General features: G+C 41.1%; 3 protein-coding genes and 1 pseudogene across 8 annotated transcripts in view; 3 read left to right on the forward strand and 1 right to left on the reverse strand.

Moving 5' to 3' along the window:
• Positions 1-12363: 12363 nt before the first annotated feature.
• On the forward strand, positions 12364-14185 carry LOC105946799 (annotated as a pseudogene).
• Positions 14186-16199: 2014 nt separating this feature from the next.
• Positions 16200-38008, reverse strand: g3bp1 (GTPase activating protein (SH3 domain) binding protein 1). Of its 2 annotated transcripts, none has more exons than XM_031897952.1 (12): positions 37877-38008; positions 26026-26139; positions 24435-24516; positions 24183-24356; positions 23906-23996; positions 23195-23288; positions 22886-23111; positions 22685-22786; positions 21338-21452; positions 17725-17850; positions 17499-17608; positions 16200-17227 (listed from the first exon to the last, which is right to left on the reverse strand). In XM_031897952.1, exons 1-12 carry the CDS (start codon positions 37954-37956, stop codon positions 17018-17020), a joined length of 1524 nt encoding a protein of 507 aa, XP_031753812.1. In that variant the 5' UTR covers positions 37957-38008; the 3' UTR covers positions 16200-17017. The 2 variants fall into 2 exon arrangements, with proteins under 2 accessions (XP_031753812.1, NP_001017046.1); NM_001017046.2 differs by lacking the exon at positions 37877-38008 and adding an exon at positions 30618-30689 and having other exon boundaries at positions 16205-17227.
• Positions 38009-38066: 58 nt separating this feature from the next.
• atox1 (antioxidant 1 copper chaperone) lies at positions 38067-73976 on the forward strand. Of its 5 annotated transcripts, XR_001170167.2 has the most exons (6): positions 38067-38170; positions 42732-42807; positions 48229-48375; positions 72842-72877; positions 73105-73218; positions 73644-73976. XR_001170167.2 is itself a non-coding variant. In XM_012959203.3 (4 exons), exons 1-3 carry the CDS (start codon positions 38165-38167, stop codon positions 48351-48353), a joined length of 207 nt encoding a protein of 68 aa, XP_012814657.1. In that variant the 5' UTR covers positions 38067-38164; the 3' UTR covers positions 48354-48375; positions 72842-73973. The 5 variants fall into 5 exon arrangements, 2 of the variants coding, with proteins under 2 accessions (XP_012814657.1, NP_001039238.1); XR_001924164.2 differs by having other exon boundaries at positions 73105-73976; XR_001924165.2 differs by lacking the exon at positions 73105-73218.
• A 67052-nt stretch (positions 73977-141028) lies between these two features.
• sparc (secreted protein, acidic, cysteine-rich (osteonectin)) overlaps positions 141029-144179 on the forward strand; it is a 16789-nt gene continuing 13638 nt past the window's right edge. Inside the window, exon 1 of the mRNA NM_204016.2 lies at positions 141029-141061. The gene's annotated coding sequence lies outside the window, so the exon portion shown is untranslated. The remainder of the gene's footprint in view (positions 141062-144179) is intronic.

Below are 144179 nucleotides of genomic sequence, written 5' to 3' on the forward strand. Positions count from 1 at the left end.
AGTTTTATCTCCGGGGAAAGAGAGGTCCCCAAATTTGCCCCATTGACTTATAATGGGGATTTTGGCAAATAACTAGTTTGTCGTAGACCCATGAATGAGGTGTCAAACCATGCGGCCTATTCGGGAATGGGATGCTATGACTTTTCTGAGGTGTGGGTGGTTAATTGCCCCCCGCAGGGGGCAATTAACAGGGCCAAAAATCCCATTGACTTAACATTGAGGCCAACTTTGACGGATTGTAGCGCAGAGAGGGAATTTTTTAGAAATGTGAAATTTACCACATTTGAAGAGGTTTGCAACCTGTGTCAGAAGATACCCCGCACAAGGGTGTAAAGTTTTAACTCCGGGGAAAGAGAGGTCCCCAAATTTGCCCCATTGACTTATAATGGGGATTTTGGCAAATAACTAGTTTGTCGTAGACCCATGAATGAGGTGTCAAACCGTGCGGCCTATTCGGGAATGGGATGCAATGACTTTTCTGAGGGGTTGGAGGTTAATTGCCCCAGTAGGGGGCAATTAACCACAGTTTGTCGTAGACCCATGAATGAGGTGTCAAACCCTGCGGCTTTTTCGGGAATGGGGTGGTATGACTTTCTGAGGAGTGGGCGGTTAATTGCCCCAGCAGGGGGCAATTAACCACCGTTTGTCGTAGACCCATGAATGAGGTGTCAAACTGTGCGGCTTATTCGGGAATGGGGTGCTATGCCTTTTCTGAGGGGTGGGCAGTTAATTGCCCCAGCAGGGGGCAATTAAACACCGTTTGTCGTAGACCCATGAATGAGGTGTCAAACCATGCGGCTTATTCGTGATTGGGGTGCTATGCCTTTTCTGAGGGGTTGGAGGTTAATTGCCCCAGCAGGGGGCAATTAACCTCCGTTTGTCGCAGACCCATGAATGAGGTGTCAAACCGTGCGGCTTATTTGGGAATGGGGTGCTATGCCTTTTCTGAGGGGTGGGCAGTTAATTGCCCCAGCAGGGGGCAAATAACCACTGTTTGTCGTAGACCCATGAATGAGGTGTCAAACTGTGCGGCTTTTTCGGGAATGGGGTGGTATGACTTTCTGAGGAGTGGGCGGTTAATTGCCCCAGCAGGGGGCAATTAACCACCATTTGTCGTAGACCCATGAATGAGGTGTCAAACTGTGCGGCTTATTCGGGAATGGGGTGCTATGCCTTTTCTGAGGGGTTGGAGGTTAATTGCCCCAGCAGGGGGCAATTAACCTCCGTTTGTTGCAGACCCATGAATGAGGTGTCAAACCGTGCGGCTTATTTGGGAATGGGGTGCTATGCCTTTTCTGAGGGGTGGGCAGTTAATTGCCCCAGCAGGGGGCAAATAACCACTGTTTGTCATAGACCCATGAATGAGGTGTCAAACCATGCGGCTTATTCGGGAATGGGGTGCTATGCCTTTTCTGAGGGGTTGGAGGTTAATTGCCCCAGCAGGGGGCAATTAACCACCGTTTGTCATAGACCCATGAATGAGGTGCCAAACTGTGCGGCTTATTCGGGAATGGGGTGCTATGCCTTTTCTGAGGGGTTGGAGGTTAATTGCCCCAGCAGGGGGCAATTAACCACCATTTGTCGTAGACCCATGAATGAGGTGTCAAACCGTGTGGCTTATTCGGGAATGGGGTGCTATGCCTTTTCTGAGGGGTGGGCAGTTAATTGCCCCAGCAGGGGGCAATTAACCACCGGACGGATTGTAGCGCAGAGAGGGAATTTTTTAGAAACGTGAAATTTACCACATTTGAAGAGTTTTGCAACCTGTGTCAGAAGATACCCCGCACAAGGGTATAAGTTTTACCCCCGGGGCAAGAGAGGTCCCCAAATTTGCCCCATTGACTTATAATGGGGATTTTGGTAAATAACTAGTTCGTCGTAGACCCATGAATGAGGTGTCAAACCATGCGGCTTATTCGGGAATGGGGTGCTATGCCTTTTCTGAGGGGTTGGAGGTTAATTGCCCCAGCAGGGGTGGGCGTTTAATTGCCCCAGCAGGGGGCAATTAACCACAGTTTGTCGTAGACCCATGAATGAGGTGTCAAACCGTGCCGCTTATTCGGGAATGGGGTGGTATGACTTTCTGAGGAGTGGGCAGTTAATTGCCCCAGCAGGGGGCACTTAACCCCCGTTTGTCGTAGACCCATGAATGAGGTGTCAAACTGTGCGGCTTATTCGGGAATGGGGGGCTATGCCTTTTCTGAGGGGTTGGAGGTTAATTGCCCCAGCAGGGGTGGGCGTTTAATTGCCCCAGCAGGGGGCAATTAACCACAGTTTGTCGTAGACTCATGAATGAGGTGTCAAACCGTGCGGCTTATTTGGGAATGGGGTGGTATGACTTTCTGAGGAGTGGGCGGTTAATTGCCCCAGCAGGGGGTAATTAACCACCGTTTGTCATAGACCCATGAATGAGGTGTCAAACCATGCGGCTTAATCGATAATGGGGTGCTGTGACTTTTGTGAGGGGTGGGCAGTTAATTGCTCCAGCAGGGGGCAATTAACCACCGTTTGTCGTAGACCCATGAATGAGGTGTCAAATCATGCAGCTTATTCGGGATTGGGGTGCAATGCCTTTTCTGAGGGGTTGGAGGTTAATTGCCCCAGCAGGGGGCAATTAAACACCGTTTGTCATAGACCCATGAATGAGGTGTCAAACTGTGCGGCTTATTCGGGATTTGGGTGCTATGCCTTTTCTGAGGGGTTGGAGGTTAATTGCCCCAGCAGGGGGAAATTAACCACCATTTGTCGTAGACCCATGAATGAGGTGTCAAACCGTGCGGCTTATTCGGGAATGGGGTGCTATGCCTTTTCTGAGGGGTGGGCAGTTAATTGCCCCAGCAGGGGGCAATTAACCACCGTTTGTCGTAGACCCATGAGTGAGGTGTCAAATCATGCGGCCTATTCGGGAATGGGGTGCTATGCCTTTTCTGAGGGGTGGGCAGTTAATTGCCCCAGCAGGGGGCAATTAACCACCGTTTGTCATAGACCCATGAATGAGGTGTCAAACCATGCGGCTTAATCGATAATGGGGTGCTGTGACTTTTGTGAGGGGTGGGCAGTTAATTGCTCCAGCAGGGGGCAATTAACCACCGTTTGTCGTAGACCCATGAATGAGGTGTCAAATCATGCAGCTTATTCGGGATTGGGGTGCAATGCCTTTTCTGAGGGGTTGGAGGTTAATTGCCCCAGCAGGGGGCAATTAACCACCATTTGTCATAGACCCATGAATGAGGTGTCAAACTGTGCGGCTTATTCGGGAATGGGGTGCTATGCCTTTTCTGAGGGGTTGGAGGTTAATTGCCCCAGCAGGGGGCAATTAACCACCGTTTGTCATAGACCCATGAATGAGGTGTCAAACTGTGCGGCTTATTCGGGAATGGGGTGCTATGCTATGCCAGCAGGGGGCAATTAACCACCGTTTGTCATAGACCCATGAATGAGCTGTCAAACCATGCGGCTTATTCGGGATTGGGGTGCAATGCCTTTTCTGAGGGGCTGTTGGTTAATTGCCCCAGCAGGGGGCAATTAACCACCGTTTGTCATAGACCCATGAATGAGGTGTCAAACTGTGCGGCTTATTCGGGATTGGGGTGCTATGCCTTTTCTGAGGGGTTGGAGGTTAATTGCCCCAGCAGGGGGCAATTAACCACTGTTTGTCGTAGACCCATGAATGAGGTGTCAAAAAGTGCGGTTTATTCGGGAATGGGGTGCTATGCCTTTTCTGAGGGGTGGGCAGTTAACCACCGTTTGTCGTAGACCCATGAATGAGGTGTCAAACCATGCAGCTTATTCGGGATTGGGGTGCTATGCCTTTTCTGAGGGGTTGGAGGTTAATTGCCCCAGCAGGGGGCAATTAACCACCGTTTGTCATATACCCATGAATGAGGTGTCAAACTGTGCGGCTTATTCGGGAATGGGGTGCTATGCCTTTTCTGAGGGGTTGGAGGTTAATTGCCCCAGCAGGGGCAATTAACCACCATTTGGCGTAGACCCATGAATGAGGTGTCAAACCGTGCGGCTTTTTCGGGAATGGGGTGCTATGCCTTTTCTGAGGGGTGGGCAGTTAATTGCCCCAGCAGGGGGCAATTAACCACCATTTGTCGTAGACCCATAGGTGAGGTGTCAAATCATGCGGCCTATTCGGGAATGGGGTGCTATGACTTTTCTAAGGGGTTGGCGGTTAATTGCCCCTGCAGGGGGCAATTAACCGGCCCAAAAATCCTATAGACTTAACATTGAGGCCAACTTTGACGGATTGTAGCACAGAGAGGGAATTATTTAGAAACGTGAAATTTACCACATTTGAAGAGGTTTGCAACCTGTGTCAGAAGATACCCTGCACAAGGGTATAAGTTTTACCCCCGGGGCAAGAGAGGTCCCCAAATGTACCCTATTGACTTATAATGGGGATTTTGGCGAATAACTAGTTTGTCGTAGACCCATGAATGAGGTGTCAAACCGTGCGGCTTATTCGGGAATGGAGTGCTACGACTTTTTTGAGTGGTGGGCAGTTAATTGCCCCAGCAGGGCACCGTTTGTCGTAGACCCATGAATGAGGTGTCAAACCGTGCGGCTTATTCGGGAATGAGGTGCTATGACTTTACTCGGGGGTGGGCGGTTAATTGCCCCAGCAGGGGGCAATTAACCAACGTTTGTCATAGACCCATGAATGAGGTGTGAAACCGTGCGGCTTATTCGGGAATGGGGTGCTATGACTTTTCTGAGGGGTGGGCAGTTAATTTGCAAGGGGCAATTAACCGGCCCAAAAATCCCATTGACTTAACATTGAGGCCAACTTTGACGGATTGTAGCGCAGAGAGGGAATTTTTTAGAAACGTGAAATTTACCACATTTGAAGAGGTTTGCAACCTGTGTCAGAAGATTACCCCGTACAAGGGTGTATAAGTGTTACCCCCGGGGCAAGAGAGTTCCCGAAATTTGCCCCATTGACTAATAATGGGGATTTTGGCAAATAACTAGTTTGTCGTAGACCCATGAATGAGGTGTCAAACCGTGCGGCTTATTCGGGAATGGGGTGCTGTGACTTTTCTGAGGGGTGGGGCCAACAACAGCCAATCAAATTTCACCCATTGACTTTAATGGGGAAATTGAAACTGCTGCCAATCTTTCAGCTTTGAGGCGACACTCCCCAAACTTGAATCATATAGTCATGGGGTCAGCCTGAATGAAAATATGATGATTGTTGAATGCCTAAGTGAACAGCCAATCAGATTTTACCTATTGACTTAATGGGAATCCAACCTGCTGCCATTCTCACAGTAATAACACCAGGGTCCCCAAACTTTGCATGGTTAGGCACCAGGTAACTGTGGTTCAAGAGAATAAAATTTGGGCGGAGCCATCAACAGCCAATCAGAGTTTACCTATTGACTTTCAATGGGGAAATTCAGCCTGCTGCCATTCTCATAGTAATAACACCAGGGTCCCCAAACTTTTCACAGTTGGTCACTAGGGGACTGCAGCTTTAGTTTTGAAAAGTGGGCGGAGCCACCAAAAACCAATCAGATTTCCCCTATTGATTTTTATTGGTTTGTTGCCAGGTTTCCCAAACTGGTCATACACTGGGTGACTACGCATTTAAGGTTTTTTGTATTTTTTGTAAGTGGGCGGAGCCACCAACAGCCAATCAGATTTTACCTATTGACTCTAAATGGGGAAATTCAACCTGCTGCCTTTCTCACAGTATTAACACCAGGGTCCCCAAACTTTTCACAGTTGCTCACTAGGGGACTGCAGTTTTAGTTTTGAAAAAGTGGGCGGGGCCACCAACAGCCAATCAGATTTCACCTATTGAATTTTATTGGTTTGATGCCAGGGTTCACAAACTTTGCACAGTCACTGCGTGACTTCTGATCTGGCAGATACATCAAGGAACAAGGAGTGGCTCACAATGCCTGGTAGGTTGCCATAGTTATCCATATGGCAGGGCATTATACTAGAAGCCTGAACAAGCTCTGGACACCATTTCTTAGTCCAGTATTCAGTGGGTGCATTGGTTTAAAGAACTTTTGGTATATGTGACTACAGATATAGTAATCTGTATAGGCAACTATGGGCATGACTGGTTCATCATTTTCAGGCCTTGCTGTTAGACACTAGGATAGGCCTGTCCAGTATCCTTGGTCAGGTACATACGGGGGGCCAGTTAGCTGACTGAGTTTAGGTTCAGAGGGCACCTATTAACAACGGTCACATTTAGAATCCTAGAAGGGTGCTTGGACCATCAGGAGGCCAAGACGATAATGGGACAGACCCATGGGCTAAGTTGCCTATGGGCTTGTGATACGGTTAGTAGGGGTCAGTTTCCTTTTAAATCAATAGGTGGATTACTTTATTTCCCCTTAACTAGATTTAATCCTTTTACTATCAGTATTTTCATTTCCTGTTTGGTGCCCTTATTTTAGAACATGCAAATGTGCCATAGGTTATAGATCCAATCCAATCCAACCTGCAATAGCTTGTCCTGTACATGTAAAATGTTGACTGTGTTTTCTTCCCCCGCTAAGTCTCTTCCTCAGGTGTTTACTACTGTAGCTGTTCCAGTAGTTCCAGTGATTGCTGGGAGAGCACGTTATTACAGGTGTGCTGGTAAGTAGTGGAAGTGGGAAAGCCTTCTGGTCAGTTGCTATCCTCTTCCTTAATGGTAAAGTATTTAGTCCTTTTCCCCCCAGATGTGCGTTGCACACTCTGTGTCATTACTTGGTGTGGGCTTTGCCTTTATAGAGTTCTAGTCCTTTTTCTGGCTATTCACACAGCTCATTCCTCTTTTATTTCAGTCCAGATTCCTGGGAAGAGAGAGTTCATAGGTCTATACCAAGTATTTGTTTCTACACCCCATGGTGGGGTTCTCTTGGTTTGGGATGTGTCTGGAATAGATTCATATTCTAAGATCCAGACTTCCTTCCTTTGTGGAACTTTTAATTAGGGATATTAGTTTGCTATGTCCCAGAAAGTGCTGACATGGAGTGGCCAGGGAAAATTGTATCATACTTTGATTTTCCTTTCCTGGCTACTCCATGTCAAGATTCCCACCCTTTCTTGGTAGTTTCTAGAAGCTCATTACTAGATGCTGGAGCGGAGGGGGTGGGCATTTAAAGCTTTGGGGAGGATCCTTCTGATGGGAGCAGAGGGGAGGGGCTATCCCAGAAAGTGTTGACATGGAGTGGCCAGGAAAGGAAAATCACGGTAAGTATGATACAATCTTCCCTTTTCTTCACTTAAGAAGCCTGACCAGCATGGAGTAACATTCCAGCAAAGAAAACACAAGTCATTTTTAGTTTGTTTTCCCTAGAGAGCATATGTAGCACCCACCCCTGCATTTAAAACAATGGGAGATGGCATTCTGCTTAACAAATACCATATATATTCTAGTATAAGCCGATCCGAATATAAGGCGAGGTACCTAATTTTACCTAAGAAAACTGGAAAACTTATTGACTCGAGTATAAGCCTAGTGTGGCAACTGCAGCAGCTATTGCTAAGTTTCAATAATCAAAATAAATACCAATAAAATTACATTAAATAAGGCATCAGTGGGGTATATGTTTTTCAATATTTATTTCAAAGAAAAACAGTAAACTAGCTCTGTAAGTGGAGAAGAGGGTCAACAAAAACAATATGGTATCAACAATGAAACCTTAAGAGTACTACCCCCTCAGCTCAATCAGCAATCAAGCTAAAACACAGAGTTAAAGTCCTTCAAAACTATATATATATAGTTTATATAGAATATAAAGTGCAATGTCTAGTGCAGTATGGGACAGGCGAGGATGGTAGATGAAGATGAATTTGGGAGCGGCCCAGGGCACAGGAGCATCTGGTTGTGGGTGGCCTAATTTGCACACAAAGGACAGAGGGTGCTGGCCTGGAGGGACCCATGGCACCCCGACTCAAGTATAAGCCGATGGTGATTCTCGAGTATAAGCCAATTATAATTCTCTAAGCAGTATGTGTAAACACCTTACATGTAATTGTATTGAGTAGCTGAATACACTTGGATTGTAAGCAATCCTCTCCTTCTGTCTTTTACCTGCTTTTAATATTTGATTCATATATTTATGCTTGGTTATAATGCAAAGTAATAGTTCCAATGTTAGGCACGCTCAGCGAATCTGACTTTCCTTGTCATTTGAGGGAGTTTCCTCTTCTAGGCACACAGTATGAGTGATTCCAGACAAACAGAGCAGCTTCAAGGACCAGCTTTTCTTGAAGGCACCCATGTGTTCTAGGCATGCTTGATATAAATGCAAAGATGCAAAATTGACCCCATTTAAGATGGTTACTTCACATGATGTAAAGGTCTAGCATGGGTCAGCAGCTAATAATCATAATGTGTAACACACATTGACTTGGAACTCCCTCCCACAGGAAGAGCAGATCTGACCCCAACAAGACCATGTTTCAGTTTTGCTCCCTTACCATACTTACTGCTTGGGAATAGGAAAAAGCAGAATATATACGAGAGTGGTGTTAGATGGAGGGGGTATGAAGACATATTGATATGTCAATTAAAGGAAAAGCTATAAAGGGTGACCGCAAACTTGTATACATTGCACTGTTCCTTAACATGTTCTTAGAAATAATAGGGGAAATAAACATTTTCTACACCTTTAAAGCGGATACCATGGGAACGGGAACTACAGTTTCCAACTGCCCAGAAAGCAAGATCGGTATCCCAACCTCCACAAACTTGTAATGTCTTATTTGTTAGAGTTCATTAGTAAGTTACAGGTTTTAGTTAGTCATTATCACTCAAGCTCTTGCTGTAGGGTCCAAGTGGATAAAGATTCAAACTAATATTCTCAAAAATTAACCAAAGTCCAGCAAGTTTTAAAAAAATATTTGGCTTCCATGTGCTTGTGAGAACTTTAAATGTGTGGTGCGTGGTTTTTCAACATCCACCATTACAAAAATATATGGGACCAATATCATGCTATGCAAGAAAAAAAAAAAAAGCAACCAAATACAGCACATAAAGCCACACTTTAAGATGTATACCTCTGTGTAGAAACCCAGTGCAAAAGGAAGCAGCCACAATGTGAAAACACAATATTTATCCATCATAGGTTTTTCTGCCATTTTTACACAGCAACTTACACTGGAGTTTGTCACTTATTATTTTCCATTGATTTTAATGGATTACATAAGGGCTGTAGTGGTAAAATAATAGCATCAAATCCGGCAACGTAAAATACACACCTTGATAAATCTGCAAATTTTTTGGCGTTAATGATTTTACACAACATGATAAATAGGCCTCATACAAGCTACATCATGAGGAACTGTTTTGTTATATTTGCCGGACCTTGTAGTAGAAACTGGGAGGAGGTCAAAATGGGTCGACTCTCACCCTCACATATATTTGCGACTTATGCTTTTTCTTCAACTAAACCACCATTAAGTGGCAACATCTGAAGAGGCAAAGGGCAGAGTAGTGAAAGGCAGAAAAGTCTTCTTTGGACCTGCAACCCTAACCCCTACCCTACAAGTCCTACCCACCAAATAGCAGCATTATTTTTAGGTAGCCCGTGTACCTTTGCAGCAACATTTTACATAGGTCAGTGGGCTGATGGGTTTACAAAAGACATTAATGATCGGGATAAAATCATAAAAAATTGTGCTTATTTAAGCAATAATGTTAAATATTTATAGGGACAAACACTCCAAATTTGTATGCAACACATTTATACAATTAAGTGTTTATCAAAATTTTGAATTGTCTTCATTTTCTAGTAAGGGACAACTGCACTGTTATACACAGTAACAAAACAGAGCTGCAAACTAAACAAGGACAACATACTCTGCTCTGATTTCTAGTTATATTTTGAGACCAACATAATAAGAATTCTCCACTTATTTTCTCATTGTCACAAGTCAGTCTGAAGCATTACTGGGGGATACAATTTATATTACAAAAAGGTATTAACCTTCAAATGTTGCAGTTTTAGAATTCTATTAAAGCCAGAAACTATGTGCAAGACCCATGTATGCAAGCAAGTTTCACAAAAAAATGGCTATTCAGAAAATGCCAGTCACTCTTCAGGCTGTAGATTTGGCTTGCAGCTTTTTAATCTTTTAGGTTTAGAATTTTATCATAAAAAAAACTAACCCTGGTATAGTGTGAGAGGCCAAATAGCTAAATATTTTAGTTCAAATATCACACTTAAGTGTAGGCCTTTCAAACTAGGCTACTCCATCTGCTACTTTAGAATCTTCAATTAAAAAATAAAAATTTAAAGAGGGAGACTTTTCAGCTGCAGATAGCAATACATATAAAGCGTTAAAGGAACAGACACTAAAAATTAATATAAATCAATAAAGTAATTACAATACAATGTACTGTTGCCCTGCACTTTTACAACTGGGGTGTTTGCCTCAGAAAGGCTATTATAGTTTATATAACCAAAGCTGCTGTGTAGCCACGGGGGCAGCCATTCAAGCTGAAAAAAGAGGCCCAGGCACAAAGATAACCGATAAAGCCCCATTACATTATCTGTTAACCTGTGCCTTCTTTCCATCTTGAATGGCTGCCCCTGTGGCTACACAGCAGCTTATTTATATAAACGTTAATTGGTGTTGCTGAAGCAAACAACTTTTACCAGTGCAGGCCAACATTTTAATTACTTTAAAACGCTTTCATTTTTCGGTATTACTGTGCCTTTAAAATCATGCTTACCATTGCCTATAACCAGCAATGCAACAACAGATGTATCCTTCTTCCCACAATGTTTAAAGTCATATACATTTTAGGCAAATTTTTGACATGCAGTATATAACACAGGGGAGACCATTGGCAATTATGTGTTATGCCGCAATAATTATGTTATTGTATCATCTACTTTGAAGATCAATTTCTATAAAATAAAAGGGGAAGGTGCATGTCTCTAACTGTATTACAGGCCTGGTGCCATTTCTATTTTATATTGGCCAGAAGGATAAGTCTGCAGTATCAGTATAGAGTCCATTCCAGTGTAAAACCGTCACAAACACTGCAGTATAAACCTAAATACCCTTTGCTAAACCTTAAGCACAAAAAATATGTCTAACGGGAAAATGGTTTTAGGTTTCTATTTGCTCATTCCCTCTCTCCCCTATAAACAGGGTATTTTGTTTAAAATCTGGGAAAAGTAATATGCTTCATATATTGGCAAGAACACAAAAATGGTGTAAATGAGGGAAAACTGAACATCTGTCTCAACTAGAGATGCCCCCCAACACACCACCATTAGGCATATAAAGCTGGCCATAGACCTTAAGATTTCTCCCTATAGAACATAGGTGTCAGACACAAGGCCCGCGGGCCAAATCCGGCCCGCCAGGCCTTGCAATGTGGCCCGCACCGATCTCGCCGGCCGCACTTGCTATCTATTACGCATGCGCATAGAATCTATGCGCATGCGTATTAGATAGCAAGTACGTCCGGCTATGGCATAGTAGAATCATCAATGGAATAGCCGGCCGTACTTGCAATCTATTACGCATGCGCATAGAATCTATGCGCATGCGTATTAGATAGCAAGTACGGCCGGCCATAGTAGAATCATTATATGGCATAGCCGGCCGTACTTGCTATCTATTACGCATGCGTAATAGATAGCAAGTACGGACGGATCACAAGCCACAAGTCAGGAAAGATTCAGGAGGCGAGTTGTGTTAAACTAGATAGCAAGTACGGACGGATCACAAGCCACAAGTCAGGAAAGATTCAGGAGGCGAGTTGTGTTAAAAAAAACACAGGAGAGCGTATGGCCGTATGCTAAAAAGTACACAGCTTGTGCTAAAAAGTACACAGGAGAAGGTGTGCTAAAAAATACAAAGGAGAGTGTGTGCTAAAAAGTACACAGGAGAGGGTGTGCTAAAAAATACAAAGGAGAGTGTGTGCTAAAAAGTACACAGGAGAAGGTGTGCTAAAAAATACACAGGAGAGCGTGTGCTAAAAAGTACACAGGAGAGGGTGTGCTAAAAAATACAAAGGAGAGCGTGTGCTAAAAAGTACACAGGAGAGCGTGTGCTAAAAAGTACACAGGAGAGGGTGTGCTAAAAAATACAAAGGAGAGTGTGTGCTAAAAAGTACACAGGAGAGGGTGTGCTAAAAAATACAAAGGAGAGCGTGTGCTAAAAAGTACACAGCAGAGCGTGTGCTAAAAAATACACAGCAGAAGCTGCCAGTTCCTGGCATAAAGTGCAGGCATAAAAATCAGAATCTGCTATCTGTACCCAGCCAGGCATTTATTGACTGACTCCATCTGCCAAATCAAGCTATCCCTGTGCAGTTTTCAACTTTTTCCTTCTAACACAGATTTCCAATAAACTACATCTTTTACTGCCAATATTGATCCCAAAATGTCCAGGAAAAGAAAAGTTGACGGTGAAGGCAGACAATTAAATGACAAATGGGAAAATGAATACATGTTTGTGCTTAGAGAGGGCAAACCAGTGTGTATATTGTGTTATGAGACAGTGTCGGTGATGAAAGAGTACAATATACGTCGTCATTTTGACACAAAACATAATGTTAAGTATGGCAAATATACTTTGGAAGAAAAGCATAAAATTGTTAAAGAACTAAAAGGCAAACTACAATCACAGCAGCAAATGTTTACAAAGGCTTCAGCAAAAAATGATGCTGCAGTGAAAGCAAGCTTTATAGTGGCTGAAGAAATTGCCCGTACTTCAAGGTGTTTTTCAGAGGGTGCCTTTTTGAAGCAATGCATGCTAAAAGTGTGTGAGCAAGTATGCCCAGACCAGATACAGAGTTTTCAAAATGTCAGTTTGTCAAGAAACACCATTGCAGACAGAGTTCAAGAACTCTCAGGAAATCTATCATCACAGCTGGCCGAACAGGCATGCAGTTATCTCGCTTTTTCACTTGCTATCGATGAAAGCACAGACAACACTGGTACAGCGCAGCTGTCCATCTTTATACGTGCTACGAAGACCGACCTCTCTGTCACTGAGGAACTTTTGGATGTATCTGCCATGCATGGGACGACGACTGGTAGAGATATATTTGAGGCTGTGGAGAAATCTATAAATAATTTTAAATTACCCTGGGAAAAGTTGGTGGGGCTAACTACTAATGGCGCACCTTCAATGTGCGGAGAAAAGAAAGGCTTGGTTGGACTAATGAAGGAAAGAATGCAAAAAAGTCACTGCCACACACCCTTGATTACTTATCATTGCATTATCCACCAAGAGGCTATGTGTGGAAAAGTTCTGGACATGAATGACATAATGACCACAGTCATTAAAACTATTAACTTTATAAGGGCACATGGCCTGAATCATCGCCAGTTCCAGCAGTTTTTACAGGAGGTGGGTGCAGAGCATGGAGACGTGCCATACCACACAGAAGTAAGATGGCTGAGCAAGAGCGCAGTCCTCAAAAGATTTTTTGAGCTCAGAGAAGAAATTGCTCTTTTCATGGAAAGTAAAGGAAAGCCCTTGCCTGAACTGTCGGATCCCGTCTGGCTATGTGATTTTGCTATGATGTGTGACATATGCGAGCATCTCGCCCAACTAAATCTGAAGCTGCAGGGACGCAAACAAGTCATCACGAAGTTGTCTGACATGATCACAGCATTCCAGCGTAAACTTCAACTATGGAAGTCCCAACTGGAACAGGACAATCTTGCCCACTTTCCCGTTTGTTTGAGTATCTCAACCACTATTTCTGGTACTTTTCCTTGCAGTCGGCTGGCTACCAAAGTTAGCCGTTTACTAAGTGAATTTGAGCGGCGCTTCTCTGACTTTAGAACACAGCACTCAGGCTTTGACATCTTTGCCAATCCTTTTACAGTTGATGTCAACAATGTGCCCCATCACCTTCAGATGGAGATAATTGAGCTTCAGTCTGACAGTGGCCTGAAATCAAGGTTTCAGGATGTTGAAATTGAGGACTTCTACCCTCTACTGCCCCCTGACTCAATGCCAGAGCTCCGACTTCATGCTGCCCGTATTCTATCCATGTTCGGGAGCACCTATCTTTGTGAACAGATGTTTTCAATAATGAATCTGAACAAAAACCAAGCACAGATCACGCATTACCGATGACAACCTCCATGCTGTTTTGCGGGTTGCTACAGCCCAAGAAATAAAACCGAACATGGACTCATTGATCCGGGGAAAACGGTGTCAGACATCTAGCCAGAAAACAAAACAATGAGCATTTTAGGTACATTCCAATATTACTGTTTTGCTTGATAGCATGTGAGTTGGTTAACAGCACTGTTAAGGAAAAGATTGTTCCACTCATTTTAAATTCACATTTCTGGTTAACGTTGTCAGTTTATGACTGTTCAGTAAACCATTCAGCCCGCGATTTAGGCTGGATTTTAGATTTTGGCCCCTTCTCTGATTGAGTTCGACACCCCTGCTATAGAACAACAAATTTCAGTACAATCTGACAATTATCGTAAGGTTAACGAGTGCTAAACAATTGTGCATCTAGCATTTTTCATCAGACACCAGTCAGGAAATTGTTTGGGCAGGTTTGAACACTTGTTGTTAAACAATGAAATTTGCCCATTGTCCAAGCAGGTAGTTTTCCTAACTTCAACTAGATATCGCTTGAAATGGTCATTTTTGTTGGACAAATCGTACTTTTAAATGATCATTTCAGGATAAGCTTGGTCCTTCAATAAGGAAAAGATCTTTTAAAAAAATCTTAACATGTATGGACAGCTTAACTTGCATTTACATTATTTCAAACAAAGTGCATAACCTTGCAACGTTGAACTTCATTTCCCGGTTTGCTGCCCAGTATTTCAATTTATTAATTTTGATCTACAAAGTGACAACATCCTGCATAGATTTAGTTTTTCACAATTTACTACAGGTATGGGACCTATAATCCAGAATTCTTGAGACCGGGGGTTTTCCAGATAAAGGGTCTTTCTCTAATGTTGAATTTTTTTTTTAGTAGAGTTGAGGTATGGATACCTCAAGTCTACTAAAAAAAAAATAAATTCAACATTAAAGACAATATGAATAAAGACGATAGACTTGCCTCCAAAAAAAGATTCAATTATATCTTAGTTAGGATCAAGTACGAGGTACTGTTTTTATTACAGAGAAAAGGGAAATCATGGCCCTTTCATAATTCAGAGCTTTCTGGATAACAGGTTTGTGCAACGTAGTATTAAATCTGTACAAACCAACATGGTCTTTGACTTTGTTCCAGAGATCTTAAGAGTGAAACCTGCACACAAATTTAAACATTTAAATCTAATCAAAACATGCTCCTTCCAATTAAGGGGTCTGATATCTTTTTTTTTTTTTTTTAATATAAAGTATCAGGGATGTACAGAATCCATTGTTTTTGGATAAAGCTGAATATTGAATACTTCACAAAAGATTACACTGAATCACAAACTAAACCATAATCCGCATATTCAAATGTGAGAAAGAAAATCAGTTTTTTTCCCCCCAAAGAAAAGAGAAGTCATGTTTTGTCGGAGATTATAGTGCTATGAGAGTCTGGGGATTTGTTTTGGCCGAGTTCTTCCAGACAAATCTGAATTCTACAAGTGATAGCATTTGGCCAATTACCAGATTTAGTGCAAAATATAATATAAATATATATATATATATATATATATATATATACATACATACAGACAGGGTACCGCACACAAAGGGACTTTGTAGAAAAAACAAAATTATTTATTGAAAAAATCCGACGTTTCGAGCACCAAACTGTGCTCTTCCTCAGGGACAAACCCTGAGGAAGAGCACAGTTTGGTGCTCGAAACGTCGGATTTTTTCAATAAATAATTTTGTTTTTTCTACAAAGTCCCTTTGTGTGCGGTACCCTGTCTGTATGTGTATATATATATATATATATATATATATATATATATATATATATATATATATACACACACACACACACACATTTACATATACATATATACACACACACACATATATATATATATATATATATATATATATATATATATATATATATACACATATACATATATACACACTTTTCCATAAAGTAGCAAAAATGATGAAAGTTTACAATTCTAGCCAATTATCACAATGCGAACCAAAAGCAGACCTGTACTGAGCTTAGTATTTGCTATAGTATGGCTTTACAAACTGACCAATTAATCAGAAAAGGCAGTAAAGTTATGCATTAAAAGACATTCAATATTGGATGAAGACATGGGCAGAATTATTTCATGTGTTTTATTTTAAGTTTGCCAAGACTGGAATGAGAGATAAATAGAAGGCACAACAATTGTTTTGTTTTGATAAGTTTTTGTTTTTTACAAATACAAACTAAAACATGAAGAAAAAAAAAAAAAATCCCTATCGAGATAAAAATGTTTTTTTTTTTTTCCCCCCACAAATTCAGGTGTTGTAAGAGTCAAGTAGCTAAACATTAAAACCTATCCCAAAATCCAAAATTTGAGTGGTAAAACAGTAGTTTCACTTTTTTTGTTAAACTCCTTGATCTCACTGTATAAAAAGAACATTAGTATAGAAATTCCAATGAACACCTTTTATTGTTTTGCAGTAAACAGCATGAATGTAGACTCAGTAGCCGGAGCAAATTCTTCACTGCCAATTACAGCTTGAATGGATATACTATCAAGACCTGAATACTTTGCCTATAATTAGGCTCTCCTAGAGTAGGATTTCAATTGGGTGCCATGACAATATTCCATCAGCCAAAACAGTTTCTAACAAGCTTCCAGACTGGTGGAAAGTTTCAGTCCACTCTCCTGAAAGCAGGGAATTGTTTTGTTTTAAATCCTCTTCTCCCTTTTTAAATAAAGTTCAACAAATGCTGGATTCTGGGACAAGGATCAAAAAAAAAAAAAAAAAAATTATCCATAAAATTCTGGGATGGGACAGATGAAGTATAGCAGTCTGTCACGACAAGGGCAAAAATCCCAGTGTACCCCAGGGCCCAATTTTCCAAAGGCTGCAGAACAGAACTGTACCCCTTTTGTTGTGGGAGACACTCAAGAAAATAAAACAATCACTGCCGTGGGCTTTGAACACCCCTTCCAGCCCCAAAGCCAGGCTTCTGAGACATTGCTCCACGGGGTGGTCCTCTCAGACCTCCCCCAAGACCACCACGTGGTCCTCCTGGGCCACGAGGTCTTTCACCACGGCGGTCACCCTCTCTTGCTGCCCTTGTTTTCTTTTCTTCAACATTTAAACGCACGTCTCCTCTGAACATTATAGGCTGCGAAACAAACAAAAAACACTTTAACAAGAGATAAGTGCAGTTAAACATAATTCTATAGGCCTTGAAACAAGGGAAACTTGCTTTATAAGATAAAGAACAGCTTCTGAATTACAGTTATGTCTGCTTTTAGTGGGAAGTACACCAGCAATAAGTTGCCATAACCTATTTAAAATGTAAGCATGTACCTACTGACATTAAAATACTATTTTGCTAAATGGCGTTTATTCAGATGTTACATTAACATATGTTCTAAACAAAAATAAATTACCCGATTTCCTAGGATCTTCTGAACAGGATCAGCATCATCAAATACTACAAAACCAAAGTTAGGAAGCTTGCCTCCACTGTTTATACGCAGTTCAACAACATTCCCATAAGCTGCAATATAAAGAGAACTCAGAATTTGAACACAATCTCAGGTTGTATACAGTTGTGGTTTTTAGCTATATTTCAGAAGATTTAAAGGAAAAAGAAAACTGAAACTTAGCACTTACTCTGAAAAAATTCTTTCAGCTCACTTTTATCCACATCATGTGGCAGGTTGCCCACAAACAGTTGATGGCTGTCCGGATACCTATTCATACGCCTGGTTTCTGACTCTCCTGGCTCTCCTTCCCGCACTATTATATAAAATAAATTGATTAAGACCTAAAAATAATCCCATTTACTGCCAAGTTCTTTTACTTGACCAAATTTTAGAACTCTGGGTGGTATACAAATCATAGTATCATGGCTCCACAATTTCTTGTTTCATGGGATAAAAAAAACCCATGAACCAGCCATGAACTCAATGCCATATACCCAACTTGTACACATCATTATACATAAAAAAAGGCTATGCTTTTGGTTGTTTTTACACCAATAACCTGTTTCTCAAAACCGCAAAGATTTTTTTTTATATTTAATTTTGAAATTTTACATGGGGCTGGCCATGTTCCTTATTTCCTAGGGTGCCACAGCCATGTGACCTGTGCTCTGGGAAACTTCAGTCACACTTTACTGCTGAAGTGCAAGTTGAAGTGATATCACCCGCTTCCAGCGCCAGAACAAATGGAAAAGTAGCAAAATAGCAGCTCCCTGAAAACCTGTATTGCTAAGATTGGGATATAGCAGAATACCAGTCAAAAGTAAAAAAATCCAAGTCTGGCTTGGATTAGGTTACCTGAAAGCAGTTCAAATGTGTAGCGCTTATGAGTCTGTGATGCAATTAAAATAAAGTCCCCCAGCAAACAATGTGACTGAGTAGTAAGACCTATTGCACCTACCTTTAGCTCAAAAAGGCTCTAGTGGAAAAGCAGGGAGCTTTTAAGCCCCAGCTTATTAGCACACACATGAAAATGATTCATTGGTTTAAAGGCTACATAGCAGCTAGAAGCAAAATTTGGCTACAATTTTTACACAAAACACAGAAAGAAATCGCCAGCGCTTGGTCTAACCCACGCTGTGGCGTTGACCAGCTGCTAGAAACACTATTGTGCCAGCGCTCGGTCTAACCCACAATCTGGAGTTGACCAGCTGCTATAAACAATAAAAAGCCATTAATTATACACAAAGAGAAAGAAAATTTGCCAGCGCTTAGTTTGCCTTTAAAAATATTTATTTTTTTAAAAAAATGAGGTGTTGGTACACTTCTACTCTCGAGTTTTTCGGCCCCCAAAATGTGCTGAAAAAGACAGCCTCGGCTTATACTCTAGTGTATACGGCAGCACCAAAGCCCCCCCCCCCCCCCCCCCCCCCGTGACCGGACAGGTCCCGCCAGTGGGCGCACTCACGGGTATATACGGCAGCAGCAGCCCCCCCCTTCTGCTGCCGTATATACTCGCGAGTAAATATGGCAGCAGCACCAGCCCCCTGTGGACGGACGAGTACATACGGCAGCAGGAACAACCCCCCGTGGACGGACGAGTCCCGCGCCGGCCGGCGCACTGGTGAGTAAATACGACGGCAGCAGCACCACCCCCACTGGACCGGCTGGGTCCCAGCGGCGGGCGCACTCGCACTCCAGACGCCAATCCCCTTTGGCCGCTGCCTGTCAACCGCCGACGCTACAGAGTCTGCGAGTGACCAACCTCTAATGCGAAACTGAAGCCACACCACATGTCATGAGAGAAAGGAGACAATAACCTAGAGGGTGCTGTGTTCAGAGCAGCTGACGCAGGCTTTCAGAGTTTTGCATTCAGCCTTGGTTTACCTGCCGCAGAATTAGACTGATGATGGTGGAAATACAAGTGCTTGGCACTGGGGAACATGAGGAGCACGGGGAACTTGCGGCACCTATATGTGAGTACTAGTATATACTACTAGTAGTATATAGTTTACACGCCTTGTATGTGAGGAGCATGGGGAACTTTCTGGTTACTCAATTGATGGTTGCACCTCCTGAAATGTTATCACTAGGTGCAAAGAGCTCTGGGGAAGGGTGCAGGGAAACATTTTTACGGGGAACTTGTTATGGCACTGCATTTGTGAGGAGCGCTCACAGTAACAGCACGGCTTGTTATATGTGAAGAGCTCCTATGGACTTTACAGCAGGCTGAAGTACAAGGTATAAGTTAACTGTTATAGCCATGTTATATGTTGTTATATAGCCCCTACATGGTGATGCCTGCTTCCCACTGCAGATTTTGCTGCTTCATTTGGTTGGCAGTTAAATAGAAGTCAGCTTTTTATGTTTTTGTGCTCAAACTTTGGTTGGTGAAACATAATCCACTGCACCCTACAACCGATTGGCAGTGCATGGGAGTGCACACAGCAGGATGGCAAGTACTTGATACTTAGTATGGCAGCTTCCTTAGCCTTCCCAAACTTGCCTGACCGTTAAAAAAAAAAAAAAAAAAAAAAAAACACCCTAGGCTTATACTCGAGTCAATAAGTTTTTCCAGTTTTCTTAGGTAAAATTGGGTACCTCGGCTTATATTCGGATCGGCTTATACTCGAGTATATACGGTAAGCTCACGTGCCACGTCAAGGCCCCTCATTGTACTTGAGTCCTACACTGTCTAATGACTTAGAGTCTGTAATGCAATTAAAATAAAGTCCGCCAGCAAAAATGTGACTAAGTAGTAAGACCTATACACTAGAGCCTTTTTGAGATAAAGGTAGGTGCAATAGGTCTTACTACTCAGTCACATTGTTTGCTGTGGGACTTTATTTTAATTGCATCACAGACTCAGTCATTAGACAGTGTAAGGACTCACGTACAATGAGGGGCCTTGACGTGGCACGTGAGCTTACATATTTTGGCCAAAGTGTGGTACTAACACCTCATTTTTTGTAAAAATTATTTTTAAAGGCAAACTAAGCGCTGGCAAATTTTCTCTCTTTGTGTATAATTAATGGCTTTTTATCGTTTCTAGCAGCTGGTCAACTCCAGATTGTGGGCTAGACCGAGCGCTGGCGATTTCTTTCTGTGTTTTGTGTACAAATGTGTAGCACTGACTACTAAAAAGCTCAGTCAGGCACAATGAGATGGTGCCTAATCACCATTACTACAACTAAAATATACATTTGATGTTTAAAGAATACAATTTTAAAATGTGATTTATAAATTAGTACACCATGAAAATCATAAAATGCCCTATACCTAGCAACTTTCCAACTGGCCTTCATTATTTATTGTTTCTGAATTATTTGCCTTCCTCTTCTGCCTGTTTCCTGCTTTCAAATGGGGGTCACTGACTCCAGCAGCCGAAAAACTATTGCTCTGTGAGGATACAATTTTATTTTTACCATTTATTACTTTTCTTTCTATACAGACCCTCTCCCATTGATATTCTATTCTTTCACACGACTGCCTGTTTGCTATGGTAAACTTATTTACCAGAGAGCTGCTGAAATCCCAAACTGCAGAGCTGCTTAACAAAAAGCTAAATAACAAAAATCATAAAAATGAAGACCAAATGCAAATTGCCTCAGAATATCACTGTCTAGACCAAACTAAAGTTAGTTTAAGGGTTAAAAACTCCTTTAAGCATGGTGATCCAAATTAAAGGAAACCACAAGGTCCCAAGCATTCTGAATAACAGATCTCATGCCTGTACATGTACTAGCTTTAGAAATTTCACACAAACGCCCCTAAAACCAAAAATGCAGATACACAACACTCACAAGGCCTGGGTCCTCTTGGAGGTGGCACTGTAGTTCTCTGCTCTCTTATTCTCTGATCACGTTGTGGTGGCCTCTGTGCTGTTGTCTGGGCTTCCGATTTGGTGTCTGGCCGTGGCTAGAGGTGGGGTGGGGAGAAAAAAGTCAAACATTTCTGATGAAGCTGCTAAACATAAATCCCTCTTATAATGCATTATATTATTGACAAGTTCAGTATTAAATATTTAAATTAACACCGTAACATTGCAGAATATACTTTGTAATAGCATTATTTGTGCCAAATTAAGCATGCTGCTAAGTTTAAAAATGAGCTCATAAGTTCACTAATATAAAAGCAATAGCAATATATTCCTATAACAATAAGAATGGATATTATGGGGGGGGGGGGGGGGGGGGGGAGTTTTAGGCATTAATTTCTGTTTAAAAAAGTACCCATGCTCCCCCACCCAGCATTATTTAGGGTCTTATTAAATAGTCAGTCACGCTGTGCTGGAGGCGGCATGATCCTTCGTTAGACTCCAGCAGTGTTTTAATTTGTAATTGATCTATGGAAGGACTGCTTTGCCCACAGACCGGTATCACTGATGAAAGAACTGTTTTAAACAATGTACTTGTTGCCATACACTAATAAAAAATGGTGTTTGCTTCAGAAAAAAAGGAGTTTTTATAAATAAAATTTCTAGCCATAGGGGCAACCATTAAAGTTAAAATAGGACAAAAAAGGCACAGGCTACACAGCAGATAACATAAGTTCTTCAGCATACAGGTACAGGACCTGTTATCCAGAATGCTCGAGATCTGGGGTTTACCTGGATATGGGGGTCTTTCCATAATTTGGATTTCCATACTTAGAAGTCTAAAAAAAATAATTTAAACACAATAGGATTGTTTTAGCTTTAATAAGGATCAATCAAGTACAAGGGACTGGTTTATTATTGAATTTATTTGATTAGAGTATGAAAGCTGGCCTTCTCATAATTTTGAGCTTTCTGGATAAAGGGTTTCTGGATAATAGATCACATACCTGTACAATGGGTTAAGTTCTTACACAGGAAGGTAAACAAGGGTCATTGCAGGACCACAGAATAAAAATCTCATACGTAATGACATTTTGTTGCCAGTAGTTTAAAAAAAATGTATATATATATATATATATATATATATATATATATATATATATATATATATATATATATATATATATATATATATATATTTTCTCTCTCATCATCAACATTTATTTATAAAACATTCTGCAGCGCTTGACCTTTTAAAACATCTATGAATATATTTCTCTATGCATATATAGTATTTATATAAAACAAACCAACACAAAACAGGTAAGCTTACTTGGGATGTTTGGACTTTAACAACATGTGGTGGGATACCGGACACAGGAACTGCTCCGCTAGGAGGAAGATTTTTGCTGGTTACTGAAGCCCATGAGAATGTCTGAGATGAGACAATAAAACACATTCAATTAGAAAAGCCTGCTGGGGTTGCTCAAACAAAAAAAAAAAAAAAAAAAAAAGAAAAGAAGAAAGTTCTTACCCTTGGGTCCTCTTGCACTGCTGGAGCAGGATCTGCTGGGAGAGGCGATGGACTTCTCTCTATAGCCACCGTTTCTTCCTCCTCTTCTTCTGGAGCAGGTTCCTCTGATACTGGCTCACACTTCTCTTCCACTGCTTCTGGCTCAGGTTCCTGTTCAGGTTCAGGCTCTTGTTCAGGTTCTGCATCAACTACCTGCTCCTCCAGTGGTTCATCCAAATCATTATTGCTGAGAAAATAAAAAAAAAAAAATTTAAATTCTGCACACACAGGCCACCAATGCCTCATCTATGCCTCCTGACTAATTCATACTTTCCAGGCTGTTCATAGTACGTAGGTTCATCAGCAGCGACCACCTCTGGACTTTGCTGCCTCTCTTCTTGCTCTTCTGCCTCTTCATCAGATTCTAGAACAAAGTGTAAATGAAGAGACCACAGCTTTGTAGAAAAAGGCAGGGGTTTCTTAATGACACTTGATGAATTCATCAGTAAAATGGGTGGTGACATTACAACGTTCTTTACAATGAATGCATTAAAATAGAACACATCAGGGCTGCCATTCAGTGAGTCAGTTAGTTGCAATAGTTCATAGTCGAAGTTTGAGGCTAAATTATCATCAAGCTTATTATGCCATTAACAGCAGTCTTCGGAATCCAGAAATGAGGGACCAAAAAAAGCTCTCAAGTGCATTATAAAACAATTAAATTACCTTTTTGTTTATAAAATGTTTCTATTAAACTGTGAAAGATTATTTTTTTCAGTATATGGTCTTAGAATTTAGTCTACAAAGATTCTATTAGGGTTAAGGAGAATCTACTCTTACATTTTTGCTTTCAGGTTGCTGGGGTAAACCTAAGTGAATCTCCTAGAATGCCAGACTGAAGGTACAACTAAATGCACATCAACACACTTGCCTCTTCAAGTTACCCCTATGCAATTCTTGCATTTCAGCAGTTCTGAATTGTTCTCCAACCTTATTATGAGTTACCAAGAAAACCAAAAGGGCTTGTTTTTACACATTTACCTTCTGGAGGCTCTGTGTCTGAATCCCCAAAAACCTCATCTTGATAGCGAAATATGTCATTGTGGACATAAAACTTGTTTGCCACAGAGCCCTGAATAAGAAAATATTCATCTTAATCACATTCAAGAAAACTGGCAAAAATGACAATTTAAGGAGCATTAACCTCTGACAAAATTCTTCATAGAGAGAAGAGAATGATGCTGCAATCTACCAACATTGGCACATAACATGTAATACAAATAATAATAATACAAGTACAAAAATAAATGCACCTCACCTCTGGTGCCAATACAAATGTCTGCATGAATCGACGCATAGGCTGCCTGTTGTTCGACAATTCTCCCATGACTTGCACCACTACGCCATCATTCAGAGTGGCGTGCGCATCAACATGGCGGATCTTTGTGCGGCAATCTTTGAAATTCAAAGACATTACTTTTTTGTGGATGTCCTGCAGAAAAGGAGAAATGATTAGCACAATTTCTTGTGATCTGACTTTGAAATGGTTATGACTTCAAGATATACTTACAGTCTGCCCATAAACAGCCTCTGCAGGTTTTCCATTGGTGTCCAAGCCACCATGAACATAGGAAGAACTTTTTCCATAAAACCTAACAAAAAAAAAAAAGGGAATTCCTTTAAAGGAAAACTATACTCCCAGAACGAATATTTAACCATAACCAACAGATCATATGTGGCCTATTAAAGAAACTTAAACTGATAACGTCGTTTGGCAGATAAAGACACTCTCTGCAGAGTTTTTAGTGATGACAGCCCCCTGGGCAATGAGCCAGGGGGCTGTCATGTTGGCCCTGCGATCATCGTGTCTGCTTCTTGCTCCCAGCTTCCTGGATCCCATAAAACTATATATATTTGGTATTGGCACGTTCAGGAGACATGGGACTTTCCAAATCAGTTGTATTTTTGTGCATAAAATTTTTGTTTCTGGTATGTGTTTATATTATGAAAAATATGATTTTTTTAAATTTTTAGACATTAAGACTAAAAGTTCCCCCGAGGAAAGGCCCCTAAAGTGAAACAGTGCAAAATGTTAAACTGTCTGGCAATACAAGTTCCTCTTTGACCAAAACGGCTGGCAGTGAAAGGGTTAAAAAACTAATAGAAAAATCTGATGTGTAAACTATATGAAAAATTTGCCATCCAACAAGCCACACCCTGTCTGAGGAAAAAGTGCATGCGGCATCTTAATCCGACAAGAAAATATAATTGTGTCTGACAGACTTGTTTCTCATTAAAACACATTGATGGTGAGATGTAGATGCAGGAACAAAACACACCATCTGTCTGAACCGGTTTACATACAGCATGAAAAATGTGCTGAAAAACTCCCCCTCGGCTTATACTCGAGTCGATATACTCGGACACTGTGCTGTTGCGCACGGGGTGGGGTGGGGGGACAGCACAGTGATACTTAGTATGCAGCGTGGATGGGTGCACACACATGGATGGCACGCATGCTGGCATAAACTGAAGCAGGTAATCGGGTAATTGAACACTATCTAAAATTATTTCAATTGTACTTTTTAAGATGATTTTCTAGCCATGGGGCCCTTGCCTTACACCCCAAAAAACAGCCTCTCAGACTCTGCTTGTAACAATTCTAAAGTAGATTTCCATAGCAAAGAGAGAAGTGCGTGCTAAATCAGTATCAAAAAGACTACATACTTTCAAGCACAAGTATGTAGTCTTCTTGATACTGATTATTTTGCGATAAAAGGAGGTTAATCAGAAATCAATGGCATGATTACAAGAAGGCTGTTATTGTGGCATAAACTTAAAGGCAGGAGGGTCAAAGGGTCCTCCATCCACCTTTCCCTAATCACCTTTTCTAATCTGCAGCTGCCAACATGATATATTTATGAAGAGTTCACAGAGGGTCACGCCGAGTGTCCTTTTATTAATTATTTGATTATTGAAACTTAGCAGTAGCGACTGCATTTCCCACCCTAGGCTTATACTCGAGTCAATACGTTTTTCCAGTTCTTAGGTAAAATTAGGTACCTCGGCTTATATTCGGATTGGCTTATACTCGAGTATATACGGTAAATAAATAAGAATAAAAAAAAAATAAAGGTAAAGCTCTACTGTGTAAAACATACCTGTGGAGAAAGTCTGGTGCCTGGTTAAGCAGAGTATAATACTGCCTCACAAATTCCCGCCCGACAAGCAGGGGACTTGGCTTCTCCATCACCATTTCTTTGGTCAACTGAAATCTAAACAAAAATATTAAAAATATAATTTAGGCCAGGTCTGGGGGGAAAAATGGTTTACAAAATGCAAAAATATAATCAAAGCAAATAATATGAAGAAAGCGATTACCATTACTGGCACAACTATAAGGTCTCTGGCCAAACCAAAATACATTCAGTGATTTCATCAAGAAGCCTTGGGCCATCAGATCAGCAAAGTTTAACGCATTGCCAAAGTGCACAACATACCAATGGATTGGCATGACTGAAAGCACTACACAAGCCTTCCAAATCACTTTCATTTTTTGGCGTTACTGTTCCTTTAAGCAAGGGGCATTTTTAGACGGTCCGTCATCTGTTTTAGTGTAGATTTACCTTAGAAGACAAATCTCATGTGCAAGCACGCTGCCAGCACAACGGTAAAACGTTTGCAGACACATAAAAGGTTAAAAGACGAGTCCACACCTGTTAAATTCTATTTTTTTTTTTTTTACAACAAAACTGTTTTAAATCATTGATAACTGAAACAGCTAAAAATTATATGGGCTAATGTTCTATTAGCTATAAAAATGTTATGGCAATAGGTAACTTAAAAGTTGCATGACAAAAGTTTTCTTTTAAGGGACGATACAGCTTAACAAGACTGCACAGGCTTAAGCAACACATTCCATTAGTGTTTTTAAATAGGGAGGGCTAACATTAGAAGTTGCAACACAGCTTCTAACTTAAATGAATACAAGAAGCCTAATGAGCTTATTACAGTTTGTGACTTCAGCATCTCTAAGCCTGCTTGTCACATGGCTCAGATTAATTACTATGTAACCATGCAATAATGGTTGAATTGTTTCTAGCAACAGCATACAAAGACAACAAAATTCCTCTAAAATAACGCCAAGGAAGTCAGGTCAAAAAAGGTGGAAAACACTAAAGCAAAATAAAATAAGATAAGCTACATTACACATTGAAAGCTTAGCCAAGACAAGCATGACTATTAATGGCAACTGGTAATATCTCCTGCTCACATTTCTTAAGACTGCTAGGAATTCGGCGAAAGCCTATACAAATGCAAATTCAAGGAGAAGGCTGGAAAGCTAAATTAAACTACATGTTATAGTTTCTCTAAGAAGGGGCATATTAGGAAAAATGCAGGAAAATTTCTGTAATATGATTAGTAAAATATCCAAGAGAAATCATGATTGACAGTCGAGTATGTGTGATGAAGTCAGCATAACCAATTGCCACCGAACAGCCCCAGGACAATATAACACTGTGGCTGTAATTTTAACATGAAGTTTCTTGAGAAAAGCCCTTCTAAAAATGATAGTTTAAGTGAAGGCACACCTATAGAGATGTATGTAAATAAAATATGGATAATCTCTATTAACCACTTAGCCACAGGGCTGCACAGCAAGCATTTCCTTCAGTATTGTTATAGCTGCAGTGCTTGAGATACTGCTGCCCGGCTCATACACCTCTCCAACCGCTCCTCCTCTGCCATGCCGCTCTGCCAATCCCTGCACTGGCTTCCCCTACCATCCAGGATAAAATTCAAGCTATTGACCCTCACATTTAAAGCAGTCCATAACTCTGCCCCACCCTACATCTCTGAACTCATCTCTAGGTACCATCCAACCCGCTTGTTACGCTCCTCTACTGACCTGCTCCTCAACTCCTCTCTCATTCCCTCCTCACACGCTCGCATTCAAGACTTTGCAAGGGCTGCCCCCCTTCTCTGGAATTCGCTCCCACAAACTGTCAGACTTTCTCCCAATCTCTCTGCCTTCAAGAAATCTCTAAAAACACATTTATTTAGAGAGGCTTACCCTAATCTAGTTTAGCAATACCCTGTGCCCCACCTCTCACAACTCTGGTCATGCCCATTACCACACCTTGTGTCTCAACCCTTTCTCCTTGTAGATTGTAAGCTCTTTTGGGCAGGGCCCTCTTCACCTCTTGTATCGGTTATTGATTGCTTTATATGTTACTCTGTATGTCCAATGTATGTAACCCACTTATTGTACAGCGCTGCGGAATATGTTGGCGCTTTATAAATAAATGTTAATGTAATGTAATGTAATAAGGTGTTTATATTGTCTGGGTTTACTCGTGTTATGATTAGTAATTGCACAGTGCAGACCTTCATGACGGCTGCTGCAGAACAGCTTAGGACAATAACATGTCAAGATGTGCTTCACCAATATTCCACCAATAAAGTTTCATTATAATAATCTGGTACAGCACAATTAAATGGTATTGAGTATTTCCTGCACAAATTACAGCAGAAACGTGAGACCCACTGGCAGTTAGGCAGGTTCATGAGTGGCAGCAAATTGATCGCATACAGCTCTTGAAAGACATAGTCATAAGACTATTAACCCTTCTGGGATCTAAGGAGCTGTCAAATCAGATGTCAATTTAGATCTGGAACAGGGATGTCTAAATTGCAACAGGTCTTGATACTAAAATTCCAAAACCTTTAAATGTGTCTTTAGAGCCACAAGAATATATCTCCCTTAGCAATGGGCTGCTTTAAAGAGCCTTCCCCTCACTTAACCTAGGCGAATGTCCATCCCGCACCATGATATTGCAGTAGCCCTCACGAGAGAGACTGGGCTAAAAGACTGCTTGTTTATTTCTTCAGCTTATTTGTGACCTTGGTAGTGTAGACTTTACAGTGCTGAACAATTTCATTATAGGCAGGCATTCAAACCTTTGGAGTAACCATGCTGAAAGGGAACATTTAAAAAAAAAAAAAAAAAATAATAATAATAATAATAATAAAGAAAAGGTCTATTAATTGACCCACACAAACATACTGAAGTATAGAAAGAATATTGTTGAAGCACATCTTGACAAGTTATTGTCCTAAGCTGTTGTCCTAAATCTTTTGGTGCACTGCAAAGTATTTTTGCAAAATTATTTACAACCTGCACCCAACCCTAACACATAGTGCCCCAACTATTTTTAGATTTTACACTTTTATTAGAGGGGTAAGGGGAAGTTGAAGAACTAGTGGGGCTTGGAGCAGTTGGGTTGGCGGCAAATTTGGCTCAATACTCACAAATTGTTGGCACGAATCTGTGGTTTTCAGGGAAGCCCACATATCACTACTGCAGAAAAAAAAAAAACCTCCCACATATGAATCACAATAGAGCCACTCCCCTGTAATGGGGTCCTCCTTGAGGTGTACAGGTTGGCAAAGTTGGGCAAATGAGCCTCTGTGGGGAACTGAAACAGTATAAAGAGGTTAAATTCTCCTGTAACAAATCAGATCTTTGGGTAGCACTTCTACCGTGCCTGGTTCTAAGTAAGGCAATATCGCCAAGGATTTTTGCCAATGATATTGCCATGTCATACAGGCAGGTTAACTGGGTCCTGATATAACTGCCCCCACTGTGTAAACTGATATAGTACTTATATTGTAAGCAGCAGTAGGGCAGAAGCTAATGGGAATTGTGTATAATCTCTGTATATCTATGCGTAAATGTGCTGGCACAATAGATACTTAACTTTTAGCCATACAATATTATTCTACAACCTGTGGGCATATGTACACATGTATTGCCACTGCACGGTTCCATTGCTTTAGGCTGACTGCACAAAAGATCAGAAACACCAGAAGTGAAGAGGAGCTTAATGTTCAATCATACCCAATAAGGAGACCCCCAAAACATGGCATACATACTCATTCAAATGGTCAGAATCTGGTCAAAATCAGCCATGTTGGACAACCAAATCTGGGCATGAATGGCTTAAGTCTGTATGTTGACTAAGTTGGAACAAAAACATTAACAAATTCTTCTAAGGGTACACTTTCCCACCTCTGAAATTCTGGCACAGAGAAAAAAATAAATATATATATTTATCAGTAGTCAAGATGGTGACCAATAACAATCCCTGGGGTCCTTCCTCAAAGAAGCCTAACAAAAGAACATACTTAATGTATGGCCCTCTGGAAGCCCCCTAGGCTTCAAACGGAGTCTGACAGTTTTCAGAATGGCTGACCTTGCCATCGGAACCGAAGTTAAAGATAAAGTGAGGGCCCTTGCAATGCAGTAAGTCTGGAGCTCCCATTGAGGGAACATAACTGCATAGAAGTTGGATTAAAAGATAAGACTACAACACAGCCTGAAAGTGGTGGAAGCTGGTAGTAAATCCCTTACTTACTGACACTAACATGTTATGGAATAGGTACTGCATACTTTAATCTACATAGTCCCTAAAGTGCCCCTGTGATGCCGAGTGCCCCTCTCTGCCGACAGTAAAACGGTCCTTTCTGCCATAAAACAAAAGCACACGGGTTCGAATTCATCTTCTCCGTCGCTTCCTTGAGGAGCACACCGCGTCTCTATACCAACCCAATAAAGGCCGCGTCCACCCGAGGCAAAGCGCGCGTTACGTCAAGGAAAGACATGAGGTAATGCAGCGACAAAGGCACCGTGTATCAAAAATATACGCAACGCTCTGATAGAGTAACCTAAGGATGTTTAAGGTCTTCGTACCTGTGAAAGGTCCGGCTTGGTGCAGGCTTGGCGCTCCGTAGAAGCCTAGATAAATTTACACCTCACACAGCGTCGGCACAAGCAGCGGCGTGCTCAGCTGCCGGCTACATATACTAACGTCGCAGCCAAACTTGCTGTTCCTAACTACCCAATCAAGGCGCCCAGCGCAAGCACTTCGGAATCCTATTGGGCTAATAGGCGGAAAATCACTCAGATCGACAACACATAAAACCAATAAGCTAGAGGGAAACCCGCCTATGGTTACAGCCAGCAGCCAAACGCAAAGCAGAATACAGCAGTAAAGACAGCCCTTCTGCTCCTACAAGTTAGCCGAGCGCTTATTGGTCGGAAGATTTCTCAGACACAATGCTAGTGTGGTTGTTGAAGCATGAGGGACCCTGTAACCTTGAGCAGGAAACCCTGAGTGAATATAAAGAGAGGCGGGAAAAATGTGACGCTGGCCAATCCCCGAGCAGATATTGCCTTAATAGACAGGACAGAAACGGGGATTTTCTTAAAGATAAATGTCTACATTAACACAAGGTGGCAGAAAAAAGCACATAATCCTGCCAACAAATATAAAAACAGATAATACAAAATAGTAATCTTAATAGTTAGTCAAATGGAAAAAACAATGGAATTCAGAAAATATTTCATACCTACGTAGGGATCTCCAAAATTGGGCCTCTAGGATGATTCCCCTAGTACAGGCTCCCAAGGGTGGTTTGGGAGGTTAAGAGTTAACAGGGAGTAGCCCTGCAGTTTTAGTTAGCAGCCACTGGGTAGCGCATTAGGTATATAAGGGAATGCAGCCATGTGCTGCTAGGTCTTTCTGCCTGGGACCCCCTCTGGACAGAGGTTAATGACAGGCTAGTGTTTAGATAGTAGATCTGGAGATAATAGCTCACTCTAGGGGGCTGATTTACTAAGACACGAATTCCGACCGAATTGGAAGAATTCCGATTGGAAAACGAACATTTTGCGACTTTTTCGTATTTTTTGCGATTTTTTTCGGCGCCTTTACGACTTTTCGGAAATTATCGCGACTTTTTCGTTACCAATACGATTTGCGCGAAAAAACGTGAGTTTTTCGTAGCCATTCCGAAAGTTGCGATTTTTTCGTAGCGTTAAAGCTTGCGCGAAAAGTTGCGCTTTTTTCGTAGCGGTAAAACTTAAAAGGCGCGACGTTTCGCGCAAGTTTTAACACTACGAAAAAATCGCAACTTTTTGCGCAAGTTTTAACGCTACGAAAAAATCGCATCTTTCGGAATGGCTACGAAAAACTCGTGTTTTTTCGCAACAATCGTATTGGTAACGGAAAAGTCGCGATAATTTTCCGAAAAAATCGCAATCGGACGCATTCGGCCCGTTCGTGGGTTAGTAAATGTGCCCCTAGGAGTGGGAGACAGGTTATTTAGTACGGGTAGTCATCACCCCTACAGGAGTGGGATAGCACTCATAGCTGGAGTCAGGTAAGGAGATTACCTAATCCAGTGGGTGCTTGGGCGTGAGGTCTCAGAGGGGTGTCCGCTTGGCGGGAGTACCAGGGAGAGCCCTAGAGAGGGCCTTCTGGCGTGAGTACCAGAGGGAACCCCAAAGAAGGATCATCTGGCGGGAGTACCGCGAGTAACCCCAGGGAGAGAGGGTCTCCAAAGGGAAGTGTGTGTAACCTGACATATAAGTGTGCTCCTGTATAATCTACTTGTCTGCAAGTAATAAACTACATTCTACTGGTTCAACATCATACCAGTGTCCTGGTCTCTTCGTACAAAGACGATCCTCACTGCCTGGTAAGCAGCTACCCCAAAGGGAAGGGGAAAGGTACCGGGAGTTGCAGGGAGTCCCTGACCAGGGAATACAGTACAGCATTAAGTTCTCAGGAGGGGAGTTACAGTTCAATCTGTCCCTAACCTGGGTGGAGGCACGCCATTAAGTAAAGTAACATCTGTTCCCCCAAAGTAAGTGGGGCTCAGGATCCCTGTTAGCGCCATAAGATCTCAGCAGGTAGCAGCACTGTCACTAAAGTGGGCTACACCTAATTTCTCCATTTACCCATAATATAAATATTTTACACTCCATAAAAGCTCTAGCAAAGAGGTACCGGTAAAATAAAAATAAAATAATAAAAATACCGGCCTCTATATTACCTATTAATTACACTGGTATCATGCTGCACCCCAAATACAAAAACTGGCAACCTTTCTGTAATTAGATATTACCTGCATCACAGTAAAACCATTTTAAGGCCTCCCAAAAATTTTTTAGGGATGAACCATATTTCATCCACATTATTGAAACTGGGGTCCCACTGGTGGACCCATATGATTCGAGCAGTCTGCTTCCACAATTGATATGTTGTTATGGCACAATTTATGCTGGAGAAGAAAAGGGTTTATTAAGGTGACAAGCTGGGTTTCCCCTTATTTTTTGTTTCATTATGAGACTGGCTTGTTATCAATCTTGTCTTGTAGCTAGAGTCCCATAATCCCAATGGCAAAAGTTGATTTGAGGCCTCATCCTTATCATGGTTGCCATTTTTTGGTACAAATGCCAGCCTTTCTGTTATGTTATCTTTCATTCCAGGTGGCATGGGTCGGTAATACCAGCCAGGTGGCAACCCTACTGTTCTTAGATCTGTCAGTCACACACTCATGCTAGGACAGCAGAAAGATGTTTATTTGCCAGATCCCCACATGGCCAAGTAATTGATTATCAAGTAAGCTGGCCATTTAGGTTAAGGTAAAAGGGCTCAAGAACTGCAAAGAGTCCTGCTTGTCCCCTTCTGGCTCGACGTGGAACTGGCATAGCAGCAAAAATTGTGCTGTCTGGAGTTTTTCGATGTACAGGCTGTTGGGGCTGGCAGCCTTTTTATCCATCCCAAAAATTTATGTCTTCACCCAGGGAGCACCCCGATTTCATTAAAATTGAGGGTGACAGCAATTTCAAGATTTAGTATGGGATTCATCATAACCCCAGAAAGATTTACATTTAGCAAATGCCTTGGTAAAATAGAATTCCAACTTTATGTATCCCAGGGGATGGCGTCTACACGTACGTAAATTCCAGGAAAAATTAAAATCTATTGGTCCCTACATGTGGCATTGTGAAATGGCCCCATTACACTACAATGTTGATTTCTTTCTCTTGTGAAAGATCTAAATATTATTTCCCCTGGTTGAAGCCTGTATTTTAGACCCACTAATCAGTGTTTCATGTCAAATTGCTGCAAACTATATTGTCAGTAACTATGGACCTATTGGCCCTGGCACAAATTTTTCAGTTGTTTAAAAAAACATAATAAATAAGTAAATAACTTTAAAATAAAGAGAATGAGAAGCAATTTAGTCAGTGCCTCAAAATTTCTCAAAATGCCTATATGGGTTTTAAAATGATAATCACTATTCCAAAGGCTAAAATTCTGTAAATGGGAAGTGAGCCACAGTGATGACAATACTGACCATTGTATCATTATTATTCTACCTATTCATTATTATAACATTATCAGCAATGCACAAGGACACAGAAAGGTATTCTGCTCAGAAAAGTACAAATGTTACAAAGAGTTTGAGTCCAGAATATCATATATTTAAAACAGGACCCCCCACTTCTTATTGATTTTGGATATGTGTGAACTCAAAGGCCTACAGTAACTACAATAGGGCCTTGATACCTCTACATGTGTCACTTCCCTTGCCCCTTATATTTCCTGCACATCCCACAAATGTGTCTGTAAGATTTCTTTAATTGTGCCCTTAGCTAACAAAAGTTGTATTGACATCTCTCTTATATTTTTGTATACATTTGCAGTTCACATGTCATTGTGACCCCCACAATGACATGTGAACTGCAAATGTATACAGGTATAAGACCCCTAATCCGGAAAACCATTATCCAGAAAGTTCCAAATTACGTAATGGCCATCTCCCATAGACCGTTATATGCAAATAATTCAAGTTTTTAGTAATGATTACCTTTTTCTCTGTAATAATAAAACAATACCTTGTACTTAATCCCAACCAAGATATAATTAATCCTTATTGAGGGCAAAACAATCTTAATGGGTTTAGTTAACAGTTATATGATTTTTTAGTAAACTTAAGGTATGGAGATCTAAATTAAAAAACAACCCCTTATCCGGAAAACCCCCCAGGTCCAGAGTATTCTGGATAATAAGTACCTGTACTTATAAGATGTAGCTCATAATATTTTTTACTTTTTAATAAAATATAAGTTACAAATTAATAAAATATAAGTTACAAAATATACAGGTATGGGATCCCTTATCTGGAAACCAGAAAGTTCTGAATTACGGAAAGGCCATCACCCATAGACTCCATTATAAGCAAATAATTCAAATTTTTTAAAAGGATTTCCTTTTTCTCTGTAATAATAAAACAGTACTTTTTACTTGATCCCAACTAAGATATATATATATATATATATATATATATATATATATATAACGTATATACTCGAGTATAAGTCGATCCGAATATAAGCAGAGGTACCTAATTTTACCTAAGAAAACTGGAAAAACGTATTGACTCGAGTATAAGCCTAGGGTGGGAAATGCAGCAGCTACTGCTAAGTTTCATCAAAATAAATACCAATAAAATTACATTAAATGAGGCATCAGTGGGGTATATGTTTTTAAATATTTATTTGAAAAAAAAAAACTGTAAAGTAGCTCTGTAAGTGGAAGGTCAACAAAAACAATTGTTTTATCAACAATGATACCTTAAGAGTACTCAGCAACCAAGCTAAAACACAAAGGGGCTGATTTACTAACCCACGAATCCGAATGGGAAAAATTCAGATTGGAAAACGAACATTTTGCGACCTTTTCGTATTTTTTGCGATTTTTTCGTATATTGTTGCGACTTTTTCGTAGCTGTTACGACTTGCGCGAATTGTCGCGACTTTTTCGTAGCCGTTACGATTTGCTCGTATATTGTCACGCATTCGGATGCTTTTCGGACGTTCGTGGATTAGTAAATGTGCCCCAAAGAGTTAAAATCCTTCAAAACTATATATAGTTTATATAGAATATAAAGTGAAATGTCTAGTGCAGAATGGGTCAGGTGAGGATGGTAGATGAAGATAAATTTGGGAGCGGGCCAGGGCACTGGAGGGTCTGGTTGCAGGTGGCCTAATTTGCACACAAAGGACAGAGGGTGCTAGTTTGGAGGGAGACTTTTTGAGCACATTATGGGTGCTGAAAAACTAGGCTTATACTCGAGTATATACATTATTGGAGGCAAAACAAGTCTTATTATTCAATATTTAAATGATTTTTAGCAGACTTAAGTTATAGAGATCCAAATTATGGAAAGATCCCTTATCCAGAAAACCCCAGGTCCCGAGCATTCTGGATAACAGGTCCCATACCTGTATATGTTTCTTTATGTTAATATATGTAAGTGCTGTGAAATGTGCTATGGGAACTCTTTGCTCACTTCAAAATGTTTTACCTTTTTTTTTGTCTAGCTAGCAACGAGAACACAGAAGTATGAGATTCTGCTTTCTGATTCTTGGTTGGAACACTTTGCCCCTTACACTTCATCTACATCTTATCCCACCCCCACCACCCATTTATCTCCCCCTTACAGAAAAGCTAAGAATGAATTTGGCTGGTGAAGCATCCTGCTCTGTATTTATAGCGCCCAATTCTTATTCTGCTATTTATAAAGTAGATGAAAGGCAATCTGGCAGGCTTTAAATCCCTGTATTAGAGAAAAACAGGGCAAGTGAGGCAACTAGCCATCTTCAGTCAGAGGTATCTTTCATTTTTACTGACAATATAAACTGCATGTATGAAAGCAAAGTTTATTGTGCTTAAAGGACAAGGAAAGGCAAAGGGACTTGGGGGTGCCAAAATGTTAGGCAAGCGTTAGAAAGCGGCGCAAAAACTTTTCTGGCTTTGAAACCTTCAATGTATGATTTTGGAAGCCTTCCATAGGACTCAATGGCACTCTACAGATCCAACGTGGCCAAAAGATAGTCACGAAACCAAAGCTTGAATGAATTCCGAAATGGTCCTAGTCTTTGCAAAAAATACGACTTTTTCGAGAAAGTTAATGAAAACCACAAAAAAGTAGTGGAATTTTAACGAAATTATCGTGGACATTACAAAAAGTTCTATAATTCTCTAATAAATGGCCCCAGAGAGACAATTATCAGTAAATGATCAGCATTCAGGGGCGGGCCAAGCCGACCGGGCGCCCTAGGCAACTCGGTCGGCCAACTCCGCCCACCTCCCCCCCGAACGGCGCATGCGCGCCAAAGCACAGGAGGCGGTGCAGGGGGGGGGGGGCAGGGCGATTAGATCGGTCATTGCCTCCGCCGCTAATGACAAGCGGTGGAGGCAATGACAAAGTAGCACTAGGGGTAGGCAGGAGAGGCTCCTGCCTGGCGTCCCTCAATCGTTGCGCCCTAGGCAGCTGCCTCTTCTGCCTACCCCTAGTTCTGGCCCTGTCAGCATTGTCTATTTTAGTAGCTGCTACTAGTAGCCCTGTGTGTCTTCACCCTTATAGAAGGAGGAGCAAATTCTGGAAGCCCTGTTAATACATTGAGAGGGGGGAGCTGGGAGAGATGTTAAGGTAGAAGGTGGGTTTAGTTTCCCTATGACTCAGTGTAAAGAATAAAGGTAAGCACTTTGGAATACGTCATGCACATAGTCAAAGTTTCCAATATCATGCATGATCCTGGGCCCAGTTAAACACACCCTACCATGCAGATTTGAATGCAGTCTTTTAAATGATGGGCACACAACCTCTACCAAGTAAGAATGTTATTAATATTAGTATATTCAACAAGGCCTTTATGTTAAGAAAAGGGTTAACTATCTGTGGCTTGTACTGCCTTTCCCGAAAATTATAATTTTAACTTTGCTATCATTACATTTTGCTATCATTCCACTGTGATGCAAACATCCCCTGCTAATTCCCCTGCTAATATGCCCTATAACCCTACTCTCGGAAGATTAATATGATAATTGTAAAGATCAGGAAATAGACTTGAGCTAGAAGCGAATTAGGGCTAAGCAGCCTTCAGTGTTGCAGAACTTTACCATTACACTAACGCTGCTAGCTCTGCTGCCTGGGGAAAGCTGGGAGCTGTAGCTTTAAATTGACTGTAGTGCTAAAAGTTGTTGAAGTTATGCCATGTGACAGCTTTTACCCTTTAGTGGCTTTCTAACTTGACAGAGATAGTAATGAGTCTTACAAAGGTGGCTCGTTAAAGTAACCCCCAGTACATACTTTCTGCCGGTTTCTCCCATGCTTAGGACTGTTTCTTCCTCACTTGGGCCATGCGGACCAGAAGATGGCAGCAGCATCATTTCCTATGGTTTGTCAGCTAAAAGGACCCTGGGCTCTTGCTCTCCTCTTTCCTAGTTTGAGACCATCCTCCTCCTCCTCCTCCTCCTTCTCAGTCATGGGACAGGAAGCAGGGCTGGGCCTGATCAGGGCTTCCCTTCCAGCAAGCAGAGCTGAGGTGTATTAGAGAGATCTTCTGAGCCGCACAGCGTTGCGCACATCTGCCTCGCCATGTCGGTAAGTGATCTGTAAATGTCGTTTAGCAGCAGAGGATCAGCGCTGCCCACACTCTCACCTGCAAACATCTGGAATCTTATCCGTTAACAGAATACTTAGTGGCAATTTTTGCAGAAATGTTTCAGTTTATTTGTTCCTTCCATTTTTCTATGTGTTTGTTGCAAACGAAATGAAAGTCTTGCTATTTCTGTTTATTGTAACTACGCAGATTGAGTTGTAGCATTTAGGGGTTCTAGTGCTGTGGGTATAAGCATACATTGTAAGTGACTTAACTAGATGAGAGGTAATAAGGATGTAAATATTGGTTTTTAAATGTAAAGAAATCTAATGTGGGTGTATATTATGCACGGTTAGTCAATTGGTTCCCAAACTGAGGGGCCAGCACCCAGACTGAACTACTACTTAAGCTGGCCATACACGCAACAATAAAATCATACGAAACTGATTTTTACATTGTGTGTGGGCTCAGAGCTATCATCTCGATAATTTTCTTACCATGGCGAATATTTTGGTTGAATGACAATAAAATCTGCGCATGTATTGTGTATCTGACAATATCCTTGGGGGACCACAATGAAAGTCACTTTTGTACCATAGGTATCTGCCAACTATTTTGTGTTCCTTCAACATAAAAAATAATCTTCAGCACACCACTTACATACATGTTCTCAAAGGGTGCTTGACTTCCACGGGCGCTCCCAAGCCTTTTTTCCATGTATCTTTGCAAAGGGAAAGAAACACACCACCAGTGTGTCGGCAATGCCTTTAAATAATTTATTTGCAGAAATGAACAAACAGCACAAGCTTTCGGGGGTGACCCCGACTTTGTACCTGAAGAAGGGGTTTGTTAATTTCTGCAAATAAATGATTTAAAGGCATTGCCGACACAATGGTGTGCTTCTTCCCCTTTGCAAAGATATTTTGTGTTCCTAACATCCTCTGATTTGTTATATTTAGAACTTTATCCTTCAATTTCAGTCTGAATGTTAGATTTATATTGTTGCACTTAAATGTACGATATCGATATCTGAATGTTCTGACTATGTATGGCCAGCTATACTTCTGGAATCTGATCTATGGGGATGCCCAATTGGGGGGCTACTGCCCCAGCCCTATGTTTTATCAGGGAGAAGGCCAGGGCCCCTCCAGTTGTTGCCATAGTAATGAATACTCAACTTCACTATTGGCGATATTTGTGAACTTGCATTTTGCAAAGTAATAGCCTTTGTTATTGCATTGCTGATTTTAATTGTGCATAGTGCACTTTTAAGGTGTGCTTGAAGATAGCACTAACTATTGGAGGAAAAATAACATTTTTTAGTAAGAAGTTTCATTACATACTGGTATAAAACTAATAAAGTTATAAAATTCACAATCTTTCTTCAACTGGCAGCAGTGAATGCTGAACAGTTTCCATGTTCACAAATGCTATATTCAGTTCACAGAAAGCATAAAATGTGTGCAAGGCCATACATTTTCGCATTGTGAATAATTTTCCATTAACGACTTTTATTGCATTCCCCTGCAGATGTGCACAGAACATGTGGCGGAAATAGCGAAATTATGATCTCCCAGCTTGATGTCATTATAATAATTATTATTAACATGTAATTATAAAGCGCCAACATATTCCGCTGTACAATTAATAAATATGAGCAGGGCTAATTTGGTGTCCCTGCCCACCCTGAGGCAGGCCTTCCGATACTTCATCACCAGTGCATTGAGCCAAAATTCTGATTTTGCTGCCCCTGGTAACTGCTGAGGCAAGTTCTCAATTTACCTCATGGCAGCAGCGCCCCTGGATATGAGCCAAGTGGGGCCCTGACCCCACCCCCATGCAGTGATTGTCTCCCATTCTACGTCAGTGACTTACAGATTTCCACATCTGCATTTATATGGTCTGAGCATGGAGCCACAAACTTGCAATTCTGGTTGGTTGGCATTTGCTGAGTAATATAATTAAGGTACATAATATAGAGATTACCTAGATAGCAGGTTGCTTGTGGACTCTCAAGTGGTCCATGTGCTTACTACAGGTATAACTGATCAGGACAAGGATTTTGACAACTGCTATTTATTACCTGAAACAATTTTTCTGCCGTTGAGCAAATTACATTTGAATGCCACTGCTGCTCCAGACTTAGTGTTTACAGGTCAGTTTGCTGAAACCAGATCTACAGAGGCAGGCCAGTTCTGAATCAAGGTCTAGCATTGTTCTTTACATAGGCTGCACAAAGGTCATGTTTGCTTAGAGTATTAGAGTTAAAAAAAAAGAGAGAGTGTGTATGGAATAACGCAATGTACATAGTACAGTAGCAGAGGATGAAAAAATACCCACCTCCATCAAATGATTGTTCCTATTAGTTCCTAACTGAGTCAGTTTTACAGTAAAGGCCAGCAACTAGATAACTAAAGCCGGCCATACATGCACCGATATTATCGTGCGAAACCTCGTTTTGTTATGGTTAAAGGATTTTGATTGGGTGCCATTGAAGGCGTCCAAACAAAATTTATGCTCAGGGCTGAATCGGCAGAAGGAGGTAGAATTTCTTTTGTTTCTACATCCATATCTAACAATTCAGCCCTGAAAGTCAGATGAGGGTGGGAACAATCACGAAAGATCGAAATTGCTATGTGTATGGCCACCTTAAGACTTCTGATTAGTGGCAGAACATACATATACATGTAATGTGGCTATTGGCCAATCACATTTTCTACAATGACCAATCAGTATCTTTTAGACTATGGAAATCTTACCATTTTAGCGCAATGATGGGTATTCTCAGTATCAACCTTAATATATGTGCTATAATAAATAGAAAAAATAATTTATATTTTTTATAATAATTTTATATGTACAAATTAAATGCATAAATAAAGCCCAAATAATACCTAAAGTATGTGTTGACCTGGGTGTACGTACCCCAGGCCCGTCACCATGCATATCTACAGCCAATTCGCAATAGAAAACCACCGCCGGAATTTGGTCTGGGTGCTCAAAGCCCCGAACCTGTAGCCTAAGGGAGCAAGCTCAAATCATCTGGAAAACAGCTTCAAAAGCACACCAGACAGCCAGGAAGTATCATAAAACTCAATCTTTATTCACATCCTTTTAAAAACCAAGATGCCTAAGCTAAGATGCCTAGGCTTTTTTTTTTTTTTATCTAATTTTTCCTCCAGCATCAGGAGAGCTGTGCCAGGTCTTGCTAAGCAATATGTGTGCCATGGAATTGTGAAGCAGTTAAATCAGGCTAAGGGCTTTTGTGGCACACAGGGAGATTAGACACCCGCAACAAATCTCCCGTGTCACGGGCGAATAATCTCCCTAAAAATGCCATCCCAGCACCAGCGAGAATGGTGGCAAGGCAACTAACGCGATTTCGGCGAAATCGCAGCGCCGCGTATGCCATCCCACCGGCGATTTACATTCTTGTCGGTGGGATGGCCACAGCCCTAATGCCTCCAGTAGAAGACAAATATTTATTTCCGTACCATGTGAAATAGCCATTAGGCTAATTAGGTGTATGTTTTCCTGACGTGTTTTTTCCAGTCTTATCTCTGCTTTCAGCCACAGGGAGTCCTTGTTCCTTATCAATTTTTAGATATAACTGTAACAGCAATCTTGATCTAACCTTTCTGATGGCTGTGCATCGGTATCTGCACATACATAACTCAACTAAGCTGCATTGTAATTATTACATTCCCTAAGAACTTGGACAGGTGCTTCCTTGTAAAATCTATTGTAGAAAGGTGGGTCTGATAACGATGTGAAGCCAAGGAAACAGTTAATGGCAGGCCTAGGAAAAAACAGGTATACCTTAAGTTTACTAATGGCCTGTGTTGACAGAAAGCAATATTTAGCTTAATTAATTGTGGAACAATGTGCATAGAGAACCTATGGGCAGAACTGAGGTCACTGTACTTTGAACACATTTTTCTGCACTTAATTTTCATCAGAGTTTCATGGTAACATGCACATTTCACCAAGGAAACAAGTTTTTAATGGACTAGTTGCATTTAGACACTACCATTGCAGTCAACAGTAGACAGTGTGTTGGCTCTGCAACCAACAGTGCCAACAATAGGTATTTAGTAAAGCAGAGATCAGGAGATGTCATTGAATGCTCACTGGATTTAGACAATAAAGCTGCAGTAAGCTACAATAAACATTTTGTTAAACTGTGCCCCTTTTATCTCCAACAATCCTTAAGCTTAGCTTCTCAACAGCAGCCCAGAGCACATTGAGCGTGTGTAGTGTCACTTTCACTCTAAAGGTTGGACTAACAAGATCCAAGATGGAGTGCTGCTGTGGACAACTTTAAAGGGATGGATCATTATTGTTATAGGGCTGCAGAACCTTTTACGCAACTGTGCCTCTCGATTTCCAGAGATCCCTATGCTTAGCTTCTCAAATGCAGTTCAGTTATAATACAGGATTTCTAGCCATATTTATTTTCAGGCTTTATTGCTCCTTTTAATTCCATTATTTTTATTATTGCTAAAGATTCTTACATTACAGATCTGCTAGTAAATTTTACATATTTCTTTTTTTTCATGTCAGAAGAAGGAATTCTTTGTAGATATGACTTGCGAAGGCTGCGCCAATGCTGTAAATCGTGTTCTTTCTAGGTTGGAAGGTAAGTAGGCACTGGTTTAGTTCCATATTCTGATACATTACTGGAGAGCAGTTTAACAATGGCAGGTTGTTTTGGGTGACTAGAACTGCAGCAAACAATATGCTGAGGATATTTATCAAAGGGTAAAAAAAAAAAGTTCACAACTGCCAAAAGAAAATGTCGCCAATCTCCATTAAATTTTATATAATTTTTATAGGTATATTTATCAAAAAGTGAAAATAAAGTGAGCTCTAGTCTCATCTTTGAATAAATATGTTCTTAAACCCATATACAAGTGAGTGAAGAGTGGTGAAATTTCACTTTGTCTAACTGGTGAACTCCGTATGCTCCTTTGTCTTATTCAGAGACATGGACTATTGCAACAGTTGGCAAGTTTACCCACTAATTAGTGACAGGTTGCAACATGACTCTAACTAAAATCTGGCAAGTATCTTGTGTCTTGAATTTGATTTTTTTAGATTTTCTGTAGGAATATTATTTATACATAATTTATATTCTCTATGTTAGTACCCAGTCAAGAATATGGGGAAGCTACCTTATAGTTAGTGCTTCCTTGGGCTAAAATAATGGGAGATAAGGGATGATGCATGTCCAGAGGCTAGTAGAGCTCTAGTTAATGCAGGCAACTTGTCAAGGAGGTTAGCGTAGGTGATCTATGAGCACCATGTACTGAGGGCTTATATAGTCAGTGAGTTTATTAGCCCATTGCAGGGCTGTCCAACTGGTGGCCCCCCACCTGTGTGGCTGCTTTGATGGCTTACCTTTGTGTAAACTTTAAATGGTATCAGTACTGAGATTAACTGGCACCCTGCATTGCTCACACCTCAGATTCAGGCTGTAATCCCCCTGTATTGTTTAATCATGTAACCCCCTGTACTGTTCACACCTTTTAACGCCTTCATTGTTTACCCCCTGCATTGTTCACACCTCAGGCTCAGGCTGTAATCACCCACATTGTTCAACTGTTCACACTTCAGACATTCCCTCTGACACATCCAGCATTGTGTCACTGTATGCTCCCTGTGTGTGCCATAGGGCAGGCATAGTATGGCACACATAGGCAGGGGAGGGCAGGCATAGCATGGCACACATAGGCAGGGGAGGGCAGGCATAGCATGGCACACATAGGCAGGGTAGGGCAGGCAGAGTATGGCACACATAGGCAGGGTAGGGCAGGCAGAGTATGGCACACATAGGTAGGGTAGAGCAGGCATAGTATGGCACACATAGGCAGGGTAGGGCAGGCAGAGTATGGCACACATAGGCAGGGTAGGGCAGGCAGAGTATGGCACACATAGGTAGGGTAGAGCAGGCATAATATGGCGCACACACAGGCAGCATAGGGCAGGCAGCATAGGGCAGGCACAGTATGGCGCACACAGGCAGGGTAGGGCAGGCAGTACTCTGCCTGCTGTATGCCTCTCCTATGCTGCCTTTGCGTGCCATTCTCTGCCTTCCCTATGCTGCCTGTGTATGCCATATTCTGCCTTTCCTTATGCTGCCTGTGTGTGCCATACTCTGCCTTTCCTTATGCTGCCTGTATGTGTCATACTCTGCCTTTCCTTATGTTGCCTGTGGGAGGTGAACCTGGCAGGGGTTTGTTCTGGGAGTTTGTTAGCAGTTGGAAATAGTCATTTTATGGTCCCTAAGGTGTGTAATTATATGCTGGGGGTTGCTGTGCTATCCACAGGGGAGGAGGAGGCATATGGATTTAAGTGTATGTCTTAATATGACATAATATAATTCTTTCACATATGAATGAAGGGTGATATCTCTTCAGTGAGCACCAACCACTGGGTTTTTGCTGTGTTGGCACCATTAATGTGGGGATCGTCTTAAAAGCTCTTGTGATAACATGGGTGTAGTTTGAAGTGGGTGCGGTTTAAAAATGGGGAGAGGTCAAAACTGGCTTCCATTATCGGCCCTCCACCATGTAGGCCAGAAAAATTCCGGACCTCGGTACCACAGAAGTTGGACAGCACTGGCCTATTGAACCCACAATCCATCACCATTCCAAGCTTCTGAAGAAATTTCCTGCTGCTGAAAGGATACCTGCTTGGCCATTGCTGTTTTATAAGTCATTTTTAAGCTGTGTCCATTCTGGGTGAACCTGCTCCATACTTTGGTCCAGCAGAAAACAGGCTACATTTCAAACCAATTGTAAGAAGATATGACGAAAAGCCACCCTTCAATGATTGCAAGCCAAGCAACAATGTTACACATGTTGTTCAGTTACATTCCCTAGGGCTCTCATTAAAAGATACATTTAAAGATTTACTTTAGCACATTATTGCCCATGTATCACACTAAGGATGTACATCTGTATAATTCTGCATTCTCTAAGGTGCTCCTATCCAGGTTAGTTTGTACAGTTAAACACTGTTTAAATGATTTCTATATGATCTCACCATGGGACTATAGTTACATCTTCCTTATAACCTGATTTATGTTAGTGAGCCAGCCAAGGAAAGAGAATAAATTCAGCAGAACAAATACCTACCCCCAGGTTACTACTTGTGTAGTGATGTACAGTGGTGTGAAAAACTATTTGCCCCCTTCCTGATTTCTTATTCTTTTGCATGTTTGTCACACAAAATGTTTCTGATCATCAAACACATTTAACTATTAGTCAAAGATAACACAAGTAAACACAAAATGCAGTTTTTAAATGAGGGTTTTTATTATTTAGGGAGAAAAAAAATCCAAACCTACATGGCCCTGTGTGAAAAAGTAATTGCCCCCTGAACCTAATAACTGGTTGGGCCACCCTTAGCAGCAATAACTGCAATCAAGCGTTTGCGATAACTTGCAACGAGTCTTTTACAGCGCTCTGGAGGAATTTTGGCCCACTCATCTTTGCAGAATTGTTGTAATTCAGCTTTATTTGAGGGTTTTCTAGCATTAACCACCTTTTTAAGGTCATGCCACAACATCTCAATAGGATTCAGGTCAGGACTTTGACTAGGCCACTCCAAAGTCTTCATTTTGTTTTTCTTCAGCTATTCAGAGGTGGATTTGCTGGTGTGTTTTGGGTCATTGTCCTGCTGCAGCACCCAAGATCGCTTCAGGTTGAGTTGACAAACAGATGGCCGGACATTCTCCTTCAGGATTTTTTGGTAGACAGTAGAATTCATGGTTCCATCTATCACAGCAAGCCTTCCAGGTCCTGAAGCAGCAAAACAACCCCAGACCATCACACTACCACCACCATATTTTACTGTTGGTATGATGTTCTTTTTCTGAAATGCTGTGTTACTTTTACGCCAGATGTAACGGGACACGCACCTTCCAAAAAGTTCAACTTTTGTCTCGTCGGTCCACAAGGTATTTTCTCAAAAGTCTTGGCAATCATTGAGATGTTTTTTAGCAAAATTGAGACGAGCCATAATGTTCTTTTTGCTTAAAAGTGGTTTGCGCCTTGGAAATCTGCCACGCAGGCCGTTTTTTGCCCAGTCTCTTTCTTATGGTGGAGTTGTGAACACTGACCTTAATTGAGGCAAGTGAGGCCTGCAGTTCTTTAGATGTTGTCCTGGGGTCTTTTGTGGCCTCTCGGATGAGTTGTCTCTGCGCTCTTGGGGTAATTTTGGTCGGCCGGCCACTCCTGGGAAGGTTCACCACTGTTCCATGTTTTTGCCATTTGTGGATAATGGCTCTCACTGTGGTTCGCTGGAGTCCCAAAGCTTTAGAAATGGCTTTATAACCTTTACCAGACTGATAGATCTCAATTACTTTTGTTCTCATTTGTTCCTGAATTTCTTTGGATCTTGGCATGATGTCTAGCTTTTGAGGTGCTTTTGGTCTACTTCTCTGTGTCAGGTAGCTCCTATTTAAGTGATTTCTTGATTGAAACAGGTGAGGCAGTAATCAGGCCTGGGGGTGACTACAGAAATTGATATTGAAATTGAAAATTGAAATTGATAAACCACAGTTAAGTTATTTTTTAACAAGGGGGGCAATCACTTTTTCACACAGGGCCATGTAGATTTGGAGTTTTTTTTCTCCCTTAATAACGTAAACCTTCATTTAAAAACTGCATTTTGTGTTCAATTATGTTATCTTTGACTAATAGTTAACGGTTTTTGATGAGCAGAAACATTTAAGTGTGACAAACATGCAAAAGAATAAGAAATCAGGAAGGGGGCAAATAGTTTTTCACACCACTGTATATGTTTCTCTGCATGTTGGTCCGTGATTTGTAACACCCCTGGGTATGGGGCAAATATTACCCAATCTTGGATCTTGTTAGGCCATCGTGAGTGTTAGTGACACTGTACATGGGCTGCTGTTGAGAAGATAAGGGTCGTCAGAAATCGTCAATGAGGTTACATTTGACATAAAAGCTGGTGCTACAGGATTATTAGTTCATTCTAATTCACAATTCAGCCTTGTATCTTGATTCACATAATATGTGTACACTATATATTGTCAGTCGGTCCCTGAGCTCAGGTAACTGTTAGCAGCACAAAGCATAGGGAGCTAATGAGGCATCTTCAGGGGCACATATCTTCACTGCTAAAGGGCTGTGGTGGCCTTGGGCTGATATAAAAGCTCCTTTATTGTAAATGTCATCTTTCTATTGGATTTCTATTTAATTTCTCTCTTACATGATTTTCATCCTGGTATAATTAGCTCTTTCATCTGTCACACTTATGCTGCCTGTGCTGTCCTGTTCAATGGATTGTTAACCTTCAAATTAACTTTTAGTAGAAAGCTATTTGTTATATAGGTGCGGCTGCACAGAATCACTGACTTGCTGTGCTCAGGGTGTGAACATAAGGGAAACAGAAGCTGTTAACTTGTATTATTGCCAGAGATTTGTTAATTTATTAGTTACAGAGTAATTGCTAGTATAAGTACTTTGTAGTCAGCATGGCTGCCAAGTGTCAGCTCTTTGGCTTGTGCTGAGAATTCTTTAGCAGCCTAATAGATTTCATACCCTTGCAAACAAGGTTCTTTTTTTCATTATGGGGATTTAAACACAAAAATTAAAAGAAAGAAAATGTATTCCTAAACAACTTCTCGGTATACATTAATTACATATTTACAGTGGTTTTGAAGTTACTTCTAAATGTAATTGCAAATTAGTATCTGTCCTTTCTGACTATTTTTTGCAGAGACAAATATCCCAAAAATGCCTACCCCCATTACTTTCATGGTAAAATGTGAAAGAAGGAAATAGTCTCTAGGAGTTATGGGTTTATGGGAGTTATGGGAGATTTTACATCCGCAAGTGACCTAAAGGTGACTTTCTCGGACCCCTAGTGTCTCTTCCCATCCACTTACCCTCAACCCAGCCACTATCCAACCTCCACAGTGGCTGCTTATTTGTACCTACCCATTAAATAAAGCCAGCTCGTAATATCAAACATATAACTGAACTATATATGAATTATATGAATACTTTGTTTCTCTTTCTCTCAGGAGTCCAGTATGAAATAGATTTACCCAACAAGAAAGTTGTGACTGAGTCTGATCTCTCTGTGGATCTATTGCTTGAAACACTAAAGAAAACTGGAAAGGAAGCAAAGTATTTGGGATGCAAATAACTGATGGACCAAGACTCTAAAGGTAATTGAAGAAGATTGCAGCTATTTGGCTAGGCATGTCACCATGTTCTAGATTTAATCTATATTTATTGTTCAATGCACCAGCATTTTACTTACATTTCCTACTGGCGTCCCAAGGGCCCCTTATGAAAATCTTGTCCCTTGTGGGGGGTGCCACCCAGTAAAATCTTCACATGGCCTTAAAAGGGCCAAAATACTCCCCTTTTCAGCACTTAACTCAATGAATAAGGCTTGTCCTGATCATACTTTTTTGCTTAAGTCATTATTTGGCAGTGCAGAGAACCAGTAAAACAGTCCATGGATCAACCCACTGTAGGCCCTCTCAAAGATGCAGTTTAGGGTTGGCTTATACCAGGGGACCTCAAACTTTCTTACTCATCACAGTCAAATGTGTTGCTCTCCAAGTCTTTTTACAAGTATCAAGTTCATGGAGGTGCCAAATAAGGGCTAAGATTGGCTATTAGGTAGCCTCTGTGCACACTATCAGCTTATAGGAGGCTTTATTTGGTAGAAAATCGTATTTTTATTCAAAACTTGCCACTTAATCAGGAATTCAAATATAACTACCTGGTTTAATGGCACTGAGAGCAACATCCAAGGGGTAGGTGAGCAACATGTTGCCCCTGAGCTACTGGCTGGGGATCACTGGCTTATACAGAGCTCATTATCTCCTTAAAAGACATGTTAACCACAAAAATATGTTTTTGCGTAATAAAAGAACCACCATTCTAAGCAACTTCATTATGAACTTATTAAAAATGTTCAGTTTTTTAAAAGTTATTTGTAAATGTAATCGCTATTGAAAGCAACATTTGCTAAAATTTTGGTTGTTTCTTTCTACACAATGTTGCAAAGATCAGTCTCCTGGCTTGTGTTACATTGTTTCAAGAGTCAGAACCACCAGGACAGAGAATAACAAATACAAATGTGTGTGTATATATATATATACAAACCAAGAGGGTGCACTTGAGTAAAGTCACTTTTTTCTACAACATTTCCGGAGTGCTGCTGTTTTTTCATTTTATCCTGGATATTGTTTTACCCTGGCTGAGGGTTCAGCTTGCACCTGGGGCTACAATTAGCTGGTTTGTCCATTGTGTAGCACACCTTAATCAATTAATTGACCCAGGTGCTACCGATTCAAGCAATTTCAATAGAGTCCACAGGTATAGCGGTGCACACTGGGAATCCTTTAAAATTAAAGGATTCCCAGTGTGCACCGCTATACCTGTGGACTAATATATATATATATATATATATATATTTTATATATATTTTATATATATATATATATATATATATATATTTTATATATATTTTATATATATATATATATTTTATATATATATATATATATATATTTATATATATATATATATATATATATATATATATATATATATATTATATATATATATATATATATATATATATATATATATATATATATATATAAATATATATATATATATATATATATATATAATATATGTGTATATATATATGAACCAAAATGACAGCACTCACGGGTTTTTCAAAATTGAGTCAAAATAACAAAGATGTAGAGATACGGTGAACAGAGGTTTTTATTGATCCTACGTTTCGGTTTCCTACTGAAACCTTCGTCAGGGATGACAGTACAGCGTTTAGAGCGAGATTTAAATAGCCCTTTTGGCGCCAATATACCGTTGCTAGGATACAATATGCAAAAAGCTATCATACAGGTAGTGCAAATACAGTGAAAGAAAGAAAAGTAAAAGAGAATAAAGAAACGGAAGTAAAGTACCAAACATGTGTGTGGCGTCAATATTCGGAATCCCCGTGCATGTCCTAACCCAGCGCTGAGTGCGGCCGTCATAGTAGCGCCATATTCACTTGAATGAAGGGAAACGCCTTGGACCATGTATCACCCGTGTTGCCCACTAGGGGGCAGTGATGTATCCGTAACCATGTATGAGGCAGCCATAGCTACATCGCTCAGTACCATCGTCGCGGGTCCCCATATTTGGCCGTACGTCACCTAATAGGTCACGATACCCATGCGCAGCGTACGCTGTTGTTGTGGATCAGTGTGAGGTACGGTTCTGCCGGTTTAAGCCGGAAGGCCATACCTCGCCATAGAGGTCCAGGATTTGATTGGGTATATATACAGGTGGGCCGGGGAGCCCGGGTCAGAGAATGCTAGTGCCAATGGTAGGATAAGGCCCTATTCAGGGCTTGTAGAGTAACGGGATTATACTCGGTCCTGTCCTTAAACGCATAAGGCAAAGCGTATAGAGTAGACGGGTACGCCTGCTACCCAAGTATAAATGCACAATTAAGGGTATATGCACCGCGGGGAATGATGACCGCCAAAGTCCACATGTAGGGAAAAGAGAGGAAATAAAGACACATACAAAAGGGAAAAATGATAAAAGTACAGCAAAACCAATAGTTCTCTAGCTCATGTAGCCATTAAGTGTAGCAATGTAATAAATGTATCAAACTGTAAAAAGCTGTAAATTGTGACATATGAGTTAGATGAAGCATCCCAGATATATATATAATATGCAGCAGAAGCCGGCACTCACGTGTAAAGTTGATAAGTGTGCCTGGGTGCAGTCCCAACAAAATGTTTGCAGATGCTTGGAGAAAGGTACCGCTCACACAGGTCTTAGGATCAATTTTGAAATTTTATTGTAGAGGCAAGGGAACTGACGTTTCGGCTGCAACACCAGCCTTTGTCAAAGTTACAAGTACAAGTGAGCAAAAACCTTATATACAGTGTTTGGCGGAAAACCAATGGACAATAAAGTGAACGTGTGGGACAACCCCCAAAATTCAAACGTGATGACATCAAACAATACATGTAAACAACCCAAATCCAGTCATAAAATAAAATAGAATATATTTACATAAAAAAGAAATGAAAACGAAAAACAAAACAACAGATACGGATGTATATTACCAAAATGAGGGAATACAGAATGACACATTGCAAGTAAAAAATTTTTTGGTAATATAGAGTACAAAGTAACTCAAGTGTGCCTGCGTGAAAAGATTAGGATAGGTGGTTTTATAGTGCTAATCATATCTTGTTAAGCGATTGTGTCAACTTTAAAAATTAAATAAATCTCCTGAACATTGAAGCTTCCTCCGCCGTAGCAATAGGAGGTCAAAAGGCTAACATATCAAAGGCAAAAGCAAATGGAGTCGAAAGGCTAGAATGTGGGACAGAAATATGTAATATATGCAACACAAGGATTGCTGTCAAAGTTATGTTTGTTCGATTAGTTATAAGGACCACTGTAAAAGCCCAAAGCGTTAGTGCTAATAAAAGGGTCACAAAAATTATATTAATATAAATGATCATTATAAGGTCTCATAATAGGGCATAAGATATTAGTGTTGGTGGCAGGAGCTGAAATCTTACTCATGATCGTGGGTGAAATCCGTCAGGCAAATCAATCACCTTCAAGCAAACAAACATGTAGGATCAAAGGTGTCTGTAACTCACGCAAAGATATTTTGAGGCATCCGTGTTACAAATTGCAACAAAGATTCTTGTGTTAACCCAGGGGGATCAATCACCAACTGAGGTTGGTGTCGTGTCGGAGGTGCCCATAACTCTCCTACGGGCTTTTCAGGACTTTGATATTCCAAACCGCTACGCTGTTTCTTGTGCTCAGGATACTGTTGCTACTGTTGCTAATGATGAATGGTGAACTGTCACAATGGAATGTTGCCAAAAGGATACTAAATGACACCATGAAATGTTGCCACCCGAATTATGTTCCTTGGTGAGAAGGCTGCGTGATCCCTTAGGCTGATGCCACACCAGGCGTAGGGCTGATTTTTTCGGCAAGCGGAAAAACGCTTGCCGAAAATTCAGCCCTACGCCTGCTACTTGTGCCTGCACCCGAATGAATGGGATACGCTCGGGTGAAGGCACAAGTAGCCGATATACGCAAGAAAACGCGAGACTTTGCATTCTCACGCGTTTTCGTGCGTATATCGGCTACATGTGCCTGCACCCGAGCGTATCCTATTCATTCGGGTGCTGGCACAAGTAGCAGGCGTAGGGCTGATTTTTCGGCAAGCGTTTTTCCGCTTGCCGAAAAAATCAGCCCTACGCCTGGTGTGGCATCAGCCTTATGGTATATACAATACTATTAAAGTTGTGTGTAAAGTTGTAATAAATTGTGTTCATTCAAACACCATTTGATATTATTATAATGGATTGTGCTCGTTCGACTAGCTCTTTGGTTCGTGAGGGTTATCAGAAGGGGGAATAACAACTGCAAAATTAAGAATAAAAAATAAGTCTAGAATAAGTATAGAAAGCAAATATTAGTGTTTGGGTACACCGAAAACATCAATAGGCAGGCACTCCGGGATTTCAGGTATAAAAGATTTTTGCAGAAGTTCACAAAAAATGTTGTAAAATCAAAGTATATTTATTTAAAGCTAACACATGTAACAGCAAGCCTTACGCGTTTCGTACCTTTCGGTACTTAATCATAGGCTGAATGAACAATTGCTCACAAAAGTATTTAAAGCATGAGAGGCCAATGATCATTTAGATGTGATTAGCCAATCACAACACAGAATTAATTAAGTAAAAACAATTGGCAAAACGTTTAAAGAAAAAACATGTGTTAGTAGCAGTATGTACCCTAAAGTGTATAATAGGGTAAGTTATCTCAAAAAATGTCTGTATATTATTTATTTATCATTGTTTACTTTATATATTATTTTTTATATATAATTTAATATAATTTCCTATGTAGATGTCATTTTGACGAATGGTATAATTTCCTATGTAGATGTCATTTTGACTAATGGTATATTTATGAAGAAGTTCATTTAAACAATATAGGAATCATGCTGATTTTAGAGTTTCCTATATTGTTTACTATATACAATATGTAGCAGCAAGTAAAATTATATATGTAGGATGCAATTCAAACATAACACGATACATCATAGTCAAAGTTCAAGCCTTGCGGCTGTCTAGTATTGAGAAAGAAAATCCACTTTGTTTCTTTTTTTATAAGTGTATTAACAATATTACCTCCTCTAGGGTTTGGGAGGACCCTGTCAATACCTATAGCAGAAAAATGTTGTAGAGATCTATTTGAACACTCATGGAAGTGTCTTGCTACTGGTGTGTGAGATTTAGTATCCGTAATGTTCAGAACATGTTCACGGATTCTTTCTTTTAATCTTCTACTCGTCTGTCCTACGTATTGTTTCCCGCAGTTTTTGCAAGTGAGAAGGTAAATCACATTTCTTGTGTTGCAATTTATAAAGTGTTTGATTACATAAGTCTTTTTTGTAGTTGTTGAAACAAATGTATCTGTTTTAGTCACAAATTTGCAAGTAATACATCTTTTTGCCCCACAGGTAAAACATCCTTTTGTGGATAGCCACGTTTTTTCTGGTACGTTATCTTGAATCATGCTAGGTGACAGTCTGTTTCCTATTGTTTCATTTCGCCTGGAAATAAATTTTATGCCATCATTCAAAATAGACCTAAGAATCGGGTCTGTCTTTAATATGGCTAGATTCTTGTCCACAATATTTTTAATCTTATTATATTGAGGACTGTATGTAAGTATACATGACAAAGTAGTAAAGGTGTCTTTAGGTTTGATTAAAGTAGATTGTGTAGAATTTTTTGAAGGTTTATTGTTACTATCAGTAAATTTATATCTATTAAAGAGATGGTTTCTATTTTTAGAGGCTGCTCTTTCATATGCTGTATTGAGAATAGTAGGGGTATACCCTCTTTCTCTCAATCTTTTAAACAGATCTTTTGATTTTACTATGAAATCTTCTTCATCCGAGCATATTCTTTTTAATCTTAAAAATTGACTATATGGAATATTCTTAATTAAGTGTTTAGGGTGATTAGATTTTGCATTCAAAATAGTGTTAGCTGAACACTGTTTTCGAAAAATAGTGGTAGTGATGTGTTTTTTGTCCACAGATAGGTTTATATCTAAATAATTCAAAAAATCTTCATTAAATTCTGAAGTGAATTTCAAGTTATACGTGTTTGTATTTATAAAGGCGAGAAAGTTCTCAAAGTGACCAAGAGTGCCTGACCATATAATAACAATATCATCTATGAAACGTCCATAGAATTGGATGTATTCGTGATACATGTTGTTATTATAAATGTGTGTGTCTTCCCACCAACCTAAAAAAAGGTTCGCATATGAGGGAGCAAATTTGGCTCCCATTGCCGTGCCTTGGTTCTGTAAGTAATATTTCTTATTAAATAGGAAAAAATTATGTGTCAACAAAAATTTAATAGCTTTTAGAATGAAGATTTTTAAGTTTTCATCATAAGTACTGTAATGAGTAAGATGATATTTAACAGCCTCTATACCCAGGGAGTGAGGAATACATGAGTATAATGATACCACATCTATGGAGGCCCATTTATAGATGCCTTGTTCCCATTTGAAATCTTTTAAGGTATGTATTAAATGACTACTATCTTTTAGATAACTTGGTAGTCTTAAGACTAAAGGTTGTAAAAATGAGTCAATATATTCACATAGATTTTCACCCAGGGAGCCTATACCCGCTATGATAGGTCTACCCGGTGGCGGTCTCTCCTTTTTATGTGTTTTTGGTAAATAATGAAAGATTGCCACTTGAGGTCTGTCTGGTTTCAAAAAGGAGAATAACTTTTCATCTATGATTTTATAATGGAGGGCTTCTGAAAGGAGGACATCTAGTTCAATTTCATAATCATTTAGAGGATTTTTTTCTAAAGTGCTATAGGAATCCTTATCAGAAAGTTGTCTGAAAGAGACAATACAATCGTGATAAGGAGAGCCGATAAAGGAGGCCTCATAGTCATCCTTAATAAAGTTGATTATTTAACTGAAGCCTATAGACAACTTTCTGATAAGGATTCCTATAGCACTTTAGAAAAAAATCCTCTAAATCAGTGCTGTCCAACTGGCGGCCCGCGGGCCGCATGCGGCCCGCGACCCCCCTCTGTGTGGCCCCCCACCTGTCTGGCTGCTTTGATGGCTTACCTTTGAGTAAGCTTTAAATGGTATCAGTACTGAGATTAACTGGCCCCCTGCATGGTTCTCACCTCAGATTCAGGCTGTAATCCCCCTGTATTGTTTAAATATGTAATCCCCTGTGTTTTTCACACCTTTTAATACCTGCATTGTTCACCCCCTGCAGTGTTCACACCTCAGGCTCAGACTGTAATCACTCCCATTGTTCACTTCTTCACACCTCAGACATAGGTACTGTAGGTACCTATGTAGGTACTGCCTGGACTATGCTGCCTGTGTGTATGGCACACACAGGGAGCATAGGGCAGGGAGGGTATGGTACACACAGGCAGGGTAGGGCAGGCAGAGTATGGCACACAGGGAGCATAGGGTAGGCAGAGTATGGCACACACAGGCAGGGTAGGGCAGGCAGAGTATGGCACACAGGGAGCATAGGGTAGGCAGAGTATGGCACACACAGTCAGGGTAGGCAGAGTATGGCACACACAGACAGCATAGGAAAGGCAGAGTGCTGCCTGTGTGTGCCATACTCTGCTTGCCCTATGCTGCTTGTGGGAGGTGAACCTGGCAGGGGTTTGTGGGAGTTTGTTAGCAGTTGGAAATAGCCATTAAATGGTCCCTAAGGTGTGTAATTATGTACTGGGGGTTGCTGTGCTATTCACAGGGGAGGAGGAGGCATATGGAATTTAAGGGTATATCTTAATATGACATAATTCTTTCACATATGAATGATGGTTGATATCCCCACAGTAAGGACCAAGCATTTGGGATTTTGCTGTGCTACCACCATTGTGATAAAATAGGTGTGGTTTGAAGTGGGTGTGGTTTCAAAAAGGGGAGTGGTCAAACTGGCTTCCATTAGCGGCCCTCCACCATGTATGCTAGAGAAATTCCGGCCCTCGGCACCGCAGAAGTTGGACAGCACTGCTCTAAATGATTATGAAATTGAACTAGATGTCCTCCTTTCAGAAGCCCTCCATTATAAAATCATAGATGAAAAGTTATTCTCCTTTTTGAAACCAGACAGACCTCAAGTGGCAATCTTTCATTATTTACCAAAAACACATAAAAAGGAGAGACCGCCACCGGGTAGACCTATCATAGCGGGTATAGGCTCCCTGGGTGAAAATCTATGTGAATATATTGACTCATTTTTACAACCTTTAGTCTTAAGACTACCAAGTTATCTAAAAGATAGTAGTCATTTAATACATACCTTAAAAGATTTCAAATGGGAACAAGGCATCTATAAATGGGCCTCCATAGATGTGGTATCATTATACTCATGTATTCCTCACTCCCTGGGTATAGAGGCTGTTAAATATCATCTTACTCATTACAGTACTTATGATGAAAACTTAAAAATCTTCATTCTAAAAGCTATTAAATTTTTGTTGACACATAATTTTTTCCTATTTAATAAGAAATATTACTTACAGAACCAAGGCACGGCAATGGGAGCCAAATTTGCTCCCTCATATGCGAACCTTTTTTTAGGTTGGTGGGAAGACACACACATTTATAATAACAACATGTATCACGAATACATCCAATTCTATGGACGTTTCATAGATGATATTGTTATTATATGGTCAGGCACTCTTGGTCACTTTGAGAACTTTCTCGCCTTTATAAATACAAACACGTATAACTTGAAATTCACTTCAGAATTTAATGAAGATTTTTTGAATTATTTAGATATAAACCTATCTGTGGACAAAAAACACATCACTACCACTATTTTTCGAAAACAGTGTTCAGCTAACACTATTTTGAATGCAAAATCTAATCACCCTAAACACTTAATTAAGAATATTCCATATAGTCAATTTTTAAGATTAAAAAGAATATGCTCGGATGAAGAAGATTTCATAGTAAAATCAAAAGATCTGTTTAAAAGATTGAGAGAAAGAGGGTATACCCCTACTATTCTCAATACAGCATATGAAAGAGCAGCCTCTAAAAATAGAAACCATCTCTTTAATAGATATAAATTTACTGATAGTAACAATAAACCTTCAAAAAATTCTACACAATCTACTTTAATCAAACCTAAAGACACCTTTACTACTTTGTCATGTATACTTACATACAGTCCTCAATATAATAAGATTAAAAATATTGTGGACAAGAATCTAGCCATATTAAAGACAGACCCGATTCTTAGGTCTATTTTGAATGATGGCATAAAATTTATTTCCAGGCGAAATGAAACAATAGGAAACAGACTGTCACCTAGCATGATTCAAGATAACGTACCAGAAAAAACGTGGCTATCCACAAAAGGATGTTTTACCTGTGGGGCAAAAAGATGTATTACTTGCAAATTTGTGACTAAAACAGATACATTTGTTTCAACAACTACAAAAAAGACTTATGTAATCAAACACTTTATAAATTGCAACACAAGAAATGTGATTTACCTTCTCACTTGCAAAAACTGCGGGAAACAATACGTAGGACAGACGAGTAGAAGATTAAAAGAAAGAATCCGTGAACATGTTCTGAACATTACGGATACTAAATCTCACACACCAGTAGCAAGACACTTCCATGAGTGTTCAAATAGATCTCTACAACATTTTTCTGCTATAGGTATTGACAGGGTCCTCCCAAACCCTAGAGGAGGTAATATTGTTAATACACTTATAAAAAAAGAAACAAAGTGGATTTTCTTTCTCAATACTAGACAGCCGCAAGGCTTGAACTTTGACTATGATGTATCGTGTTATGTTTGAATTGCATCCTACATATATAATTTTACTTGCTGCTACATATTGTATATAGTAAACAATATAGGAAACTCTAAAATCAGCATGATTCCTATATTGTTTAAATGAACTTCTTCATAAATATACCATTAGTCAAAATGACATCTACATAGGAAATTATACCATTCGTCAAAATGACATCTACATAGGAAATTATATTAAATTATATATAAAAAATAATATATAAAGTAAACAATGATAAATAAATAATATACAGACATTTTTTGAGATAACTTACCCTATTATACACTTTAGGGTACATACTGCTACTAACACATGTTTTTTCTTTAAACGTTTTGCCAATTGTTTTTACTTAATTAATTCTGTGTTGTGATTGGCTAATCACATCTAAATGATCATTGGCCTCTCATGCTTTAAATACTTTTGTGAGCAATTGTTCATTCAGCCTATGATTAAGTACCGAAAGGTACGAAACGCGTAAGGCTTGCTGTTACATGTGTTAGCTTTAAATAAATATACTTTGATTTTACAACATTTTTTGTGAACTTCTGCAAAAATCTTTTATACCTGAAATCCCGGAGTGCCTGCCTATTGATGTTTTCGGTGTATCCATGATGGCTCCCTCTGGCTGAAGGTCTGGGGCATGAGCACCTGGGCCCAACTATACTATGGGTGAGATTTGATTCATACCCCCCTCTTTATGAGCATATGTATCCCCCTTTCTTGTTTCATTAGTGTTTGGGTATGTGTGGGTTGTCCCACACGTTCACTTTATTGTCCGTTGGTTTTCCCGCCAAACACTGTATATAAGGATTTTGCTCACTTGTACTTGTAACTTTGACAAAGGCTGGTGTTGCAGCCGAAACGTCAGTTCCCTTGCCTCTACAATAAAATTTCAAAATTGATCCTAAGACCTGTGTGAGCGGTACCTTTCTCCAAGCATCTGTATATATATATAATATATACCGTATATACTCGAGTATATATATATATATATGCGCCGGATGCGCAGGCGGCTCAGTGCGCCGCTGGATGCGCAGCCGGCTCAGTGCGCCGCCGAATGTGAGCAAATGTCTCTGTGCGCCGGAGCATACACACACGTGTGCGCGCTTGAAGACAGCGTATGGCAATTCGTTTAATCGAGCGCCTGCCAGATGCAGGTACACTCTTACACCTTTCCTTGCACCTATCCTCAGAGCGCAAGTAAGTTTAAATGTACAATACCTTCTGCAAATACCCTGTCTGACAGCGAGAGAGGATAGGAGAGGAAATGCCTGCTCAGAATGCAGGCCATACCGCAAGCAGTCCATCTCTTGCATATTAGTTTGCCCATCTGTAGGTGTTGGTAACTTGGTAGTGTAAACAACTCTGCCAGTTTGTGAAAACCAAATGGTGTGTTTGTTTTGGGCCCCCAGTATTATAGGGTCCAATGGGTAAAATCTTGGGGTAAAAGCAAAATAGAAGTATTATTTAATCAACAAGGGCACACCAAGCCAGAGTAAGTAATTGGTACAATAACTTGTTATTTACAAAAATTAAATTTGTATTAAGTCCAGCATCAAGCATTATTTTGCCCTTGTAACTACTATTGTAGTACTATGGTGGGACTTGTACACTGGGGTCCAAGTACTTGATAATTAGTATGGCAGCTTCCTTAGCCTTCCTAAACTTGCTTTTGTCTGCTGCTGTAGCATTTTTCTTTCCCTAAAGTTATCTATTTATTTATCTGTTATTTATTTGATTATTGAAACTTAGCAGTAGCGGTTGTGTTTGCCACCCTAGGCTTATACTCGAGTCAATAAGTTTTTCCAGTTTTCTTAGGTAAAATTAGGTACCTCGGCTTATATTCGGATCGGCTTATACTCGAGTATATACGGTATATATATATGAGTCCACAGGTATAGTCCACAAGTATAGTACCCATTTTCCAGAATGCTCGGGACCAAGGATACTCTGGATAAGGGGTCTTCCAGTAATTTGGATCTCCATACCTTAAGTCTACTAAGAAATCAATAAACCATTAATGAAACCCAATAGGATTGTTTTGCTTCCAATAAGGATTAATTATATCTTAGTTGGGATCAAATACAAGGTATTTTTTTATTATTACAGAGAAAAAGCAAATCAATTTTAATAATCTGAATTATTTGATTAAAATGGAGTCTATGGAAGGCTTTCCATAATTCGGAGCTTTCTGGATAACGGGTTTCCGGATAAGGGATCCCATACCTGTATCTTTTACTCGATCCCAACTAAGATATAATTAATCCTTATTGGAGGTCCCAAGCATTCGGATAATAGGTCCCATACCTGTACTGCGCTGACTGAGCATCTTTTTGATACATGCAGAGCCAGTAGAGCTCATTGGTTGAAATAAGATTTTTACAGTACGTATTTTTTGCGACTTTTTCGTTAATTTGCGCAACTTTTTCTTACTTTGCGACAATTTGCGCGACAATCGTATTTGTCGCAACGAGCACAAAAGTTTTGGATTCATTAAAGCTTCATTATCGTGACTTTCCTTGGGCCAGGTTGGAGCTGCAGAGTGTCATTGAGTCTTATTGTACAGCGCTGCAGAATATGTTGGCGCTTTATAAATAAATGTTAATAATAATTGAGTCCTATGGGAGGCTTCCAAAAACATGCACAGAAGGATCAAAGTCAGAAAGGTTTTCCCGCTGTTTATGATCTTTTGGATACAAAAATTTTGTGACTTTCGGAACGCCGTTACGATATTATCGTGACTATTACGATTTTTTTGTAAGCATTTTTGGGACATTTCCTATTATCAGAACTCGTATATAATCCGAATTTTTCCCATTTCAGGATTCGAACTCGTACTTTGATAAATCTGCCCCTATATGTTACATTCTCCTTCTGTTGCATTGTTGTATGGTCTTAATTTGAATTTGGATAGATGAAAGGACATTCCTTCATAATGATTTAGGATCCTTATAATCAATCTGACTCAGTACCATCTTTTTTTTTTTTAGAATCCTTACATCGTTGTCAGTTATGTATTTTACCATCAGAGGGCACTGTGATTACAGAAATGCAATAACTTGCTTTGTTAAGGTGCTAGAGCTGGGCAATCTCTGTATTGCTTACTAGTGAATGGATGTTCTTTATACTTTCACTGCAAGCCAAAGCAACGCATAACTGCTACATTTGTGTGCTGGTTATAAGGCCTCTTTACATATTGGTGCTGTTCATGAGATTGCATTGGGGCCAGCTTTCTTATAGGGAAATGTATCACTGCTGGGTATTTCTAGCCTTCGCAATCACACCTATTGACTTTGTTTAAAGCCAAAAGCAATCGCTGATAGTACAGCTGCAACCAATCCAGCTCCTTTTGTTAGAACAATATGTTATAATCTAACAATATGTTAATAATAATAGTAATAATGATCTAACAATATGTTAGATCAGATGCATTTATACACATTGTGGTGCAGTGGTTGGCATTGGAGCCTTTCAGCACTGGGCAATGCCTGCATGGAGTGTGTATGATTTCCCGGTGTGACCGCATTGAGTGTATGGTATGAAATTTAGAATGTGAGCTTCTCGGCAGGTGGAGGGATTAATGCAAATAATAAGCATTCTCTGTTTAATGCATTATGTATTTCATTGCTAAATGAAGTAAAGGCCCAAAAAACTATTTCAGAGTAGTCTTGCAGTAGATGTTTAGTAGCATCTCTCTCCTTTAAAAACAATAATTTTAAAAAAAGGCATGTACAATAGGTTTATCTGTAACTTACTGGAATCTCCCTTTTAATATTCTGCCCCTTTATAACAGATACCAAAGGCTCATAGTTCAAGTTGATCCAGGGACTGGTCCGATTGCCATCTTGGAGTCAGAAAGGAATTTTTTTCCCCTCTGCAGCAAATTAGAGATGCTTCAGATGGGATTTTTTTCCTTCCTCTGGATCAACTAGCAGTTAGGCAGGTTATATATAGGCATTAACGTTAACCTTGATGGACGTGTATTTTTTTTCAACCATACTTACTATGATTGTACCCCTACAGTCAGATTGAGCCTTAGGGGCTGATTTACTAAGACACGATTTCGAATCCGAATTGGAAAAATTCTGATTGGAAACGAACATTTTGCGACTTTTGCGGTAATTTTGCGATTTTTTCATATTTTTTGCGTTTTTTTCGGCGTCTTTACGATTTTTGCGTAAAAACGCGAGTTTTTCGTAGCCATTACGAAAGTTGCGCAAAGTCGCGATTTTTTCGTAGCGTTAACACTTGCGCGCAAAGTCGCGCCTTTTTCGTAGCGTTAAAACTTGAAAGGCGCGACGTTTCGCGCAAGTTTTAACGCTACGAAAAAATCGCGACTTTGCGCAACTTTCGTAATGGCTACGAAAAACTCGCGTTTTTAAGCAAAAATCGTAAAGACGCCGAAAAAATCGCAAAAAATACGAAAAAAATCGCAAAATTACCGATCATTACGAAAAAAACGCAATCGGACGCATTCGGCCCGTTCGTGGGTTAGTAAATGTGCCCCTTAGACTTCTATTTTTAACTGGACTTTACATTTAAACCCAGTAAATGCCTTTTCGGAATAAATTGTACAAACGTCCTTAAAGGACATGTAAACCCCCACACACACAAATTTAATCAGTGAACAGCCTCTTTGAAATCTTTCAATAACTGCCACACTTGTTGTCCAGGGGTTAATAGCAAGGCTAAAGCATCCCCTTAATCACTTAGATTTCCTTCTCCTCCTGTAACCCAATCGGCCCCCTCCCTCAGGAATTTGCTTTGACTTCTGGCTTGTGGGCATGCTCCGTTGTTCTAAGCTCAGATTACGCCCTCCATTCTAGCAGCCAGTGAAGAGATGGCATTGCTGGTTCCCATAGAAACTCAGCTCTAGCTGTCTGCTTTAGTTTTTTTTCTCCAAACCTCCTCTCTTGCGCTCAGCTCAAATGAAGCAGAAATTTTATCGGACAGTTCTGCCTGTGTGAGCCTGCATCCTTGATGAAATGTATGCTGAATAAGGGTCTGTGTGTGTGTGTGTATGCTATTTGCAGATTTAAATGTATATGATTATGTATCAGAGAAAAATGGCCACCAGGTGAAAGCTACTATTTATGCTGGCAAACAGAGGGGATATATGCAGTACAAATGATGCCATTTGGGTGGGGGAGACGTGCCCAACTGATATACATTGTAGGCAAATGTAGGCTTTGCATGTCCTTTAATGTAGTGGAATAATATTTGCCAGAGGAGTGGAAAAAAGATGGAATCAATCAAGGAAGCAGACATAACTGCATGAATTCCTGTATTTCTTGTGCCTGTGATTTAATCCATTAGCATCTCAGTCCCAATTCAGACTGGAGCTCTCTTGTCTCTGCTTAAGGGCTAAACTCCACAGGAGATTTTGTAGGATGGTGTCAGCGACAAAACTCATCCTGCCAGTCGGATTTAGTTGCATGGGTCAAAATATAATATAATGATGTGTAAACTACATGAAAAAAGGATTTCCATCTGACACCACATGCCTGTCGGAAGGGAAGGCTGCATGCTGCGTTTTCATCCAAGGAGATGAAGTCTGATGGTGTCTGACAGACTTTTTTTTCTCACTGAAATACATAGAGTATCGGATGTAGATGCACATCCGGGCCTGCGTGTAGCCCCCCTGTAGAGGCAGTACAAGGGGGCTACACGCAAAGGAATTCAATGCTATTATTTTAGCAGAGTAAAAGACAAAGTAAAAGAATCTGTTTTGTCTAATTAACCACCAACACTAAATATACCCTGCTAAGCAAACAGCCAAGCCATTGGCACATTGTACATTAACTTCTGCAGTGTGGCAGGCTAAAAACAGTTTATGGAGAATCTGAAAATTCAACAACATTTTATACAATAATTCTATATATACTATATTGTTTATATTGGTGGATGTAAGTTTCACTACATTGAGAGAAGCTGGTGCATCATATCAGGGACCAGGTTACCATGTGAGTTGGTAGAGAGCAAGAATGACATACTGAGTAATCTGAGTATGAAAAAAATCTAGGTAGCAACTGATCAGTAATTGACTTATTTAGCCAGCTGCAAGTTGAACAACAAAAGCAAACATATGATTGGTTGCTTAAGATTACTGCCCATGTGCAAATTTGCCCAGGGTTTATAAATGAGCCCCTAGGACCTTATATATATATATATATATATATATATATACATAAACAATTGGCCTTTTTGTCCCTGGACAGTAACCCATGGCAACCAATCAAATGTTTGCTTTCATTGTTCGACCTGCAGCTGGTTTAAAACAATTGCTAATTGGTTATTGCCCAGTGGTACATTTGCCCAGTGTTTATAAATGCCCCACAGATTTTATAAATACAGTGTGTGGCACTATTCATAGGGAGTGTGGGGTTTTGAGTGGTCAGAGTCAAACAAAAGCTAAAATCACCATGTGCAATAACAAGCAACTAAAATTGTGTAGCTGTAACCACCATTGGACTCTGTCCGCAATCCAACTGAACCCTTGTGGGATGAATCGGCATGCTGAATATGAGCCAGACCTAATCTTCATCATCAGTGCCCAAACTCACTAATAGTCTTGTGGCTCAATGGAATCAAATTCCACCATGTTTCAACATTTAGTGGGAACCTTCCCAGGAGGGTAAAGGCTTCATATTAATACCTGGGTTTGTGAATGAGATGTTGGACTGGCAAGTGTCCAGATACTTTTAGTAATATAGTGTATAAATGTTGTTTGCATGTGATGTTTTAAATCAGTACTTTCCAAATGGGCTACTATTTAATCCTTTTTTTTTTCTACCTCTCTTGCAGTATGAAGACAAAATCGCTGAGTATTTATACCTATAGTGCAAAAGACTTTAGGCAGAGCTGCACCATGCCTTTTCTACATGTTTCCTAACTCTGTTACTTTGGGTTTCTGTCTTGTGCATAACGGAAATAAAAATTGACTTGCTGCTCTGAACCCTAACCCTGCTGGATGAGCTTTTTATGATTTAGTGCCCATGGGAATCCAAAAATGGAGAGTTTATGTCTACCAAATGCACTTCGCCTGTGGTTGCCCTAGTTTAAGGAGAACTAAACCCTAAAATGAATATGCCTAGAAAAGCCATATTTTATGTACTGAATTTACTGCACTGGCCTAAAGTCCTATAACTCTAATGATCCAGGCCTTTGCAGGTGCCACAGGAGTTCCCCATCTTGGATCAGGCTTATATTGTGATATTTATTTTCTGTATGTACAATATATTGTGAGTTGGTCCCTATGCTCAGGTAAATGAAACCAATATGGAGCACGTGTAACAAACAGTAGAGAAAAAGCATGGGGAGCTTCTGGGGCCCTCTTTGAAGGCACAGATCTTCACCGCATAAGGGCTGTGGTTGCCTTGGGCTGGTACAGAGGTCCAAAACTTTTAGTTCTTCTTTCATAGGGGGGTTCCATATCTTGGGAGCAACTGGCTTCCCATACTCAGTTAAAGTTCATAACCTCCAAATCTGACAAATGCTTTTTCAGAAAATAATAAGACGTCACATCCTCATAGCTGTAGAATAATAAAGATTTACGGAGGCTTTGCCTTAAAAGAGATCAGCTGTTATAAATTCATATACAGTGTAGTTATATTTTTTCCAAAGAAAGCCTTCTCTTGGTAGCCCCCCCCCAGCAAATCCTTAGGGAAAGTCAAACTAGTGGCACTCCTAATACAATTGAGCAGGTTAATTGCATTGTATATGTACCCTCTGATAGTAATAAAGCAAAAATACTATATATTTACTATATTAACCAAATTATTGGATTATTGGTCCTTTCATGGATTTATGGGATCATGCTACTCACAAGATCAGCTGTGGGTCTCTTAGGTACTCTGAGCTAAAATCGTTACTCTAGGGCCATTAGAGTCATAGTCAACCTTGTTAAAAGTTAATTCAGTGGCTGGGTCGCCCATAATTCCATATAACTAGATAATTTGTTTGCTTTGCTACAGTCATCATTAATAATGGGGCCCCATACTATTGATTTAATGATTAGCCCACTGGTCCCCTTGGATGGTGGGCCTTGCTATTAAGTGAAATGGGGTCTCAAAGTAAAAAAAAAAAAAAAATACCCCTCGCCCTAGTTATGCCAAAATCTTATCCATGATCCAAATGGAGACCACTCTCATGCAAGATCTCTTTTGCAAACAACAAATCACTGCTTTACATCTTGGGACCTCCCTCTGTCACTCAGGCTCTGACTTCAGTATCCCCCTGTAACCCTCTGATGGCAGCTCTGACACCTGGGCAATGAAAATACTGTAAAGGTGCCAGCTGACCTGTGGGCGCATATTACATTTTACACCCAACTGTAGGTCTGTTAGAGGGGGCGTGGAAACCCCAATATACTGCACAGGGCAATAGTTACCTTTATGAATCATAGTAAGATATTGTACCCCCACCCACAACTTTGTAGCTCATATATACTGTGAGAGATGCAATGGAAAAGATCATTATTTGGTGTATTTCCACCAGTATTTAAGGTGGGATACAAGTAGCACCAGGAAAAAGGCCTGGTTTTACATCAGGTAATGCTGTGTTTATGTTACGGGCTTAGAAAAAGCCAAATAAATAGGTCCCTGGAGTAAATGGAGGGTTAATTGGTTAGGTCCTCCATTCCAAACTCTCTTTAATGTTTTCAGTTTGCCAGCTGCAGGTGAGCAGCAAATAAAAGGGCTGTGTGATTACACAGGGGTTAGAGAGGGCAGGAGGTTGATCTTTGACTCAGAGTAGGTCACTCTCAGAGCAGGGCACTGGGCAGGAAGGTTGCCTGCCTGTGTTAGGAACTCCCAGAGGAGCTGGGGGTGCCTCCTGTCTCTGCCAGGAGCAGAGGGAGTCGTGACCAGGCAGATGAGTGCTGAGAGGAGTCAGCAAGGCTTAATGTGATGCCTGAGTGTTCCAGAGTGTGGAAGTAACCCTGGAAGGTGAGAGCCCTAAAGGGAGGGACATCTCATAACATTGAACTGTTTATGAACTGTCTTATGTTGATGTTGGGAAGAATTGGCCCTAAAAAAACCTGTGTTTTGCCTGAAGAAGTTGTGTCCCTGTCTCTTATGCTCCAGATCCTCTGCATTCCTGCCTCTATCATTGCTAATTCCCCCAAAGTTGCGTGTACAGACAGTCAGCATGTCACAATACTCATGTCTGGTTGCCATGTTTTTGCATGGGTCTGGAGTTAGCTTCTTATTGCATAAGTTACATAAATGAATAAAAATGTGCCCTTCCCACTGTACATACCTTCACTAGTACCTTTTCCTACTACAATGAGGATTTTTTCAAGGAGTGGGGGAGGTTTGCTTGTACTGCACATTTGTTTCACCTTGAAAGAAATTCAGGGAATGATAGTGCCCTTTTATTTAAACAGCTGTTCTCAGTTGGAGAATGCAGATTGTGGATGTGTTTACATCCATGTAAGCCCCTGCCCGCCTCCCTCCATACTCATTGCATTTAAATGTTGTGATCTCCAGCTCTACAATTCCTATTCCATTGCTCTTGACCCTCTGTAATATCTCCCTGCACTTTCCCAGAAGCTCAGAGACATCCTGTCCTGTTCTCTGGCTCATAAACTGCAATGGAATTGGACATACATAATAATCAAATATGAATATTTCTGCCAGGGTTAAAGCAGACCTATACTTCATAAAAACAACCAGGGCAAGACCTAAGTAAAAGAACAGCCATTTTGTCATAAAAATGGCTTTATCGGTGGACACTGCTTTGTAGATGGTTCTGTAGTAGGGTATTTGTTAATATGGTATACGGAATAATGTATCCACTAATGTAAAATATAAGTATATTATAAGTCACCAAGGAGTTCCATGACCATATAAAGATATGAGGCCAAAAGCCAAGTGCTTTTAATAGGTAATTTAATATCCTCGTTTTTTACACCATGGGGATACGTTATTTATTATGACACAAGTTTGGGTGGGTCATGTGACAAAAAGCGCACATTACAACTGATGACATCATTAAGCACTGTTTATAAGGATATTTTTAGGATATTCATTGCTCTTGTATATTTTTCTGCTGCAGGCATTACCTTCAGTTCTCTCAATAGTGCCCTTAAGTCTCCCCATATTTCTCCCATTCAGATGATCAGAAGCCTCATAGGAAAAAAAACGCTGAGCTCTGTAAAGAAAGTTCCCATAATGCCTCACTCCTGCACCAAGACCTAGACCTGTGTACATGCTCAGTTTGTAAGACTATGAGGAAGCTTCCTGCTGATTGGCTCAGATCCACATTCCTAAGGGGGGGGGGGGGTAGCAGAAGAGGGGAGAGAGCTGGTGTCTCTGGCACAGGAAAACAGAGACAACAAATCGTTCGACAGAGGACTCAGTGCAGCATTTCTGTGAGTGCTTATAGTTACATAGGGTTGAAAAAAGACCATTGTCCATCAAGTTCAACCCATCCGAGTAAACCCAGCACACAACCTATACTAACCAATCTATACACTCACATACATAAACTATATATACAACCAGTAATACTAACTGTAGATATTAGTATCACAATAGCCTTGGATATTCTGCTTGTTCAAAAACTCATTCAGGCCCCTCTTAAAGGCATTAACAGAGTCTGCCATTACCACATCACTAGGAAGGGCATTCCACAGCCTCACTGCCCTCACCGTGAAAAACCACCTACGCTGCTTCAAATGGAAGCTCTGTTCCTCTAATCTATAGGGGTGACCTCTGGTGCGCTGATTGTTTTTATGGGAAAAAAGAACATCCCCCAACTGCCTATAATCCCCTCTAATGTACTTGTACAGAGTAATCATGTCCCTTTGCAAGCGCCTCTTTTCCAGAGAAAACAACCCCAACCTCGACAGTCTAACCTCATAGCTTAAATCTTCCATCCCCTTTACCAGTTGAGTTGCATGTCTCTGCACTCTCTCCAGCTCATTAATATCCTTCTTAAGGACTGGAGCCCAAAACTGCACTGCATACTCAAGGTGAGGCCTTACCAGGGACCTATAAAGAGGCAAAAATATGTTCTCATCCATTGAGTCAATGCCCTTTTTTATACAAGACAGCACTTTATTTGCTGTAGTAGCCACAGAATGACACTGCCTGGAATTAGACAACTTGTGATCTACAAAAACCCCTAGATCCTTCTCCATTAAGGATGCCCGCAACACACTACCATTCAGTAGATAGTTCGCGTTTATATTATTTCTACCAAAGTGCATAACTTTGCACTTGTCAACATTGAACCTCATTTTCCAGTTTGCTGCCCAGTTTTCCAATTTTGTCAAATCGCTCTGCAAAGCGGCAGCATCCTGCATGGAACTTATAGTTTTGCACAATTTAGTGTCATCAGCAAAAATAGAAACAGTACTCTCTATGCCCACCTCCAGGTCATTAATAAACAAGTTAAAAAACAAAGGACCAAGGACTGACCCCTGCGGTACTCCACTAACCACACTGGCCCAATTAGAAAATGTTCCATTTACCACCACTCTTTGTACTCTATCCTTCAGCCAGTTCTCTATCCAATTACAAATATTATGTTCTAGTCCAATATTCCTCAATTTGATCATTAACCTTCTGTGAGGTACAGTATCAAACGCTTTAGCAAAATCTAAGTAGATGACATCAACTGCCATTCCAGCATCAAGGTTCCTGCTCACCTCCTCATAAAAGGCAACTAAATTAGTCTGGCAAGATCTGTTACGCATAAAACCATGCTGGCACTAACTAATGGTATTGTGAACTGCAATGTATTCAACTATCCTATCCCTTATTACCCCTTCCAGAAGCTTTCCTACTACTGATGTCAGACTAACAGGCCTATAGTTTTCAGGCTGAGAACGAGATCCCTTTTTAAATAATGGCACCACATTAGCAATTCGCCAGTCTCTCGGCACCATGCCAAACCTCAACGAATCCTGAAAAATTATGTGAAGAGGCTTGGCAATCACAGCGCTCAGCTCATGTAATACCCTGGGATGAATCCCATCCGGCCCTGGACCTTTGTTTACCTTTACATGTTCAAGTCTCTTTTGAATTTCCTCCTGAGTGACCCACGCGTCAGTAGCTAAATTACTAGCACTGGGTATATTAAAAGGGAAGCCTTCATTAGGTGGCTCCTCAGATGTATAGACAGATGAAAAATAAGAGTTCAAAATTTCTGCTTTTTCCCCGTTCTCATCAACCAATGTACCCCCCTGTGATAATAAAGTTCCCACCCCTTCTTGCTTCATTTTTTTTTTTTAATTCTTTATTTTGATTTTCCAAGTAAAATGGGGAGGGGAGTGGGGTACAGAAGGAAAAGGAGGGGGAAGGGAGTGAATAACGGTCTTACACATACATGTTTAGCAATAATATTGAGGCATTGCCTGTCAGCAAGTCATAACTGTCTAATACTTATACATAATCATGTATTCAACTAATCCTTGTCAAGCATTATAACCAGCTTATCAGTAGATTCTCTAATACATTTTTACTGTTACTGTAGTACCTTAATGATCTTTTAGGGCTGGGTGATTTTTATGTGGGTAGGCTAGCAGCCTTCTGGTGTGCATGCCCTTATTGGCCCAGTTTCTGTAAGTAGTTTATCCAGGGTGTCCATATGTTTTGATAGTATTGGCTTTTGTGTTGTATTAAAAAGGAGATCTCCTCGAGTTTTCTTATTTCCTCAACCTTGGCTAGCCATTCACCATATATGGGTGGATTAGGAGACTTCCACTTTTGGGGAATCAACGACTTTGCGGCTTGCAACAAATGGAGCGTGAGTGGATCTACCAAAGTGATGTCTTTTTCTGGTATAGCATATAATAATATTGAGGCGGCATGGTCTACTTTAATGGAAAATTGTGTTATTTCGTTTATTGTTTCTATTACCTTTTCCCAGTAGTGATTGAGCTTTGGACAGGTAAGCCATATATGGGTGTGTGTCCCCACAAGTTGATTGCAGCGCCAGCATAGGTTGGAACTATTGATATACATTTTTTGTAATTTGGCTGGCGTGTAGTGCCACCTAGTGACCAGTTTGTAGATAGCTTCTCTGGTTCTTGCTGCTCTAGATGCTTTGTGGACTAGTCTGAAGATCCTATCCCATAAGCTGGGTGTGATTGTTGTGTTTAATTCTTTCTCCCAGGCTATACAGTGTGGGTTTTGTATCTGCGAGGTTGTCGCATTTAGCATATTGTACATCCTGGAGAGAGGTTTGTCTATGCTTATATTAGATTCCATTGTTACTATTAGCTTTTCCCACATAGTGGGGGGTCTATTCCAGTCTTTTCCCTTACATGATATGATGTATGTGTGTAGCTGGTTGTAGTTCCAGATGTCCCTAGGATGTGTGCCCCATCTTTTTTGGATATCTGCTAGTGGTATGACTCGCTCGTTGCCGCCTACAAAGTCGCTGATTCTAGTGGGTCGATCACCTGTTCTGCTCCACCTTGTAAAGGAGGCCGGCTCCATACTGGGGCTAAAGTCGGGATTAAACATGAGAGATTGGAGTATATAGGGGTGGTGGGCTAACTGATAGATTTCCTTATTCTTGTGCCAAACCTTAAGTGTTGCCTCAATTAGTGGGTGCTTTTCTACAGCTAATGTTATCTTTTCTTTGGTACACCATAGCATATTATCTAAAGGTGGTGTTACAAATGCTTGTTCCAGTTTGCACCAGTCTTTTGCACCCTTTTTAGTTTTCCAATCTATTATCCGTGCTAGATGGGAAGAGATGTAGTACAGGTATACGTTTGGAAGGGCTAGTCCTCCTTTTTCTTTTGGGAGAGTGAGGATATTGTATTTCAGCCTAGGGTTAGAACTGCCCCATATAAATCTAGTTATCATAGATTTTACACTTGTGAGGATGTTGTATTTCAGCCTAGGGTTAGAACTGCCCCATATAAATCTAGTTATCATAGATTTTACACTTGTGGGGATGTGTATTGGTAAGACCTGTAGTAGATATAGAATTTTTGGTATGAAGGTCATTTTAATTGCCTGTATCCTTCCAAACCATGACAGTTGGAGTTTGGTCCAATTGTCTAGTAATACCCGAAGGGAGGACAGTAGTGGTAGATAATTGTCTTGGTAACATTTGCTTAAGTCTTGGCCTAACTTGATACCCAGGTACTTTATCCCTTTTGTAGCCCATTGGAACGGGAAGCTCTGTTTTAGGGTTAGGGCAGTTCTGTCCATCACATTTATATTTAGTATGTCGGACTTAGAGTAATTAACCTTGAAGTTTGACAAATCACCAAACGCCTTTAAAAGGTTCACGGCGTTAGGGAGTGATATTAATGGCTTTGTGAGGAACAGGAGGAGGTCATCAGCGAAGGCTGCACATTTGTATTCCTTGCCCTTAATTACTAGGCCAGAGATATCTGGGTTGTGTCTTATATGATTGAGTAGCGTTTCCATTACTAGGACAAAGAGTGTGGGTGATAGGGGGCACCCCTGTCTTGTGCCATTGTGTATTCGTACCTGGGGTGAAAGTATACCATTTACTCTTATTCTGGCTGAAGGATTTTGGTAGAGGGCCATAATTCTGTTACTTGTAATTTGACCTATGCCGAATCCTGCTAGTGTCCTCTCTAGGTAGTCCCAGGACACTCTATCAAAAGCCTTTTCGGCATCAGTAGTTAGAATTAGTGCAGGAATATTTCTAGTTTTGGCATAATGTATCAATGAGATTATTTTTGCTGTGTTGTCTCTACCCTCTCTTCCAGGAATAAAGCCTGACTGATCGGTGTGGATTAGTTCCGGTAAGTATTGTTTTATTCTATTATTAATTATTTTAGCATATATCTTCATGTCAATATTTATTAGGGATATGGGTCTGTAGCTGGCACATTGTTGGGGATCTTTACCTGGCTTGGGTATAATTGTTATGTGGGCTTCTTGGGCTTGTGGGTGAAATGGAGTTGTTGCTGATATGGAATTAAAATAATTCAGTAGGAGGGGGGCTAGCTCGTTTTTATATGTTTTATAGTATAGTGCAGTGTACCCGTCTGGTCCGGGACTTTTCCCTGTGGGGAGATTATCTATGCTTTCTTCTATTTCCTGGAGGCGAAAGGGAGCATCTATTGACTGACTATCTTCTGGGGTAAGTACTTGTAGTTTGGCGTTCTTTATGAACTCGTCTATTCTCTCTTTGTTTTCACCATTGTCGACTGTTCCTTTCAATCTGTATAATGACTGGTAGTAGTTCTGGAAGGCCCTGGCAATACCTTTGGAGTCATATTGTGTTGTACTATTGTTATTCTTTATTGCAGTAATATGTGAGTGGGGTTGCATTTTTTTAATTATACCTGCAAAGTGCTTATTACACTTGTCTCCTAATTCGTAGAACCTTTGTTTACACCTCATGAAGGCCTGATAGGTTTTCTGATCAAGAATTGCCTTTAGTTGTAGCCTTTTACTCTCTAACTGGAGAAGGTTTTTCTGTGCTAATGTGGACTTATGTGTTTGTTCAAGATGGGAAATTTCCTCTATTAGTTTGTTTATTTCTTTTTCCTTCTCTTTTTTCAGGTTACTACTTATTGAAATGATTTGGCCCCTGAGGACGCACTTTAAGGTTTCCCACATGGTACCAGGAGAATTTGTACTAGAGATATTGTCTTGCAACACTTGAGAAATGTTTGTTTTGATCTGTTTTCTAATGTGGTCTTTGTGTAATAAAAAATCATTCATTTTCCAGGTAAATTCAGGTTTGGTGGTCTTGGGGATCACAAACTTAACTGCAATGGGGGAGTGGTCGGATAAAACACTGCTACCAATTTTGGCTTGTGTGAATAGGTGTAGCCAATTCTGTGAAACCATGATATAATCTATTCTGGAATAAACCATGTGAGTTTTGGAGAAGTGTGTGTAGTCTTTCTTCACCGGGTTCTGAGTTCTCCATATGTCAATCAACTGCATTTCAGAAAATGTTTTTTTGGTTTCTTTGAGTACCTTATGGGAGATATTGCTTTTCCCAGATGAGGAGTCATTCAGAGGATTGAGTACTAGGTTAAGGTCACCCCCAAGGATAGTTAGACCCTCTTTGAAGTTATCTAGGGTTTTGAGGAATTGCTTAATATAGTGGGCTTGGCCTTGGTTAGGGGCATACACATTTGCCAGAGTACAGATAAGCTGCCCTAAGTAGCATTTAATTACTAAAAACCTTCCCTCTTTATCCGCCAGTGTCGCTATATGTTTGAATGGGATGTCCTTGTGAATCATAGTTACTACTCCTGTTGCTTTCTTTTCGGGGTTGTTACTGGTATAGATATATGGGAAATGTTTCAGATTCAGTCTAGGGGTCTGATTCTCCTTAAAATGGGACTCTTGTATCATTACAATCTTTGCATTTGCTTTTTTGCATTCATTAAATATCTGTGCCCTTTTTACTGGTTCGTTTATACCATTGACATTATAGGATACCACTGTGCACTCTAAAGCATCAGAGTTTATTAAGTTTGACATTTTGTTTTATCTTATTGTTACTTGTCTCTTATACTTGTTGGCAGGTTGCCTTTGTGGGGATAGGGGTAAGAAAAGGGTAAAATTAAACTGGGGAGGAACACCAACTTGTTTCAACATGTAACTTAACGTACAAGTCTTGGGTTGCCGCGGCAGTCTTATTGGGGGGTTGCCCCGTGGCTGGGATGTTAAAGCTGCGGCCAGGGTATATATTACCCGTAGTGCGGGGGAACATGGGCACCTGGGAGCGGGTGGTGACATTGTGAGTAGTTGGAACATACTGAGCGTTTCCCAACCCTGCTAGTATGTATTAAGGTTGGGATTTAAAGTAGTGCCTACGCTTTGCGACCTTAAAATACATTCATTTATATAACATGACATCATAAGAGTTATTTACCAGCATTGAATAATTAGTACTTTGTAGTGAGTACTTTAGTGTTTATACCACCTTTAACAAATAAAATTAACAAGATATATACATTTTGCACAATATAAGGTTTTTTTTTTTTTTTTTTTCCTTTTTTTTTTGGTATAGTTTTGTACTCGAACACTTAAGTTTGCCAGTAAACCTTAACATATATCAGGTAAGTTACCCTCCTTGTCAGTGATTGACAGGCGTTCTCGGCTTATTCCTTGGGGTCCTAGGCGTATGCGGGGTGCGTCTTGGGGTTGCAGCCTGAGACCATTCTCCTTGAAGATCGAAGGATAAGTTCGGTATCATCGTTTGGTCAGGAGTCCATCCTGGGAGTTCTAGTTCAGCGAGGTGTAGTTTTTTTGATAAAATTAGAGGTGTCCAGCGGTGTGCGAATAGTGGCCATTATTCCATCCTTGGTTGCTGTGAGGGAGAAGGGGTATCCCCACCTGTATGGAATATTATGTTCCCGTAGTGAGTCTGTCAGGGGTTTCAAAAGCTTTCGCTTTGTTAAAGTTAGTCTGGAGATGTCCTGGAATAGTTTGATTGTATTGCCTTCATAGGAAATGTTGCTAATGTCCTTCGCTTTTAATAAGATTTCCTCTTTCTGAGTGAAATAGTGTAGGAAGCAGAGGATATCCCGTGGGGCATTGAGGGGGGCAGCCTTGGGCTTTTGTACCCTATGTGCTCTCTCCATTTTTATCTCTGATTCAGGGTCTTTGTTCAGAATGCTGTTAAATATTTGGAGCAAAGCATGGCGTATTTCGTCAGTTTGTATAGTCTCTGGCACCCCTCTTACCCTTATATTCCTCCTGCTCCGATTTTCCTGGTCCTCTATCTGCCTTTGTAATTCCATGATGGTGGCGTCTTGTTGTTGAATGTGCATGTAAATAGTTTTCTGGTTAGCTGTCAGCTTACTCTGGTTATGTTCCATATCGTCTTTGCGAGATGCCAGGGAGATCATGTCCCTTTTGATGTCGAGGATTTCCTCCTTAAGCGTGGAGGTTACCTCCTGGAGCATCTCCTTAATATCTGCTTTAGATGGCAATTTCGCGAGATAAGCAGGGATATCAATTGATTCTTCAGCGTCGCTGTCTAGCTCTGACGCCTCTCTGTTTGTCTCCGAGTCATCCTCTCTGTCTTCAGGTGCGGGCGCCATCTTGGCTGCCGCGCGGTCAGATTTCTTTTTAAAGAACATGGGAGTGAGCTCAGCTTGCGAGAGCTGTTGCTTTTTCCCCGATGTTCTCTCTTTCTCGGGTCTGGATTTTTGCAGTTTCCCCATCTTTTCTAGTGTGCAAAGCAGCAGGGTCAAGTATATGCTCACGGAGCTCAGTGCTCAAGCATCCATACCGTTCCAAGGCAGACCACGCCCCCTGTTCTTGCTTCATTTTTTTACTATTCACATAATTAAAAAATAATTTTGGATTCTTTTTACTCCTAGCTGCAATATCCCTTTCCATCTCTATTTTAGCTTGCCTGATAGCTTTTTTGCATGCTTTATTTGCTTCCTTGTACCTGATGAAAGTTTCCGCTGTCCCAGCTAACTTGAATGCTTTAAAAGCACGTTTTTTATTACCGACCTCGACCCTAACTCTTTTATTCAGCCATAAAGGTTTTGCTTTGCGATGCCTCTCCTTGCTTACAAGGGGAATATACTGTTGTGTATACCTGCAAAGCAATGTTTTAAAGATGTTCCATTTTCCTTCTGTGTCTAACCCCATGAAAAGCCTTTCCCAGTTGACACATTGCAGAGATGCCCTTATACTGGCAAAGTCTGCACGTCTAAAATTGAGCGTTTTAGTAAGTCCCTTATAGAGCTGTCTCTGTAGCATTATCTCAAAGGAGACCATGTTGTGATCACTGTTCCCCAGATGCTCACCCACACAAATGTTAGAGATAAGTTCAGTATTATTAGATATTACAAGGTCCAAAATAGAATCATTCCTAGTAGGTTCTTGAACCACCTGAAATAAAAAGTTGTCATTTAGCATGTTTACAAACCTACTAGCTTTTTCTGACTTAGCCACCCCATTACTCCAGTCAATGTCCGGATAATTAAAGTCCCCCATAATAACAACTTGACCCAATTTTGAAGCCTCCTCCATTTGCAAAAGTAGCTGGGACTCATCCCCCTCATCTATATGGGGTGGTTTATAGCATACACCAATGATCATTTTCTTTGTGACCTTCAGCCCTACTGAAATTTCTACCCAAAGAGATTCGACGTTTTCATTGGTAATGTCTTTATTACATGGCTTTAAATCTGACTTTACATAAAGACAAACCCCTCCACCCTTTTTAATCACTCTGTCCCTCCTAAAAAGTGTATACCCATTTAAATTCACAGCCCAGTCGCATTTTTCATCCCACCAGGTCTCAGTGATACCAATTAAATAATAATTTTCAATACATGCAATAGCCTGCAGCTCCCCTAATTTACCCGACAAGCTACGCGCATTAGCCAGCATGCAGCGGAGATTATTACTTCTTACTCTGATGCTTACATTAGCTAAAGGACAGTTAGAGCTAAGGTGAAAATTAGTCTGTTTCCCTTGTAACAATGGAAGCTCCTTATCTGATAAACTATATGCCCCCCTCACTCCTCCCCCACAACCCTTTACTGGTCCCACTGCCCCATCTACACTAGCTCTCCCATAAGAATCTAGCTTACCAACCCCCCCCTTGTCTAGTTTAAACACTCCTCCAGCCTCTTAACCATTCTCTCCCCTAGCACAGTAGACCCCCTTCCATTGAGGTGCAATCCGTCAGGGCTGTATAGATTGTACCCCAAAGAAAAGTCAGCCCAGTGCTCTAGGAACCCAAACCCTTCCTTCCTACACCAAGACTTTAGCCACGCATTTAGCTCCCTAAGCTCCCGCTGTCTCCCTAAACTAGCACGCGGCACCGGCAAAATTTCAGAAAAAATGACATTGGAGGACCTTTGCTTAATTTTAGAGCCTAGATCCCTGAACTCACTCTTTAAGGTCCCCCACCTACCGTTCATTTTGTCGTTAGTACCGATATGTACCAAGACAGCCGGGTCATGCCCAGCCCCTCCCAATAATGTGTCGACCCGATCAACCACATGCCGAACCCTGGCACCAGGAAGACAGCAAACTGTCCGGTTGAAGCGATCCGCTCGACAGATTACCCTGTCCACTTTCCTAATGATCGAATCCCCTATAACCACCATCTGTTTAGGTCTAGCTCTGCTCTCCTCCCCACCACTACTAGAGAAACTGGTCTCCCGGCTGTTATAGAGATCAGCCTCATCTAGAACCACCAGTCCAGAGTTCACACTCCCATCTTCTTCACACAATCTGGCAAATCTGTTGGGATGTGCAAACCCTGGAGCAGCCTCCCTTTTCCTTTTCCCCACACTCGATTTTCTAACTGTCACCCAGCTTACTGCCCTATCATCCTTTCCTTGCTCCCCTCCCCCCATACTATCTGATCCCGCTAGTTCTTGTTCAGTTAGCAAGAGACTTCTTTCAAGATTGTCAATAGAACGCAGTGTTGCAACTTGTTCCTCTAGAGCTCTAACGCGAGCCTCTAAAGTGGCAACTCGCTCACATCCACAACAGAGGTATGCACTTTGGAACTGTTGTTCCACAACTGCATACATGCGGCAGGCTGTGCACTGTGTCATACCTTCAATGTTGCTGCCACTCATTCTCCCAGTTACAGAAACAGTTAAACAAAAATTGGTGAAAAGGCTTTAAAATAAATCCAAAAAAGTTTTTTTTTTACCTTGTTTTAACTCCTTTAGTTTGTAACTCCTGTGATTATAACTCCACTTACAGAGCACCCACTAACTCCTGTGATTATAACTCCACTTACAGAGCACCCACTAACTCCTGTGATTATAACTCCACTTACAGAGCACCCACTAACTCCTGTGATTATAACTCCACTTACAGAGCACCCACTAACTCCTGTGATTATAACTCCACTTACAGAGCACCCACTTAAAGAGCAATCACTTATAGAGCACCTACCACCAGAGCAAGCTCCACTGGAGTGCCAGTGGTTCTATTTATACAGTCTGTTAAGGTGAACTAATCAAACCCCACCCCCTCAAACTGAGGGTAATTACAAAGGAATGTAACTCTGGCAAACCTGCTGTAAGCCTTATAGTTAACCAAACTTTGTAAATTGGCACCAAAAAGTGCAAATACTTTTGAAAAAATTAAACCCAACAGTTAGAAAACACAATGATTCTGAATAAAGTTAATAAAAAATACTTATCCCTTTTTTTTGTTGAATTGAAAAAGCAGTTGATTCAGTCAGCCACCAGCCTGTTAGTCCATGGCTGTATTTACATAGACCTTTCTGATAAAGCTTACTTTAGTTTTTCCTTTCCTTCTCCTTTAATGTTCACACATTGTTTGGAGAGCCTTATGCACATCAAGTTCAAAGGACAGAAAAGGAGAAGGACAGACGGGTGTAGGTGGCACTTGCCTTGGCCACCCCAAACCTTGGTCAGGCACTGCATACACTGGGTTTTTTTCCCAGTTTTTTTTTTATGGGTTTCGGGCAATGTTGTACAGCTGTTCCCATATAGCAGGCAAATTATTCATTATACTTCATATTCATGGGCCTGAATTTAATAAAACAGTATTCCATCCAAAAAGATTAATAGAGCTTCTGTGGAGTCTGGGGGCCATAAAAATCTATTCCGGTCTAGTGCTGGTAAATTTGTGATTCAGGCCGTTTTGGCAGGTCTACCTCTATCTGGATAGGCTATATTTTGTCCATGTAAACTGAATACATATTGGCTTTGTATATAGAGGTATTCCAGGCTCTTTAGGTTTAGGTTTATGGAGGGTTTTTTTAGTTTCAATTTACCCCTACAGGCTGTTTTCATTGCAGCACAGTAGTCATTCTTGAAGCCCTAGTGCTACCTTGTCTTCCTAAGCGAAGTGTGTTACAAGCTATTGCTTAGTTGTTCTACATACGGACTGCTTTCTTTGGCTGGGGGGGGGGGTGGGCAATGATAATATGTGGGGCTGGAAAAGCAATGTCTGTGCTGCAACGTGTCAGATCATCCCGGAGACACACCCAGAAGCTGTGCTGTTGTACAGTTATATTGTACAGCTGGCAGTCAAGAACTTACACACATTTTCCCAACCAGTATATTCTAGTATTTTCTAGCCTGCTGTCATCACATGATCACAAACTTACTACAATTATATTTATTTATTTTCTATTTTTACAAAAACTTTAGTTTTGCTGTGTCAAATTGTGATCAGATTAGAGGTTTAGATTTCAGATATTTGTGTAATTTCAGTGGTTTTGTTTGTGTTGCAGTGATTTTTGTTTGTTCTTAGGGCTCTTACACATGTTTATCTATTGAAAATGCGCTCTGAACACATCAAAATGCATGTGTTGTTATTTGTAACTATTATTAAAGCCCCAACATATTCCACAGTGTTGTACAACAGAAAGGTGTATGAATCAAACTACAGATTACCTTGTGTTTATATGTAAGTTTATATGCATGTAAGTGTATATGCATGTAAGTGTTTATCTTAAAGTTCAACAAGCATTAAAAGAACAAGAAAAGCACTGGTGCTGGCGCTTCTTTTAGGAAAAAAAGCACCAGGTGGGGGAAAACGTAATGCAGCACTCAGTGCTGGATTTGTTATCCAGGCGCCCTAAGGCAACCCCCATTCGTGCCCCTCCCCCCATGCCACGCACATGCAGATTCGCTGCTACACCCACCCCGCTCGCACATGCGCATTTGCGTGTCCTTTATAAATTACATACGGAGCAGTGGGGAGAGGTCCCCATTGCTTTGTATGTGAGCAAACTGTTAGTGTCGCCTCCAAGTTTGTGCCGCCCTAGGCCCGGCCCTTTGTGGCCTCGCCACAAATCTGGGCCTGACAGCACTGCGCCACTGCATTTCTCGCATTTGCTAGTTATCCCTCAGCAGACTTAGACATGCACATTCTCAATACACTGAGTTTTACTTTATTGCACATGTATGAACTTAAAGCTGAAAATACATGCAATCACAGTCTGCACAAGCAACCAGAACAATATAAAAGCGTCCATACTGCGTGAGGGCCCTTATATTCTCCACTCCTGTTTGCCCCATATTGGCTGCCATAAAGAAGAATCAAAGTCAAAACCATGATGGTGACAAAAGTTAAGCACCCCAGTGATTGTAATCACTGACACCCAACACCATACCTGCATTGGCAATCTGTGGATTCTGGCAAATGCCAGAGGGGCTGCTGTAAGATGCCATAGACATTCCCCTGGTGGGGGATGTTTGGGCCTCTGTGTACCTAAAATGTCAGGGTCTGCCTGGCACCTCTGAACAGGTTGGTACACCTTTTAGCAGAAAACTACACCGTCCTGGAGTATTTTTCTGTTAGCGCCAAGGAGCAATCCTCTTCTACCTCTTCTTCTTTGTTTAACCCCCCTGGGCCGACGCATGTGCAGAAGAGTTTGTAAGTAAGGTTTGGCTTATCACTTAACAGCACATGTGCACCCATGCAAAGTAGGAAGAGGATCACTTCATGGTGCTCACTGAAAAGTACCCCAAGCTAGTGCAGTTTTCTGTTAACAAGAGCACAGGCCTGGGGTATCATGTAAGTGATTACAATCACTGGGGATGCCTAACATTTGGCACCCTCCAGTGACATAGGCTTTTCTTTTCCTTTGATTTAGGAAAACACAATGAATATAGTTGTGTTAAAAATGCAGATCTGCATTTTGGTAGTTACAACCCCCAAAGACCAACTTAGCAGCTTAGTGATGCATGTATGAGGCCTTCCTGATGACCTGCCCAACTGATATTCATACAAAAATTGCCTAGGTATCTATCAGGCCTGGGATCCAAACGATTAGATCAGTCCTTTTTGGCCCAGGGTGTCCTTGGCTAATATCCACTTGTTTGGTGACCTCGACAAAAAACAAATCTTTATATATGGCCAGTTTCACCAACACCCTTGAGTACCCTTAAATAAACCTGGCACATTAGCAAAGATTTCTGAAAACATAGTTACATAGGGTTAAAAAAAAAAAAAAAAAGAGAGTCCATCAAGGTCAACCCTTCCAAGTAAACCCAGCACACAGAACCTATACTTACCAATCTATACACTCACATACATAAACTATATATACAACTACTAATACTAACTGTAGATATTAGTATCACAATAGCCTTGGATATTATGCTTGTTCAAGAACTCATCCAGGTCCCTCTTAAAGGCATTAACAGAATCTGCCATTACCACATCACTAGGAAGGGCATTCTCCAGCCTCACTGCCCTCAAAGTGAAAAACCACCTACGCTGCTTCAAATGGAAGCTCCGTTCCTCTAATCTAAAGGGTTGGCCTCTGGTGCGTTGATCATTTTTATGGGAGAAAAGAACACCCCCTATCTCCCTACAATCCCCTCCAATGTACTTGTACAGAGTAATCATGTCCCCTCGCAAGCGCCTCTTTTCCAGAGAAAACAACCCCAACCGTGACAGTCTAACTTCATCTTCCATCCCCTTTACCAGTTTAGTTGCACATCTCTGCACTCTTTCCAGCTCATTAATATCCTTCTTAAGAACTGGAGCCCAAAACTGCACCGCATACTCAAGGTGAGGCCTTACCAGGGACCTATAAAGAGGCAAAATTATGTTTTCATCCCTTGAGTCAATGCCCTTTTTTATACAAGACAGCACTTTATTTGCTTTAGTAGCCACAGAATGACACTGTCTGGAATTAGACAACTTGTTATCTACAAAAACCCCTAGATTCTTCTTCATTAAAGATACCCCCAACAAACTACCATTCAGTAGATAGTTCGCATTTATATTATTTATACCAAAGTGCATAACTTTGCTCTTGTCCACACTGAACCTCATTTTCCAGTTTGCTGCCCACTTTTCCAATTTTGTCAAATCGCTCTGCAAAGCGGCAGCATCCTGCATGGAACTTATTGTTTTGCACAATTTAGTGTCGTCAGCAAAAATAGAAACAGTACTCTCTATGCCCACCTCCAGATCATTAATAAACAAGTTAAAAAGCAAAGGACCAAGGACTGATCCCTGCGGTACTCCACTAACAACACTGGTCCAATTAGAAAATGTTCCATTTACCACCACTCTTTGTAATCTATCCTTCAGCCAGTTCTCTATCCAATTACAAATATTATGTTCAAGGCCATGTGAGAGATACAAGCAGTAAACACTGTTTGGTGTATTTTCCTCCACAGTGGGATACATGTAGCACCAGGGAAAATGCCTAGTTTAGCAGCAGGTAATGCTGTTTTCATGCATGCAGATTAGGTAAGTGAGTCCTAGAGTAAATGGAGGGTTAACAGGATAGGTCCTCCATTCCATACTCCAGTTTAGCTGCATGATTAGGCTGCAGGTGAGCAGCAAATAAAAGGGCTGTGGGATTACACGGAGAGAGAAGTGATAGGTGATTAAGGTTACTCAGGGGGGTTCACTTTCAGAGCAGGGCACAGGGCAGGAAGGCTGCCTGCCTGTGTTATTAACTTCCAGAGGTGCTGGGGGTGCCACCTGCCACTGCAAGTTGCAGAGGGAGCCGTGACCACGTTTATGTGTGCCGGAACATTGAGGCTTGGTGAGAAGCCTAAGTGTGCCAGAAGCTGGTATTCCAGGAGGGAAGAGAGAGCAGGGCTGAGTGAGTAGCCCAGAGTGTTCACGAGTTCACGAGAGTCACCGTGGATGTGTGAAAGCCATTGGGGATGATGAGAAGCCCCGGGAAAAAGGTTCCAGTGTGAAAGTTACCCTGGAAGGTGAGAGCCCTGAAGCAGGGACAAATCATAACCATATTTGATGAACTGTTTATGAACTGACTTTTGTTTATGTTGGGAGTTTACCCCAAATAAACCTATGTTTTTGAGGAAGAAACATGATGTCACATATTGTGTCCCTGTCTCTTATGCTCCAGATCCTCTGCATGCCTGCCTACCATTGCTAAATCCCCCAAAATTGCGTGTACAGGCAGTCAGCATGTCACAGCCAATATTCCTCAATTTGATCATTAACCTTCTGTGAGGTACTGTATCAAACGCTTTAGCAAAGTCCAAGTAGATGACATCACCTGCCATTCCAGCATCGAGGTTCCTGCTCACCTCCTCATAAAAGATGACTAAATTAGTCTGGCAAGATCGGTTACGCATAAAACCATGCTGGTACAAACTTTTAGTATTGTGAATGACAATGTACCCTATCCCTTATTACCCCTTCCAAAATCTTTCCTCCTACTGATGTCAGACTAACAGGCCTATGGTTTTCAGGCAGATAATGTGATCCTTTTTTAAATAACGACACCACATTAGCAATTCGCCAGTCTCTCAGCACCATACCCAGACCTCAACGAATCCTGCAAAATTAAGTGTCAAGAGGCTTGGCAATCACAGCGCTCAGCTCATTTAATACCCTGGGATTCATCCCATCCGGTCCTTTGTTTACCTTTACATGTTCAAGTCTCTTTTGAATTTCCACCCGAGTGCCCCCTGTGTCAGCAGCTAAATTACTAGAACTGGGCATATTAAAAGGGAAGCCTTCATTAGCTGGCTCCTCAGATGTATAGACAGATGAAAAATAAGAGTTAAAAATTTCTGCTTTTTCCCAGTTCTCATCATCCAACTTACCCCCCACGTGATAATAAGGTTCCCACCCCTTCTTGCTTCATTTTTTTTACTATTCACATAATTAAAAAAATTTGGATTCTTTTTACTCCTAGCTGCAATATCCCTTTCCATCTCTATTTTAGCTTGCCTGATAGCTTTTTTGCACGCTTTATTTGCTTCCTTGTACCTGATGAAAGTTTCTGCTGTCCCAGCTAGCTTTAATGCTTTAAAAGCAAGTTTTTTCTTACCAACCTCGACACAAACACTTTTATTCACCCATAAAGGTTTTGCTTTGCGATGCCTCTCCTTACTTACAAGTGGAATATACTGTTGTGTATACCTGCAAAGCAATTTTTTAAAGATGTCCCATTTTCCTTCTGTGTCTAAACCTATGAAAAGCCTTTCCCAGTTGACACATTGCAGAGATGCCCTTATACTGGCAAAGTCTGCACGTCTAAAATCGAGCATTTTAGTTAATCCCTTATAGAGCTGTCTCTGCAGCATTATCTCAAAGGAGACCATGTTGTGATCACTGTTCCCCAAATGCTCACCCACACAAATGGTAGATATGAGTTCAGTGTTATTGGTTATTACCAGGTCCAAAATAGAGTCATTCCTAGTAGGTTCTTGAACCGCCTGAAATAAAAAGTTGTCATTTAGCATATTAGCAAACCTACTAGCTTTTTCTGACTTAGCCACCCCATTACTCTAGTCAATGTCTGGATAATTAAAGTCCCCCATAACAACAACTTGACCCAGTTTTGAAGCCTCCTCCAAACAGTAGCTGGGTCTCATCCCTGTCATCTATACGGGGTGGTTTATAGCATACACCAATGATCATTTTCTTTGTGACCTTCAGTCCTACTGAAATTTCTACCCAAAGAGATTCAACGTTTTCATTGGTAATGTCTTTATTACATTGCTTTAAATCTGACTTTACACAAAGACAAACCCCTCCACCCTTTTTAATCCCTCTGTCCCTCCTAAAAAGTGTGTAACCATTTAAATTCATGGCCCAGTCACATTTTTCATCCCACCAGGTCTCAGTGATACCAATTAAATCATATTTTTCAATACATGCAATAGCCTGCAGCTCCCCTAATTTACCCAACAAGCTTCCCGCATTAGCCAGCATGCAGCGGAGATTACTACTTCTCCCTCTGATGTTTGCATTAGCTAACGGAGACTTAGAGCTAAGGCGAATATTAGTCTGTTTCCCTTGTAACATAGTAACATAGCAAGTTAAGTTTAAAAAAGACGTACGTCCATCACGTTCAACCATAATCCCTACATATAACCTAAAAAAAAAACCCATCTGAAGCCTCTCTAATTTGCCGCAGAGGGGAAAAATTCCTTCCTGACTCCAAGATGGCATTTGGACCAGTCCCTGGATCAACTTGTACTAAGAGCTATCTCCCATAACCCTGTATTCCCTCACTTGCTAAGAAGCCATCCAACCCCTTCTTAAAGCTATATAATGTATCAGCCAGCACAACTGATTCGGGGAGGGAATTCCACAACTTCACAGCTTTCACAGTAAAAAATCCTTTTGGAAGGACCTACTGGTAAATTAAGCATTAGAGAGGTTATTATATGATCCCCTTATATATATATATTTATATATATATACATAGTTATCATGTCACCTCTTAAGCGCCTCTTCTCCAGTGTAAACAGACCCAACTTGGCCAGTCTTTCTTCACAACTGAGACTTTCCATACCCTTTACCAGCTTCGTTGCCCTTCTCTGGACCCTCTTTAATTCAATAATGTCCTGTTTAAGCACTGGAGACCAAAACTGAACAGCATATTCTAGATGGGGCCTTACCAGCGTTCTGTAAAGGGGAAGAATAACACCCTCCTCCTGTGAATCTATACCCCTTTTAATACAGCTCAAAACCTTGTTTGCCCTTCCACCTGCTGCCTGGCATTGCTTGCTACAGCCAAGTTTATTATCTACAAGGACTCCAAGGCCCTTCTCCATTATGGATTTGCCTAGTGCAGTCCCATTAAAGGATAAGGAAAGGCTAAGTCACTTGGGGGTGCCAAAATGTTAGGCACCCCCAAGTGACTTAAATCGACTACCTTGTACCCCGGGCTGGTGCCCCTGTTAGGAGAAAACAGCACCAGCCCAGGGTACCTGTCGAGAGCGCTTCCTCCTTCCTACTTGCGCTGCTGCCGAATGTCCCGGACAATCGCATACGCAGTAGAGTGAAAAGCCGACTTCTCTGTTAAAGTTCGGCTCTTCACTCTACTGCGCATGCATGTGCGGCGAGACAGGAAGGAGGAAGCGCTGGCAGCTACCCCGGGCTGGTGCTGTTCTCTCCTAACAGGGGCACCAGCCCGGGGTAAAAGGTCACTTGGGGGTGCCTAACATTTTGGCATCCCCAAGTGACTTTACCTTTCCTTCTCTTTTAAGGATACCCTTATACAAGTGGCTTGCATATTTTTACATCCCAGGTGCATGACCTTACATTTATCCACATTAAATCTCATCTGCCATTTAGCCACCCAGATTGCCAGTTGGTCAAGATCCTTCTGCAAGGATGCCACATCCTGGATAGAATTTACTGGTCTGCAGAGTTTTGAGTCATCTGCAAACACGGATACATTGCTTATAATACCCTCCCCTAAGTCATTTATGAACAAGTTAAACAAAAGTGGACCCAGTACAGAACCCTGAGGGACCCCACTGAGAACCTTAATCCAAATAGAGAATGTACCATTAACAACCACCCTCTGTACCCGATCCTGTAGCCAGTTTTCTATCCATGTGCAAACGACTTCACTAAGACCAATAGACCTCAGTTTAAAAAGCAGTCGTGTGTGGGGAACAGTATCAAATGCTTTGGCAAAAGCCAAATAAATTATATCTACTGCATCCCCACTGTCCAGCTTCTTACTCACCTCATCATAAAAAGCAATTAAATTGGTCTGACATGACCTGTCCTTCATAAAGCCATGCTGATTACTGCTCATAATGCCATTCTCCAATACATAATTTTGTATGTGATCCCTTAACAAGCCTTCAAATAACTTGCCCACCATGGATGTCAAACTTACAGGCCTATAATTGCCAGGCTGAGATCTTACTCCCTTTTTAAATATAGGAATGACATTCGCCTTCTTCCAATCCCTAGGAACCATACCTGATGAAGAGAGTCTGAGAATATCAGAAACAAAGGCCACTGTAAATCTGACCCTAGCTCTTTCAGTACCCGAGGGTGTATTCCTTCTGGCCCAGGTGCCTTGTTCACATTTATCTTGTGTAACCCTTTAAGCCCAATATCCTGTGTCAACCACTGTGTAGTTGGAGCTGAGGCAACAGTGCAGCTATTGGGTGGGACTTGGCCCACTGGCTCCTCCACTGTATACACAGAAGAAAAGAACTGGTTAAGCACATCTGCCTTTTCTGTATCCGCTGTAACCATAATTGTTACTATAACTCAATGGGGCCACACCCTCAACCTGCATCTTTTTACTATTAATATACTTAAAAAACGTTTTGGGGTTAGTTTTAGCCTCTGGCGCAATGCGCTCCTCATTTTCTATCTTAGCCTTCCAGATTGCTGTTTTACAACACTTGTTATAGTGTTTATATTCATTAAATGCAGCTACTGTCCCCTCTGACTTATATTTCTTAAAAGCTTTCCTTTTTCTCCCTATTAACTTTTTTACCTCAGAGTTAAGCCACATAGGGGGATTCTTAACACTTCTACTTTTTCTTATTAATGGAAAAAATTGAGAACAGTAATGCTTTAATATTATTTTAAATGACAACCATTTCTGCTCTGTGTTTTTATCAGAAAACATAATGACCCAATCTATGCCCTGAAGCGCTGCCCTTATGGGGGTAAAATTTGCCTTTCTAAAATTCAGTGTCTTTGTTGCCCCAGTGTAAATTTGTTTCCTGCACCAAACATCAAATGAAATAACATTATGGTCACTGTTACCCAGGGGTTCAACCACTTGCACATTTGCTATACATTCTGGGTCATTAGAGAACACTAGATCCAATATAGCATGGTAACAACGGAAACTCCTTATCTGATAAACTATATGCCCCCCTCACTCCTCCCCCATAACCCTTTGCTAATCCCACTGCCCCATCTACACTAGATTTCACATAACTCTAGCTCACCCCCCCCCCCCTTTGTCTAGTTTAAACACTCCTCCAGCCTCTTAACCATTCTCTCCCCTAGCACAGTGGACCCCCTTCCATTGAGGTGCAATCTGTCACAGCTGTATAAATTGTACCCCAAAGAAGTCAGCCCAGTGCTCTAGGAACCCAAACTCTTCCTTCCTACACCAAGACTTTAGCCACGCATTAAGCTCCCTAAGCTCCTGCTGTCTCCCTAAATTTGCACGTGGCACTGGCAAAACGTCAGAAAAAATGACATTGGAGGACCTTTCCTTAATCTTAGAGCCTAGATCCCTGAACTCTTTAAGGTCCTCCACCTACCGTTCATTTTGTCATTAGTACCGATATGTACCAAGACAGCCGGGTCATGCCCAGCCCCTCCCATTAATTTGTCAACCGGATCAACCACATGCCGAACCCTGGCACCGGGAAGACAGCAAACCGTTCGGTTGAAGCGATTCGCTCAACAGATTACCCTGTCCACTTTCCTAATGATCGAATCCCCTATAACCACCATCTGTTTTGGCCTAGCTCTGCTCTCCTCCCCACCACTACTAGAGAAACTGGTCTCCCAGCTATTAGAGAGATCAGCCCAATCTAGAACCGCCAGTCCAGAGTTCACACTCCCATCTTCTTCACACAATCTTGCAAATCTGTTGGGATGCGCAAACCCTGGCGCAGCCTCCCTCTTCCTTCTCCCCATACTAGATTTTCTAACTCTCACCCAGCTTACTCCCTTATCATCCTTTCACAGGTAGGACGCATTTAAAGTAGCGGGGCTTCCTGAGAATACGCCACATCTGACATCAGCCTGAACTGATCACTTTTAAACAGAACAGGTGTTGACTTACATGCATTCTAGTTTAAATAAACCAATGCAGTCTGCACAATGCGCCCAAATTAATTGTATATTATTCAAGCAAAATGTATATTTGATATGCGTCCAGTTTACAAGGCATAAAACAGTAACCCTGTCATCAAAAAGGCCATTGTTTTCAGCTGTGTGCTCTGACACTTATTAACAAAAAGGGGGAAAAGAGAAATTCCACTTGCAGATGGGAGTCAAATAATTAATGGCAGTGAACAGTTCTGACATTTAAACATTTAACAATACCATCTTTATTGGTGTCAAATCATTATCTAAGAGGCCGGAAGAATCATTGCAAATTCAAAGAGGAGATTTATGAATTATGTTCAAGTTAAAATTAGATAATTATGGCAAGGTTTTGATATTTATTTGTCATTTTAGAATCATGGGCTTGAAGTGTACATTTCTGAAATGTATTATTATGCAGATAGACCTTAGTTAACCCTTCCTATTGTGACATTGAGCTGTGACATTGAGCAGCTTGGAACTGGTGAGAATAATTTTGAACTTACCACTAAAAACTGTTTAGAAATGTGGCCAATGTTACCAGCTCAGCATGCAACAAAAATAGCCCAAGCTTTACGAGTGGCAAGGGCACCAAAAAAGGTGATCTTTGGCTGATTGGGCCACCAAGATAAAACATTATGTGTAAAAGATTTGTTTAAAAAAATGTAAACTAACTGATGGGCTAACAGGCAGAAATGTGACTAACATGGCAGAGGAAGCCTTTTTATTATTTATAGCACTAAACTGCTGAGATGTAGCAAAACAAGTCTACATTAAAAATAGTGACCTAGTTCCCTTAGTCTTTGGTCACATTAGTTTTTTATCACTTGGAGATTCTTGCTGAAGTTAAAGGAACACTGTCTAGGAAAGCATGTTTGTTTCAAAGCGCATCAGTTAATAGAGCTTTCCAGCAGAATCCTGCATTGAAATCCATTTTTTCAAAAATGCAAAAAGATTTTTTTTATATTTTTAAATTTCACATGGGGCTAGCCATATTCTTCATTTCCCAGGGCGCCACAGCCATGTGACTTGTGCTCTGATAAACTTTAGTCACACTACTGCTGAGTTGCAAGTTGGAGTATTATCCCCCCCCCCCCCCAGCAGCCAATCAGCAAAACAATGGGAAGACAGCAAGAGAGCAGCTCCCAGTAGAAATCCAGCTTGGGACTCCTCCAGTTACATGGGAAGTAGGAGAAACAATAGGTTACCTGAAAGTAGTTCTAATGTGTAGCGCTGGCTCCTTCTGAAAGCTCAGACTCAGACACAATGCACTGAGATGGCTGCCTACACACCAATATTACAGCTAAAAAAATACATTTGTTGGTTTAAGAATAAAATATTAAATGGTAGAGTGAATTATTTGCTAAATAAACAGTGCCATTTAGAAATAAAAAGTACAGCATAAAAATCATGACCGTATTCCTTTTAAAGAAGTTAAGTTTGTCTGTTGTATGGTTTCAGAAGCAGATTGTCTAAATATTTGGAGATCTAGATTTTCTTTCACCTCAAATAGGGGTAAATGTGAACATGACTTATGAAAACATCCTTGGTGATGAAGCTTAGCCAGTAGGCAGGGTTCTGACTTATCATGAACCTCAGAATAAAAAATCTAAATAATTTCTGATGAGGTTCAAATAAAGGGATATGAAGATAGGTGAAGGTCTTCTTCTGGATCTTCCAAATCCAGAGTACTACTCTTGACCCAGATGAGACTTAGCATCATCTTCTATTTTGGTTGTTATCAACTGTGTCCATCTGTGCTTGATCACTTGACACTTTTGACTTTTTTGAAGGGGGAAGAATAGAATGACGGATATTGTAGGCAGGCAGAAGTTCATTAAGGAACTTTGTGTGGACCATATATTTCTCCATTATTCTTTAATGGCAAACATTTGTTCAGCATACTTGCTTTCCAGCATGGCACCCTTCGAAACCTTCTAATTATGTATAGCAGGGTTTTCACAAACTGAACTTTCTGGTTGCTTAAAGCTATTTCTGTGTCTCTTTGAAGATGCTTTGCAGACAAGATGAATACAAACACAGAAGTAGCCAAGTAAATGTTGGACATGCTGATACCCAGCTATACAAATTTTCTGTTGCAATGGATCTTAAAGCCTACAAGAAAAAAAATAGGACTGGGTGAGAATGACTTCTTGTACCTAATCTTGTAAATCCAGTCTAATTTCCAGGATCTAATCACTGGGGGTTAGTTGTGTGCAAAAGATGAAACCTGCATTAGAAGACTAGTTTAATCTCTGCATTGTTCACTCCCTGCATTGTTCACACCTTAGGCTCAGGCTGTAAGCACCCACATTGTTCACCTGTTCACACCTCAGACTGTAGGAGCAATGCCGGCATTGTGTCACTGTGTGTACTGCCTGACCTATGCTGCCTGTGTGTATGACACACACAGGCAGCTAAGGGAGGCACAGTATGGCACACACAGGCAGGGTAGGGCAGGCAGAATATGGTACACACAGGCAGCATAGAGCAGGCAGAATATGGAACATACAGGCAGCATCGGACAGGCAGAGTATGGCACACACAGGCAGCATAGGGCAGGCAGAGTACTGCCTGTGTGTGTTATTCTCTGCCTGCCCTATGCTGCCTGTGTGCCATTCTCTGCCTGCCCTATACTGCCTGTGGGAGGTGAACCTGGCAGGAGTTTGTTCTGGGAGTTTGTTAGCAGTTGGTGGAAATAGCCATTAAATGGTCCTGAGGTGTGTAATTATGTGCTGGGGGTTGCTCCTCCACAGGGGAGGAGGAGGCATATGGATATAAGGGTGTGTCTAAATATGACATAATATAATTCTTTCACATATGAATGATGGTTGCTATCCCTGCAGTGAGGACCAAGCATTTGGGTTTATGCTGCGCTACCACCATTGTCATAGCATGGGTGTGGCTTGAAATGGGTGTGGTTTAAAAAGGGGGAGTGGCCAAAACAGGCTTCCATTAGCGGCCCTCCACTATGTATGCTGGAGAGAAATCCCGGCCCTCGGCTCCACAGAAGTTGGACAGTACTGTCTCATAAAAATGATTTGGTATATTCCTTCTCCATTTGAATAACATAATGCATTTATGGGTCAGTACAATAAAAGTGCTAATGTGTTGTGGTGCAGCAAAAATATTTATTTGTGTGGCATAGTGATTACCCATTTGAATGACTCTGCATTACAATTTAATTATAACACAGTAGAATATTGGTGTTATTGTGCAGTACAATGCAATATATTTGAGTTACTCCAATTATATTTGGGTTATGCAATGTCACATTTCATGATATGATGGTCATCCGCTGCAAAAGATTAAACACAAATTATAATACATTCATGTTCATGGATTATATATTCTGTATTATGATTTTAGAATCTGATTGGTTTAAAATTGTCACATGTTACTATCTATTCTGTATTTATTTTTTTTCCAGGGGTCTTGTATTTTGACTATGAATAAGGACTGGGGTGGTCTGAAATGAATCCGGTAGTTTCAGTAGTTCAGAATCAGGAGTTTTAATAAAACCCTTTGGAGGTGCGGCTCACTTTCTGGTATATTTAATGAACTTGTTCTTCAAGAGCCAGAACTCCAGTCTTTACCTATTTTGTATTTATCAGACGGTGAACAAAAATATGGTTTTTGCAGTTTTGCCCCACATACAACAGACAGTGTGTTTATGAATTAGTGTAAAATGTAACCTGAAATTAATATGCGCAAGGTATATTTAGGGCTCTCTATATGCCAGGAACTTCAATAAACCTGTGTTCATTGGGCACCAAACTGTTTAGTGAACCCCTGACATTCATATTCAGGGTGTTTTATTTTGGTACCTAATCATATGTGGAAGATAAGATGCTGGAAAGTGGAAGCTTTGAGGTGATTTTTGATAATGTCATCAAAATCTCCAACTTTAGGAAAGCTTTGCAGTTTGATACTGTGGAGTAGAAAGACATGTGTCTTAAATTTTACCTGGGAGACCTACTTTCTAAGGCTTCACACATATCCTTTAAATGTATTACTTCTCCTTTAAGATTTTTCCTCTTACACATGTAGAGACCCATAGGGTTAATGTGTCCCTATGGTGTTAAACCCCACCTTTCCTTTTCTTCCTTGTCACTAGGCAGGATGAATGTATCTAGTTGGTATTTACATATACCTTATTATTGGCCCAAGGCTAGCCCACACAGTACCACACTTTAATATAGTGATAGGAAAGGGGTGGATCTTCCTTCTTGAGTTACAGCAACTGTTCTGTGTGGATGCTCCTTGAAGCTTGGGATCCACACCGGGCCAGAAGTGTTAGGCTCTAAGAGGACAATGTACCTATGAATACATGTGGCAACACATGAAACGCATCAGGTCTGGATCCTTGAATAAAGCTTTTTGAAGTTTTACAACCACTGTCCTGGAGTCCGTTGAGTGCATGCCGGTGATCTTTCTACACCTGATTTGAGGTCCTAAGGGGACAATTACCCTTAGTGAAGTCGGGGACAGGGCCCCATGAACGAGGTAAAGCTAGAACAGATTAAATAACATCATAGCACTTTTTAGGAAAGTGAGGAAGTCAGAACTTGGTAAGAAAGATCAGCTCACTTGCTCCATCCAGGCTTACTTGACTTAGATTAGGGACACAGAAGTGCCAGGGATATAGACCAGCAATTAACCCTGCCCTACCTCTACCAAGAGAAGGCATAAACCAGTGAGTTTACCTCCTGTTACTCTGTTGGTTGTCTTACCCTGCCCAACCTCTTTATGAGAAGGGATAAACCGGAAGACACCATACTTCAACTGCTTAATCTGCTTTAACATCAGTTGTACAGCTGAATGCCTGTCTACCTCATAGGAGTGTGAGTATTGATTAACCCTGCATTATCACCTTTTGTCTTGGACAAATAAACCATTATCCTCGTTTGCAAAAGCTCCTGGCGTCCATTCTATCATTTGCACTACACAGTGGCAGGTGTAGTTCAGCAACATCCTCCATAAATTCCTTCCTATAACGAAGGCCCATCCTGAGAATCCGAGGTGCATGTACCCCGTGCTCTATTACAACAACGCTGCGTACATAAGTAGCGCTTTATAAATAAAGATATACATACATACATACATACATACATTACTAGCCAGATAGTTTGACTTTTACAGCCAAATAGGGGTTACACACATTTGCCAGTTTTAATGCTGTATAATCTGTATATGTCTCTAGCTTGTTTGTGCGTTCTCCTAAATCAGTAATATCTCTGTAATTCTTTGATATGTGCAGCTACAGCACCAGAGACTGTCTGGACAATAGTTGCTAGTAGCAGGGCCTGTAGCTGAATTAGCTGTTGCTTAAAATAGAAGGAAAGGCTAGTTAAGAGTTAATCTCAAGCTGCAGGCATACCTTCAGTTGTCTCAATAGTGCCCTTAAGTCTCCCCATATTTCACCTGTTCAGAAGAAAAAAAATCGCTGAGCTGGGTAGAGAAGATTCCCACAACGCTCCTGCACAGACACTACGACCAGGACTGTAGTAAGCACAAGCTTACAAGCAGGAGCGTCTGGTTGCTATAGTGACGCCTATATAAAAAGCGGATGCAGCGACGAGCTGGGGTCATAATAAGAGGAGGACGCAGCCGGCAGGTGCTGGGGGAGGGGGGGAGAGAAAGGGGAGAGTTGATGTGTGAGCACAGAAAGACGCAGCTGGCAGGTGCTGGGGGAGTGGAGCCGCAGAGAGGATGCTGAAGGGAGCGGGGCCGCAGAGCGGATGCTGGAGGATGTTGGGGAGGCATCCGCAGTAGAGGCAGGGAGGTAAAGGAAGTGGGCATCCCTTACTAAAGATGGCGGCGCCGTTCACTGAAAGGGCTCTGGCCAGAGCCCAAACAAGTATGTAGTAGGTAGTAAGTGTATCTCTCTAAATCTGTCATTAGGCAAGCCATAAATATAGCGTTTCTACATAGCAATAGTAGTACTATTGAATAGTGTGCTTAATAGATTTTGACTTTCCTTGTCCTTGTGTCTGGGTTGTAGCTTGGAGAGTTAGGTGCATGGAAATTTCTGCTACTCACCGAGTATGTAGAAGAGGTGTCAGACAGGACACGTTTTTCCTGGCCTGGAGCTGGTCCCGAGGCTTCCTCTTCCTTATAGTTACAGCAATCGATCAGGTTACCTGGTCATCAATGTAGTTTGTTTTTCAGGCAGCAAGGAATTAGCAGTACAGAGCTCTTAAAATATCCATGTGGCCTCTACCGTGGCTGGCCACTCTATCGTACACTGTTTTTAGCTACAAAAACCTGCTTTAGTGAGCAAGGAACTATAGAAGAAAGGCCATGGTAAGTTATACTGTACAATCCCACTCCCCTGCCAAAGTTATATTGAATTATTTTCCTGGTCTGCTTAAAAGTAGAAAGAAAGGTAAAAACTAAGTAAGCTTTAGCAGAAAGGTCTATGTAAATACAGCCATAAGCACTCACAGAAACGCTGCACTGACTTCTCTGAAAAAAGATTAGTTGAGTCTGTAATTCCTGTGCCAGAGACACACAGCTTTCTGTTCTCTGCTCTTTCCTGCTCCCCCCTCCCTCAAGAATGCTAAGAACTCACTCCCCCCCTTAGGAATGTGGATCTGAGCCAATCAGCAGGATTATAGGCAGAGTATGGCACACATGTCCTCCCTGTGTGTAATTTTGTATTCTGTAAGACTGTACAGCGCTGCGTACCCTTGTGGCGCTTTATAAATAAAGTTATACATACATACATACATACATACATACATACATACATAGGCACCATAGGGCAGGCAGAGTATGGCACACACAGTTGGGCTTGGGGGTTTTTTCTAAGAACTTTTGGCATAAAAGAACAGCCTCGGGGACTTCCGGGAGGCGGACTCAAGCAGTAGCCGCACTTTTATTGAGCTCCGTGCACCCAGAGCGAGAAATACCCTGTGAACCCCGCTTTCCTCACTGAACCAGCTGCTCTGAAGTGGGGACCAGACAGTCTACCTAACAAGAAACCCCCGGGCTCACCGTCACCCTCACCTTTCCCCAGAAGCCCACGGCCCGTTAGCTTAACCGACCTGCCATACCTCCGGCGGTCATCTTAGATGTAGCAGAAACAGAATATGAAATGTCTTGGGGACTGTGGCAAACAGGGCCTAATCCCAGGGATCGCAAAATACCTTTGGGTTTTGGTCCAAGATATTTTCAACTGCTCAGGAAAAAATTAGAGAAGCAATTGTTAGCTGCTTATACTGCCTTACAACATGTTGAGCCAACTACAAAGCAGCAATCTGTGACTGTAAGGACTGATTTACCTATTGCTGGATGGGTCAGACAAGAAGGGCTACAATCCTGTGGCCCAGAAACAGACTTTGCAGAAATGGAAATGGTATCTGAGTGAAAGAGGGGGAATATCTTCCCAAGACCCTAGTCAGCTATCACAACAAATTGCTGGTTTTGTTACCTTTGAATCTAATGTACCATATATACTCGAGTATAAGCCGAGTTTTTCAGCACCAAAAATGTGCTGAAAAAGTCCCCATCGGCTTATACTCGAGTATATACGGTAATTTCTAGGTGTGCTCTAAGTTCGGGGATATCCTGCAATAACATGGCGCGTGAGGCCAAGGGCTGGGTCGCACTGTTCGAAACATCTGTGCCAGGGACAGGTAAACTGTGGGCTGGGAGTTTGATATATAATTAGAATTTGAAATAATCTGGTTATAATAATAAAGGTTACAGCCTTTAGTGCACCATGTCATTTACCCAAAGCAGTTTTGTCATCCACTGTGTGCGCTCCCTTCTGCGCTCGCTACATAGCCGTTCTCTGAACTCTCCCTTTGTGTCATGTAACTCGATGGTATGTGCTGCCCACGGGCGGGCAGACAGGGGGCGGGTGGTCAGAGCACGAACGCACAAACGGCCATCCAGAGGGGGTGGGTGCGCAGCGGCAGCACATGCCATCGAGTTACATGACACAAAGGGAGAGTTCAGAGAACGGCTATGTAGCGAGCGCAGAAGGGAGCGCACACAGTGGATGACAAAACTGCTTTGGGTAAATGACATGGTGCACTAAAGGCTGTAACCTTTATTATTATAACCAGATTATTTCAAATTCTAATTATATATCAACTAAAAGTACAACACAGTGTTGGGTAATTATCATTTTTGCTTTTCAGCTTGCAAGACTAACACTGCAAAGTCTAATACAGTCTGTCCTCTTAAACAAAAATGTAACTATACAAGGGGTGAGGCTGAAAATCAGGAATTGACAGACTGGTCACAGAGAAAGGACAGGCAGGAGTGGGACAGAGGGGCATAGAGACAGGAAAGGCAGGAGTGGGACAGAGGGGGCAGTTAAAAAAAAAAATAATAAAAGGTTAAACAATGAAAACTATGAGGCAAACTTTTCCCTCTCCAACTCCATGCTGTTTATTCATTTAACCTAGCCCCATAGTAAAACCTGCTTTTGTCTGCTGCTGTAGTATTTTTTTTTTCCCTGAAGTTATCAGCAGTGCTGTAACTCTTCAAGGCAGGAGGTTCAAAGGGTCCTTCATCCACCTTTCCCTAATCTGCAGCTGCCAACAGGATATATTTATAAAGAGTTCACAGGGGGTTACGCTGATTGTCCTTTTATTAAATATTTGATTATTGAAACTTAGCAGTAGCGGCTGCATTTCCCACCCTAGGCTTATACTCGAGTCAATACGTTTTTCCAGTTTTCTTAGGTAAAATTAGGTACCTCGGCTTATATTTGGATCGGCTTATACTCGAGTATATACGGTACATCAATTGCCCCCCCCTTCATACAGAGGAGTCACTATTCAAGGAAGCCCCACCATGGATAGAATTATCAGCAGAAGATAAACTTTGAGCATGTTTACAGATGGTCAGCTAAAGTGACTTCCAAGGGGTGGATATGGACTGCAGTAGCCTTTCAGCCTAGTTCAGAGGCTATAATTCATCAGGTGGGAGAAGGTGGCTCTAGTCAATATGCTGGACTACAAGCTGTTTATATGGTTGTCCAAGAGACTTGATTATCTATACAAACAGCTGGGCTGTATTTAAGGCTAATGCCAGACGAGGCGTAGGGCGGATATTTACGGCAAGCGAGTGGGCACAGCAGAGGGGAATACCTCTAACCAAGTGAAGGACATAATTGCTCAATGTCCTGCATGTCAGGAAGCCAAGAAGTGGCCATCCTTGACCCCATTGCCTGTAAAAATTAATTGAGGACAAAAGCCAAGTCTTGCAAGTGGATTATATTGCCCCTTGCCTGGAGGAAGGGGTGGTTTAAAAAATTGTGCAACTGTTGTGGACACATACAGTGGACTAGTACAAGTATTTCCAACAAAAAGTGCAGATCAAAAAACGACTCTAAGGGGTTGATTCACTAAAGGGCAATAAAACAAGCGCTATTTATAGCATGCGTTAAAAATGTTATCGGTTCTTTTTTTTGCGACTTTTTGCGTAATAAGACGCGATGAGCGGTTTTCTTGCGTTATTTCCTGCTGTGTGCGATATATTTCGCTGCTTCCTATATTAGCGCACGGGTTTTATGCACGTAACCATTACTTTCGGAAAACTACTGTTCTGAAAATTATCATTTCCCTGAAAACTGGAGGATGCATCACTCTAGGGCCAACACATACTTAAAAAAATCCCACTGCAAAGTCCGTGTTGTGTTGCCAAAAGCTCACAAACCAATTTTTTTAAGTAGCGCCTGCCCCAAGTAGGTGTTAATATTCGCACAGACTAATGCGATATTTAGCGCGTTTAACGCTTCATATGTGTTTGTGAATCATGTGTTAGTATTATTTCTATGCGAGAATTAACGCAATGCGAGGTAAATAACGTGTGTTTTTTTTGCGCATCTGATATGCGTCTTAACGCATGCGAAATGACATGAGGAATCGGGACTTAATTATCGCATGCTTTTTAACGCAAAAAAAGCATGCGATAAGCGTTATCGACCTTTAGTGAATACACCCCTAAGATTGATGCAATTGCTGATACAACATTATGGAATGCCTCAAGAAGTACAGTCAGACACACAAATGGCACACATTTTACTGGACTGTAAAGCAATGGGTAGAGGACAATGGTGTACACTGGGAGAAAGTGGGGAGAATAGTTCAGATTGGGCAGTAACAGTTACTAAAAAAGGTCCAACAGTCCCTTTACCTATTCCTGTAGTTATACACAGAGGTTTAGTTGTAGGAGGTGAAGAAGAACATACAAGGGTTGATTCACTAAAGTGCGTTAATTTTTATCGCACGCTTTTTTTGCGTAAAAGACGCAACAATTAGCGCGCAATTCACTACAGTATTATAGCATGTGTTAATTTGCGCGCAGAAAAGAATACTACCGCATGATTCACAAACACTTAGACGCGCTAAATATCGCATTAGACTATGCGAAAATTAACACCTACTTGAGGCAGGCGGTAATTATAGAAAAGTACAGTTAATGAGCTTTTGGCAATAAAATATGGACTTTGTGATGCAGCCTCCAGTTTGCCGCATATAAATAGTAGCCGCATATAAATAGTAGCATATAAATATTTATATGCGGCTACTATTTATATGCTACTATTTATATGCACTATTTATATGCTACTATTTATATGCTACTATTTATACGCGGCAACTATTAGCGCACATAATAATAGGTGTTAATTAGCGTGCATGCGGTAAATGCCTCTTATTATTACTCTTATTATTACCACTACCATCCGGAGTTTTCCGTCTAATGATGCTTGCGATATGTCTGATATCTGATATGTCTTGACTTGCAGAAAGGAATTTTTATCATGAAACACTGGGCTTACTAACAGGCTTACTAACAGGCTGGTGGCTGACTGAATCAACTGCTTTTTCAATTCAACAAAAAAAGGGATAAGTATTTTTTATTAACTTTGTTCAGAATCATTGTGTTTTCTAACTGTTGGGTTTAATTTTTTCAAAAGTATTTGCTCTTTTTGGTGCCAATTTACAAAGTTTGGTTAACTATAAGGCTTACAGCAGGTTTGCCAGAGTTACATTCCTTTGTAATTACCCTCTGTTTGAGGTGGGTGGGGTTTGATTAGTTCACCTTAACAGACTGTATAAATAGAACCACTGGCACTCCAGTGGAGCTTGCTCTGGTGGTAGGTGCTCTATAAGTGATTGCTCTTTAAGTGGAGTTATAATCACAGGAGTTAGTGGGTGCTCTGTAAGTGGAGTTATAATCACAGGAGTTAGTGGGTGCTCTGTAAGTGGAGTTATAATCACAGGAGTTACAAACTAAAGGAGTTAAAACAAGGTAAAAAAATTTTTGTATTTATTTTAAAGCCTTTTTCACCAATTTTTGTTTAACTGTTTCTGTAACTGGGAGAATGAGTGGCAGCAACATTGAAGGTATGACACAGTGCACAGCCTGCCGCATGTATGCAGTTGTGGAACAACAGTTCCAAAGTACATACCTCTGTTGTGGATGTGAGCGAGTTGCCACTTTAGAGGCTCGCGTTAGAGCTCTAGAGGAACAAGTTGCAACACTGCGTTCTATTGACAATCTTGAAAGAAGTCTCTTGCTAACTGAACAAGAACTAGCGGGGTCAGATAGTATGGGGGGAGGGGAGCAAGGAAAGGATGATAGGGCAGTAAGCTGGGTGACAGTTAGAAAATCTAGTGTGGGGAAAAGGAAAAGGGAGGCTGCTCCAGGGTTTGCGCATCCCAACAGATTTGCCAGATTGTGTGAAGAAGATGGGAGTGTGAACTCTGGACTGGCGGTTCTAGATGAGGCTGATCTCTATAACAGCCGGGAGACCAGTTTCTCTAGTAGTGGTGGGGAGGAGAGCAGAGCTAGGCCTAAACAGATGGTGGTTATAGGGGATTCGATCATTAGGAAAGTGGACAGGGTAATCTGTCGAGCGGATCGCTTCAACCGGACAGTTTGCTGTCTTCCTGGTGCCAGGGTTCGGCATGTGGTTGATCGGGTCGACACATTATTGGGAGGGGCTGGGCATGACCCGGCTGTCTTGGTACATATCGGTACTAACGACAAAATGAACGGTAGGTGGGGGACCTTAAAGAGTGAGTTCAGGGATCTAGGCTCTAAAATTAAGCAAAGGTCCTCCAATGTCATTTTTTCGGAAATTTTGCCGGTGCCGCGTGCTAGTTTAGGGAGACAGCGGGAGCTTAGGGAGCTAAATGCGTGGCTAAAGTCTTGGTGTAGGAAGGAAGGGTTTGGGTTCCTAGAGCACTGGGCTGACTTTCTTTGGGGTACAATCTATACAGCCCTGACGGATTGCACCTCAATGGAAGGGGGTCTACTGTGCTAGGGGAGAGAATGGTTAAGAGGCTGGAGGAGTGTTTAAACTAGACAAGGGGGGGGGTTGGTAAGCTAGATTCTTATGGGAGAGCTAGTGTAGATGGGGCAGTGGGACCAGTAAAGGGTTGTGGGGGAGGAGTGAGGGGGGCATATAGTTTATCAGATAAGGAGCTTCCATTGTTACAAGGGAAACAGACTAATTTTCACCTTAGCTCTAACTGTCCTTTAGCTAATGTAAGCATCAGAGGAAGAAGTAATAATCTCCGCTGCATGCTGGCTAATGCGCGTAGCTTGTCGGGTAAATTAGGGGAGCTGCAGGCTATTGCATGTATTGAAAATTATGATTTAATTGGTATCACTGTGACCTGGTGGGATGAAAAATGCAACTGGGCTGTGAATTTAAATGGGTATATGCTTTTTAGGAGGGACAGAGGGATTTAAAAGGGTGGAGGGGTTTGTCTTTATGTAAAGTCAGATTTAAAGCCATGTAATAAAGACATTACCAATGAAAACGTTGAATCTCTTTGGGTAGAAATTTCAGTAGGGCTGAAGGTCACAAAGAAAATGATCATTGGTGTATGCTATAAACCACCCCGTATAGATGAGGGGGATGAGTCCCTGCTACTTTTGCAAATGGAGGAGGCTTCAAAATTGGGTCAAGTTGTTATTATGGGGGACTTTAATTATCCGGACATTGACTGGAGTAATGGGGTGGCTAAGTCAGAAAAAGCTAGTAGGTTTTTATACATGCTAAATTACAACTTTTTATTTCAGGTGGTTCAAGAACCTACTAGGAATGATTCTATTTTGGACCTTGTAATATCTAATAATACTGAACTTATCTCTAACATTTGTGTGGGTGAGCATTTGGGGAACAGTGATCACAACATGGTCTCCTTTGAGATAATGCTACAGAGACAGCTCTATAAGGGAGTAACTAAAACGCTCAATTTTAGCCGTGCAGACTTTGCCAGTATAAGGGCATCTCTGCAATGTGTCAACTGGGTAAGGCTTTTCATGGGGTTAGACACAGAAGGAAAATGGAACATCTTTAAAACATTGCTTTGCAGGTATACACAACAGTATATTCCCCTTGTAAGCAAGGAGAGGCATCGCAAAGCAAAACCTTTATGGCTGAATAAAAGAGTTAGGGTCGAGGTTGGTAATAAAAAACGTGCTTTTAAAGCATTCAAGTTAGCTGGGACAGCGGAAACTTTCATCAGGTACAAGGAAGCAAATAAAGCATGCAAAAAAGCTATCAGGCAAGCTAAAATAGAGATGGAAAGGGATATTGCAGCTAGGAGTAAAAAGAATCCCAAATTATTTTTTAATTATGTGAATAGTAAAAAAATGAAGCAAGAAGGGGTGGGAAATTTATTATCACGGGGGGGTACGTTGGTTGATGAGAACGGGGAAAAAGCAGAAATTTTGAACTCTTATTTTTCATCTGTCTATACATCTGAGGAGCCACCTAATGAAGGCTTCCCTTTTAATATACCCTGTTCTAGTAATTTAGCTACTGACGCGTGGGTCACTCAGGAGGAAATTCAAAAGAGACTTGAACATGTAAAGGTAAACAAAGGTCCAGGACCGGATGGGATTCATCCCAGGGTATTAAATGAGCTGAGCGCTGTGATTGCCAAGCCTCTTCACATAATTTTTCAGGATTCGTTGAGGTTTGACATGGTGCCGAGAGACTGGCGAATTGCTAATGTGGTGCCATTATTTAAAAAGGGATCTCATTCTCAGCCTGAAAACTATAGGCCTGTTAGTCTGACATCAGTAGTATGAAAGCTTCTGGAAAGGGTAATAAGGGATAGGATAGTTGAATACATTGCAGTTCACAATACTATTAGTTTGTGCCAGCATGGTTTTATGCGTAACAGATCTTGCCAGACTAATTTAGTTGCCTTTTATGAGGAGGTGAGCAGGAACCTTGATGCTGGAATGGCAGTTGATGTCATCTACTTAGATTTTGCTAAAGCGTTTGATACAGTACCTCACAGAAGGTTAATGATCAAATTGAGGAATATTGGCCTAGAACATAATATTTGTAATTGGATAGAGAACTGGCTGAAGGATAGAGTACAAAGAGTGGTGGTAAATGGAACATTTTCTTATTCGGCCAGTGTGGTTAGTGGAGTACCGCAGGGGTCAGTCCTTGGTCCTTTGCTTTTTAACTTGACCTGGAGGTGGGCATAGAGAGTACTGTTTCTATTTTTGCTGATGACACTAAATTGTGCAAAACTATAAGTTCCATGCAGGATGCTGCCGCTTTACAGAGCGATTTGACAAAATTGGAAAACTGGGCAGCAAACTGGAAAATGAGGTTCAATGTTGACAAGTGCAAAGTTATGCACTTTGGTAGGAATAATATAAACGCGAACTGTCTACTGAATGGTAGTGTGTTGGGGGCATCCTTAATGGAGAAGGATCTAGGGGTTTTTGTAGATCACAAGTTGTCTAATTCCAGGCAGTGTCATTCTGTGGCTACTACAGCAAATAAAGTGCTGTCTTGTATAAAAAAGGGCATTGACTCAAGGGATGAGAACATATTTTTGCCTCTTTATAGGTCCCTGGTAAGGCCTCACCTTGAGTATGCAGTGCAGTTTTGGGCTCCAGTCCTTAAGAAGGATATTAATGAGCTGGAGAGAGTGCAGAGACGTGCAACTAAACTGGTAAAGGGGATGGAAGATTTAAGCTATGAGGTTAGACTGTCGAGGTTGGGGTTGTTTTCTCTGGAAAAGAGGCGCTTGCGAGGGGACATGATTACTCTGTACAAGTACATTAGAGGGGATTATAGGCAGTTGGGGGATGTTCTTTTTTCCCATAAAAACAATCAGCGCACCAGAGGTCACCCCTATAGATTAGAGGAACGGAGCTTCCATTTGAAGCAGCGTAGGTGGTTTTTCACGGTGAGGGCAGTGAGGCTGTGGAATGCCCTTCCTAGTGATGTGGTAATGGCAGACTCTGTTAATGCCTTTAAGAGGGGCCTGGATGAGTTTTTGAACAAGCAGAATATCCAAGGCTATTGTGATACTAATATCTACAGTTAGTATTACTGGTTGTATATATAGTTTATGTATGTGAGTGTATAGATTGGTTAGTATAGGTTGTGTGCTGGGTTTACTCGGATGGGTTGAACTTGATGGACAATGGTCTTTTTTCAACCCTATGTAACTATGTAACTGAGAGCCACCTCTGCAGTATTTAATGTAACTAACTGCTGGATATGTGGCAAAATCCAACATGCGACTGAAGAAGGAATTCTACTTTATGGACTGCCATTTAATATGAGTTCGATTAACAGAACCGACCCTGGGTGGAACTTTGTTTTCAATATGACTACAAAACAATGTGCTATTGTTAGATATGTAAGTACATAAATAGCAACAGTTGAAGTTAACCTGGAGATCAACAGGGATTTTGTGTGTCCAGAAAAATCAAACCAATGAGACAGTGTGGTTAGGAATGTGACCAGGCCCGGATTTGTGGAAAGGCCACAAAGGCCCGGGCCTAGGGCGGCACAAGTTTAGGCATGCCGCCCCGCCGCAACAGAATTTTTAAATTTGGCTCCCATACAGAGCAGTCGGGACCTCTCCCCACTGCTCCGTATGGGAGTTTAAATGTGCGATTGCGCATGCGCATTGATCGCGCATGCACACTCGGGGGGAGAGGGCGCCGCGCGATTGCGCATGCGCACTTGTGGGGGGGGGGCGGGGGCGGCCTCGGGGCGCCAAGAACTTAAATCGGGCCCTGAATGTGACTATGTTGTCAACACAGTTAACAACACACATGTAATGGTGAAAGGAAAAGGGGAAAGGTTTTAAATGTTTTATGTTAATCAAAGTTCATTTGATTTCAAACTTAGTAGTACCAGGGTAGGAATGTACTGGCAATATCAGTTATATCTAGCAACCTGCTCCTCATTGCCCAGTCAGTTGTATTTTATTTGTGGAAATAATGTTTATAAGTGGTTACCATATAATTGGTCAGGAAATTGTTATATAGGAAATATAGCCACAAAATTTAGAGCATTATTTGAGAACCCAAAAGGGCATGTGAGAAATTGGAAACAGCATTTTGCCACTTCTCATGTTAATGAATTACCCGAAGAGTGGGATACTTCAGAAGGAAACAGATTTGTTATGATCTTAATATGGAGTAGCAAAAGCTGTGCAAATGATGAAGAGAATGTCTAGAATAATTGAACATGCTTTAAACAACACATTAGATGGCCTGACTAGTCTTACTGAGGAAGTCAGACAAATGAGGCTAGTGGTTCTGCAAAACAGAGCATCACTAGATTATATCCTAGATTTAAAGGGATGCCCAAAAGACTGGTAGTTTGTTATTTAGTTGGTTGGGGCAATGGGGACAACAATTGTTTATGTATATAACATCATTTATTATATTCATTTTAGGAATTTTTCTTGTGATAAAAATAATCAGTGTCTGTATCAGTAAGTGTACTACATCTACAATAGAATCATTACATGCAAAACTGGAATATTATATTAAATATTCCTCAATCAGTATATTTTTGTAAATCAAAAATATACTGACAGTGGGGATGGTGTGTTCAGAGTGATGTGCAGTGTTAGTTTTCCGCCACACATAGCGTTTTGCATTTTGGCCAAAAAGTTCCATTTTAGTCTCATCTGACCAGAGCACCTTCTTCTACATGTTTGCTGTGTCCCCCACATGGCTTGTGGCAAACTGCAAACAGGACTTTTTATGGTTTTCTGTTAACAATGGCTTTCTTCTTGCCACTCTTCCATAAAGGCCAACTTTGTGCAGTGCACGACTAATAGTTGTCCTATGGACAGATTCCCCCACCTGAACTGTAGATCTCTGCAGCTCGTCCAGAGTCACCATGGGCCTCTTGGCTGCATTTCTGATCAGCACTCTCCTTGTTCGGCCTGTGAGTTTAGGTGGACGGCCTTGTCTTGGTAGGTTTACAGTTGTGCCATACTCCTTCCACTTCTGAATGATCGCTTGAACAGTGCTCCGTGGGATGTTCAAGGCTTTGGAAATCTTTTTGTAGCCTAAGCCTGCTTTAAATTTCTCAATAACTTTATCCCTGACGTGTCTGCTGTGTTCTTTGGACTTCATAGTGTTGTTGCTCCCAATATTCTCTTAGACAACCTCTGAGGCCGTCACAGAGCAGCTGTATTTGTACTGACATTAGATTACACACAGGTGCACAGTCTATAAACAGTCTATAGTCATTGTTTATTGTTACATAATAAACACAGGTATTGTTACCCAACAGAATACAACAAGCGGACAGCAGGCAGACAATACCCAATTTATTTAACTTGTTGTTGAGGTAGAGAGGTAGAGAAGTTTTGTATGTGACCAGACACAATGGCTGACTATTTGTTAAACAATATTGTTCAAGTAAGTAGTTGGGCTTGGGGGTTTTTCCTAAGAACTTTTGGCATAAAAACAGCCTCTGCCTTGGGTCAGGAACTTTGTCTAGGACTCCTGAACGAGTGCACATGGTTATCGGAAACCTAAAAGTCTTGCACCAAAGGTTGAGGGGGCTCAAGTAAATATTTTAAATTCTATTACTACTTGTGTGTATAATTTATTGCTCATTAACAGTTTTCATCAGAAGGTTTAATCATTGATCCTGTAATTAATAAAAATAATATTGATAAAGGTTAACCCCCTTTATTACAAAAATATATGCCTTTTAAAAAAGATCTAGGATGCAAAAGTATAAATAAATATTATTTAAAAATACATATAAAAATATAAAAGTAATTATCATCCTGATAATTGTTCCTGAAGACGGCTGTAGTGGGAAAGGAGACGTCTCACATTGCTCGAAATCACATCAGACGTAATATGCGTTATATATATTTTCAGAGAACTTTGATATCTGAAGATATAGGAGAGGAGAAGAAGAGGAATCAAACTATGTGTAACCTACAGTATCTGCAACTCTCCATAGCCATTTCTCTTTCCACACAACCCACTATACCACCATACAGCACCAATCAGACTTTCAATCAAACCTCTCATAAAATCCTGCAGCCCCAGTAACTCCAGAATGTGCTATCTCCTACATTAGCACAATTAACACAATCCTAGTAGCACCCCCATTTTTGTATCTTACGAAAAATCGGCGAAAATACGAAAAAATCGGCGAAAATACGCAAGGTATTTCCCTTAGGGGCACATTTACTTATCCACGAATGCTCTGAGAGTTTGATCGGTCCAATCGTATTTTCCGTGATTTTTTCATACTTTGCGTGACTTTTTCAACGCTTGCGTGACCTTTAGTGATATTTGCGATCTTCAGAAATTTTCGTTTCCAATCTGAATTTTTCCCATTCAGGATTCGAACTCGTATTTTGGTAAATCTGCCCCTTAGTCTTTGCATTATGTGTCTGTGTGTGCCACACTAAGCATGGACAACAGAAAGAGGAGGAGAGAACTGTCTGAGGACTTGAGAACCAAAATTATGTAAAAATATCAACAATCTCAAGGTTACAAATCCATCTCCAGGGATCTAGATTTGCCTTTGTCCACAGTGCTAATCTTCCTGGGTGTGGACGGAAGAGAAAAATTGATGAAAGGTTGCAAAGCAGGATAGTCCGCATGGTGGATAAGCAGCCCCAAACAAGTTCCAAAGAAATTCAAGCTGTCCTGCAGGCTCAGGGAGCATCAGTGTCAGCACAAACTATCCGTCAACATTTAAATGAAATGAAATGCTATGGCAGGAGACCCAGGAGGACCCCACTGCTGACACAGAGACATAAGTAACCACAGTAAGTGCACAGAAGGGAAACTGAAAAGTCATGTATCTAGTAGAATTAAGTTAAGAGTTTTTCTTGAAAACGTTTCACCACTCATCCGAGTGGCTTCTTCAGTTCAAATGACTGGTAGGGAATTCCCCGGTATTTAAACTCTTTATGGTAGTAGAGTCACAGACATCCAATCACAATGGTTCCATTGAACTTGTTCAGTTAGGTGTTAGCTGAAACTGACAGGTGTAAGAAGGTATGATCCAATCACAATGGTACCAAGATTCTCATTGATGAAGGTGTTAATCCTTCAAAGTACATGACTGGAAGTGTGAAATGTTGTGAAACTGCCGGGGTAAGGATTTCAACGTGCCATTGTATGTTGGTGACAAGCGGTGTCTCAGGCCCCCTCCTCTGTTCAGGGATGGTTTTTCCAAGCTGGCATAAATGGCCTCTTTCACACCTCTTTCGAACCATCTGTCCTCTCGGTCCAAAATATGCACATTACTGTCCTCAAAAGAGTGACCTTTTTCTTTGAGGTGTAGATAGACTGCTGAGTCTTGTCCTGAGGAGTTCGCCCGCCTATGTTGGGCCATTCTCTTACAGAGAGGTTGTTTTGTCTCCCCAATGTATAAGTCTGAGCACTCTTCACTACACTGGACAGCATAGACCACATTACTTTTCATGTGCTTGGGTGTAGGGTCTTTAGGGTGCACCAGCTTCTGTCTCAGGGTGTTGCTGGGTTTGAAAAACACAGGAATGCGATGTTTGTTGAAAATTCTCCTAAGTTTTTCTGATGTTCCAGCAACATATGGAATGACTATGTTGTTTCGCCTGCTGTGTTCCTCCCTTCTGTTTGTAGGTCTGGCCTCTCTGTTGGTCTTTGATTTGGTTTTGATGAAGGCCCAGTCTGGGTACCCACAAGTTTTCAGAGCTCCTTTTAGATGTTTATATTCTTTCTCCTTAGCCTCTGCATTGGATGCCACCGTTTCAGCCCGATGATGTAGAGTCCTAATTGAAAAGTCATGGAATTTACCTAAAGTTGGAAATTTACCTATGTGAAGTGGTTCCTAACACTGCCTGAAATTAAGAGGTGGGAAAGCAGAGAGTCGTGAGCTACAAGCAAACCAATTGGATGCCATATAAACCCAAGGGTTTATAAGTAGATTGGCAATTGGAAAGGGATATCACAACTGGGCACAAAAGGGTGATATACAGTGGCTTGCAAAAGTATTCGGCCCCCTTGAACTTTTCCACATTTTTTCACCTTACAGCCACAAACATGAATCAATTTTATTGGAATTCCACGTGAAGGACCAATACAAAGTGGTGTACACGTGAGAAGTGGAACGAAAATCATACATGATTCCAAACATTTTTTACAAATAAATAACTGCAAAGTGGGGTGTGCGTAATTATTCAGCCCCCTTTGGTCTGAGTGCAGTCAGTTGCCCATAGACATTGTCTGATGAGTGCAAATGACTAAATAGAGTGCACCTGTGTGTAATCTAATGTCAGTCCAAATACAGCTGCTCTGTGATGGCCTCAGAGGTTGTCTAAGAGAATATTGGGAGCAACAGCACCATGAAGTCCAAAGAACACACCAGACAGATCAGGGTTAAAGTTATTGAGAAATTTAAAGCAGGCTTAGGCTACAAAAAGATTTCCAAAGCCTTGAACATCCCACGGAGCACTTTTCAAGCGATCATTCATAAATGGAAGGAGTATGGCACGACTGTAAACCTACCAAGACAAGGCCGTCCACCTAAACTCACAGGCCGAACAAGGAGAGCACTGATCAGAAATGCAGCCAAGAGGCCCATGGTGACTCTGGGGGAGCTGCAGAGATCTACAGCTCAGGTGGGGGAATCTGTCCATAGGACAACTATTAGTCGTGCACTGCACAAAGTTGGCCTTTATGGAAGAGTGGCAAGAAGAAAGCCATTGTTAACAGAAAACCATAAGAAGTCCCGTTTGCAGTTTGCCACAAGCCATGTGGGGGACACAGCAAACATGTGGAAGAAGGTGCTCTGGTCAGATGAGACCAAAATGGAACTTTTTGGCCAAAATGCAAAACGCTATGTGTGGCGGAAAACTAACACTGCACATCACTCTGAACACACCATCCCCACTGTCAAATATGGTGGTGCCAGCATCATGCTCTGGGGGTGCTTCTCTTCAGCAGGGACAGGGAAGCTGGTCAGAGTTGATGGGAAGATGGATGGAGCCAAATACAGGGCAATCTTGGAAGAAAACCTCTTGGAGTCTGCAAAAGACTTGAGACTGGGGCGGAGGTTCACCTTCCAGCAGGACAACGACCCTAAACATAAAGCCAGGGCAACAATGGAATGGTTTAAAACAAAACATATCCATGTGTTAGAATGGCCCAGTCAAAGTCCAGATCTAAATCCAATCGAGAATCTGTGGCAAGATCTGAAAACTGCTGTTCACAAACGCTGTCCATCTAATCTGACTGAGCTGGAGCTGTTTTGCAAAGAAGAATGGGCAAGGATTTCAGTCTCTAGATGTGCAAAGCTGGTAGAGACATACCCTAAAAGACTGGCAGCTGGAATTGTAGCAAAAGGGGGTTCTACAAAGTATTGACTCAGGGGGCTGAATAATTATGCACACCCCACTTTGCAGTTATTTATTTGTAAAAAATGTTTGGAATCATGTATGATTTTCGTTCCACTTCTCACGTGTACACCACTTTGTATTGGTCTTTCACGTGGAATTCCAATAAAATTGATTGTTGTGTTTGTGGCTGTAATGTGACAAAATGTGGAAAAGTTCAAGGGGGCCGAATACTTTTGCAAGCCACTGTAAGTAAAAGTCATCACTGGTGTTAAAAAGCACATAAGAGTGCACATTGTGAAGCAATAACAGTATTACACTATATTATACACTATTATTATACACATTTAAGCGCAAGATGGCGGCGCGCTCAGACGCTGCAGCTGCGGGCGCTCAGACTCGAAGCAGGGATTCAACACCTCACCTGCCCAGGTACATCTATAGTCGGCAGGAACTCATGGCCATTAGGGTGCTAAGCGGCGGGGGAGATGCAGCAAGGACAGCGGAGTCTCTACGAGCATGTAATATCACATATGATATTACACTTCCGGTTTTGCAGAGACACCGGCGGTGCGACCGGAAGCGGGGTGAGCGAGGTGGCAGAGGATGTGCTAGGGTACTAGGTGGCAGGCAATGTACAGATATGGCAGTGGAGTCTCCCTGTGCATATACGGATTCTTTCTGTGCATATAATATCCAGGACGGGATTAAGGTTTTGCGGAGACGCCGGCGGTGCGGTCGGAAGCGGAGGAGAGGGTGTCGGGGCGGCGTGCTGGCAAGACTAAGGCGACTGCGGTACAGATCGCCACTACCTAGCATCTTCCTTTCTAATGCTAGGTCCTTGGCAAATAAATTGGATGAGTGGAGACTGCAAATCGCAACAGATAAGATCGTGGGGGGCTGCTGCATTCTACTGATTACAGAGTCGTGGTTAAATCTTAGCATTCCTGACTCTGCTATTAAATTGGCAGGCTACACAGCGTTTTGGCAGGACAGGTCAGAGAACTCTGGTAAGAAGCGAGGAGGGGGGTTGTGCATCTATGTAAATAGCAGCTGGTGTACAAATTCCACTGTTGTTGTTAGTCACTGTTCTCAGGATGTGGAATTTATGACTATTAGGTGCAGACCCTTTTATCTCCCCCGTGAATTCAATGCTATACTGCTAACAGCTGTATACATACCGCCGAACGCTAATGCTAATGTGGCTCTAGGGCTTTTGTATGAAAGTATTAGCAGCAAACAGAGCAAGTATCCTGAGGCTGTCCATATCATCTCTGGGGATTTTAACCATGTAGATCTGAAAGATGTCTTACCTAAATTTTACCAACATATTAAGTGTGCGACTAGAGGAGAAAGAACTTTGAATAAACTATATACGAACATCAAACAAACCTACAGGGCCAAACCTCTAGCTCATCTCGGTCAATCGGATCATGTGTCGTTGTTTCTGATACCTGCGTACACTTCTCTCAGGAGACAAGCTCCTATTACGACCAGGACTGTTACTACATGGCCCGCGGATGCCTCTCAAAAGTTGCAAGACTGTTTTGAGAGAACAAATTGGGAGATCTTCAAACAACAGGATCTGGAGTCCTATACCTCTACAGTTCTGGATTACATTAGGTTCTGTACGGATAATGTCACCAGGGATAGAACGATGAGGATTTATCCAAATAGGAAACCCTGGATGACGAGGGAAGTGCAGAGACTACTAAAAGACAGAAATATTGCTTTCAGAAGTGGGGACAGGGCGCTTTATAGCGCGTCGAGAGCCAACCTGAAGAGAGGCATTCGGGAGGCAAAGGCAGCCTATAGAAAGAGGATAGAGGGGCATCTGAGGAGCAATAACACCAGACAGGTGTGGAAGGGAGTTCAGCATCTCACCGGCTATAAATCAAGGAATACTGGGATCACTGAGGGAGATGCTTCCTTGGCAGAAGAGTTTAACACCTTTTTTGCCCGTTTGAGGTGCCACAAACAGCTGGAATACTGCAGTCACCAAGTTACAATGAAGTGGTGTTTACGGTGGGAGAGGCGGATATGAGGCAGGTATTGAGGAAGGTAAACCCTAGGAAGGCTGCCGGACCCGATGGTGTGGCTGGAAAGGTGTTGAAGGTATGTGCAGAACAACTGGCCGGAGTACTTACAGAGATCTTCAATCAGTCCATCTCACAGGCTTTTGTTCCATCTTGTCTTAAGGCTTCCATCATTGTTCCGGTGCCAAAAAAACCTGGTACAAAGAGCTTGAATGATTTTCGTCCAGTGGCACTTACATCTGTTATCATGAAGTGTTTTGAGAAGCTGATGCGGAATCATATCATTGCGTGCCTGCCAGTAGAAGTTGACCCATTTCAATTTGCTTACAAGGCAAAGAGATCTACTGAGGATGCCGTGGCTACAGCTCTTCATGGTACCTTGACTCATCTGGAGCAACAGGGGAGTTATGCGAGGCTGCTTTTTGTGGACTTTAGCTCGGCGTTCAATACCATACTTCCACAGCGATTAGTGTCCAAATTGGCAGTTTTGGGACTTCCAACACTTACCTGTAGCTGGATCCTGGATTTTCTGTCCGGACGCTCTCAGAGGGTTAGACTGGGCTCACACATCTCAAATGCTTAAGTACCGGTTCACCTCAGGGTTGTGTATTAAGTCCACTATTATATACCTTATACACATATGATTGTGTCCCTACACACCCTGGCAATAAAATCATCAAGTTTGCGGACGATACTACGGTAATTGGACTTATCTCTGGAAAAGAGAGTGAGATGGAGTACAGGAGTGAAGTAGAACGGCTGTCAGAATGGTGTAAAGACAACAACCTGCTCCTGAACATTGAAAAAACCAAGGAACTGGTCATTGACTTTAGGAAAAATAAGAGCAACATTGAACCACTCATCATTGATAGAATGCAGGTGGAGAGGGTTTCAGTGTTTAAATTCCTAGGAATGGAGTTGGAAGATGATCTGAAGTGGAGTATAAACACTAAGGGGCTGTTAAAGAAAGCGCAGCAAAGATTGTACTTTCTGAGAGTTCTGAGGAAAAACCATCTTCCTAAAAATCTTCTTCGTGCCTTTTATCACTGTTCCATCGAAAGCATACTTACATATGGACTACAGTGGCTTGCAAAAGTATTCGGCCCCCTTGAACTTTTCCACATTTTGTCACATTACAGCCACAAACATGAATCAATTTTATTGGAATTTCATGTGAAAGACCAATACAAAGTGGTGTACACATGAGAAGTGGAAGGAAAATCATACATGATTCCAAACATTTTTTACAAATAAATAACTGCAAAGTGGGGTGTGCGGAATTATTCAGCCCCCTTTGGTCTGAGTGCAGTCAGTTGCCCATAGACATTGCCTGATGAGTGCTAATGACTAAATAGAGTGCACCTGTGTGTAATCTAATGTCAGTACAAATACAGCTGCTCTGTGACGGCCTCAGAGGTTGTCTAAGAGAATATTGGGAGCAACAACACCATGAAGTCCAAAGAACACACCAGACAGATCAGGGATAAAGTTATTGAGAAATTTAAAGCAGGCTTAGGCTACAAAAAGATTTCCAAAGCCTTGAACATCCCACAGAGCACTGTTCAAGTGATCATTCAGAAGTGGAAGGAGTATGGCACAACTGTAAACCTACCAAGACAAGGCCGTCCCCCTAAACTCACAGGCCGAACAAGGAGAGCGCTGATCAGAAATGCAGCCAAGAGGCCCATGGTGACTCTGGGGGAGCTGCAGAGATCTACAGCTCAGGTGGGGGAATCTGTCCATAGGACAACTATTAGTCGTGCACTGCACAAAGTTGGCCTTTATGGAAGAGTGGCAAGAAGAAAGCCATTGTTAACAGAAAACCATAAGAAGTCCTGTTTGCAGTTTGCCACTAGCCATGTGGGGGACACAGCAAACATGCGGAAGAAGGTTCTCTGGTCAGATGAGACCAAAATGGAACTTTTTGGCCAAAATGCAAAACACTATGTGTGGCGGAAAACTAACACTGCACATCACTCTGAACACACCATCCCCACTGTCAAATATGGGGGGGCAGCATCATGCTCTGGGGGTGATTCTCTTCAGCAGGGACAGGGAAGCTGGTCAGAGTTGATGGGAAGATGGATGGAGCCAAATACAGGGCAATCTTGGAAGAAAACCTTTTTGGAGTCTGCAAAAGACTTGAGAATGGGGCGGAGGTTCACCTTCCAGCAGGACAACGACCCTAAACATAAAGCCAGGGCAACAATGGAATGGTTTAAAACAAAACATATCCATGTGTTAGAATGGCCCAGTCAAAGTCCAGATCTAAATCCAATCGAGAATCTGTGGCAAGATCTGAAAACTGCTGTTCCCAAAGGCTGTCCATCTGATCTGACTGAGCTGGAGCTGTTTTGCAAAGAAGAATGGGCAAGGATTTCAGTCTGTAGATGGGCAAAGCTGGTAGAGACATACCCTAAAAGCCTGGCAGCTGTAATTGCAGCAAAAGGTGATTCTACAAAGTATTGACTCAGGGGGCTGAATAATTACGCACACCCCACTTTGCAGTTATTTATTTGTAAAAAATGTTTGGAATCATGTATGATTTTCGTTCCACTTCTCACGTGTACACCACTTTTTATTGGTCTTTCACGTGGAATTCCAATAAAATTGATTCATGTTTGTGGCTGTAATGTGACAAAATGTGGAAAAGTTCAAGGGGGCCGAATACTTTTGCAAGCCACTGTATGTGTGTGGTTCGGTGCCTGTACCTCCAAAGATGCTAAGGCACTTCAGAGGGTTGTCAGGTCAGCAGAGAAAATAATTGATTGTTCGCTCCCAACCCTAGAACACATCTACATCTCACGTTGTCAAAAAAAAGCTCTGGGTATTGCACAAGATCCGACTCATCCTGGCTACTGTCTCTTCCAGCTCTTGCCATCGGGGAGGAGATATAGAACAATGAAAGCCAAAACTAATCGTTTGAGAGACAGTTTTTATCCAAGAGCAATTATGGCTTTGAATATGAAACAGTAGAATGATATTTTCTATTATTATGCCACTGCTTTGAGTTGTTGCTATTTTAAAATCTCATTGTTTACTATGTGACAATGACAAAAAAGATATATTCTATTCTATATATTTTTTTCTTTTTCAAACATGATACAGGGTCACTATCAGTGATAATGTTACCCATACTTACCTGGAAGCTGCATAAGCCAATATGACCCCACTGAATCATAATATAGTTTGGACATTGCCTTAGCCTCCAACACACAGTACCGCTAAAATGCTGCAACATATACATTCAAATTGTAAGTTATCTAAGCCCGCCAGGCAACCACTGATGTGTTATAACATACATATCAGTTTAAATGGCATATTACCCAGCATGAGGACCACTCAAGTGTTTGAACCTATACATTCAGAATTACATGGAATATTACCCGCTAATATGTTTTAACCTTTTTAGTGCCACAGGACGTAGAATCTATGTACTGGGTACTAAAGGACCGAAGTGCCACAGAACGTAGATTCTACGTCCTGGGGCACTTCCGGGTTTGGGAGCGGAGAAGCGGCTTCTCAAGCCGCTCCTTCGCTCCCCGCTCGTTCCCCAGCCTCCAGACAATAGTCAGAGGTGGGGAACAAGTGGCCCCTGGGGCGCGATCGCCCAGGGGCCCCATAAGAAAAGGCAGGCACGTGAAATCCATGCCTGGATTTCACGATCGCCTTCTGCCTTTCTCTGCTCCCCCCCCCTGCTGGCCCCCCTGCTTCCTGCTGCTCATACTCAATGCCGGACTTCTGCGTGTGTGTCTCCCTGCAGATTCACGATCTCCTACACAGGTAAGTGGCAAAAACACACAAAAACACACATACACACACATAATACACTAATACACACTTATACTCACATTTACACACAAACACATACATTTTAGGGGAGTTGGGAGATTTCAAACATTCACAACACTTACACTTACACACACTTACACATACATGCACACAAAACACATTTTACCTAATGTACACACACACTTACACACTTATGTAATTTTGTAAATTTTTTTTTTTTTTAATCGCATCGTCTTTATTCCTGCCTGAAAAAAATGTTTTATTGCCATTGCGGATAGTGTATTCGCTAATCGCACTGCGCAATATCTTTTGTGTATTATTTTGGTGTTTCTACTACATTTTCTGTGATTTTGGGGTATTTTACTGCATGTTTAGCCATTTTATAGCATTTTCAGTTATGCATAGTTCTTGTTCGCTTGATTTTCAGAAATGTCACAAAAACCGTTCTGTTTAGCATAGCTTTGTAGTTTGGTAGTTTGTAGTAGAAAGATGTATTTACCCATTTTTGTTTTGTCAGAATGTGTACTTTCGGAAAATATATGGTTTTCTAGGGTCTCCTTACTGTTAGGTGGTCGTATGGCACATAATACACATACCGGGTGCAAAAACTGCATGAGCCGAAGCATCTTATGTGAAAATTCATATGCACTATTTTTACTTGGGTGCCCCTGTACCCCACATAGTTTGGTAAATCTATGCATATAGGGCATCAAACTGTTCAGTAGACCCGTGGCATTCATATTTAGAATGTTTTATGTTGATACGGTACAAAATGTGGGGGTACATAATGGGGTAAAATGCAAGCTTTGTGACAATTTTCAGAAATGTCATAAAAACCGTTCTGTTTAGCATAGCTTTGTAGTTTGGTAGTTTGTAGTAGAAAGATGTATTTACCCATTTTTGTTTTGTCAGAATGTGTACTTTCGGAAAATATATGGTTTTCTAGGGTCTCCTTACTGTTAGGTGGTCGTATGGCACATAATACACATACCGGGTGCAAAAACTGCATGAGCCGAAGCATCTTATGTGAAAATTCATATGCACTATTTTTACTTGGGTGCCCCTGTACCCCACATAGTTTGGTAAATCTATGCATATAGGGCATCAAACTGTTCAGTAGACCCCTGGCGTTCATATTTAGAATGTTTTATGTTGATACGGTACAAAATGTGGGGGTACATAATGGGGTAAAATGCAAGCTTTGTGACAATTTTCAGAAATGTCAAAAAAATCTTTCTGTTTAGCATAGCTTTGTAGTTTGGTAGTTTGCAGTAGAAAGATGTATTTACCCATTTTTGTTTTGTCAGATTGTGTACTTTCGGAAAATGTATAGTTTTCTAGGGTCTCCTTACTGTTAGGGGGTCTTATGCCGCATAATGCACATGCCGGTAGCTTATATTGCAGTGTATACACTTTGTATGCACTAACTTCCTTTTGGGGTCTCTAAATGCCAGATACATAGGTGATCCTATGCACAATGGGCATCAAACTGTTCAGCGGACCCTTGGTTTTCATATTCAGGGTGTGTTTTCTTGGTACCTAATGTTATGTGGGAGATATGGTGCTTGAAAGTTGAAGATTTTATGTGATTTTCAGGTATTTCACCAAAACTAGCAATTTTGGGAAAGCACTGCGACTCTGTAGTTTGGAGTAGAAAGACATGGGTACCAATTTTGAATTCGCCCGAATGTGTACTTTCCAAAAATATATGGTTTTGGGGGGTCAATGTATTTTTTTGTGTTTTTACCCCACAGAAAATGCAGTAAATGTGTTGAATTTTCAGTAGCTAAAGAGACCTCTGGGGCAATCTCTATGCACTAACTTCCTTATGGGGTCTCTAAATGCCAGATACAGTGCTGATCCTATGCACAATGGGCATCAAACTGTTCAGCGGACCCTTGGCTTTCATATTTAGTGTGTGTTTTCTTGGTACCTAATGTTATGTGGGAGATAAGGTGCTTGAAAGTGGAAGATTTGATGTGTTTTTCAGGTATTTCACCAAAACTAGCAATTTTGGGAAAGCACTGCGACTCTGTAGTTTGGAGTAGAAAGACGTGGGTACCAATTTTGAATTTGTCCGAATGTGTACTTTCCAAAAATATATGATTTTGGGGGGTCAATGTATTTTTTTGTGTTTTTACCCCATAGAAAATGCAGTAAATGTGTTGAATTTTCAGTAGCTAAAGAGATCTCCTGGGCAATTTGTATGTACTAACTTCCTTTTGGGGTCTCTAAATTCCAGATACATCAGTGATCCTATGCACAATGGGCATCAAACTGTTCAGTGGACCCCTGGCTTTCATATTTAGGGTGTGTTTTCTTGGTACCTAATGTTATGTGGGAGATAAGGTGCTTGAAAATGGAAGATTTGAGGTGATTTTTTAGAATTTTCATAATTTTTTATAGAAAATGCTAAATTCAGTAAAGCATTGCCGTTTGGTACTTAGGAGTTGGAAGACATAGTTACCCATTTCGGATTCGTCAGAATGTGTAGTTTTCAAAAATGTATGGTTTCCTGGGGTAAACCTAATATTCCAGGATTTTTGGCTTTGGAATGTAAAGTATGCCGTATTCTGCTGTAATGCTTTGAAAATTTAGTAATTTACTGCTGGGAGTTTTTGATCTATAGAAGTCAGAAATCTCAATAAAACTATACATATCAGGTATTGGCATGTTCGGGAGACATGAGGCTTTCCAAATCATTTGAATTTTTGTCCATAAAATAAAATGTGTTTCTGGTATAAATCCTTATATCATGAAAAATAGCATTTTTTCTTTTTTTTTTTGTATTTCAAGCTCTAAATCTTGTTCCAGAAGTGGAAATACACAAAAACTCAGGTAGATTTGGAAAGCTCAGGTTCTCCTGAAAAAAACAATATATAGTTTGCCTACCTAAACTTAACCCTGCCCCCAGTAAAAGCCCCTACATTGAGAGAGCACAGAATGTTTACAAAACGTCTGGCACTGGGGGGAACTGAAATGATGAATTCGGCTGGCATTTAAAGGGTTAAACCTATACATACAACGTAGATGGTATATTTCTGAAATGATTTAACATATACATTCAGCGTAGATGGTGTATTACCCATAGCAACTACTGAAATTATTTAACATAAACATTCAGCATAGATGGTATATTACGCATAGGAACCACTGAAATTATTTAACATACATTCAGCATGGATGGTATATTACGCATGGCAACCATTGAAATGAATTAACATATACATTCAGTAGGCTGTTCCAATAATCTGGCCCATAAAGATTCTGCTACAGAGCCAAGGGCTATGCTGCCCATTCCAGGCTAGCACAAATCCCAATGTACACACTGGCTGAACCAGGTTACATATACATATTGCAGACACCAGTTCCCTACCCTAAAAAGACTAGCCCAACTCTGTATGAGAAGCAGTATGAAGGGAACAGCAACTTAAGGCACCAGAACATAAGTGTAACACAGAGACCTTACCTCATACTCCTGGGGCTTCATCCTCACAGCCAGGAAGGAGAAAGGGAAGGAAAGGGGGAGGGGGCCTACCTACCCCATTACCTACAGCCGAATACTGCCCTGCGACTGTGACGTCACACGTACGCACGGGGCGCAACCTTATTAAAGGTCCTGTCGCCGCCGTACAATGAGCTGAATAAGGAGCAGGAGCCACAAGAAGTCTATGGGGGGCACTATGTATGGGGGAATTTTCTATTGGAGGTACTCTCTATGGGGGCAATTGGGGGGCTACTGTGTATGGGGGGCTCTGTGTATGGGGGGGCTCTGTGTATGGGGGGCTCTGTGTATGGGGGGCACTGTATGGGGGGACACTGTGTAAGGAGGGCTACTGTGTATGGGGGCACTGTGTATGGGGGGTACTGTGTATGGGGGGCACTGTATGGTGGGCACTGTGTAAGGAGGGCTACTGTGTATGGGGGCACTGTGTATGGGGGGTACTGTGTATGGGGGACACTGTATGGGGGGGGCACTGTGTAAGGAGGGCTACTGTCTATGGGGGGGTACTGTGTATGGGGGGTACTGTGTATGGGGGCACTGTGTATGGGGGCACTTTCTATGGGGGCATTGCGTATGGAGGGTACTTTCTATGGGGGCACTGTGTATGGGGGCTACTGTCTGTGGGGCAATTGAGGGCATGGTCTATGGGGTCAATTGGGGGCACTGTCTATGGGGGTACTGTCTATGGGGGCAAATGGGGCACTGTCTATGGGGGTGCTGTCTGGCTGTCTGGCCATCGGGGGCAGTATTTTAACTATTTTAAAAATTAATTTTAAAAATGGGGTGTGGCAATTGGGGCGTGGCCACAAAGTGCGCGCACCAAGTCTTTTTGTCCCTCTTTTCATTTTTCAAATGTTGGGAGGTATGGGCACACAGATGGAGGGATAAGCACCTGCCACCAGACCTGCTAACCACAGCTGAGCACATGGATCAAGGACAAACAAGTGATACCTGCCATAGCACCACCGTGCCTTCCTGATCCCAGATCCCAGAGCCCAGACATCAAGGACTCCAAAAAAAATGAGGTAATGTGCTTGGGGGGATAAAAGATCTCCATGACCAAAGCCCCCCAGTCCCTAGGACGCTTTCAGGCAGCCCTAATGCTTCCCCAAGGCTAAAAAGAAAAAATTTGCTTCCCCAAGGCTAAAAAGAAAAAATTTGCTTCCAACGGGAGCAAAACAAAAAGTAATGCAGAAGGACAAAAAAAGACACTGGAGTGGAGGTAGGGTTGGTCTTTTAAAGCTTTGGGGAGGGTCCTTCTGATGGGAGCAGAGGGGAGGGGCTATCCCGGTAAGTGTTGACATGGAGTGGCCAGGGAAAATACCTGTACAATAAACTCTCAAATGCTTTTTTACCAGTAGATCATTCCCATGAACACAAGGTCATACATTCATATTAGAAGAACAGAGGTTCCATCTTAAGATGCGGAAAAGGTTCTGTACAATGAGAGTGATGTTCTGGTATTCTTACTCTGAGGCTCTTGTATTGCCAGATATATAATATACTCTCAGAAAAATGTTGGATGTCTTTTTAGAAAGTAAGAAGTTATTAAAATTAACTTGATCCAGGGACTCATACTGTTGCCCTTGGGAGTCAAGAAGATTTTTTTCTCTATGAAGCAAACTGGAGAGGCCAGAGAAGTTTTTTTCTTCTGAACTGTCTAGCAGTAAGCAGGTCTAGACTGGTTCTGGCATTTCATGTACAAAGAGGCCCAAACTAGGGTTGCCACTTTTCCGGTTTTGACCCGGGCAGCACGGTTTTCTGAAATACTCACTGACATTGTCATAGCCCCACCCTGTGATGTCACGGGCCCACCTTTTCCCGCCCCCATGACATCACCCTCCTTTGAAGCAGACACAGAAACAGCCAAAGCAAATTCCTGAGGGAGGGGCCCAAGTGGGTTACAGGAGGAGAAGGCAATCTAAGTGATTAAGGGGATGTTGCAGCCCTACTATTAACTTCTGGACAGCCAGTGTGGCAGGTATTGAAAGATTTCAAAGAGGCTGTTCACTGATTACATTTTTGTGTGTGGGGTTTACATGTCTTTGGAATGGCCCAGCCAGAGCTCAGACCTGAATCTGATTGAAAATTTGTGGGTTGATCTGAAGAGGGCTGTGCACAGGAGATGCCCTCACAATCTGACCGATTTGGAGTGTTTCTGCAAAGAAGAGTGGGCAAATCTTGCAGTCAAAATGTCAAAATGTGCCATGCTGATAGACTCATACCTAAAAAGACTGAGTGCTGTAATAAAATCAAAAGGTGCTTCAACAAAGTATAAGTTTAAGGGTGTGCACACTTATGCAACCACATTATTTTAGTTTTTTTGGTTTTGAGTGGTACAGTTTATAGGTCCCATTAAAGGTGGAAAAAGTTCTGAAATGATTTCTCTTTGTGTCATTTTTGTACAGCACAGGAACCTATGTCCACTGTATTGACCACAGAGGAAACACTGGAATTACCACCAACTTAAAGGTGGCAGTAGCTCCAGGGTTCCCCTGCACCTATAAGTGCACTGGAATGAGTTGATCTGCTGTTTGCTTCAATTTTTTCTCCTAACCTCCTCTCCTGAGCTCAGCTCAAACAAAGCAGAACTTTTATCAGAGACAGTTGTGCCTGTGTGAGCCTGTATTCTTGATTAAATGTATGCTGAATAAGGGTCTGTGTGTGTATTCTGTTTGCAGATTTAAATGTATCCAATTATGTATCAGAGGAAAAATGGCCACCGGGTAAAAGCTGCTATTTGCTTTAGGAAAATGTAATGGTGCTGGCAAGCGTAGGAGATATATGCAGTACAAATGATGCCATTTTGGTGGGGGAGGCATGCCCATACATTGTAGGCAAATGTAGGCTTTACATGTCCTTTAATAAGCATTTGGATAGTATAGGGGTGGAAGTCCAATAAGGTATAATACATTACCAGAATGATTTTGTTAACCTTGTTTACAGCCAGGCAAATCCCACTAAAGAAGAAGAGAATCTGTTGAGAAAAAGAAGAGAGAGGTAAAGATGGATGAAGGTCACGTCATAGAAAGTATCCTCATTATAATGCTCTCACAGTTTCTATAAAGTTTTAACCCATTTGGGTAAAACTTACTTGGGATGCAATGGAACAAATTCCTATGAGTAATAATCCAATGCAGAGAAGGGGGACAGAGACTAGAAGTGCAACAGCACACACAATTGGTCCTCCATATGGATTCCTCTTTTGGAAACGCTTACTGATCTCCACACCGATAATAAGTAGAAAGACATTTGCCCAGTCCATAGAACAAACTGAAAATAAGAAGAGAGGTTGAATTGTGAGGTTGTAAAATTAATAATTCTCCAAATAAAGTATTGTTTGGGTTCTACCTGTCATCAAATGTGCAATCAGTTGTTACACAAGGCCAGGGTTTATTTGTCATCTTGCAAAAAGTATTCAGTACAGTGGGCGCATATACAGCCATTCCTCTAGTAACAAAGCCAGAGAGTGCAAACCCAAGAGCTGCAAAAACCAAACTGCAACTGAAATAACAGAGATTATATGAATTACAATTAGGGACATTTCCATTAATCACTGAAACTCGAGTAATACCTCTAAAATATCAGACATTATTTATGTTTTTAAAGGCACCTAATTGGAGTAATCTTGTAAATGTATATTCCCTATCCCTTCTATGTGGATGAAAGTGAGTGAAATTAATACAATTAAAATCTAGATAGTTAATATTCATAATCTCAACCAAAAAGTTAAACGGTGAAATAAAAACAATAACCATTTAAATAAGAATCTCTTACATTAAAGACATCTAGTTTTCAGAAATATGGTCTACAGGGCTGTTGTATGTATTGCCTTTCTTGAGGTGTTACTATCATATTAATGTTCCTAAAGGTACAACTGTGGTCACACGTGGGTGAAGCTTAGTGTGTGTATTTATTATTAAATAAAGAGATACACTCACTTTAAAACAAGCTCAAGATAATCAGAGCGTAAAGTAGTTTTCTTCTGATGTATATCAGCCTTGAACTTCATGCCACCTCGAGCTGGCTTTCTCGTCACTGCTGCTAGCAGCCCCAGAGCTGCCAGATCTAACAGTAGTGCTATCTGTTTTCAAATAAAGAGATATATTAGTTATGTGGGCCAGTATTTCACTAAACATAGAGAATAGAACCTCAAAGCTTAGAGACCATGTTTCTCATCTATAAGTAAATAGCAGTGAAAATGTCTCTGGGACCTGTGGGGAGGTCTGATAATTACACCTCTTAATGTTTGCAAAAGAATCATTTGATTTTTTACAGTTTGATATACTTTCTAGAACCCTGACTTTTGGTATAATTCATATGTATTTCTCTTACCCATAGTGCCATGCGCCAGTCGGAACCTATATGGCTGGCAATATAAGATCCACCAATGGTCCCCAACAAACTGTAAATAAAAAGACAGAGTTAAAGTACCAGATACAAGTGGCATTGTGCAATTATTAATCAGCTCAGTTTCAAGCTCAATATTATATAAAACTCAGGGTGTGGGTGGGGTAATGGGCTTCACACACAGGAAAAAAGCATTTAGGGACTTAAAGTTACCATGTTGGAATGCAGATATGCACAGAAAAAAGTCTATTACACTTACATACAGGAATGGATACTTACCACCCAATAGTGTTAAGAACATAAAGTAAGGTCTGCATTTTAATTCTAATGTCACCATCAAAAATGTCTGCTATCAGTGCAGGAGTAGAAGCCAAGTAATCATCTTTTGCTGAGTCCAAGAGGCTTTGAAGGCACATAAAGATCCAGAATTCCTTAAAAAATCAGAAAGAGAGAAAGAATTTCATGAATGATATGAACAAAATGAATTGTTGGTTAGGTACTGGATTTATCCAATTAATGAAATGGTATTGATGGTTATAACTAGACTTAGCATTGTTTATTATTGCAGCTAAATGACTGAAAGAACAGTAGTTAACTAGATTATTACCTTCTTTGGAACAAAAGTACGTCCAATGCCGAACATGATCATTAAGGCAACAGCTCCAAATAATACTCTTAACCCACTGAAGGTACTCCAGAAATAGAAGAATACCGGGGCAAAGATTGCGCAACTGGCAATAAACACTATAGAGAGAGGAGAAAAGAAGAATGTTAGAGGCCAGTTACAGAAAACAAGATATACATGCAACTATTAATTAAATACATTTTAGTTTACAGTAACGAGTATAATGAATGATATAATGAGAAACTGAGATAACTGGAAACAAAGAATATTAAAAGAAATAAACCATATAACTTACGTATAGTTATTATTTTCAAATGCAGGCCAGTCATTCCATATTCCTCTTTTATGTAGGGAAGGACAGCGAAGAAAAAAAACAAATAGCAGGAAGTTAGGAGTCAAATGCATAGACATTTTTCAGAAATCCTTCATGTTAAAAAAAAAAGTAAATGATTAAACTTACATTCATAAATTATGTCGTCCATAGTATTCACTGCCATAAGAAAAGCAAGTGAAAAAATAAGAAAGAAAGCGCAATGCTTTGTGAATTTAGGGAAAGCCGGTTCTTCATTTTCTTCTTCTTTCTCTATGTAGAACTGATCTGTGTTATGTTGAACGCGCTTTGGACTAATAAAATTGCTGAATTTATAGACTATACCATATAGAAAATTGTAAATAGAAATTATTTTTTAAAGTATAAATCTGAAATGACAGGAGAAAAGGTATCAGATATTATAAACAAAACTAACAGACACTATTTACCTAGAAATAAAAGCCCCCCTTTACATTGACAGGTATGGGACCTGTTATCCAGAATCCTTGGGACCTGGGGTTTAACAGATAAGGGATTTCCATAATTTAGATCTCCATACCTTAAGGCTGCTAAAAGATTGTTCAAACATTACTTAAACCCAAAAAAGGTGCAAGGTTCTGTTTTATTATTACAGAGAAAAAGGAAATCAATTTTAATAATCAGAATTATTTGATTATAATCGAGTCTATGGGAGATGGCCTTCCTTATTTTGGAACGTTCTGGATAACGGGCCCCGTACCTGTATGAAATCAGTTGTTTTATTAGCTGTACTGTATATTAGCTACCTAATGTGATTTAGACATCCATATTTTCAATAATATGCTCCCAGTGACTCAATATTCTGCCTTAAAGAGGACCTGTCACCCTAAGAAATAATTCCAAATTGTTTTCTATTATGTTTGTCAAGTAAAATAAACTTCACATACACTATAAAAATTATTTTAATCTTATTTTCCTTGGAAAAATAAAATTAGCCTTGGAATTCAAAATTGCAGCAAGAAGACAGTCACCATTTTGTGGACACTGTTATTAAGGCAAGCTGTGCACCCTGCCAAAATCTTGTTTCTGTGCCAGTATGGGGGGCCTGATGCTCATACCTATGCACAGGTTCAAAATTAGATGGTGAGGAGGGAGGTGCAATGAGAGGAGTGCAGCAACATCTAAGAAGTTCTGAATTCAAAGTGAAAGTAAGTGTCTGCCCCGCCTCTATGCCTCCTAAGGCAATATATGATTGACAGCTGGGATTTTTAAATGCTTTTATAAAGGGTATGGATGTGTTAATAAAAAAATGAGTTTGGGTTTCATGTTTAATTTGAAAAGGACTTTTATTATTACAGCTTTTTATGCCTGGGTGACAGGTCCACTTTAAAGTATCAGTTAATACATACTAGTTGAGATACTTTTTTTCCCCACTGACCACAATCAAATAATTAACATTCATGTAGATGTAAAAATTGAGTTTGTAGAAAAACAAAGTGCAGACTTGCATGTTAGTGAGTTACTGTTAGGTTGATAGAACTTTAATTACTTATACTCCATCTTGTGCCTTGTTCGGGCCAATTATAACGTGATACTGATTTCCTTTTTTCAGCTTAGAGCTTGTACCAAGGCATACAACATAATACAGTTCTAACCCCAGCTTCTATTTGGTTGCCATATAATGTGGGTAACTAGTAGATTTTAAATTACTGATATAAAGAAGCCACGCAAAATATAGTTAAATGTGAAAAAAATGAACACAAGAATCAGCACTACATAGGTTCTTTGCTGCTTTAATTAAAAGGATCAGCTAATCCTTTATACAGTAGCTCAACAGTAAACAACACAAGCAAAGATATGTTAAAAGTTGTGAACGGAATAAAATCTCCCCTAAATAAGAATTTAATATTGTGCTGAAGCTACAAGAATTTCAAGCTAAAAAACCTTTTTTAAATAAATATAAAACATTTATATGGTAAGTAGGCAAAGTTTGAATACCATGGCTACAACTCTGTAGTATGTGTGTATACTTTATTCTCATCAAATTATTTTCATTAAATTGCTGGGATCTGTTGGGAAATTTGTATCCATGATGACATTACTGACCAACAGGCTCAACCCTATACTTAATATATTTTATACCCCCCTATAAAGTAAAACATACCCTAAGTAAAAAATATGTATATAAGCTTATTTATGTATAGAGTAGGGATTAAATGCTTAAAATCTGAGTGAAAAGGCAAGAAGAAAAGGCAAGAAGCAAACTATAAAAGAGTCTGTATTCACATTGGGTTACAACAATTTATTTAAAGTCAGATAGATCAGATTAAAATGGTTACTATTCAAAGTTCATCTAAAAATCATGTCTCATCAGCAAGCTAGGATCTAATACTTTGTACTCATTATGACATAATAGTCATAGTTAGTTTCTATATAAACTCATACTCCCACTACTACAGGATGATCCATTATAAAGAAATGTGTCATTTACAGCCAAGCAGCATATTACAACTGTCCCAATATCAGAGAAAGGGTATTTTACTAAGCAACAGTTCAAATATGTGTTTTGTTTTCGAATTGGTTCTTAAATAAATTTACAACAAAATCACCAGACATCTCTTTACTAGTGATGAGCGAATCTGTTCCGTTTCGCCGAAAAATTTGCGAATCTTTCAAAAGATCTGCAAAACGGAGAAAATTTTGTGCAGCAAAAAAAACTGTTGCCCGCGACTATTCTTTTGTTGCCCGCGGCTATTATTTTGTCGCACGGCTATTGTTTTGTCGCCCGCGGCTATTATTTTGTTGCGCGGCTATTATTTTGTCGCGCGGCTATTCTGTTGGTGCCCGCGACTATTCTTTTTTGATGCCGGCAACAACTTTTGGACGTGAGGCGAATTTTTTCATCTGTTTTGCGAAACAATCCGCCAATGGCGAAACGCGGAAATTCGTTGGGAATCCATGCCTGGCGAAACATCACTACTCTTTACCACAAAATGACAGTTTGAAAATATAAGTGACTATAGTGTATGTGTAAGTTAGGTAGGGACTAATTGGGACTGGATTTGTGGAGAGGCCACAAAGGCCCAGGCCTAGGGCGGCACAAATTTGGGAGCGGCAAGCTGCCCCACTGCACCAAAATGGTAAACTTTTTCTCCCATACGGAGCAATGGGGACCTCTCCCCCACTGCTCCGCATGCAAAGCCCTGCACATGCGTGATCGCGCATTCGCGCATGTGGGGGGGGAAGTGGGTTTGGGGGCAATGGACAGAGGCGGCCTCAGGGCGCAAGCTTCACTGGGTCAGGGACTTATGTGAATGATGTATAATCCCTTGAAAGAGAATATGCAACACTATATGAATGAAAAAAATAATAATGATTATATACTTGCTGTTTATACTTTGCTTATTGACTGTATTAAGGCATGGAAGCCTTAAAGAACATGGAAACCCCCAGCATTAAATTGTAATCAGTGAACAGCACTCTGTAAATACCTGCCACTCTGTAATTACTCAGCATTCCTTCTCCTTTATTTGTTGAGTGAACTGAACTTTGAATAACACAGATTTATACAATTTCCCACTAAATGCCTAATCTATTTTCTGTATTTATACTTTAATGATTCTTTTATGACCTTACGTTTTACTTTGCAAAGCCCAAGCTGTCTGTGTATTTTTAAAGATTCACAATGCAGCTTTTTTTCATCCTGCACATTATATAGATAACTCTAGTACCGTATATACTCGAGTATAAGCCGAGTTTTTCAGCACCAAAAATGTGCTGAAAAAGTCCCCATCGGCTTATACTCGAGTATATACGGTAATTTCTAGGTGTGCTCTAAGTTCGGGGATATCCTGCAATAACATGGCGCGTGAGGCCAGGGGCTGGGTCGTACTGTTCGAAACATCTGTGCCAGGGACAGGTAAACTGTGGGCTGGGAGTTTGATATATAATTAGAATTTGAAATAATCTGGTTATAATAATAAAGGTTACAGCCTTTAGTGCACCATGTCATTTACCCAAAGCAGTTTTGTCATCCACTGTGTGCGCTCCCTTCTGCGCTCGCTACATAGCCGTTCTCTGAACTCTCCCTTTGTGTCATGTAACTCGATGGCATGTGCTGCCGCTGCCGCTGCGCACCCACCCCCTCTGGACGACCGTTTGTGCGTTCGTGCTCTGACCGCCCGTCCCCCTGTCCGCCCGCCTGTGGTGGGGGTGGGTGCGCAGCGGCAGCAGCAGCACATGCTGGGCTTTTCCTTGGGGGGACTTTTAGTTTACCCAGGAAAACTATATATTGTTTTTTTCAGGACAACCTAAGCTTTCAAAAAATTTATTTCTTAAATTTTTGTGTAATTCCAATTCTGTAACAAGATATAGGCTTCTAAATGTCTAAAAAATGAAAAAAAAATCCATAATCCATAATATAAACACATTATTTTATGCATGAAAATACAACTAGAAAGTCCCATGTCTCCTGAACTTGCCAATACCAAATATATATAGTTTTATGGAGATTTCTCACTTGTATAGGTCAAAAACTCCCAGCAGTACACTACCAAATTTCCAAAGCACTGCTCCAGAAAGCTGCATACTTTAGATTTCAAGGTCAAAAATTCCACTAACAGGTTTATCCCAGAAAATTATACATTTTTAGAAAGAACAGATTCTGTGGAATCCAGAATAGGTAGAACTGCCTGACTACTCCAAACTACCAAGTTGCAATGCTTTCCTAAAGTTATTGGTTTTTATAAAAAATTGTGAAATTTCTTTAAGATCACTTCAAAGCTTCCTGCCCACTGGGTCCACTGAACTGAAATGTAGGGTTACCCCTGAAAACCATATATTTTTGGAAAGTACACATTCTGACAGATCCAACATGGGTAAAGAGTCCTTTCTACGCCAAAGTACCAATCTGCAAAGCTTTCCTAAATCTAGTGGTTTCTATGACAATTCAGAAAATTGCCTAAAAATGTTGCAATTTGCCCTATTTATCTCACAATTTCTTGCATACAAAGGAAAATCACCCCAAATAGGAACACCATTGGTCTACTGAACAGTTTGATGCCCTATTTGCATAGATTTACCAAACTATGCGTAGTACAGGGGCACCCAAATAAAAATAGTGCATATGAATTTTCACATATGATGCTCCGGCTTGTGCAGTTTTTGCACCCGGTATGTGTATTATGTGCCACAACACCCCCTAACAGTACGGAGACCCTCCATCTCCGAAGTACACATTATGAAAAAACATGTTTTTTTTTTCTTTCTACTGCAAACTACCAAACTACAAAGCTATGCTAAACAGAACGGTTTTTATGACATTTCTGAAAATCATCACAAAGCTTGCATTTTACCTCATTATGTACCCTCACAATTTGTAACGTATCAACATAAAACACTCTAAATATGAACGCTAGGGGTCTACTGAACAGTTTGATGCCCTATATGCATAGATTTACCAAACTATGCGCAGTACAGGGGCACCCAAATGAAAATAGTGCATATGAATTTTCACGAATGACGCTCCGGCTCGTGCAGTTTTTGCACCCGGTATGTGTATTATGTGCCATAAGACCCCCTAAGAGTACGGAGACCCTAGAAAACCATACATTTTCCGAAAGTACACATTCTGACAAAACAAAAATGGGTGAATACATCTTTCTACTGCAAACTACCAAACTACAAAGCTATGCTAAACAGAATGGTTTTTATAACATTTCTGAAAATTGTCACATTGTGTTACCAACATTAAACACCCTAAATATGAACGCCAGGGGTCTACTGAACAGTTTGATGCCCAATATGCATAGATTTACCAAACTATGTGGGGTACAGAGGAAGCCAAATTGAAATACAGCAGACAAAATGTCCATGTGCAAGACAAGTAACAAAGAACAATATGAAATGCAATAAAATTGCTAAAATCCCCCCCAAAAAAACCTAAAATCAACGTTTTTTTTTCCTAGTGATATCTGCAGTCAGAATCACAGTTTGAGTATTCTAGCTTGGGCAAATTAGTTTTGCAGAGAAAGTCAAGCGAACAACAACTATGCATAACTGAAAATGCAATAAAATGACTAAAAATGCACCAAAATCACAGAAAATGTAATAAAAACACCAAAATAATACCCAAAAGGTATTACGCAGTGCGGTTTGCGAATATGCTATACGCAATGGCAATAAAACATTTTTTTCAGGAAAGAATAAAAACGATGCGATAAAAAAAAGTGTGTAAGTGTGTGTGTACACTAGGCAAAATGTGTGTGAGTGTGCAAGTAAGTGTGAGTGCTGTAAGTGCTGTGAATGTGTAAAATCCCCCAACCCCCCCAAAATGTATGTGTGTAAGTGTGAGTATAAGTGTGTATTAGTGTAATATGTGTGTGTGTGTGTGTTTGTGTGTATGTGGCACTTACCTGGTGTCAAGAAGCTGCAGATCACATGAGGGAGACAGGAGACATAGGCACAGCAGCTGCAGTGAAGGACGAGAGAGTGGGCGTACAGGAAAGGAAGGGGAGCAGAGGGGGAGCGGAGGAAGGGAGGGAGAGTGCAGAAAAAGTCTGGCACGTAGGATCTACGTGCCTGACTTTTTCTATGGGGCCCCTGGGCCTGTTCCCTAGGGGGTTCTTTACTTTGCGCTCGTTCTCTGCGCTCTGATTAAGCAGCGAGCACAGAGAACGAGCGCAAGATAAAGTAAACGTAGCTCCTACCTGCTTGGCATCTTTAACATCTTTTTATGCCAGCATGTAAGAGCTACGTCATTGGCAGAGAAAGGGTTAAAGGAGAATGCAAGTCAAAATTTAAAAAGCATACTGCCCAATAGTCCTCCTATTGTTTAGTACTCAGTCACACTTACTTCACATTTTCTATCTGTTTTCTTGAACAGGCAGCCATCTTTAAAAAGGTATTCTCCCTTCCTTTCCCTCCTTGCTTCATACTGCACATGTGTTTCATTCCCTCCTCCCCCCCTCTGGCAGATCCGCTTCTGATTGGCTGGTGGGCATGTGTATCTCAGAACAGGAGACAGGATCAAGTTACACACATGTGCATTGCTAATGAAGGCTACAGGAAGGGGAGAGAGATTTCAATGATGTCACTGGGATCTGGGAATTTAGATATGCAGTAAGTACTTAAAAGGAATGCCTTTAAACTTACTTTTAATTTATATTAACCTTTCCTTGTCCTTTAAAGAAAATAACCTTTTGACTTTTTTGACACTTCCATCAAAAGTAGGAAATCTGAAGGCTGGATTACAAATGTAACACTTGTTTGACTTAGAATAGACAAATCCTGGCTAGTAGCGTAGTGTAGAGCATGTGTTACATGCGACCCTTAATACTTAGGCATGGGCCTCCGCTAAGTGGGAGATTTATTATGGAGTTGAGGGTGTAGTTGAACTACAACTAGCTGAGGTTGTGTGGTGCAGAGATGATAAATGGATGCCAGAGGATTCTTATGGTAAACTATAATACAGATTTATTGTTACACACCACAAGTGTTAAGCAGGGTAATAATATACTCACAAGCAGTTGGTATAGAATGTCACAGTGGTTAGTAGCAGTTGTGACCTATAGGGACAGTGTAGCCCACAATGGAGATATTCAGAGGTAGTAGCCGGGAGTCCCAAGATGGATGCCCTTTACTGGAACGGATTCCTCCAGCCAACCGTGGTTCAGTGGTAAATACTAGCCTAAATCCTTTCTCTTAACTGTGGTCCCTACAGCAAGGCATACAGAGCCTGGGGTAGGCTAAACCCTTAGTGTCTCCTTTGGTGGGGCTAATGGCTGCCCTTTCTAGCTAAAGCTGACTATGCTCACTTCTCCTAGAGAGTGCTATTAAATATTCTGCTGTGCTTGCTTCTCCTCATTCACGGGGCCCTGTCCCCGCCTTTCAATAGGGTAAATGGTCCCCTAGGGTACAAATGGCTTCTGGGGCCTACAGTCTGCTCCCAGGCTCAGATGGAGCTCTGCTTGGGACACAGCATGCAGCCAAAAGAGGAAGCCACTCCTCCTTGCTAGACACTATATCAGTCTGCAAGGGGAGGGGTCAACCTGTATAAACCTATAGGGAATACAGTTACATAACTGAAACCTGAGTATAAGGGCTCTGCCCAATAACAGTAAAGATTGTGAAGAGATAGGGGTAAAGCCATAGGGAGCTTAACCCTATGGGTCCCTACATTCACCCGAGGGAAAATTCCATTCCGTCCCGACAATGGTAAATAGAAAAATGAATACACTTTCAAGCCTACTCAGTGCAATGAAATAGTGCAATATAAAGACAGTACCATCACATCCGTTTCTGGTATCCTCTCCTGAGGCATACCCGGTACAATGGATAGCTGTAAAAGGAAATTTAAGGCACAAAAAATTTTAACTGTTTCGTTACTAGTTACTTGTTTCTGTAAACCATATACATGCATGAGTGTCACAGTGGATCACTCAGGTACTTTAATTAAAGAGATCCTTGAAATACCACCTGGACCTTGTAACAGGGGTATAACAGGCACAATACTTAGAGAAACCTTGAGTCACCTCCTGGGAGCTATAAACAGGGGTGCTCAGGCACATACTTACACATGGAATCATCCTGCCTGTAGTCAGGTGTCCCAGGCACATGCTTGGCTGTAAAGAAAGGTTAGAGGGTTCATATAACTGTGGAAACATTCCCCACCCATCAACTTTATTAAGTCCATGCCTTCCCACCCTAACCCAGTGTTCGTGAATACCCAACACGCACTCCGTAGGTGTGGAAAAGGCAATGGGTCCTACCCAAGGGTAGGCCGAGGTAGAAGTTGGAGTGAGGGGCCCAGCAGTCTTTCTGTAACCCAACTATATACAATCTTTACAGTCTCTCCTTGGTAGAGAGCTCCAAACTTGACAATAAAGAAAAACAAGTCCATCTCTGTGGACATGGAACTGAAGGAGGGTCACATCCTTTGTGGCAGCAAAACCAGCAGTCCTGAAGGTGTGCCCTTAAACATGGTGGGTGTTGCCCTTATCTTTTTAGGGAAAATCAACCCACCTCCCACCTGGGGGAAAATCCCATCTGTGAAGGGTATCCGAAACCGGCATGGGGTTTTCAGTGCATGTTACGGCCAAACTTGGCCTTAGTGACTTCATAAGACACATAATAAGTGGGATGTGGTTTGTCTATCTTGCCTCCACTGGGGAGGTCTGACAGCAGACCACAGGATCTCACTCTGTGTTTGAGTATGGTACGTCCAAACCACCACTCCCGGGCGATGTTAGCCAGATAGTCAACATCCTGATGTCGTCTCTCAGGGGTTTTAGCCAGTAGCCCCCCAAATTTGAGTTTCTCACGTCTTGAGATCTCGCCGTACAGCCACTCATCAAGGTGCTTCTCCACTTCGTCGTATACCCACTCTGGAGTGTAAGGCATATAGAACTGCCATAGTTCATACACTTTGTTGTTGATCAGTCTCTGGACCCGTGACATGGCCATATACTTCTCAGGGTCTGCACGGCCTGAAGCCACCCAGCACGTGTAGTGAGGAGGTGGAGTATTAGGCAAAACAATGGCACCCTCTGGCCAGCTCTGAGGTGGCCTTAAAGGTGCAGGTTGTTCCTCTCTCTGTGGAACGGTCTCAGTAGTGCCCCCAAATTCCATTTTGCCCCAATTAGGTTTAGTGTGGCGGCGACGTCCAGGATACTCTACAGGTATCCTAGATCCCGAGGATGAGGCAGCACTGGCCCCTTCTGTGGTCAAGGATTGGGCCCTCCCTCTGCCGATGGAAATACTTAGGGGCTCCGTCTTATGGGCTAGGTCAGTGTCCTTTGTGGCCCTATTGTATGGCCAAATGGCTTCCGATTTAGCCACTGAAGGAGCTGCTCTGTGTTCATCATCACTGCTGACGGGTGATAAAAGAACATCCCCAGATGATTCTGCAACTGGTGGGGTGACAGACCTAACCGGGTCTGCACTGGGGGTTGGTGTGGCAGGGTGTGGTAGTCTGGCAATTGGTGAGGCGCCCTCTTTGCATGGTGTTGAGGACTCTAACCTCACTGTGGGCCCAACCCAACATGTGTTGGTGCAGCCAGGGCATCTCCCACAGGCTCCCATCTCCCAAGGCTTGCTCTAACTAAGTTGCAGCAGCCGCTATAGGGTACCAACCAGGTCTCCCCTTCTTCCCCACTCTTTTGGCCAAATGTTCCCAGCAACACATATCGATGCTGGGGTGTGGGACACCGAACAGAAATTGCACTGTCTGTGGCATCTAGGTTAGGTTGTTGCTTATCTGTAGCGTCGGCCATTTTAGAATAATAAGGGATAGAGTCCATGGAACAAGTCACTCCGCAGCCACAGCAGTGAATTTTAGACTCCCTTAATAGCTGGTCCCATAGCGCTATGGCGGCCCTTAGGCAGCCCTGGGGATCAATTATTAGCTGCCGGGTTTGAATCAGTCTCTGGCAGACTAGAGGTGAGGTTTTTCTCCAAGGCCCAGCCGGGTCCCTGGCAGAGTACGGCCTTCTGGTGTAGTGCCGTTCAATCCCTACTGCAGCCGCAGGTAGGGTAGGCAATGTGGATGGGAATCCCCTTTACAGACAGCCCAGGCCGCAGCCGCTGGTCCTGGTGCTGCTGAAGTCCCAGTTCCAGCAAGTCCTCTCTGCGTTCGCAGGTAGGGTAGGACACTGGGTAAGCTCTTAGATAATTTCTGAGTGCTTTTAAGTGATTGCAGCCGAGTACCGCTTTTGCAGTGCAGGAGCTGTAGTATGGCCGTCTGTTTGCTTCAGATGCGAGGCACAAGATGGCCGCCGTGACGTACGTCTCGGACAACGGCCGCTAAAGTCTCACAGTCAGGGGACCCCATGAAAGAGAGGCCTGGAATTAAAAGTATTATTTGTGGGTCACAAAAGTCATGGGGCTTTTGGGGAGTTTGGGCAAGATTAGGGAATTTAAGGAGGGGGGCCCAGAATTATTAATAAGTGCCCAGGCCCTGTGTACCTTGTTACCATGTTATCATGAGGGTTGCTTCACTATAGTTTGACATCTCTTCTTTTTGGTCTAGAATAGTTGCTTGGGATACAGCTTTTACAAAAAAGGCAAGTACAGTCACTGTGGTTATGGGTACAAAGATACACAGGAACCAAGGAAGAGAAGTCCAGAAAGAGTGGGTTCCTATAACCCTAGCTAGCCTGCATTAGGAATTATAATAGCCATAATATAAAATAAAGCCAAAGGAGTTAAGAATTTAATTGCCCTTTAAGTTGCTTGGCCTGGGCCAAAACTAGCTGATACAGGACTGAGTCATTTGTACTTGTGCTATCGGGAAGAGTTAAAAGCAATCCTAATCTTGCGGCAGAGACGCCACGTACACCAGTGCACATCACAATTATAACCCTGCCATTTGGTTCTGTTTACTAGATGGGAAGGGAACTCCAGGCCAAAGCTGGAAAGATTTCTTCTCTGCCACGTCCTCAGCCCAATCAGGTCTTTGCTGTCTGCTATGTAACCAAGCTCTAGCCCAGATGTTTTTTGTCTTGTAGAGACATGTAGCAGCAGCTGCTGCCTTCCTGCTAGGGAGACAAACGCAACCTATCCCTGATATCATCTATCTGATTCCCCACTCTTAAAGAAACCAGAGGATGTTGAAAAATGTATCTTTCCTGATGGTGTGAACTTTAACTCCCTGAATCATATGCCAGCTATTTTTTTGTTTGCAATAGCAAAGCTAAAAAATTATTGGACCCACAGCCACTAGCCATTAGACCCTGCCACTTCTAAACCATAAATAAACCATCAATAATCATTGTGCTCCACACAGTGAACTACCATTCCCAGAATACAGAATATTGTCAAGCATTAAAGCATGCTAGGAACAGTGATCCTACAACATCAGGGTCGACATCCCATCTAAAGCTGTGCATCAATCAGGAACCAAAGGGCATCCTAGCAGCTGGTAGCTCTTATTACTCTGTTGCTGCACCCAAAACTGGCTACAGTGTCAAGATGTGGAACCTTGTGCCCACCAGTGGACCTGACCTTAAAGGGCTTGCTAACATTGATGATAACATGCCCCACCCACACCCTCTGCCACAATGGCATCCACCCCTCCTCTCCACAAACCTTACTAGATGCACATACCCTAGCCAACCTCTCCAACAATAACATACACCACCCAACCCTGCTTCCACCACAAGGACATCTGCCCCTGCCTTCCACAAACCCTGCCCTATGTACATACCCCTGACAAACTCAAGTAATGAAACATGTTGGTAGGGCCACTGGGATTTCTCTTAGTTTCCCAGTAGCCCAGTTCGACTCGAGCTAAGATTCAGAGTTATAGCAACTGAGACCAATGTAGAATATATGTATAACACAAAATCACCAGTCAGTTCCCGTACTGGGCCCTGAAGCAGGCTCCCCAGCAGCTGCAGAGTCTGCTTCCTCTATTGTTATGCCCCTGCATTTAGCTCTGCCAGGGACAGAAAGGTTCAGCAGTGCTCTTTGTGTTCATCTAGAGAACAAAACTTCCTGCCAAAAGTATAATTCTGCTTTTTATCCTCACCAGTTAGGCAAAGTAAGGCATGTTATTCTACATTTGAGCATCTAAGGCACCTACCTGCTAGGGTCAGGATGCAGTTCACTGAGAATGCAATAGAGCATTCTCAGAATTTACCAAAACTGCTTTCCTGTCCATTGCCTATTTTGTGTGGTACAGCTATAGGCAGTGCAGCAGCAGCTGCCAAAAATTGCCCTGTGCTTCCTGCTCCTTTATTGCACAGACGCTGCACCTGTTTCACTCAGGTATTTTATAAAGCTCATTGTATACGTACTTCCTAACCCAAACTGAATCTCATTAGAATCATATTAAGACCTTTAGCACAATAATGTAGTTCAGTCATATCAGATTTCTAGGCTGTAGAATAAGCTTTTCTCAGTAATGCTACTCACTGGCTGGATTTAGGGATCTCCTTATTCATGCGCAGGTGAACTGCTGATTGATTATTTTCTGCCAAGGTAAAAATCCACCTTGTGTGGCCATTGTGTTCTAGACCTATAGTAAAGTTAAACAGGAAACTCTACTTTAAACAATTCAATGATTGTAAGACAGAAACCTCAATTAACTGAAGCAATTATTTTTTCTATTATAGGATAAAATACAAGCAAAAAATACTAATGCAAACTTTTTTATTTTAATAAAATGAAATTCAAGCAAGGTCCTGTTTGCAAATAAAGCCTTATTTGCAAACAGGACCTTGCTTGAATTTCATTACGATCTAGAAGGGCTATAGCTGCCAATAAAACATTAGAATATGTTATTCTAACAGTGGTAGATCCAGGCCCGGATTTGTGGTGAGGCCCTTGGTAGATCAATGAAATTTAGCTGTTGATTGGTTTACCATAGGATATTGCATGTTTTTCAACCTGCCTAGTTGCATTACCTGGTAATAGTGGGGGTCATTTATAAAGACTGGGCACATTTTCCCCTGGACAGTAACCCATAGCACCAACCAATTGTTAGATTTTTCCAGCCAGCTGCAGGTTGAACACTGAAAGCAATCATCCGATTGCAAATTTGTCCAGTCTTTATAAATGACCCCCGGTGTCTCCTGACCAGTGCAGTAGTCTTTTGTAAGCCCCTCATTCCCCCTCCATTTCTAAAAATGAAGGGGATTTGGCACTGAAGTAGCTAGGCCCAATCCGCCATATATCCACCATTTTGTCCAGTACTGCTCAAGCTAGTTCACAGTAGATGGCCACACATCTGCCTGTCTAAATGCACTAGGGTGCAACCACCCCAGATAAGGCTAGTTATATGTAATGTTTATCTATCTTTTGGGGCAACTAGACATAGGGCATTTTTACGTGTTGAAAAATTGTTTCAAGATTGAATTATACTGAAATCACCTGACAAACAAACTGCATATAACTAGAGTATATTTTCCCTTTTCTCTTCCCTTCTAAAAGATTCAGTTATTCTTGTTTATTCCCAGCTAATAACTAATATTACTTTTTCTCCCTGAATTCAAACTGTTTAAGGTGTATTCTTTCCATGGCCATGGGCTGAATTGGAGCTTCACTGCTCGTCTGCTGCATGTTTATTAGAGTATTATTGCATTCCTGAATAAGAACAATTTCCCTGAGTCTGCACTTTAGGAAATACATGCCCTGAGGGCAAGGTTTTGTAGCACAGACTGCAAAAATATAGTGGAAATATACTAACTGCAATAAATATGCTGCCAATCACTGATAAATTACTGTTGAAATTTAAATATATATATATATATATATATATATATATAGATATACACACACATATATAATCTGATTACCAGCATGAATATGTCTGCATATGTATAATTTACTTACTCTAATTTACAAAAAAAACATTGACTCCTCTGTATTGTTCTGTTTGTTCAACTGACTGGTCAAATGATCATAACAGTAGGAAGTTCAATCAGGACAGATAATATTTGATCCCAGATGATTGCAGGATTATCTGTCTAAACAGCTACCCCTGCTGCAGCTCAGGGGAAGGAAGTAAAGTTACAACACTAACCGTAAATTTGTCTACCCTGTAGACAGTAGCACTCCATAGGAGCCACATAGGAGTTAAAACTGGGGGAACTCAAGGGTCCCAGAAAAGTGTGATAGTGCTAGTACTAGATTTCACCATAATAGAGCAACATCCCATCTGCCATCAGTCTAAAGATCCAGTATTATATGATCATTACCCAATTTTTCCAGCTTGTGGGTGACCATATTGGGCACCTGGCCTAATGATTGGGTCTTAATGCCAATTAAAGTTCAGCGTAATATTCCCAGCACCCACCTGCAGCTGAGGGTTCAATGCTATTTTTAATAATAGCCATGCAAGACTCTTTTTGGCTGGGACTAATACTACAGGCCTTGTGTACTGCCTTTTTTTCTCAAATATTCCATGCCAAGTCACACTTCTACTGCTTCACTTGTACCAGTCCAGACAAACAACTTTATCCAAATGCCACACACCCATTTCCTCACTTACTGACTTTCTTTAAGAGGGCTCTGTGGATTGCTCTTGTCTGAAGGCATTTTTGGCAGAGTTCTCAGGACAGGATCAGGAGGAGGGGGCAGGATGGGGTTAGGACAGCCTACCATTTAGAGAAAAAAAAAAGAATGAGAAAGGCAGACGTCCCAGTCCCACCCACCCCTATTTGTGCTCTCTGCTAACCTATTCTGTAACTTTCAGATTTCTCTAGACCATCTAGGAGCCTGAAGCTCTCTCCTCTGCTCCGAGGTACAGTATCAGCTATGATTTCTTTCCCTTTAGAAATAAACTAGCTCAACTGCCTAAGGACCTTGCTTTCTAATCTATATATATCTAATTTATTAAATATCTAATATCTAATTTAATAATACCCCTCCCCAATCTTAAAGAGTGAGAAATTTCTTGTGCTAAGGATGTTGATAAATCTCCTTAATCCTTCCTGAGACTGAAAGGCATATAATTAGCTATTAAAGTATATATATAATAAAAAGTTGTAGAACTCTGGGATTTGTAGTTTTATCACTTAACCCTAACTGGAATGCGAATCATCCACTTAAGAACATACTCGTTAGCACTTATGGTTGTTTATCCTTTATGATGATAGGTCATTGGACATTCAACCTATCTTGTCTAGCAATCAGTTCCCTGTTTAAAATTGCTATGCAATTATTTCCTGAATAGCTTTGTTATCCCTAAATGAGAATTGGGTGGTGCATCCTTTTAAAGCCCTCTAAGACTTATTATAGAGTATATATACATATTTCTATAAACAACTGATACAAATCAGTTATATAAAGAGCAACCCATAAATAAGATATCTTGTAGCTATCAACTTTTTAAGCCCCAGATTTCTACGCGATAATCCCCTTTCCCTATATCTCATTACCATTCTTCTAGATAATGCAATGAATTACAGAAATGACCTCTTAAATAAGTTTTCCTTTAAACATGCTATTCAATGTAGGGACAGGGAAGCTGCAATGTTATCATAGGAATGCATAATGCAATACGATTGACATGTTCTGGCAAGAGTAATAAGCCAGTGATACATTCCTCATGATAGCCTGTAGTTATAATTCTGTTTTTGCCCCCCCCCACCAGTTAACCAGGTATTACTGTTAGTTATATATTAAAAGTAGGATACTAATTGTATGATACTAACAAAATGAATACTCTATGGAACTATGGAAGAGTAAAAACATTCAATCCTATGTTAATTTATCCCAACTGATACTAATATGAATCCCAGCCTAGGTAGCTGCTCTGCAGAGCAGTTTGGGTTAATCCTAGTGTTGTCTTGTTAAGAGCTTTGCATGGTTTATCACACCTCTCTCCATGTAGCATGGACGTAAATAAGGTTAATTATAGATGATGGTACAAAGTGTACCTCATTTGTATTATTTTTATGTTGTGAACTACAGTGCCTAGACAATATTGGTTGTATCATGAATTTTTTACTGGCCTTTGCAGTGTATATATTTATTTATATATATACATATATATATATATATATATATATATATATATATATATATATATATATATATATATATATATAAATAGAATATATTAGAGACTGCAATAAAATATCTTTATTGGGACCCACAGTATAACATCTCAAGCGGTTAGTAGATTGAATTGTCAGTGCTCAGCGTGTCCCTCTAGCAGAAAGGGGGGTTTAACACATCTATTGTCTGCCACATAAGCAGAAAATGGGGGATGGGAGGATTAGAGAAAAGAAAGGAGGGGAAGTGGGGGGTGATGTTATATGGGAGAGAGAGACAACTTTTCCAAGGGACTGCTCCACTCTGCCTGGCTTCATTCAAGCATTACTCAGGCAGTCAGGAATGCCCGCAGTTATGGGAACAGAATCAGGTGTCCACTACAGGCTTCTGCGGGTCTGGGCCTTATCTGTTCAGAACACAAAAGACAATGTTTTTCTAAGTAACTTTTCAATATATGTTCAATAAAAAGTTGAACTGGTCTTTTTTTTATTTGTTCTGATTCTTGAAACAATGTTGGCTTTTGGTACACTGATTTAGGAGTCACAACCTGAAGAGATTATAAATATCACTTACAATAACAACTAATCATTTATCCACCATTTAACCACTGCAACTTTTATTCATTTATTCTGGAAAGTTGCTTAGAACTACATTTTCTTTAATTAATCTCATAATTTTTCTTCATTTTCTGCTCTTTCTAGTTTCATTGGTTATGGTTTTTTTTGTTTCAGTTTGCATAACTTCAAATAATGTATGTTAAATGTGTTCAGTCTCTAGCAACTCAGTAGTTTGCAGTGAATGGTACTTGATGAATTGTTGCTATGGATCAGAACTGGAATAAATATTGAATCTTGTATTAAAGGACAAGGCAAGCTCAATTCACTGGGGGCTTATAGTCAGTCGCTTATAGATCGGCCAATGAAATATCCTCAATTATTGGTTAGTCCAGTTTGTGTTTGTCCACAGAAGCAGTTGGATTTTACACCCTTTGGGAGGATATGATTCCAGCTCTTCACCCTCCCCTGATAAAGACTGTTACAAAGGGTCCTTGGCCCTATGATATCTCTATTTGTAGCAAAGGGAGCAAATGGCTACTTGTTAAGTAGCCAGGGTAAAGAACAACAAGTCTCTACTGGCAAAGTATATTAAAAGAAGCACTATTCTTTTAATTTGAAGGGGAATGTTAACCCTGAAAATAAATGTACCTAATAAAATTATACTTTCTCAATATACATGCTGAGTGGCTTTAAAATTATTTGCAACTGAAAGTAGTATTGGTCTGCCTCTGCACTCCTGATTCAGACTCTTAAAAATTGCAAATGTATGTATGTATGTATATGTATGTATATTTTTATTTATAAAGCGCTACTTATGTACGCAGCGCTGTACAGTAGAATACATTAATACAAACAGGGGGTTAATAAGATAATAATAGATAAATACAAAGTATAACAATAAATACAAATAAATACAAGATACAGTTGCAATAAGTTAAGAGTCAAAGACACAAGAGGATGGAGGTCCCTGCCCCGTAGAGCTTACAATCTAGATGGGAGGGTAACTTACAGATACAAATAGGCAAATATAAGTGCTGTAGGTCACAGTGGGTGACACTACAATATAAGTGCTATTTCCCAGATCAGGTGCTGGGTGAGTGCTCCAAAAGGTAGTCTTTAAGTTTAAAAGACTGGGGGAGGATTCTCTCCGGAGGAAATCAGGGAGGGGCATTCCAAATGTAAGGAAAGGTACAGTAGTAGTGGGGGGCGCAACCAAACGATTGCTCTGCGAGGAACGAAGGAGTCGGCCAGGAACGTACGGAGTAATGGAGACACAAGGGAAGAGATGTAGTGAGGAGCAGAGGA

The sequence above is a fragment of the Xenopus tropicalis genome, chromosome 3, assembly GCF_000004195.4.
Source record: "Xenopus tropicalis strain Nigerian chromosome 3, UCB_Xtro_10.0, whole genome shotgun sequence".
Classification (NCBI taxonomy): domain Eukaryota; kingdom Metazoa; phylum Chordata; class Amphibia; order Anura; family Pipidae; genus Xenopus; species Xenopus tropicalis.

Coding starts and splice junctions, on each gene's coding strand:
- g3bp1 (XM_031897952.1), bottom strand. CDS start 37,956: ATGATGCTGCTGCCATCTTCTGGTCCGCATGGCCCAAGTGAGGAAGAA. Junction 24,517..26,025: donor GCACCAGACTTTCTCCACAG/GTATGTTTTACA, acceptor TTTTTTTGTTAG/GTTTTATGGAAAAAGTTCTT. Junction 17,228..17,498: donor AGAAGATCCTAGGAAATCGG/GTAATTTATTTT, acceptor TTTGTTTCGCAG/CCTATAATGTTCAGAGGAGA.
- atox1 (XM_012959203.3), top strand. Junction 42,808..48,228: donor TGTTCTTTCTAGGTTGGAAG/GTAAGTAGGCAC, acceptor TCTTTCTCTCAG/GAGTCCAGTATGAAATAGAT.